Source organism: Pagrus major, chromosome 4 (assembly GCF_040436345.1).
Source record: "Pagrus major chromosome 4, Pma_NU_1.0".
Classification (NCBI taxonomy): Eukaryota; Metazoa; Chordata; class Actinopteri; order Spariformes; family Sparidae; genus Pagrus; species Pagrus major.
Genome location: NC_133218.1, coordinates 5580140 through 5724318, shown reverse-complemented (window position 1 = coordinate 5724318; position 144179 = coordinate 5580140). Strand labels below are relative to the sequence as shown.

The window sequence follows — 144179 nt, the reverse complement described above, 5'->3', positions numbered from 1 at the left end:
AATAGCGAGATTCCTTATCATAACAATGGTTTAGATATCTGCAGTCACAAGTCTTCTGGTGTCCCTTTTTGAATGACTAATACAGTGTACCGCTTCCTGTTAGTATGGAGAATTATTTCCTCTAACACAGGCGCGGGACGTATGAGTTAGTTGGCCGTTGGCTGTAGTCTTTGTAGTGTGTTCAGGTGCAGCTTGTAGGTCGAGACACAGGCAATGCGAGGCGACGCAAAAGTCAGCCTTTGTTGGCACTAGTTCTTTGATGTCAGTTTGATGATTAAAAACAAGTTTTCTGCCTTTTGAACTGTAAGACCAAAATAATATGCACACCAGCAACAACATGTTTGGCTCTCTAGTCATAAATTATCAGCCCTATATATATTGCACATCCTTACTTTTCAAATAGCTCTGATTTAAATAAAATTGTGCCAGTTTTTAGACTATTTTGAAGATCACATCAGCTCTTCTTAGCCCTACTAGGTGAATACATTAATACCAACATAAAAGGACAAGTTTTTATCTGAATGAGAGAAAGTTTGCATTAGAAAACGTGGGAGTACAAAGGGATGAAGAGGAGTTGGGGATTCCCAGTGTTGTGTCTGGTGCTGCAGGGGAGGGCTTGTTATCATAGTGGGAGAGCGTGCTTTAATAAGGGAGGAAGACACATAAATGTTAGACTGAAGAAGACAAATTAAAGAGTGAAAGCAACAGAGGTGAGAAGAGGGATTCATTTTGAGTGAAAGAAAAAGGCAAACCTGAAAGCTAGGGGTTTAGATGAAGGAAGAAGGAGACAGAATATTTGGCAACAGGCAGCGTGTTGGATTCTGCAGCTTATCAGACAGAGTCTGTGGTTACTGTGGTTTGCATGCTAAAAAAGAAACACGCTAATAGCTAAGATAGAACTGGTTTGTTTTCCAGCAAGACAGCAGTTCAACTTCAAAAGAAGTGTGTCTGCGTGTGTCTGGATGACAGACTGCTTTAAGGACACACACACACACACACACACACACACACACACACTGCAGCTTCTGTGAGAAAGAGATACCCCTCCTGCTTGAATGCCGCACATACATACTGTACATATGGTATGCATACATCCTGTCAGTTAGCATAGTCGACCTGTAGCAGAAATGTGCGCATCCTGTCTGTATCAGTGCGTATTGTTTGTCTGAATTGTGGGTGTTGTGGATGCAGTACTGATTTTTATTACGATATTGCCATTATGTCTCTTGAATCAGTGGTTAGTCATCGTATTTGCTGATTTCTTACTGTGGTTGTTAGAATGACGCCGTAAGTGAAATGCTGAGACACCAAATTCACTTTTCAGTTAATAAGAATGGACATGCATGGTGGAAAGCAAAGCCGAAGATGGAGGGTGATGATTATACGGCCACAGCGGTTAACTTTAAGCAACACCTGCGCAGGTTAAATCCAGGTTTAGGTGCAGTTTTGGATTGCAGTGGATTTGAAGTTGAACCAAAGATTGATATTAAAAGCTGATGGTTAACAGCGTCATTGCAAATCACTTATGGCAATAATATGCCAAACATGCAGAAGCATCTCTCAAAACCAGTTAAACTGGATACTTTTGACTAGGGCTGCAACTAATGCCGATTATCCATTGATTATTTTCACAATTAATCAATTAGTTGTTTGGTCTGAATAAGGTTGTGTGATCTATTTGTTAGTATCAAAGGTGATCTAATCAAATGCCTTATTTCGTCCGGAAAAAGGTTTTTGAATTCACTATCAATTTAAGAAATTGAAAAGCAGAAAAAGCAAAAATTTAAGATGCTCGACAAACACATGTTTTGCATTTTGACTTAAAAAATAGAGCTGGGACAATATTGCTTATTTCTTGATTCCTCAATACTATCATGATTCTTGGTGTGCAGATTCTGCAAGTATTGTTATTCAATATTACAATTGATTTCGATTATCTAGTTTGCTTTCTGAACACCGGACCAAGGTAAAAAGTCGCATCATACACTTCTAGAGACTGTAAATCATGAGTAATATTTCCATCTTTCTGAGGTTTACATTTCAGCAGCGTCATTTCTATACTGTATACAAACGGCTCATCAAGCCAGTGCTATAAGAATAATACATTTTCAAGATAATCAAAAAGATTCTGATTAATTTTCTGTTTATAGATCAATAGATAAATGTAGCAGCTCTAGATTATGTAGCAACAGCCTGACACTGACACAGGAATAATTGAACATCTTTGACTATGTCCATTACCCCCCTGCAAAGTGATAGACTTTGGAAATCATAAAACAATCACAATATTACAAATGAACAGTTACATATTCAGAATACTTTTCTCACCTTTATCCTAACTATTCAGTGAGGCCAAAAGTCAACTATCTCCTTTTTCTACACACACACACTCTCACTCCCTTTAGGTAGCTTTCATGTCAAGCTTCACACCTGAGTCATCCGAGACAGCATTGTTCAACAGGGACACGGTGCAAGACAGGTCACACAAAGTTGATGTGTGTTGTCTGTCTGCGTGTGGTTTGGCTGCTCTAATGACTGTAATAAGCTGGGTTCAGGATTCCTGGCATTGTTTGATTTGTTCGATAGAAAGAGAATATGGCTGTGAGTCACAACAGACGCACACACTAAGTAAAGTGTATGTGTATCTGTGTTATGGTGTTTACCTTGTTGTAACCAGAGAGTTTTGACTTAAAAGCAAACTGAATGAGTCAAAACTAAGTTGCTTAACCTGGCTGCTACTGCTTGATAATAATGTAATGGAATTGTATACTGTTTTTAAGAGGAGTGATGCTATCAACATATTGGGATTTTATGATTTTATTGCTGATATTCTTGATGTGTGGATGAATGACAGCTATGTTTTATTTAGAAACTAACAAAATAATGTGTGAAAGAAGTATTTGAAATGTTTTGAATGAAATCCCATAGTTTATTGTGGTTAGCTTTTGATTTAACATGCATGCATTTTATATTTTTAATCCATATTCTCAATATACACTTATTATTCTAAACTCACGTAAAGACATTTGACTACCTCATTCAGGCCGGTTAACCAAGGGGATTAGTGAACTAATATCAAATGGATTTTATGTCATCATACATTTCAATGTGTGTGTGTGTGTGTGTGTGTGTGTGGTTAGTCAGCTCAGAGGAATGCTCTTTCTGCCTGCTGGGGCCTTGAGGGCGTGGGCTGCTGTTTGGATTACAGCTTGCAGTAGGGGTGGAGGGGGTTATGGAGACAGCTCTGCCTCAACTTGGCTCTGGCCTTCTCACTATCTGCGGGGGAGTGCACGTGCACAACGCAGAAACACACGCACGCACACAGTCATATGCACACAGACACGTTCACCAGACAACAAGCCTGCCTTTGTGCTCCACTGGCCACTACCACCACCACCGCTGCTGCTGCTACTGCTGCTGGACTACAGCTGGATATGTGTGGGAAAACAACCTGACATGAAGGAGCAGGGGTTTAAATGGAGAAGGGGGATTACTTTGAAGCCATGAGTACAAGTGAAAGTCTTAAAATACAGATAGAGAGCGTAAGATGGCGGAGAGGATAGTGGTTCAGGACTAAGAATCTTTGCGTGACACTGGTCGACTCTGTTGATGTTTTATTTTATCAGGTTGTCAGAAAAATTAATCCTTGAATCTACTCTTGAGACAAGTGCTTGAGCCAAAGTAGAACCAAAAAGTTAAGTCTAGCTAAGAGGTCCCCAGACACTGTCAGGGATACCCAATACAGCAACACAAGTGATTTTGAGCTCAGCAGCCTCATCTGAGTTTGTCAAGATTTGTGTAGAATTTCACTGTTGTATCCTGGGATCAAAATATTCAACCTTATGTATTTCCCCAAGGGGCCACCTTCTAGGTTGTGTAAGTACGGGTGATATTTATTTAACTATGACTTGTTTTGCCTGGGCTACAAGGAACCCTGGGTACTCCAGGTCTCTCCCACAGTCTGGAAACATGCAGGTCAGGTAAATTGGAGACTGTATGTTTGAATAAATGTGTTACCAACTAATTGAATCAAACTTTTGAGACTTTTGAAAATGCGAATTAGGCATCTTTCCATAGACTGGGTTGAAGCAAATAAACCAGGCTACACTAAGCAGAGTTTTATCAGAATTTGGCTGAGGCTACGCTTCACATAACTGTATAAACAGAGTAAAAGAATAGGTTGCAAGCTGGAAACAAAACTAGTTTTTTCCAACTGCCAAAAGCCTCAAAGAAGAAGAAGAAACAAACCAGTCGCCATCCATGTTTGTGCATGTTATACGAATATCTGGGAAGACGACAACAACATAAACAATTTCTTCTGTTTCTCTCGGAGTGGATGCTATGTCAGAACGTATTCAGAAAAGGTTATTCGAGCTCCATTAAGCGCATCTACTCTATTTCAAAAAAGGCAGAATGCACCTCAAACAAGCATATCAAGTTTTAATCTTGTTCACATATGGTTTGATTACATCTAAATTTAAATCCAATTTTTGCCATCAAAGGCTTTGTTAGTTCATGTGTGGCTGCCAATGTTTAGACAGCGTTAAACGTTTTAGAGCTTTGGCTTAACATTTCACAAGATGAAAAACAGCTTTTGTGGCAAAAGTTTTCGATATTTGTCAACTCAGTAACTCAAAAACACCAGAATCACAACTTTTCAAACAATACCTAGTCCTTGTCCTGGCTGTACCCTTCCTCACTCGAAGTGCATGATGGAATAGGCTCCTGCCCCTCAAGAATGCTGAATAGATCAGCAGTTTAGACAATGAAGGGATGGATGGATGACAAATATCGTCTCCTGTCTTGTTACATTTATAATTATCCTTAGAAAGTAATCAAGTTAGGATGGGAAAAACTGAGCCTCTATATCAAATTACTTTTTGCTGATCTGATCTATTTTTTTAACTCTAGCTGCATCCGACCCATTTTGACCTTTGACTTTGACCTGACTTACTTTGGCCTATATTTCAGATCTCTGACCATCAGCTTGGAAAAATAATCAATCAACCACTGATGTCAGCTGTGGGACTGACCACAAGGTTAACATTTGTGGCCAGAGTTACAGAGAAAAAACCTCCTTAAAACTAGAATTGATTTACGAACACCCATGTAAAATAACAAATAGGCCAAAATTTGTACATAGGCGAAATCAAAATCTTAATATAAATAAATTTAGCCACTGAGCCCCAAGAAATAGTTGTAATTTGTCATAACAAGTAAATATCAGCTATTTATCAAGCTCAAACATGTAATGCTGCAAACGTATTACTTTATAATTTGTGGGATATCAGATCCAGGTGGAGGCTGGTACATGTCTGTCTGTTTATAAGAATGAATAAACATTAATTTACTGGACCGGTAGACCCGCCTACACTTTGTAGGAAAAATACTGTGGAGAAAAATGTATTGATGACTTGCATCTGGAATATTTTCATTCATCATTTCGATTCAGAAAGAGAGAAACCGGCTGGCCAGCTCATTGACTATCAGCAGTAAAACTAATGGATCCAAGTCCTCTGTCGTCGTCCCAGTTTTCTAAGTCCAGGCTATGTTTTTGTCGTCTAGCCCTGCCGGTCGCCTGTCTGCTGGTTTCTGATTTCACTCCTTCACTGGTCCGAGCACACTCCAGTCCTATGATATCACCTGTGGGCCACAGTCAGACTTGCTTTTCTCTCACACTCTATTCTTGGTTCTCTTCCTTCACCGCCCCCCTTCTTTTATAAGAAAAAGAGAAGTTTGATGGCTTTTCCAGAGAGAGTGGGATGTGTGTGTGTGTGTGTGTGTGTGTGTGTGTGTGTGTGTGTGTGTGTGTGGAATATGTTCCCCTGCGATAGTTGCACCACTGTTGGTTTGTACTCACAAGTCGAGTTTTGTTCTCTTCAAGCATTTTCTGTGATCATGTTGATCGCTGCTAACCCACAATGATTAAATATTTGCGTAAACCAAAATATCCAAATAAGAAAAAGGATTTGAAATCAGTTTGATTTTTGAGAAAATATCCATGTTAAAATAAAACTGACCAAGACTAAGGTTTTACCATTTGTCTCTCATTACCAAACAACAAGGACTTCTTTCTATGATTGAAAATTTGATTGTTACGCCAGCACTCAAAGCCAAGGGGATTTGGGTGCTGATAATCTAGAGTCCGCAGCTTATGTTGATTGTTGATTGTCTGACCTCAGCTGGACAATAGATTTACGTTGCGAAGTTGCTCCCATGCTTTGAACTGTGGGCTGACATTAGGCTAACATTACTTATGTAGGAGGTATGTCAGAGGGAGACAGAGATCATCATTCCTTAAAATGGACATCTCGGGGCACGTGTCAGATTTTATGAACTTGATGGTGAAGAAGGAACTGGACGAGACCCGGGCTGAGCTTGACTTCTGGCTCACAACAATTATTAATCACGTTAGCCATTTTCACCTGAGCTAACGTCTTCAGCCATAAATAATAACTGTTACAATAAGCCCAGCTAATCAGCCAAGATCTGAGGAGGCGCTGTCGACTTTACCTTTCAACTCTCAGAGGTGTGCGCAGCAGAGTCAATAAATGCCTTATCTTAAAGCTGCCATGTGAAAACAATATATTGTATAGTACAACAAACGTGTAAGGCACAGCAGGTGGATTAATGTTTTGTTTTTGTAATGTTTATGTATTGAAAAAAAGCTTTCATTTTGTAGACTGCTGTCTGATTATTGGAAGGACTTTCCAAATAAAAGGGGAATTTAAATGATGAAAGGTAGCCATGTGCAGTAATATAGATCACTGAGGACGCCATACACTGAGATGCATGGAGAATCGTTTTGTATCCAAATCGTTGAAAGCTGAATCTTAATCAAATCAAATCCTGAGGCCAGTGAAGATTCATACCTCTAATTATATCCAGTCAGCTATTACCTCCTTATAAAAATTTCTGTTTTACATGTCAGATTAAAATTGTTCTTATATATGTGTATGTATATATATATATATATATATATATATATATATATATATACATATATATATATATATATATAGCTAGCTTACCGTCAGTTGCACCCCAAGACACTTATCCTCTCTGCACGAAGGCGATCAGCTGACTAGTACCAGATTCAACTGAGATAGATTGGAGATGAGATCCTTTATTGATTTGTTTGAGAAGAGGATTTGAGAAACTGAACTTTTTGTCAAATCTATTAGTGTCTTTTGTTGTTTATAGTTGATCTCCCAAAGGATGGCATTTTTTGTTTGACTCAGATATCTTCTTTCTTGGTGAATCATTTTTTAACTTACCTAACCCAAAATTGGAGAAAGATACCAGAATAAAGTCAAGCTGTTGTTGTGAAACACCCCTATCCTTGAAGAATCTGTCCTCCTGACCATCTTAGCTGAACAGGTATTTCTAGTATCTTTATTATTGTACTAGTTATTGTTGTTTCGATAACATTTAGCCATCTCCCTCCAACAATTATATTGGGAGAGCAAGACAAAGAGAGAGCTTATGGAGCATTTTGCTGCTAAGAGGACTATAACTGTGACTATTTTTATTTTTGTAATTATGTAATGTCAGTAATTCTGTGTAATTCTTTGGTTGCAGATTCTTTGAATGGTGGCACAACAGGGGATTAACCTGTGATCACAGTTGTGCAAGAACAAACCCAGCGTGGGTTGAAACAGCATGATGAAGGTGTCCCGTAAAAAGGGGAAAACTGCAGTAGAAGAGAAAATTATTTCACCAACAATCCATCGCAAAATAACTCCTGAAATGTGTCAGGTTTCAAAACTTCTTTGCAGCCCCTTCTCCAGAATTAGTGAATGATTTGTCTCTTCACATGTTTTTATTGGACAGCAGCAGCCGTCTGCTAAATGTCATTGGACTGCAGCCCTGTTGGTCATGGCTCGACAGACTGGCCACAGACCTTATGAAAAGCACAAAGGCCATTTCAGCCCTACACACCCCCACCACACTCCCACCCTCACACCTCACTCGCACAGTACTGGGACGGAGGCAGGGTGGTCAGGATAGTGGGACAGTGGGACAGACGGAGGAGAGGGAAGGGGGGTTTTTAGGGGCCCGGTCACAGACACTCTGAGCTGCCCTGAGCTGTCGAGACAGTCTGCCAGCCCTATTGTCCAGCAGCACCCTCCTTTCTTTATCCATCACCCACTTTGTCCTCCCCCCTCTGTGCTCTTATAGGACAGTTTGTGAGTGGAGGTCCTCGTGTTTACATACACTCGCAGGCACTTAAAATCATTTCTTTTCATTCTTGAATTCAACATGAGAGTTTAGCCTCTTGAAAAAAGTTAATATATAACAATTTGATAATGAAAACTCTAAGAGACATTCAGCTTCTCCGAGTGTTTGCTGGCTCAGACTTTCAGTTGAGTTTGAAGCTTGGCAGAGAGTTGTAAAAAGTCCATGTCAAAAGGTCTGAGCCCACAGTCAGCAAGTGTGTGTGTGTGTGTGTGTGTTTGTTCAGCACTGCTCGGACCATCGCCAGCCTGAACACACACACACATGCACACACACAACAGTGTATAACTGTTTGTGTCTCTGAGCGTAACTGGGCATGCCTCAGAGTGTTTGTTTTGGCCCCTCCTCCTCCCTCCTCCCCAGTTCAGTGAAGCTCAATCTGCTCTGTCTGAGTCTGTTTTATGAGTCATCCAAACACACACATACACACACACACACACACACACACACACACACACACACTCACACACATCTGAAATGTGTGTATCCACTCCTCTTCACAATCACTCAGCTATTTCTTTTCCATTCAAACACTCCCTTTGCACAGATTATAACAAAATGTGTGACTCCTTTAGATGTAAAGCCTTTTTATCTCCCTCTTCCTCATCCCTGTGTGTGTGTGTGTGTGTGTGTGTGTGTGTCCTTTGTGTGTAGGGACAGATTGCACTCCCTTCCATTCACACACAAACAGAGCTGGTTGGGCGTAAAGGTCAGGCTCAGCCGCAGCCTCAGGTCATGGAGCACTATGATGTTGACACAATTTCCCCTGTGGCAAAAAATCTATACCAATTTGTCCCTTTCATTTTTGAACATCAATTCCACTCTGAGTGTCTCTTGACAGAGAAATGTCAGCACTGTGGATCTTGTTCTCTGTCAGCAAGGGAATTAGATGGCCTAAAGTAACACTTGCATGCTTTAACTAGCCTTACATGTTGTATCTACAGATGGAAATAATAATCAATACAGGACAGAAGAGTGGAGGGAGTGTTGGATATTTCAACTCATGTTTTTATTCTTTGAGTTATCTAGTCGGTGCTTGTGCAGTTGTGCTTGCAGTGAGGCTTTCATTTATTCGCCTTGATCTTTTTCATTCCTGCAGTAAACTTTAAAATGGAAATGTCTGTCTGTATTACCTTGTGCTGAAAGGGTTAGTCTGTTAATCAGTTATTCTATTGACTATGGAAGTTAATGGCCAGTTATTTTGATAATTAATTGATTTATCCTTCAAGCCATTTGTCAAGCAAAAATGCCAAATATCCCCTAGTTTTAGCCTGTCTTTAATGAAAATGTAATGTTTTTACTTGTGGCATGTGACACAAAATCAAATATCTGGTGTTTCTGGAGTGTCTGATGGGGTAACTAGGGGCTACAACAGAAAAATATTTTCATTTTAAAGTAATCTGCTTATTATTTTCACAATTAATAGAGTAATTGTGAAAAAAGCTCATCATAAAGACCAAAGTGACTTCTTCAAATTGCTTCTTTTGTCCAATCAACAATCCAAAACACAAAGACTCTTCATTTGTTATCATAAAAAACAAAGAAAAGCAACAAATCCTCACATTTAAGAAGCTTGAACCCACAAATGTGTGACATTTCTGCTTGAAAAGTGACTTAAATGATTAACCGATTTTAACTGATCTTTCTTTCGATCGACTTATCAATTAATCAACTGATCGTTCCAGCTCTACTGACAACTTCAAATCATTGTGACATATCACATTGTTCCAACCTGCAAACTGTAGTGTGAAATGTGGAGTTAAAATCACATTAAAATTCCTATTGCAGTTGTGTGAGATGCCATATGCTGAAACATCTGTATATTAATCAATTAATTGTTGGACATTAAATGGAAAGTAAATGACAGTCTTGCTAAAACAACATTTAAAGACATCACATAGGACTCTGTGAAACTGCAATGAAACTATTGACAGTTTTCTGACATTTTAGAGACAAAACAATTTAATTAATCAAGAAAACAATGGTGGATTGATCAATAATGAAGTTGCAGCCCTTATACCACACAGTGCACCACTTGTACTCTGAACACACTTATCTAGCTGCACATGCTAAAGTCGGCCTTCTCCAGCCTAGAGTTATGCAATTTTCATGTTGAGGTTTTGAGGTACTGCCGTTTGCTTTTCTGAAAGCCAAATATGAGGCACACAACAAAAACTATTTACACAAAGTCAGGGTTGCAAAAAATGCGTCTGATGGGGAAAAAAAATAAAGCTCTTTGTCATTTTTTTAGCGTGACTTCGTCTGTAAATAAAATCAGCCTGTGGTGATCTGTGGCGTGTTGACCACTTTCTGGTGGAGCTGAATGTTGAAAACTGTTGGCCCAAATTCTTGGAAGCCTTCAGATCCCAGCCATGTCCTTCAAATCTTCAGTCTGGAACACACACACAAACACAGCAGGGAACTCGGGGTCATGGTTCTCCCCCCTCCTGCCTCCCTCTGCCACATAGCTGAAGACTCTGAGCTCCAAATCATTTTAAGTGTTTTGGAGGATCTGAGGTTGGCTGTTTAGACAGTCCTACTGGCTCTTCCTCAAAACAACAGGCTGAGACTTGATGCTGGTGCAGGAGTGGCTTTACTGTCAGTGAGGTGCTCCTCATTCAATGTGCCGTCATAAATCTCAATGAAGTGAGTAATTCGGATTGATGGTGTGTGTCTGGACCTGTCCATGTGCTGGATGAGCACATTGTTTTAACTGTTGCTGTTTAGAATTAAATTCAACCAGAGTAAACAGCCATGGCCCTCACTTACTGTAGACTATATCAATTAACTTAAAGGTACCCAGGAACATTTTTTTTACCACAAGTAGTGCTATTGAGCAATATTTTTATGAGCTGTTGCCTGTCCTGTTTGCATTTCACATGTCCAACATGCTTTTTTATGTGATGTGATACTCATTCCTGCTGATAATATGTTTTTTCCCCAGGAAAGCGAAGGCTTGACTAACACCTCAAGCCTTAACCTAACTAACTGAACCAATGAAGACAACAAGTATTAACTAATCAGAGGCAGATCAGGGCTGGCATGACTACAACACCCTTGGAAAAAAAATATCTTCCTGCTGTCAGTTTTATGCTTTTCAACATTTGGAGGCAATAACATGCAAAAAACGTACAAATAACAAACAAAAGCACTGAAGAAGAAGGGCCGGTGGCAAGTAAAGGTGTATATAAACAATTCACAATAGAGCTGCAATCAAAGTAATTAATTAGTGAATCAGCACAAAATAAATGGGCTTCTATTTGATAATTCATTAATCGTTTCAGTTGTTTTTGAAGCAAAAAATGTAATGGTTCCAGGTTGCTGCCCTTTCCTCATCCTATATAATTGTAAATCTGTGGGTTCTTGACTCTTGTTGGAGAAAACATAATATTACTCATGGGATGTAGACTGTGGTGATAAACCCGCCATTGGCTGACTATTTCAGCTGGCATTCTCCTCCTTTCTATCTGCATGTTAGCATTTTAAAAATCCCCATCTCTCAGGAAACAACAAAAACAACCTCCAAGATAGCAACCTGAAAGTGGCACCCTACTAGTGGCGGTGGTAACCCTAACCTAGTTGCTAACGGTACGATCTTAAACAAGATAGCAGTTTCACCCTTTGTTGTGGCGATATACCCATTTTAATTCCAGCGCTCGCCTCCCCACATGCAAATGACACCACCAAAACAAGTTCCCCACTGTTTTGACACGCTTTGTGGTGCCAAAAACGCTTGTGATTGGTTTAAAGAAATACAATCAAGCCAGGACATTTTTCCCCCAATAGCAGAATGAAAATGGGTGCAACCTGACCTTTAATTATGTAACCACAGGCTCTCAGAAATTGTAATGGACATTTTCTAGGCTTCTTGGAGAATTTGGGCTTTGTCAGCTGATCCTTTTGTGCAGTTGTAAATCCCACCAAGACCTTAAACTGGGCATGTATATAAGTGTACTTGCCTTGATTTGACTCTCCATTAACTTAAAATGAGTAATAATGGCAAATTGGTGATGTTGGTCCACTGTAACTGGTGCAGTGTAGATACTCTGCTACTATTGTATAGCACATGTGCTGTTCAACTCTTGAACTTAATAGTGTGACTCATGCCATGCTGTTACTGTAACTCTTTTCTTGAAAAACACTGACTGGAAAAAGGTTTTACAGAGAGAAGGACACTTAGTACTGTAGGACACCAAATAGCCAGTAATGCCACTGCAGTTTGTGCATGTGTGTCTCAGCCCACGCAGAGTCTAGCCCCACCAAACGCCCACTCAGCAGCAGGGACCGAACACACATACCACTGACATCAGATCAGCCCTGTCTGACCATTTAACACATCGACAGTGAAAACGTCTTTTTTCTGCTCCAAAAGACCACAGTAACCCTGCTTTAAATACTTCTTCTAATGCAGTATTTTGTGGTTAGTGTCAGAGAGGTTGTGGTTATTTTTAATTGCACTATTATTAAGTAAATATCTTGTTTCCTCAGTCAGTGCTGTGAGTGTCCACATGTGATCATTGTTCCTCTTTGCAAATGAACTTTTCATGTGTTTCCCTCGTGCCATCATGAATTTTGGACAATTTCCTGTGATTCACTTTTGTAGTTATTTAGTTACTTCATAAACTGTGTTCCTTTTTTTTGTTTATTTTATTCTGTCCAAACCTTGTAAAACAGTGTTCCAAAGTGAGTCAGTGAGTTAAATACCAGTTAGCTTTAGTGGAAAGTTAACTGGTATTTTTAAGTGAGTTTTGTGGCTACTTACAGAGGTACTAAAAGGCATCAGTTGCTGTAGCTTCAGTCACAAGCAATAAATAATGATGCAGTCTGGTAAAGGGAAACAGCTTCAATAAATCATGAAAATATAGGCTAAACACAGGAAATTCACAATAGAAAAGAGGAACAGTGTTCACAAGTGGCCCCTCACAAACAGAAGGACGTTTATTTATGTGTTAGCTTCACATCACGAAAAGCTACAATAAAACTTGTTGACAGAATTAAAGATATTAGCTTTGCAAAGATTGTAACTATTGGAGGAGGTTTGTACTTGATTGCGTAACAACCCAAAGTTTTCCTGTTTATATGTGTAGTCTAAGTATCCAGATTGTGCTTGGTGATACAGCCAGATCTCTTAGTACTGATAAATGTTTTCTCCAGACACTCAGATCAAAAGAATATGAGCCAAGCTCGGCTGTTTGTCCTTGATGTTAAAGCCTGAAGTCTGGGACTTCTTTGATCAGATGCTTTTGTCAGTGTTGCATTTGTTATGTAATGTTCTAAGCCGTGATATAATAGATTTTTTAATATGATTATTATTATTATTATTATTGGCCTGTAAAGAACATTGACTGACTTCTGTTTATTATAAGGTGCTAAATAACTAATTCTGCTTGCCTTGTCTATTTTTATCATAATGTTGCTCTCTTCCTTTTCTAAGTGTTAGCCGTGATAATCTGCGTGATGTTGCTGTGGCTCACTCTGAGAAATGACTTATGAATATAATGACAAACTTCAAGAGACATAATGTACGATAAGAAAGACACCATTTCTGTTTTTATTGTGACACGTATGAAGAAGAAAAACAACAGTTTTATGTGATATTGAATGACCCTGATAGCATTTTATGGTTGAGGGAGCTCCGCTAACTTTCAGTTCTCCAATAGTGGCTGCTGGAGCAGTAAAGTGTAAAGCCTCAAGAAATGGCTGCTTTTTTTTTTTTTTAAACCACCAGTTGCAACTCAATTCCACAGGGTTTCTGTGTCTTAAAATGTCTTCTTAATTTTATAAGTATTGGTTCTTTATTGAAGTTTGTAAAGTCTTAATTGCCACAAACATTTTACCTAATTTAACTTGTCCGCCCATCCTTTTAATTTCTGTCTTCTGAGGGAAAGCGCAAATTTCTGATGTTAACTAATGTTATTTACTTTTACTTTACTTTACCTTCTACCTGAGGCCATGAACTTATTAGGGACTAACCAATATGTTTTCTTCAGGGCTGATTATTTGTAATCAAGGTTTTAGTAATGCATTTACAGTAAAAATGAAAATCTTTGTCTCAAAATATAGAACAACCAGTGATAGAATGAACCTTAGTATAATTTACTCAAGTACTGTCCTTGATTACAATTTTCAGGTACTTTACTTGAGTATTTCCATTTTTTGGTTCTTCATACTTCCTCCCGACTACATTTATTTGATAAATATATCACTAGTTACTTTGCAGATTCAGATTATTCAGTGTTTATAGCCTAATAATTTTAATAGTGTTACTAATCACATAGTGTGGGAGCGGGACATTTTGTGAGAGGATGCATCTTCAGAGGCAAAGTAGCACATTTTTAAATTAGTTTATCGGCAATCTGGCAGAAAAATCATCAGTACTAATAATCTGAAAAATGCTGAATATCAGTGATATCAGTATAATAATCGGTCTGTCCCTAGCCTCTGATTCCAGTTTTTCAATAACAAGATGCCTGTAAAGGAACTTCTCTCGCTGCATTACTTGACTTTCATCATACTGGAAATGTTATCATTTAAGGTTTGTAGCGTGCAGGACAATTCTTCTGAATTATATCAACTTCTTCTTGAAAGATCTGGTATCTTATGAGGGTTTTGGATGCAGATTTTAGGTGTGACTTCAAAGAAGTTAACACATCAGCTCTCGTTTTGACTTTAAGGATGTGGTTTTCAGATCTGAAGTGTCCCCAGCTGTCCTCCCATGAAAGTTTGCTTCTTCAACTGTACTCTTGTATGTCTGTGTGGACATAACGTGTTCAGACACCATTTACAAATGCAAGACACCCTCCCCCTCTAACACTCCCAGCCCATTTTTAAAGTACAGAAGCAGTGAATGAAAGCTTCTGCCATGAAAAATTAAAAGACAATTCTCTGCTTGCTGGATGTACAATGGTTGACCCAGATGGGGCACTACTGAGCTTTCAGTTGGACTGCACACAGCGTCATTTTTATTTAGAACACACATTTGTCCTTCTAAAGGGCTTTGGCTTATGTCGTTGACCCTTACTCTCTGTGTGAGAGTGTGTGGGTGAGACAGAGAGATAGGAGGGATATATGTGGTCGTTGCCTCTTGCATAAGATGATAAGTGTGTTTTTTTCCTCCTCCATGGGTCATTGTCCCCAGAGATTACAGGCCACAACCCCATTACGACAATCTGCAGCAAACTATCGCTCATTACTGTCTTGCAGCCTAAATCACCATCCTGCTGACAGTATTGTTTAGCAGATGAGTGCAGATGTTATACAAGACAATGAAATTCCTTTCATACATACTGTAGTCTCATTGTTTATTATTATACGTCATAGTCGGTGCGCATACAGCTGGAAGTCTCATCAGTAGGACGGAGGGCTAGACACAACAATGGTAAACACCACACCTAGTGATGTACTGTGAGTGATTTTAATATGAGGACCAGTTTAAAAATCTTTATTGACACAATTCTTTGGCACATTGTCATCACAACGTTTATTAGACTCAGCAATTTTTCGTCATGGACCTTCCTCAGGTATGAATTTCAAATTTTGAAACAACACATGTTGATTAAGAGCTGCACAATTAATCAAAATACTATCTAAATTGCAGTGTCCAATGTCCAAGCGCAATAACCATATTGAACAAGCTGCGATTTTTTAAACTGTGTGATGAAGCAGCATTATAATGAACTACTGTAGTTCTGCAGAGATGCACTGGCTTACAAATCTTGTTCTCCAGATGTAAGAAAACATGTTTGTTGGTACAGACCCGAAAAATGTCAATCACGTTATCATGATTTTAATAGTTTTTTTAGTGAAAATGAAAATTGTGATGCAAAAATTATCATTCTTACTAATTATGAATCATATCATAATCATTATCTCTGTCAAAATAATCCATATCGTGCAGCTTGAAAAGTAGTGAAAATGGAAAGTAGTGAAAGTAGATAGTAGTAAAATGGTGATGAAAAAAATGATAATTTCCAGGGGCGCCCCAGTAGCTTAGTTGGAAGAGCGAGTGCCCCATGTACAGAGACTGTGTCCTCGCACAGCAGCCCAAGGTTCAAATCTGACCTGTGGCCCTTTGCATAATGTCATCCACACTCTCTAACCCCTTTCCTGTCGTCTTTTCAATCTATCATATCAATAAAAGTACAAACAACCCCCCCCCCCAAAAAAAGAAAGAAAGAAAAGAAAAAAGGATTATTCCCAATAATCACGAATCATATCGCATTCATATCCGTCAAAATAATCACAATATGATTGATGTTGGTACTTAAACTGCAGGTTGTAATAACCAGTCAAAAAGAGGTGTTAAATCTCAAACACCTGAGACAGTTACCACATCAGTAACAAGAACAATGGATGTCAAAGTCCTTTGACTACAATACATAATAAAGAAAAAGAAATGTGTCTATAGATGTAAAGATTAGATGGGGAATGTGAAATTAGATGTTCATCAACAATTGTGGTTGTTAAACAATGAAGATGACCCCACAATACTATCAGTCTTTTATTTTGACTGATAGACCTCAGACAGAAATGACTTACTGTGTGTTTAAGCAAAATGTTGCAGGTTATTAACAAACCCTTCTATTCTTCCCTCTTCATCCTCTCCTCCTGTCTGCAGGTCTCTGGATGGCCGTCTGCAGGTTTCCCACAGAAAAGGTCTCCCCCACGTCATCTACTGCCGTCTGTGGCGCTGGCCCGACCTGCAGTCCCACCATGAGCTGCGGGCGGTGGAGCTGTGCGAGTATGCCTTCCATACAAAGAAGGATGAAGTGTGCGTCAACCCATACCACTACCAGAGAGTAGAGACGCCAGGTATGACAGCTTGGAGTGTGTTGATTCCTTCTTCAGATGTTATTGTGGTTTCATGGCAAGCATTTGTCTTTTCTGTTAGGGCCCTTTTCTTTGGAACGAGCTGCCTATTTTTTTCAAGGCACATTTTTATAGACTTGTTTTTATCTTGAGGGCTTATCCAATATTTGTCCTGTGATTTACTGAAGTTAACTTTGTCCTATTTTATTGTTTTATTGCGTCATTTTATTGTTTTGATATTTAGCTGTGTTGAATTACATATGTTTATTTCATGCAGACATGAAACCAATCACTGTTGCTATGTTCTAAGGAACTACTTGGTCTGTTTGTGTGTTTATGTCCATTATACAGTACTCCCACCTGTGCTGGTGCCCAGACACACAGAAATCCCCAGTGAGTTCCCACCTCTGGATGACTACAGCCATTCAATCCCTGAAAACACCAACTTCCCTGCTGGCATTGAGCCCCAGAGCAACTACATACCAGGTACCAGCAGGCTTCCTACCATGACTCGCACTGAGAGTCAGAAACCCCTTTGACCAAAGACTTGTATGAGAATAGTTCAAACCGAGTCAGAGTATCCTCCACACATGACTCCACACAACTCTTTGGAATCAGTGTCAGAGCACAGAGGCAGAGATGACAGGGCTATCACTGGATGAGGCTCACTGAAACCAGAATCTTTTATGAAATCTGGCCCCTTTTTTATAGCACATACAGTACAATCTTTACTTTGTAATATTGTGGCAGGAGTGTTTCTGCTGTAATCAGGGAAAGTTTTGGAGATTTGGAGTCAACAATTGTTATCTAACATGGCTTCAACATACTCCTCCAAACCAGTGTTGAACATTAGATACCAATCAGGTTTCTTTGTTTATGAAACCTGACAGTTAGTTTCTATCAGGTAAGAGAATTCCACTCAATGTCAGATTAGTGAAAAAGAGCAAGTTAAAAAGAGAAACAGATATACAGAGAACAAGCAGATGAGGAAAACTACATTTTTGCTGTATCTGATATTAATTTCACGTAATGTATTTTGTTCCCTTCTTGTGTTCCTGTGCTACTGTTTCAATCAACCAGCTACTATATGCAAATAGAGCTTTCCTCCAAATCTGTCTCAGGAAACTTTGCCATAAATGTGATGAGTTGTTGTCTGTGTGTGTGTGTGTTTGTCTTAGAAACGCCACCGCCCGGCTACCTCAGTGAGGATGGAGAGACCAGCGATCACCAGATGACCCACAGCATGGACACAAGCTCCCCTAACCTTTCACCCAACCCCGTCTCACCCACACACAGCAACTTAGGTAAGGACTGTGTGTGTGTGTGTGTGTGTGTGTGTGTGTGTGTGTGTGTGTGTGTGTGTGTGTGTGTGTGTGTGTGTGTGTGTGTTTGTGTACCTTCCTGTCTGTCTGACTTCTCTCACAGACAAATGTTTCAATAGTGTATCTCCCCCAGTGGGAATTCTCTCTTTGATTTAACTCCATTTTTGTAAGAGGAAACCAGGTGATGAAAGGAGCCTTTGTCTTCCCTTCACCCTGTGAGCCGTTGAACAGGCCAAGACACCATTCAGCCCACACTAACATCAATAACAATATCCTACGTGTATTCTATCAGGATGGGAAACACGCCAGGGGACTTGGCTGGAAAGCTACTAGTGAAATAACAAAATCACACCAGTTTCATTTGGCAGTGCTGTGCAGCTCTGTTCTGGACTTCAAAGTGAAGGACACTGTGGCCATGTTGAGGGAAAAAAGAGCAAATTACGAGAAGCAGTTGAAGTTACTGAAAATTATCATGGATAAGCCTGTAATTAGACAGTTTTGGCTCCAGCGTCCCACCAGTGAGGGTTGAGTTTCCACATTTTGTCTGGTAAAAGCTTCTGGGAAACAGCGTATGGGTTTGACATTTTGTGACGCAAGTTCATCCTAATATTTTCTTTGGTAGTGTTTTTCTTCCCCCTCAACATCCACCTCAGCCCCTGCTCTCCCCACGTTTTACCCATTTTGCATCTTCCTTGCTTCCATTGCTCTTCAATTCTGTTTTCTCTCCCATCAACAAGGTTTTCTGGCTATTGTGTCTCTGATTTGCACCCTGTTAACCTTGACACATGTCTCCCGTTACCCATTCGTTTCTCTCCTGCTGTATTATTTCATGCATTAAATTTCTTATTGATCTGCACTTTCAGCCTGTTTACAGCCGTCTCTGGACTCTCTCTGTACTTTCCATTTTGGTTTGATGAAAGCAAACTAGGGCTGCATGATATGGATTATTTTGACAGAGATTACAGTCATGATATGAACGATTGGAATGATCATTTTTGCATCTAATTTTTCATTTTCACTGAAAAAAAAACTATTAAAGTCATGATGATGTGACATTTGTTTTGGTGTGTAGTTTTCCCACACCTGGAGAACAAGGTTTAGCAATTGTGCTGCTCTAAAGCAAACTGTAACTCTCTCCGTCTCTCTGTCAGACCTTCAGCCAGTGACGTACTGCGAGCCGGCCTTCTGGTGCTCCATTTCCTACTACGAGTTGAACCAGCGAGTAGGAGAGACCTTCCATGCCTCACAGCCCTCGCTGACAGTGGATGGCTTCACAGACCCCTCCAACTCAGAGCGCTTCTGCTTGGGCCTGTTGTCCAACGTGAACCGCAATGCAGCTGTGGAGTTAACACGCAGACATATTGGTATTTACAAGGTTTTCCTACCATTATGTAAGCAAAATGAGAGAATCACAACTAACCAACTTTCTATCCGTCTACTTCTTTAGCAAGTTTTGACTTAAAGCTTTCATGGTCTTGTTTATTTATTATCTCCTCTAGCTTTTCCAACTTCTTGTACACAGATTTGTTAATAATACTGGGGAAAATAATGTGAAATTTCATGTTTTTTGTTGAAAAGTGTCAAATTTACACACATGTGCAAGTCCTCCACAAACAAAAAGAAAACGGAGATTTACATCTGCTCTGCACATCTGATAATTCATCCAGAATCACATGATGCTTCCTTTTATGCAAATAATTATAATAATAATTATAATATAATATAATGATAATTCCAAGTAAGATATTACTCTTTATTTACTTGAGTTTTGTCTGAGGAGTTGTTCTTTCTGTTTTCTTCAAGGTCGTGGAGTTCGGCTCTACTACATCGGAGGAGAGGTGTTTGCTGAGTGTCTGAGCGACAGCGCCATCTTTGTCCAGAGCCCAAACTGTAACCAACGCTACGGCTGGCACCCTGCCACCGTCTGCAAGATCCCTCCAGGTATGTGTCAAGCTGACAGAGACAGAGAGAGAAAGTTGGGGACAGGGAGAGATGTACAAATGGGGAGAAATGGAGAGATGAAGAGTCAAGGAGGTAGATGGAAAGAAAAATCGAAAGGCTTACTGGAAATGGAGAGTAGCTTTGGCTCAGGAGGTAAAGTGGGTTGGCTACCAATGACAGAGATGGTGGTTTGATTTCAAGCTCGTTCTGTCCACATGCTGAAGAGTCCTTGAGCAAGACACTGAGCCCCCAGAGAAAGAGTATAGTCTTTCAGGCAGGAATATAAACTTGCAGAACTGGATGTCACTGACAATCACATCTCCTCCAGATGTGTGTTTGTCAGTGACTTTCTGCTGCCAAATTCTCCAGTTTGAGCACTTTTAATTTCTCTGGCAAAACTGACGACACTGGAGAACATTGTTAGCTGCCAAATTGTGATTAATCTAACTTAATTTTTTTATATGGATGATTCAGAACAGAAGTTTTTCCTCTTCACAGTGATCTGTTTACTTTTACCACATGATTTGCAAAAGTGTTCAGAGTGTTACAAGTTTTTCCTGAGTACAACACGTTTTAAAGTCTCAATAGAGGTTTATTGTCAGAAGCAAGATGATTACACAAACAGTTTTGCACTTGGTTGTCTGAGTCACTCCCCCCTTTCAGATTTGCACCTCTTTATGTCAGTGTGCAGTGTTAGTTTCGTTTCTGAAAAAGCACCTGAGTCACTTTTACATAAAAGATACGACTGCTTTCTTATAAGTTCAGACATTTTTGTAACACTTTCCACACAAGTCTGGATTGGATACAGTCAGATTAATGTAAAGGCTTCACAATGTTAAATAAACCTAGAAATTAAATCCACATCTTGTATGTCTGATGGCCTTTTTCCACCAAGGTAGTTCAAGGGCCAGTCCGGAGCTAGTGCCTACTCTTGAACCAGTTCTTTGCATTTCGACAGCCAATGAACTGTCTCTTGGCCAGGAAAACTGGTTCAAGAGCGGCACTGATACTTTGCTGGTCTAGAGGGAAGACGATGTTGATGAAGGTTGTCAGTCATCCAGGTCATGGTAATTCTGGTCATAGTAATTCTGGTAATTCTGTAAGTGCTGTATCGTAGGCAACTGGACCGTAGGCAACTATAACAAGTCTTGTTGCTTATGATACGGCACTTTGAACTAGAGGAAAGAACCGCTTATGCCAGGACCATCTAAAACCTTTTTAAAAATCAGAGCTAGTGTAGCATATAGTCTGACTTATCCAGAGAGGAATAAACAAAAGATTTTCTCTATGTATTGATACCAGCGAAGTTGAAGCTAGATACTGTAGCTAGCTAAAGGCTAAAGGGTTTACAAATGCTAACATTAGCAGCTTATGTTAATTGTTCAAAATAATCCAAATGTGGTAGGTAATTACCTTTCTTCTCACTCATAATCATCCTTCATAGCAAACACGATGACCAGCACAAAAGTGTTGCCAGTGTAGGCATGCAAAGCCAGGAGCAACACTTGTTAAAAGTTGATGTAGTCCACCATAGTTGTTCCTAGTGATGCTTGGAAATTTAGAGATGTACGCAATAACGTAATGACGTGACTCTATAGTTGCTCTATAGTCAGTGGAAAAGCAAACAGGTTTTGAGGGGGTACGCAGGTTGAACCAACTCTGAACCAGCCCAGAACGAGCACGTTGTTGGAAAGGGGGTATGATTAAGGCTGGTGTATTAAATGTCTCACCTGAGTAACATTTATGTTTAAAAAAATAAAATCCATTTATGTACATATAAAACAATGTGAATCAGATGGTTTAACAATGCTAGGGAGATTCCATCGATGTCGGATCAGTCCATATAAACTGTGAGGGGCAAAAAGAAGCACAGAACATTCAGACCAGCTGTCGTCCACAGCTCCCACACATGTTTCAAAGAATGCTCCACTGATGTAACACTGCTTTCCTATAACTTTGTTGGACAGTTTAAAAGAAACAGTATTTAAAGTGGAGCCACAAAAGTCTTTTTTATACTTTTCTTCACATATGCAGTCAAACTCCACAAGAATTGTAGAGATACTTTGATGTGATGAGTTCCCCTTTAAATCAAACCTTCCAAAAGCTGTCCTCAATCTTACGTAAACCTCTAAATACAGTAAAGGTGATTGTGACACGTTGTTGTGACCTGACGTGTGGTTGTGTCTCGGTTGTTCCCTCCAGGTTGTAACCTAAAGATCTTCAACAACCAGGAGTTTGCTGCCCTACTGGCCCAGTCAGTCAACCAGGGCTTTGAGGCTGTGTACCAACTCACCAGGATGTGCACCATCCGTATGAGCTTCGTCAAGGGCTGGGGAGCCGAGTACAGGTAACTGATCAGCTTTGAACAATGACAAATGGCTCACAGATGATAAAACTCACAGCCAACAGAAGTGCCGTTGTGCAAAAATCGATCCTTTATATAAATGCAGACAACAGAAACAAAAAGAATATGAATCACATCCCACAATCCATCCGCCCCCGCTCGCAGGCATCTGCTCACACTCTGGTGAATCCTGTGTGTGACGTCGCCGAGCCTTCATCAATAGAACCAAGCCCCAGTTGGCACGGCTGAGTATTTTTAAACAAACACATGTGCTGTGTCAAAAAGAGATGTCAGACTTTCCCTCTTCCGTCCCCTCCCTGTTTTCCACACAGTCTGACTCACTGATAGCAAGAAAGAAAGGAGGCGATGGAATAAGAGGGGAGAAGATGATTGGCTGAAATTTGGCTCTGCACCCAAGGGTTTCCTCAGGGGGAAACCTTTGTGCTGCAGTCCTGTCCAGACCAGATCCTGACATGTGGAGACACTTAAAAACAGGACTCAGGTTACCGGACCAGCCAGGCTCTCCTTCTCCTCTACCTCCACCCACACTTCACTCTCTCCTTCTTTTCCCACGCTGACTCTTGGTTGTTTTTTAAAACTATTCTGTCCCTTTTACCTTTCCTTTTTTAATTCACTAAAAATAGACAACAAAGAGTTAAATGTAAAGATGAACAAAAAGATCTTGCATAAACTACTTTTTTTGTGCGCCTAATTGATCTAGACAGCAGCTTATTTCCAGCCCTCATGAGACAAACCGTATAAACCACTCAGAGCTGGCAAGTGTCTCTGTTTATCTGGCTTGCCAACACATAAATTAGATGGATGACAACATACAGGAAACACTTTTCCTGCTGCTGTTGTTGGCTTTGACTGAGAGAAGATCCTATTAGTTGTTTTATTTACTTAACTTGTTCGTGCTGCCTCAAAACTTTCAACCAAATGACATTTTCAGTTTTATAAAAACCCTTAAACCTGCTGCCGTGTCCACTCATCACTCTCTGGAGTCCGTGTCAGCGCACAGGCAGAAATGACAGGGTTATCATTGGGTGAGGCTCACTGAAACCAGAATCTTTTTGGAAATCTAACCTCTTTTTTTTAAATAGCACACACAGTACAATCTGTACTTTATAACACAGTGTCAGCAGTGTTTCTGCTGCTGATGTTGGTCTTATTTCTGCATGATGGCTGTAATCAGGGAAAGTTTTAAAGATCAAGAAGTTCTTTTTATACTGCCTCTTCTCAAGGTTTCCCTTTTCAAGAATCAAGAGCAAAAGAAATGGATGTTTCTCAGACATAATCTGTAGCCCTTTTCACACAGAGACTCCACATTATCGCCACAGCGAAGGCTCGCCTTTTCTCCGCCTTTGTTTGTTCACACTGAACCAGGCAGTGCCTGCAGAACCAAAAGAGGCATGACGGTACACATCATGATGTTGACATCCGTGTGTTTTCTTTCAACCTGTTTCCCTGGGTTGAAGTGTGGGTCATTTCTCTTTTATCTAATGAGTGAAGGATCTGTTTAGCTTTCAGATTGTGAACACCATCAGATCGATACGCCCCTGATCCGCGCCACCGGCTTTTCAATTCACACAGATGCCGGCTCTGATCCGCCTCTGGAGGCAGATCAGAGCCGGAGTGAAACTATCCCCCTTCTCATCTGTAACTTTCACGCAGCTGGCGATGCGGAGAATCAGCGCATGATTCCCGTACTGAAAGGGCAGTGAATGGGGCTTGTAAGTGGAGAAACATAGGCATTGCTTTGTACATCCTGAGGTTTTTCAGGTTTGTAGAGCAAAGGTCAAAAATGTTTAGAAAACTGAACTTCCTATTCCTCCCTATTTTCAGTTGCAATATGATGACATAAAATGTGCCAACAACATTTTCTCTTCAGCATTATTTGATTCTAGAGAGACACAGAGGATAGCAAGTTTGACTCAGGTCATCACATTTATTCTGATAAGATAGACCCCTATAAAACTAAATTAACCAAAGTAAAGATCAGATCTCAGAGTTTTCAGTCCTAAGTGAAACAATGAGAACATGAATAAAAAAGAGAGGGTTGTTTTTCAGCTCACTTCTCACTCTTGGCTAATTTTAGATTGTGCTGATCTTAAATTCTGTCTAAACTGGCACTAAAGGCATAATCCAAGTTAAAATGTCTCAAGGACTGGCTGTTAAGTTGTGTACTTACAGTGATGGAATGTAACTAAGCACATTTACTCAAGTACTGTACTTAAGTACAATTTTGAGGTACTTCCATTTTCTTTATATATCCACTCCACCACATTTTGCAGGCAAATATTGTACTTTTTACTCACTACATTTATTTGAAAACTTAAGTTACAAGTTATTCACCTCAAATGTTTCCAACAGGACTGCAACTAATGATTGTTGTCTTTATCGATTAATCTACCAAATATCTTCACAATCACTATACATTTTTTTCAAGCTAACGGTGCATTGCATTTAGTCACTCGACAATGGCGTCATATTAATTTTCCTCATCTAGTGCTTATAACTTCCAGGGAAACACCAGATGATACATCAGAGAGTGAGTAAGGAAGTTGACAAATTTGCTAGACACTCTATTGTTTACCACTGTTTGTATTGCTCACCTCGTGATGGAACACAATTATTCATTTTCATTTGTAATGGTGGTTGTGTAACATTGAAGACAAAAACTCCCATGATCCCATACTACTGTACGATGCTATCAAACTCCATCTTTTGTTGTTATTGTTTTGATTGAGAGATCCCTGACAGCAGGAATGACATACTTTGCCTTTAAAGTTTGTTAAAAGTGTTTCATTGTAACTCACAGAAAGATTTTTGGGTACTTTTGTTTTGTTTTTTGAGGGTAGCTTCTTCTGTCTGCCTCACTTCAGGCCTAAAATGAAAGTTGAGCAGTTTGACTTGACTTTGTAAGTTTACTCACACAGGTCCTGCTTTGAAACAGCTTCCTCTGTATCCTCAACATCTGTTTCTGCTCTCCTCTGTCTCTCCCAGGCGACAGACGGTGACCAGCACCCCCTGCTGGATAGAGCTGCACCTGAACGGCCCCCTGCAGTGGCTCGACAAGGTGCTCACACAAATGGGCTCCCCCAGCATCCGCTGCTCCAGCGTCTCTTAGGGAAACAATTCATTCACACTCACTTCCTGTACACCACGTCTCCTGTCAGTGACTAAAAACACATAGACTGCATGCAGACAAGAAACGGCTACACAAGTACGGAAAGATGTTGAGCCCCCCCCCACCTCTCATTCAGCCAATCCTAAATCTGTAACTTCCTCCCACCAGCTGTCGAAGCACTTTTTATATACATGTTGTCTGTGGCAAAAGGGGACAAGTGCAGTAAACCGTGTTAGTATGATCTCCACATTTTGTCCAGAATTTTTGCATCTTTGACAGCCAGAAAGGCTGAAACCACGGGAGGAAGTTTTTATCAATTCAGAGGTTTTCTTTCCTTATTTTTCATGATTTTTACATTTTTTGTACAGACTTTAACGTGAATAGTGGTTTTAAAACATGAATTACGTTTTTTTAAGCATTAATAACAATTTTGTAAAGCATGATCATGTTAAATGCATTTCACGTTACTTTGTTTCTGTATTTGGGCATTTGATAGGTTATGAAGACATTTTCAAATGTGACCCAGTGCGCTTATAACAGGAAATGTTCAACCACCATTTATTAGCACTGTGTGAAGGAATATACTGTAAGCCTAGCACGAATATTTGTTTAGGTTTTCATACTGTCATTTCATGCAGCCTGTGTTACTCTGACAAGACAAAGAAAGACAGAAACAAACACTTGAGGTAAAACCTTTTTCCTCCCCATGAGCTCAAAAGAATAATTTGCCTAAAACAGTGAATTTAAGTATTTTTTTTATTACATGTACATTTTTCCATCTATTTCTATTAGATAAGTTCAGTGTAAAAGGTCAAATTTAATGCAAAGTTTCCTACACTGTAAAATCTGACAGTGACTTTACCTACAACAAAACAAAAAAAAACAAGGAAACTGATTACCAATAATTTGAGTAAGTACTTTTAAGTTGTTAAAACTCTTTAGCTCGTACAACAACTAAAATTTACAGTGTATCATGTTGAGTGTGAATAAACCAAATAACTAGATTTGTAATTTATTACAGGAGACAGAAAAAACAATTTGAAATGTAAAACTTTTATGTAAAATCCTCTAATAATAAACACTAGAAATAATAGACATAAAAGGTTTACTTACACTGTACATTTTAAAAGTTGACTTTACTTTAAACAAGACAGGAAACCGATTACCTCAGATTTGAATTACTTAGTTACTTCAAATCATTGGTCTACTTTACTTGGTAATTTGGAGCAAATCCATTTCCTAGATTTTTTTTAAGTAAAGTCACTTTGTCAGATTTTACAGTGTAGACGTTCTCCTTAAATGTATATGCAATAACTGAATGACATAAAGTTTTTATATAAATTATTAAATATATAAATTCCCATTTATTTAATGTAATCAGACTACATTGTTTTATTAATTCACATTGGCTGAAAATGATAGAAAAACATTGAATGTGACCCTTTACACTGAACTGAAAGTTACTGTTTTAGGCAAATTATTTTCTCAGTGTGCTCTAGCTGTAAACACACTTTGATTTGAATCATGGGCCAGATTACTTAGCAGTCAAAGCAGACAGGTGGTACAACTCTTTGAACCCATATATGAGTACTTAAAGACAGTGGCATTCATCAGATGTCACGAGGAGGAGGATGCACTTTTGTAAAAAGTTAATATTCTAGTTGGCAAAGTACATTTAATGGCAGTTGTAGTTGACAGCTGCGGTAGTTCTTGTCAGAGGGTTTTATGAAATATATCCTGCATTAATTTCAGGATGCTTTGCCAATTTGCAAAATACTTTTGCAGCATTGTATTGTGTCGTAGGTAGTATATATAATAGGCATTTACACAGAACTTGAAAACATCTCACAGACTGTAATATTCTGCAAATGTTTAGTTAAAGTGAACAAAAACTGTAGTAGGAACACTTGTGTGTGCTCTGCAGACGGCTGTGTAAAGAGAGCAGGAAGATGCCTTTGCTTTTTTAATTTTCTCTCTCAGCAGTCCATGACATTGGTCTTATTTTTAGCCATCAGTGATATCGACTTTTTGCACACTCAGGATTGTAAAACAAACAAAAAAAAGAATTATGTACAGAAACTAGTGAAAAGGACAAACGCGTGACTGTCAAAGTCTATTTTGCTACCAATTATTTTTGTAGGACATTAAAGGTGACGACGACTTTGTCCGCTCCAGGGGCCAGATGCATAAAACTGTAGATTCACGACTAAAACTGTGTGTACGCACAAAGACAGAAATATGTATATGCATTCTCTCTGTCGCCTGAAGCTTTGTATTTATTTGAGTCTATTGGTCTTGAGTCAATATGCAACTGTACCAAATCAAACTGTAGTGTCACGTTCTGGTTCAGCGTCAAAGCTGCTTCTCAAACTACTACTTACTAAGACCGTCATTTAAAAACATTTCGAACGCTCAACACATGTAGCCTCATCCTAAACTTTGTTGCAGATTTGGTGATGGTCGATCATTCACAGTTCCTCTGACTGACAAGCTAATGTCACTGCTGATTCTGTTTTATAAATCTGGAAATGGATCCACATGCACAAGCTTCATTTCCACTCCAACAATTATCCATAAATCGATGCATAACTGTCCTTAAACATCGATATTTGTGCCCGCTACACCACTCATTAGACCTAGAAAACAGAAAATATTAAGAGCCATGTTATTTATAGGCTGTGTGTCATCAGCAATTCAACAGCACCAGAACAGCTGTCATTATGTACAACGGTTATGTACAACGGTGGCTAATTATAGCGCCCGCACATGTCCCTGTAAACCATCATTGCATCTCAGTCATCATTACTAAACATCAGACAGATGATCAATGATTAATCTCTAGAGCTCATATTGAAAAAGACTTTGTAAAACGCTTCGCAATTCAGGATCAAATGAAAGAATCATTAAAAGGGAAATCTATTATATATAAAAGAATAATCTAAAAGAATGTTACCAGAACTGTACAAAAGCATTCAATAAGAACAATTACACCTTTTCAGTTTTTTCAGTTCTATGGCGAGGTGAAACCCACGTTACAGTTTATAGCCACCACCTACTATGGCCATGTTATATTTAAATGATATCATACGTTTATTATTAACACAGTATTCATATTTCATTTTTAAAATACCAGTATATCGTGACACCCCTAGTGTGAAGTATGTATTCCCACATTCTTCCTTTATAATAATTACCAGTTTGTGTTTGGGAAAAGGCGTGCTCTTGTTTTTGTGTGTACACATCGTTTATACATCTGGCCCCGAGTGTTTTTGCATGACGTGACAGAAAAATACTGCCAGCAGGTGCAGGGATACTAACCTTGTATTTTTCTACCTGTGAAGACAAAGGCAAAGCTTTTTACAAAGGGAAATATTTAGACAGACGGAGGCTTGTAAATAACAGTAGCTTCTCAACATCTGATGTCCCTATTTTTTAGGTCAATGTACATAAAGCACATACATGTGTTATAATCTGACCATTAACCTTTATAATGTTGATGGTTTTGTAAACAAAAAAAAGAAGCTTAAAAATTAAAAAAGTTAAGTAAATGTCAAGAAAAGCTTTTGCTGAAAAAGAAAAGTCTTAGCTTTGGTCCTCTTTCCTGTCAGCCCCCCCGCTGTGGTGGAAGTGGATCGATTTCCTTCTGGTTCTATAACACTAGACAAAGACACAGTGGGTGAGCACGGACATGTTTGGATTCTTTTTACAGTACTTATTTACATTAACCCAGCTTTTGATGTTGATGCCAGCCCAGTGGTGCTAATCTTTTAACATTTTAGGGACTCAAGAGAACCACAAAGCCATAGGATTTGACTCTTAAAGCTGGTAGATATCGATCTCTTTTTTTCAAACTGTAGTGTGGGATTGTTTCAGAAACAGTAGCATCTACTAATCTGAGACAGACAGCTCTTTTAGAGCTTCTAGTGTCCTTGAACGCAGCAGTCCTGATCCTAATGGGCTCTTTAACCACCCAGTGGTCAATGTAATTACCCAGTAGGGAATGTTTTGCAAGCAAATTTGTCATTTTTTTATATGCTCTTCAAGTTATGATGCTTGTGCTTTTTCCCCATCGTTTAAATTGTTCACTGTAATCGTCGTTTCTTAGTTGTGATTCATGTTTTTGTGCTCTCAATTGGTCTTTTTAGATGTCTTGTATAAAAATTGTACCCACATTTTTCTCTGCCTATAAAAAGTTGATGTGATGCTTTATATTTTTGTTTATTATTGTTGGTCCATGAATAAAAATATATATCTTGTGGTGATACTGCGGCCGACATGACGTGTTAGAAGGAAACTGAAGCAACTTAAATGTCAAACCACATCTGTATTTCAGTCAGCGTGTTCAGTCAGATTCTCTCTAAGTGATCAAATACAGAATAATTCAACATTAGAAATCAGACTTACCATACCAACTTTTTATGTAACACTTTCTGTGAGAACGTAGGCTATCTATAGTGCTTCATGGGGGCATTCATAGTGAACTAGAATGCATTCCTAATGCTTCATGACTACATTCATACACCCACAATGCTTTCACTCTATATCAACAGTTATAAAACATTATAGATGTGATTTATAATAAGTTATTATTTCTGGTGTCTTATTGATGTTCTTAATGCTCAACAATCAACTGTAGCAGAACTCATAGTATGTTGTAATGATCTGTACAGTATCATAAGTTGTCATTGTGTGTGTTAAAGGAGAAATATATAAGAAATGGCCAAGTTTTTAGTTTAAAACATTCAAAAAAAGAACTAACATTATCAACAGAATTTGAAAAATCAACAGTGCTGACCTTATGTTAGAGACATCTACGTTCTGTGTTGCAAAGATGTCCACTGAAGTTAGCATGCTAACCAGCTAGCCCTGGGCCGTCCTGTCTCCTAATACCACTTTATATCACAAGAGGAGATCGTCTGATAGTGTCGGTGAAATGGGAAATGTAAAAAGAGTAAGGATGTACCTTTGAGTTCTGGCCATTTCTTACAAATGACACCTTTCACATACAATGATATTTCATCGACTATTATAGCATACTGAGTCCTTACTGCAGTTGATTGTTAGCATGCAGCCTATATAAATGCAGTCATTCCGGTCCTCTTTGGAAACATTTCAGGTTTTCTTCGTCAGTTTGGGGATTTCTTCATCTGTGGTGGATAATTTGGCGCTGTCTTCAGAGAGAGACAGAAACAGTAATTAAAGGCTCCAAGTAGACACTCTCATGTTTCTTTACTTATTGCTACGTTCCAAGCTAATGGAAACCATAAGTGTTTGTGCTGTCACAGAAGCACGACATGGCTTTGAATGTGAATGCTCCTTTGTTCTGACGCCCTGAAGGTAAAGAGGGACGAACAAACTACTTCAAACCACAGCACTGTGGTGACAAATAGTTTGGGGCTACATGAGAAAATCAGTTGTTGAAGTAAGAGGACGGCAGGACCAAAACCAGTCAGTTCAGCTGGAAGAGTCCCCATCAAGATATTTTTTACATTTTGTACAACATGACAGCTGCAGGTCTGAGTGTCTCCATTGTGTGACGGCATCAAAGCACAGTCAGCTTTACATTACCTCTCCACCACCGTCTCCTGTTCTGCCTGAGCCTCGTTCCAGACAACACAGACATTGAATAATTAAATTTGAGGGTTTGCAGCAGAGTCAAACGCAGGACAAATATGAATCATTGATTGAGACTGTGCTGTATGTGTGCATGCATTAAATCTGGAGCTGCTCCAGTAATAATGGAGGAGGCAGAGCTGCTTCTCAAAGAGTTAGGACAGTACAATAGGTACATGGTACATGCAGTCAGCAACATAAAAACAACTTAATTAGAGCTGCAACAATTAAATGATTGTAAAAAAAAATTAATTGCCGCAATTTTGTAATCGATTAATCGTTTTAGTCATTTTTCAGGCAAAGATGTCAAACATTTGCTGGTTCCAGCTTCTTAAATGTGTGGATTTGCTGCTTTTCTTTGTCATTTATGACAGTAAATGAAGAGTCTTTGGGTTTTGGACTGTTAGTTGGACAAAGGAAGCATTTTGAAGATGTCAGTTGAACATTTTTCATGATTTTTTGACATTCTATAGGCTAGACGATTAATCGTGGAAATAATCGTCAGGTTAATCGATAATTGAATTAGCAGTCTGACTTATTTCTATGTGGAACCTTTTCTATGCCATGCAGTTCATCAGCTGTACTAACAAAATAAACAAGACACTCACTGAGACTTGTACAAGAAATACAGTTTAATGTGGGCTACTTTCTAATTATCAAGTTATGTTCTTCAGAAGTATACCCCGAGACAGAAAATATAAAATACTTTAAGATTATTAATGTTCCAAACTAAATAAAGAATGGGATGTACCTTGTCCATGGTGTTGGACAGTAAATCACAGTCATACAGTAGATGATATCAGGCAGCAGACACTGGTTCTGTCTGAGAGAAAATCATTTATAAATCATGGCCTCGTATGAATTATTCTACACAGACGAGATGCAGAAAAAAGCCATTTTAAAATGAGTGAAGAGCAGGAGGACATGTTGAGGTCAACTTCATTATGCTCTATAATCGTTTTAGCTTTTAAATATTTTCTCTCATTATCTCGGTATTTTCTCTGTCGGTTAAAACCATCATAATGTCTCACATTATCCTGGAAAAAGAAACATAGTTATTTATTTGACCTTTATTTAACCAGGCAAGTCGTGAAGAACACATTCTTATTGACAATGGCAGCTTGGCACTAACACTAACTTACACTGATGTGAGAACACACACATTATAAGACAGTCTGCAGCACTGTCACAGCCGAAGTGTGTGTGTAAAGAAGAAGCCACCCAGCAACTGTTTCTTCATCTCAACACTGCCATCTGTTGGCTGCAGGGATCACTGATGAGCCTGATACAAAGTGAACTGCATATGTATTTAATTATTCTGTATTTAATCAGGCCGTCTCATCGAGATATCTTTACTAAAGGAGATCCGAGAACATTAAACATTCACGAGAACACAAACAGAAACATCACATCAACTACACAATAATTAAGAAATGAATAAAAATTGTCAAAAGAATCAGAAAAGGTTCTGCACTCTGGACAAGTTACAGTGTGACCACCGCCATAATGCCACCACTATTGTTATAACCTACACCAAAGAGGTTGTGTTCTCGCCTGTGTCTGTTTGTAGGTTGGTTGGTTTGTCAGCAGGATAGAAAGCAGCACAGCTTCTCCATGTAGAAGTAGTAAACTTTGTACGGGAGTGAACGGAGAGAGAAAAATACTTTTTGGATCCTGTTTGAATTGTGTCATGAACCACATATATGATGTTTGTCAATTTAAAAGATAATTTTCCAAGTCAATAAAGTCGCAGTTTGTCGTATAACTAATGAAATATAAGAGTGTGAAAATACATTATTATTCAGATGTCACAGCCAACAGTCGCGTTAGTAACATTGTCTCATTTAACGCTCACCAAAACCCGTAACTGAAACGTTGGAGAGCTGCTCCTGTATATTAGCAGCTCACAGAACTGATGAACGACCCTTTCACATAACTGCGGTTGTCAATGTGAGCAGATTTATTGTGATTTTCATCATTTTTAGTAGGCTTACTTTTGTGTGCCGGGTTGGTGTTGGTGACCTGAGTTGAGGGAGACGATGTAGTTCACTGAGCAGTTTAACACAAAACTAGATGGTATTTTACGACAAACTGTGACTTTATTGACTTGGAAAACTATCTTTTAAATTGACAAACATCATATGTGGTGGAGTTCATGACTCAATTTAAGCAGGATCAAAAAATGATTTGTCTCTCTCTGTTCACTACTATACAAAGTTTTTCTGAAACGATGTCCCATGAGGTCCACCGGAAGGGGCATGACTTCAGCTCTCTATCTAATATATTCACAGATAGTTTTTCTTTTTGTTTCTAGTTAAACTGATCAGGACCTTTAAAAGTTAACTAACAAATGTGCAGTTGACCTGTGAGGCGCCTTTCAAACACATGAGGCAGGTGCTTTAAATTAGACAAAAGTAAGACATTTGCACTGAGAGGACACATGAAACATTACGGTACAACACCAATAATCATATTAGGATTCAATCACTGCACAAATATTGAACTCATTTAGTAACACAGATATTTTTAATTAAATATGTTCATGTATTTCTACAATAGAGAGTATGAGAATGATCCATTAATCAGGGAAAAAATCATCACCATGAGTCTGTTCTGGCCCTCATGATTACAGCTAATAGTGATTAAATTAACATGAATGCATGCAGGGGAATGAAAGGGCTCCCTGCATCGACAGAGACAGAGGAAACATGGGCTCATGATGTGTGTTGAACTGATAGGACTTGACGAGTGGGCACAAAGATGAACAGATGAGTGCCGTCAGCTCTGCCTCAGTGTGAAGGTCACTGTGGAGCAGGTGTCGACGGCGAGAACATTTGTAGGTAAACAAATCCATCTCTGCAAAGGTCACCATTTATTTCTCTTTCTGCATCCCCTCTTTATCTCTTCCTGCTCTATGCTGCTTTCCGTTTACTTCTCCAGCCTGAGTTATTTTCATGAGGACTTCCTGTCGTTGGCTGGTCGCAGCTCCGTCTGCCATACTGCAGCATTATCAGCATTCAGTAGCCACCAACCTGATTGCACTGCCACGGGTGGCTACATTACAGCTGTCTCTGGACAGCAGCAGGTACCCGGCGCTGCATGCCAACCGATATGTGCGCCCACTTCTCCAACTGGCTGCCGTTGGCCCTCTGCCGGCACGTCACCCACACACAGACACACACACACACACACACCAGCCTCTACGCTCGCCAACACTCATCCCGCCTTGTCAGCTTTACCACCCGTGCAGGAGAGGAAACTGTCACACTGTCTCCACGTTCACTCCAAAACATTCATAAGCACCTGGCCAACACTTATGTTCAGTGCAAAAAAACATGCATATAGAATATTCAAATGCAGGCTGGTTGTAGGAGGATGTTTGGTGCAGCAGGAACAAGAAGAAGAGTTTAATTTTTGCCTCAAGAAACAATTTCTTTTTTTTTTTCTGTCAATATGTTCTCAGTTTCTCTCTCTACTGAAACTATCTTCACTTAAACGTGTAAAGGGATGCTTCCAGTGCTAAAACCTGATGTAAATGATAGAGATCAAATCAAGAACAGCAACATTAAACCCCACAGAAGAAGGAAAAAGAACAATCAGGAGCTGCAGAGAGGGTGGGAAAGGAAAGTGGTGGGAAAAAGAGGCAGTGAGGGAAACATATTTACTGACATCCATGGGCTGTCACCACTCTGATTAATGGTGGTTGGAATCCCTGCCTGGTGAAAAGGTGTTGTTGGGGTGTAGAGAAAGCCCAGGCGCTGACCTAGAACTAATAGCATTCGACTTGAACAAGCTGTCCAACCTGAGAGAGAGCGGGCCGTGCTACAGCTGGAAAGAAGAGGAAATAAGAAAAGTTAGAAACGAGGTAAGAAGGTTCACATCGCCACCTTTGAACTCCGAACACCTGAACTGACTCCACGCTCAGTCCAAAACCACTTTGTTCACTCACTGACTGTTCTCTACTTAATACACCTGTAATAGTTGTGTCAAGCAGTGAGCAGTAAATTTGAGATACTTATGAATCAATCATTGTGTGGCATCATTGACAGGTGTGGTGTCACATAACTGTAACTGATGGATTCTTTAAAGGTGAATCATTGTGAGGTTATGGGCCAGTAGAGCGCTGCAGGGATGAAGTATTTTTGTTGACTAACCTGGAAGTTAGCATCGCCCTGGTTCACTCAAACTTTTGGATGATTGAAGGAAATAATCTCTGTGGAAAACACTGAGTTTGTTCAGCAAGATAATCTTCATTGACTTGAAGACGAGGGAACCAGAAGTGAAATGCTGATTTATTTTCCAGGTTTTCGGACTCATTCTTGTGGCATCTGTGAGGACACATCCTCAGTACTGTTTGTTGGAATTTGGGGATTTATCAAACCCAGGAGGAGTTGATATTTCACATTTTAACACAAATATGGTTGATAAAGATTTACAGACTGTTTTCTGTGTCTTTTTTTGGATTGCTAAAACATTTTTTACAGTAATTTTGAGTCCTGACCTCACTTTTTACGTTTTGGCAAAAAGTAGCGCAGGTATTCACACATGAATTACACATTCTTAAAGCTTATTCTAGACTGATTTAAGACTAGGCTACAACTTTAATTAATACTGTAAATTCACTTTGCAAAGTGATAACTGAACCAAGAACCTGTCAGGCATATGTTTTATGTACAACAAAACAGTCCACAGCTCTGTGAGGCTGTACTTGTAGGTAAAGTTAACATATGAACATTTGCTAAACAGAAAAACCAAAGTCTTGGACAAGTTAAATGTTTAAGCCGATAATGAGAAGCTTGACAAGAACTAATCACAGTTGGTTCTTAGGGGAGAATGAATGACTGTATTCAAACTCACCGCAATGCATCATATAAATGTTGAGTTATTTAAGTTGGAACCAAAGTGGTCAGCTGACCTGGAGACTGGTGTTACACCACATTCTGTGACCCAAATACTTTAGGACTCCCTGTACACCTCAACCCTGAATCCTCAGCCCTCAGGGGTTTTTTTCATCCCATCTGTGCATTTTCCTATGAATATTTATTATTTTGTGTTTTTGTTTATCATATGCACAAATAAAGAACTAAAGAGTCTAAAAAGTAGTTTGAGCTTTGTTAGTCAAGACTATGTGTTTAGACCAACAGAAAGAAAGAAAGAAAGAAAGAAAGAAAGAAAGAAAGAAAGAAAGAAAGAAAGAAAGAAAGAAACCTTTAGGGAAAACATTCAACGAGAGCGTGTCCATGCTGAGCTACATGTTGGTATTACTTCCACACAGGTCAACACACGAAATCGCCACCAGCTCCTGCTCACATTTTTCCACAAAACACCACAAAAAAATGGGTCTTGCTTCAGATAATCTGCGGTGTATTTGCCAGGAACATCATCCTGCCGAGGTTGTTTTTGCTGAAGGCAACAGCAAGCCCAACAGCTGGGACATAATGAAGCTTTCAGGCACTTGTTCTCCCATCGTGTAGCGCCAGCCCCTGTCTGCTTCCACCAGATGTTCCATGTTTTCCCTCCAAAAGCCTCTGCTGCCAAAATGGAGACGCTCGCTAGCTAAGCGGGAACCAGCTAGCTCCACAGTTGATTCCTGATTATAGGGTGATAGTTGGGTTAATTGCTTGTTTCGTGTTTATTGGGCGAGGCCCTGTCACTTGGTTGTCATCTTTTGTGTAGCTGAGAAAATCAGTTTGATGGTAACTAGAGCTGCTGTTATCAGTCTGACTGGTGTGGAGTCAGATGGGAGGAGATAAACATGATGTTATTGATCTGTTGTCGAAAGATCAGGGCAGCTGTCATTTTGAATAACAGTGTTGTGTGATTGTTGATAAAAGATGACATGAAAATGAGTCCTCAGAGCAGGATGTCAGCTGGCACAGGTCTGTACTCCACCAAACCAAATTAATACAAGATGTTAGATGATGCAGGATAGCAGCAGTGTGTGTGTGTGTGTGTGTGTGTGTGTGTGTGTGTGTGTGTGTGTGTGTGTGTGTGTGTGTGTGTGTGTGTGTGTGTGTGACTCAGCACTGATCACAAGCTGCTGAACCAGCCAACTTCACAGAGTTGGAAGATTCAGCAATCTCTCTTCAACAACTGTTGCTATAAATCAGTGCTGCTGAATGGGAGCCACAGATAAACAGAGCACAGCAGGCGTTGGTTAAACTCTGTCACATGATGGTGGAGAGGAGTTCATCCAGGGTCCTGCAGTGGAGGAGAGACCACGGAAAACTTTGCTCCACCACATACTGACTTTATACAGTATTTAATAAATACTAAACTTCAGAACATATTGATGTATGTTTCACACTTTAACTGGAAATGATATAATACGCCACTGAATGTTTGTGCAACTGAGAAAAATGTATTCCTCTTTCAATTTTTGTTAATCAGAGCTGTTTTACTACTGCGAACATTGTCCTCATAGTATACAGTAAACCCCCAAATTGCTTTTGTTGTTAGTAGGGCTAACATTAACCTAGCTAGTGTATAGCTAACATTAGCTAACATGTTATCAGTACACATCTTATATGAATGCTTTTATAATATTCCCCTTTCAAAAAACGAGCTTTAGACTTTACTGTGTGTGTGCTGGTGTGTAAAATGAACTTTCACGCAATAGATTTATTTATCTGTATGTTGGTCTTTAGTTTGGCAAAATAGCAAATTAGCTGAGGTTAGCCTAACCTAGGTTAACCAACCTTTATATTATTCCCCTTCGAAAATGAGCTTTAAACTTCACTGTGTATGTGCTTGTGTGTAAAATGAGCTGCTACTTTAACCCAATAGGTTTATTCATCTGTATGTTTGTCTTGCATGGGTAAAATATAAGCAAATTAGCTAACATTAGCTAACTGGAAACTGATGTTGGACAATACAGTACTGAGTCAAAGGGAACATGATGCCCTTCAAACTAATAGGCTTTCTACACTTAGCTGATATTATTTAAATGTTCAGTTAATTTGTCAGTTATTTTTGATCAATTGATAACATTTTTCTAAATACCAAACAAACATATTGCCAGCAAATAGAGAAATATGGCCCAAAACCCAAATATATTCAATTTACAATTATATGCGAGCCTAAAAATCCCCACATTTAAGAAGCTTGAAATAGAAAAATATTTGGCATTTTCCTTAGATAATTTACTGTAAACGATTAATTAGTTGTTATTAATATCAATATATATTTATTAATATCAATATATATTTATGTATATTTACTAGTTGATCAACTAATTGATTAATCGACTAATCACTTCAGCGCTGCTGTAAACTTTGTGTATATTAATGCAAGGCCTATAGTGTTTAAGTCAAAACTAAAATCTGTTTGGGTGTGCTGATCACTTTTTAATTAGGGTTTACTCCTTGTGTGTGTATGTGTGTGTGTACTGTTGTGTTGTTAGGCATTTTCTGTTAATTACACCATCTAATCTACCCCTTGCCAGTGGAATCATGTTGCAGGCTAACTGGATTAATTGAGACTAGATGTTTTTTACATATGTAATTAATTCAAATCATATCATTTATGCTGCCTCGCTCAGTTCCTGGTAAACTGAAGAGGGGCGTAGTCAAAGCTTGTTTTCTATTTGGGCAAATGAAGAAATCTCTATGGGCTATCCTGTCACTGATCAATGCACATTTAGATGTTTAACATCTGGCGAGCCACTGGAAATTGGCTTCTATGGCAACATTGCGTTGCCATCATCCTCCCATCATTAGCTTTCACCATTGCCCCGGGGTTCATAATGTCATTAGCTTACATAGAGACGCAGTAAAGTGATGTTACATGACGTTTCTCACCTCCTTTTATTGAAGGAGCCTGCCATGCGAGCTGCTTGTCCTATTCCACGGGCACCACAGGGAAATAAGACATGATGAGAGCAGAGGCTTGATGACAAGACATTTTAAATTTCTTGCGTCAAAGATCATTTAATTTGGGGGATTTGGCAAATAAAAAGCATCACACAAGCTAGCTGGAAACGCTTTCTAGCAGTGGTGTAATTTTCAGTGCTCATGGAAAATGGGCTATAAAGGATTTGGTATTGAGCCAGTTGGCCTAAACCAGCTTTTATACATTTTCAGTCGCTCTTTTGTAGACAGATGTAAATTTGTTATATTTTCTGCCCACATCTGTATATAGCACAAAAGGTTTAACACAAAAACTCAAACCTGCACCATTTCTGTACTAGTTTTAATTGAATGTGCAGTCAAAATGATTAGCCACAATGACTGAAATTATGTAGTTGTAATTACAAACAGATGGGAGGCTTTATTTGCACTTAAGGCGACTGTGTGCATGGGAAATGCAGTGTGAACAAGAATAATTAAGAAGTTGAAGTCCTGTTTTTTTTTTACAAGTTGTGTTTAAATAATCAACACTATGATGTAAATTTGTTTTAAATTAGCAATATAGTTTTTATGAATGCGTTGCCAGGAGCAGCTATCACCTTCAAGCCTTTAGGTTGTGGAGATGTAGAGATTTGTATTCATTTATTGAGACTTCAGTTTGTCTCTTTTCTGGAGGGAAGCAGCGTGTAAAGGCTGCGGAGCTTCATGCTGAGATGTTCACGCTGCCCGAGGGCTCATTGGGGAGACTGTAACTCTTCAAGTGAGTCGGACAGTACTTTACGCTATGGTACTGAATGTCTTAAGGAAAACAATGCTGTTTTTTAATTGACACAATACCACAGATGCTATTGATTTGTACTTTAAAAAGAGAAAATAAACAAGTCACCACAGTTCAGTCATTCCCAACCTGAGGATTATGACTTCCATAAGATAAAGGGATAAATATAAGAATACTTTTCTCGACATGTGAAGTTGCCTTATAGGTAGACATTGCTTCATTTCAGTGGGTTACAAGCCTTTTAAACATATGATATGTAGCATTTCTGCATAAAAGCAAATAGACATTTGTTATATATTTTGTTGAGTTGTGTACTTAAACTACATTATTCTACATGTTTCCAACAATATTCAAACCTTAGAAATCCTAATTTTATTCAAGGCAATGGAGGATTTCACTTCCAGGAGCATGTCAGAGAGTAAGAAAGAAAGTCTGTGAATGTGAATAAAACTTAAATGCATTACCTGTCCGTAAACATTTGTGTTTGAGTCTCTTGGATAGATTTTCTAGGGCAATGGTTGTTTATCCCTGAAAACAACAACTCCCATGATCCCACTCTGCTTATGTCTTTTGTGTGTTTGTTTAGACTGGGAGCCCCTAAACGGCTGAAATTACATACTGTACATTTAAGAAAAAATTAAACATTTAAGATTTAGAATGGATTTTTTCATGAAATGTGTGTTTGTTTTCAGTGATGAGTTTGCATTAATGGCTGCCATATACTGCTTAATTAGTGTAAATTAACGTTAGATATTGATAAATGCACGCTCCCCAAAAATGTCAAATTTGTACCACGATACAATTTCAAAAAACTTAAAGCAAAGGCAAGATGCTGTGCATTATTCATGGTCTCCATGAGATGTATCTTAATATTTATATATAATATTTTAAGACTCGTGCACCGCCATTCACACAAACCATCCACCTTTACAAAAGAACAAGTTGTCCTCTGAGCCACTCAGTGTTGTGTGTTACATTACATTACGTTACATCACAGTAGCATCACATCATCTTTTGTAATGAACAAGGGGCTAGCCCTGCTCTTTAATGTTCCCCAACCAGATTTATCCTGCCAGTCCAGGGATCAGACCTTCACTACCAAACTCCAAATACAGCATGTCTACCAAATTTATTTCACAAATCATCTGAGCAGATTGCTGTGACATTTACTGCACAGATTTATGATGTTTACATTGGTCATGAAATGACCTTTCTTTCCTTAACCGCCCTCAGGCCTTCTACACCTCCAAGGGTCTTATAATAAATAACAAGTAAGTTGTTTAATCTGTCCAGCATTTTGATATGATGTGATGAATAATGTAACCTCTAGGGGGCGCTAGGGGGCTTTAGACTTGTGTGTTCAACCTTTTAATGAGAGCAATTATCAAACCATTTTCATTAACTTAAAACAGGCTGCCAGGGTCATTTTTAACTTTAATTTGGATGATGTGTGTAAGTAAAGTAGTAAGAAAAAGCTGATATGAATCTGGTTCTGTGAAAATAGGTCTTCTAAATATTTACATTTGTTGATTTTGCAGCTCTTCCTCCCTGTCATTTGAACTGGCTGATTTACTGAACAGGACCCCATCAGTCCACCACAGGGTGAGGTGTTTGCAGTTTACTCAGTGTACAACAGAGGTCAGTAGAAGCTGCTCTTGCATGAAGTTGGCACATCCTCTCCATCAGAGCCGGTCTGTCATACTGAATGCTGTGGACTAAAGTTTCCCAAAAAAATGCTGTAGTTGTGAAAGTCTTTCTTTAAGCTACCATTAACAAACAGCTTGTATCTTATTTCCGCCCAATCTGATTCAGCAAACCTGCAAGCACAGGCGTGCTTTATTTATGCTGGTGCATTTTATGCATGACAGTTTTGCTGAGGGGAAAAAAAGTTCCTCCTCCCCGTCTTCCCCATGTTTCCCTCATTGATTTTGGCGCTGCTTTGATGTGAATCTGCGCCAGAAGTGTCACTTAGATAAATCACTGTTAGTCCAAGCTGGCATAGCTCGGCAGTGGTGACAGAAGGGAGAATTCCACGCGGATCAAATAAATACAGATGTGAAGTAATTAGTTGTATTCCCAAGGAGCCTATTGTGGGCATGTTAAAGATGCTCGGGATCAGCTGGCTTTCCCACCAGCAGCTTTTATCAATTTAAACAGGAACAGAAACTAGGTGGGTCATAACCCATGTGGCTTTTGATGAGTCACATGTCCAACATGCAGGCCTGGAAAGTAGACAAGGTGAAATGTCTGCAGTGCTTGACAATATAAATACGAGCTGACAGTTGTAACTAACAAAAAATTAGCCTCTCCTTTTATCACTTTGTTAAATCAAGCAAATATTACTCTATGTATTGAAGTTCACGTGCCACTGCTGTTTTTCTGAAACTGGTTTTATATTGTTTGTAGCCATGACCCCAGAGCGGTTCAACAACAGGTTTTTGCATGCTAATTTTGTTTTTGTAGTTGATGGCTATCACATAATTAATTTCCTTTTTATTTAACCTTGATTCAGCTAATCTCAGAGCAACTTCTTATTACAATGTCATGCTGCATATAAAGCAAGTCTTAATTAGTGGAGTTGAAAAGCATAATAAAAGGCAACAAACAACAGGAGAAGCAGACAGAAACAAATGGACTTGCAGAGACCACGTGTTCTGCCTTTGGGGTTGCAACAATATGAGTTTTTATGTCTATGGTATTGCACAATTATTATAATTGTTATTATAAGTTACAATGACCCTTCACAAAATGAAAACAGAAGGGTTTTTTGGTTGAACAAATGTTTTGGTATAATCTAAAAAAGGATTATGTCCTGCCAGACTTGAAATATTTTTTTTTTTTAACAATACTAATATTGTAGAATTCAATACCATAGTTAAGCAAATGTACACTGTACGACGGTCATGACATTGTATGCCTTGAAAACGGTATACAATTTCTGCAGCCCTAACTGCATTTTTCCAAAATTTAAAATCAAAAACCTCATCAATGTATTTCCTAACAGCCAATCCCCAGTTAGCAAGAATTAAGCAAAAAACAACATGCTAATGGTCTTGTATAATAGAGTTTGCACCAAATGCTGTTGCTGTGGTGTATTGCAATATTCTGAGAGGCACATTTATGACAATTAATGTAACCCACGCTTTGATCTTCACTCAACCAAAAACGCATTGAAAACAGCGCTGCATTAAGTGCATTATCTTATAACAAAAGGAGTGTACGTTTGCCACATAACACTGCCATTAGGATTAATGCCACTTCCTTGTGAAATTGAAACCCACTTTTTTTGCTCTCGCAATTATAGGCCCCTTCAGGAGGGGACATATTTATGCCCAGCAGTTAGCAATGCATTGATTTAATACGTTTCTAATCAGGACATACAGCTTCAGGGCCTGAAATGTTAATTTTTCCTGCTGCTTACAAAGTAGCCTTTGATTTTCTGTCACGGCAGTAATTACAGTGTTTTGCCACTAGACAGAGAGAGAGCTTTGTCTCGTCTAATTATGAGGTAATCATTGCTGTAGTGCCAACATGTTGTTTTCACCTTTTTGTTAATACTATTTTTATTTTATTTTACAGCTTCCGGCTGTTACCTTCCCATCTGATTCACACAGAGAGAGAGAGAGAGAGAGAGAGAGAGAGTGTGTATATTTGGAGTGTAGTAGCCTAGTGACTGTAATTGTTGTGGTATGGGTGCTGTTAATTACTGGAGTAAACGGTTGAATCACGGCCAGGGCCCTTTGTGGTTGCAGAGTGGCGGGCAGCAGCAGAAAGAGACAGAGGGCTGGAAAATTGTTTTTACCATCTGGGGACAGAGAGAAGGGGAAGCAGAAAGGAGAAAGGGGGAACAGCGGCAGACAGAAAGGCCCAATTGGTGGCCAGAGCCTAAGGGTCTTGGGGTCCATATGGAAGGCAACACTTTGCCTTGCGCTTTATTGCACACCTTGCTGTTTTAATCAATGGCAAGCCTGTTCACAGTGCCTAGAGCAGCAGTGGTTGTTTCTCATTGTCTCACTGCTACTTCCACTTTTCCTGCTCCACTACACCCCAACACTTCTTACCAAATCTCTGAAGAGCTGTGCAGCACTTTCAGCCCTTTTTGAAAGCAGGGGAAGTGGATGTGCTGCGAGGAAAACGGTTTGCACTATGTGTGAGGTAAAAGCTCCTATTTTGTAATGATGATTTGATACGCTCTTGGCTCCTGCCTGCGCTGCTCTAATTTCCCAGCAAATCAGGGATAAGAATGTAGACGCCTGCTGTGTTTGGAGTCGTTTCTTAAAATGGAGGACACCCATTCCATCTGAATTCCATTTGAGTGTTGAAAGTAATGGGATTAGGCTACAAAAGGCGTGTTAACACCGAGACGTGCGCTAATAACACTATAAAAGTGCCAGCCAGCAGTGGTCTGACTTCCTCGTAACCCCATCCTGTTTGGAGGCAGCGCTGGTAATCACCCCCCTCAGACTGAGCACCATGTAGAGGAGAGAGGAATCAGGCCTCGGCTATGTGGGAGGTAGAGTGTTTGATTTTATCACAGAACTCTTGCAGGAACATCAATATTTCATTAAATTAGACCCATTTTTGTTAAGAACACACAAATCGGGTAAAGCTACCTGTTTGAAATGGAAGACCTGCTGTTTTAATTTCATTGCATGGGCAACATTTTAGATAAGCGCGAACAGAACAGCAATCAGACAGTGGAGAGCTGTACCATATGTCTTGCATATGGTATAACAAATCCATTTGAATAGCAGTTCATGTTGTTTGCAGTGATCAGGGTCAATTCTATATGTGAGCATATTACATCCAACCCATACAGCAGAATCTATTTTGGTAATGTAAGTTTCTGCAAAGTGTGGATATGTTGGAACTCTATGTTGAACGTTTCTTGTACAGCCTGACAGATACTACATTTTTGGTCCAAATACAGATATTAGTGAATAAAACATTCTGATATTGTTAAATTGGCTGATATACACACACGTTTTGCAATGACAAATGTGTTCATCAAACATTTGTGACAAAGATATGCAACAGAAGCAGGATATGTTAATGTTTAACAATAAACTTTATTGTCAAAAATTACATCAGAACACAGAAACAGTCACTATGAATTTAATAATTAAAAATTACCCATGTATCTTTTTCTGCATCCGGTGTATCACCCAGGCTCTAGTTTCTTTATGTAAAATTTCAATTTTATGGTGCAACAACGCTGTGCTCATGGTCTGGTTAGGGTTTGGAAAAGATCATGTTTTGGTTTAAAATATCTGGTTCTGTTACCACAAACACGACTGGAAATTGTCCTGACCTCTCCTTAAATATATGCAATGATTTCATGCTTATAACACTGTCTCGATCCATGGTCTCTGGCTTGGTCACCACCAACTTCTCCTCCTCCCGACATTAAAGTCAGCTCATATATGTGTAGAAATGTGATACAATACGTACGACACGTACACATTTAAACATATCCATGCTTTGCTATTTTATTCTGGCGACTGGCCTGACACAAGGCATCGACAACCGTACTTCACCTGACTTTGTCATGTGTTGATTTTATGGAGTCATGAGAGACCTCTTCATGGAAGTAATTCTGAACACAATAGTCAGAAATAACACAGGACTTCTGTTCAGTGAAAACATGTAAAACTTTTAAACTGTTGTCAATATACTGTATATCTCTATTTTTTGTATTATTTATTATTACTTTGGATAACTGAGGACACATAATGTGACTTTGTGCCAAGACATTTCCACTGTGGCCACAACAGCAAGTCATTTTTGGAAATGTTGAGAGTTGAGACAATGAGGGGAAGTGGATTTACTTCATCACAAAATAACTATCTTAATACTCTGGACCAGAGATGTATTAATAGCTATTTGATGCTGTTGCTAAGTAGCTTTCAGATGTAAGTAGATGTAACAGTGATTACCGAGGGATTAATCATCCTACTTACTTTAACTTGAGCATGCAAAGTCAGTATTGGCTGTCAACTAACTGCCATGAATTCAGTAATGAGTGACTTTAAACATACTACACAGAGTTTTTACCTGGTTATGAAACAGTCACGATTCAAAACTGTTGCCTCTATACGACCTATATAAGCAAAAGAAGTTGAAGATTGGCAATTTCTGTGCAATAATTATAGCTATTCTTAACGCCAATCATCGGGTCAGATTCCAACTTAAGTCATCAAATTAAAACTATTTTTCATGGCCGAGTGCTCAGGATGAATTGATGAGTCTCACAGCCAGAAGAAAGAAGCTGCTCTGAGTCTGGTGGTATGGTACTAAAACAAATTTGACCTTTTCTCGCCCTCATCATCTTCTCAACAAAAACTGAAGGTTACTTTAACTGTGGGTAACTAAGAAACCAGCCAGGATGTTGTTGTAGCACCAGTACTGTATGCACCCCCACCTTCTGAAAACCTTCCTCTTCCTTACTGCTGATGTCCTGAAGCTGAATAAAGTTCACAGTTGAGCTTCATAACATCTGCAGGAGGAAATATTTAAAACAAACCTCATCATCCCTAAAAATGCTGATTAGTCTGTACTGCACTCTGTGATTGGCTGGCACAGCTGCATGATGTCATCCAGACGTCTACATGGTGCAATAAACAGGATGTTCAACAGAAACGGAATTCGGCATTACGTCTACTTCCACCAGTCAGAGTGTGACAGTCTGCTCTGTCTCTCCTCCACTTAAACTGACACTGTAAGTGTTGTTCGGCTCGTTGTATCACAGCCTTTGCCATTACTTGGATTTGTGATTAAATTTAGCAAAGTGCTGCCGATAGCCGAATTGTCCAGCCACTCTCAATTACTGTCTAGGGAGGGTACCTGAGAAAGCTTAACGCAGCAATTAACAACTTAATTAAGTGCCACAGCCATTGTGGCACTTCTGGAGCCATGCAACAAGGGGCGTATTGATTGCAGGGGATTGCCAGTTGGTCCCCAATTGATCGCCCAATTGATTGGCTTGGATAGGCATTCCTCAATGACTTAGGGAAGGAGTTGGTGTGTGTTCCATGTGCCGTGTGCCGTGTGTGTGTTAGTGTGTGTGTGTGTGTGTGTGTGTGTGTGTGTGTGTGTGTGTGTGTGTGTGTGATGTGTTTTGTCTCAGAGGAAGTAGCCGTCACGCCGCTGTGTGACACACTGATAATGACCTGCCAGACTAGTTGCATGGCCTCTCCCAATCCCCTGAAGTGTGACACACAAGTCTGGTGTCAATCACTCACTCACTCTCTGTCTCTCTCTTTCACACACACACACACACACACAGAAGCAGAGGCCCCAGGACTGTGCTTGAATCCTAAGTAACATCTGCAGTCTATTCATTCTAAATACACCTGACAGGGATGCAGTAATAAATACACACACACACACGCACATAGCACAATACAATGTGAGATCTGGATATGTAGGTACAAACTTTAACTACATTCATAAATACACTTCCATTTATTTCTGTGCATCTTTCTAAAACCACAATGATCCCCCTGTTGTGTCATGTTATATTCACATATGACTACATTTAAATCACAATTTCTTCAGGCACAGAAGCTTTCGCAGAAACAAAGATACATTGGACACAGATAAACACACCAAGATAGATAAAATTACAACACACACACATAAACACACTGGAAAGCACATGGATGCACCCACCAACCTACACACAACCACAACCACACGCACACACACACAAACAGATTCAGTGCTCCCCAGGGAGCAGTTAGGATGCAGGGCAGGGCTGGATGTAGGAGGGGAGTGAAGTGGTGGTAAGACGTCAAATAAACTGTCATCTCTTATTGTGTCAATGAAGTAATTCCCTTTTAAAGGCCTGACCCCTTCACCCCAGAGGAGCTCGGACAATTGCGCAGCGCATTGGAGGAGCCATGAGGTGATAACAAATGACTCAACTGAGGGGGGAGGGTGCTGCGCCTGACTCACCCTGGACCAGTTACAGCACTTCACCAGGTAAAGGATGTGTCCAAATCAATTACAGACACACACTTTAAGAGTCCATTGTTTATCCTCGTACCAGAATTTAAACATGATAATAATGACGATAAATCTACAGATTATCAAAAAATTCAGATGTTTACCTGAATATTACAAACATTTTTGTCAATTATATATTAAATTCTCTAGAGTAGCTCCCTTTTAATTGAACTGTATTACACTCCTAGTTTTGGTAGTTCCTCATCTAACCACTAGGGGGTAGTATTATATGGACGGACTTGAAGATGGCTCTCAATAAGATACTCTGACTTCCTGGTACAGCTTTAATCAAATCTGTTTTTGGCAAATTCACTCACAACTTCCAGGATCCTCACACAGCGCTAAGATTGAAGATGGTGTAATGACAGTTGATTCTGAGGATTTATGGCAAAAGTGACAGCTGTGTGTTGGGTATGTGTGTGTGTGAGTCTGTGTGTGTACATACATGTCAGAGTGCCTGACAGGCTCAGCTCTCCCTGCACCTGCTGCGGTTCTGAGGTGGTCAGCTTATGACCTGTAATTACATTGCTACTTTGCTCTCACATCTCACTGGAGTAGTTTGGTCTCGGACACTTCTATTACCTCACTTTAATACCTCTGTTGCTCTCAGCGGCCCAGCAAAATCATAATGATAGTCCAGGGAATAGACTGATTCAAATTTTACTACATGTGCTACAGCAAAGTCTGCCAATATAAAGCCATTACAGGAAAAACGTGACAACGGAAAAACAAAAAACAAATATTTTTATGTCAAGTGTTATTCCTTTTATGTCATTTGGATACTTAATAACATACATGATTTCAGGGAGGAAAAAATGAAACCCTAATTGTCGTGCACCTTTATAGACAGGCTTGTAAATTCTTCATTTCAATATGCAGACATTTCAATACTTAAACAAGGAACGCTTGAGAAAACAGCACAGCAAGGCCAACGACAAAGCCAGACACACATCCGTTGAAAATGGTCTGCATCAATTTGCATTCAAACTTGTCGTAAAATAGAGAAGAGCAAGAGATCTATCTATTGGGCCATATTTGAAGGTTGTGTCCAGGTCGCATATGTTTGCCCTTGTATAGCTCTGTCACATTGTGGTGTAACGGAGCCTCAGCTGCAGGATTGCAGTTTTTAATGAAAAAGTGGGGGCCGCCACATCCAGGTAAGACCCCTGGAGGTTGTATTTCCAGGGCTTTGTTATATTCCACAATAAGGCAGTGTGGACACACACTCAGGCACACACACGCACACACGCAGATTTAACCAGATAATAACACCTACTGTAGTGGCAGACAACACGTGTATTTCCCTGTAAAAAGCAAATGTTGGTATCTTTGATAATTTGACAGAATCTCAAACATGTTTAGATATTAAATGTCTTTAAGCTTCCTTCACTTATAGGTTATTATATGTCCATTAAAAGGCACTTTGTTAATGGAAGAAAATCTTAGTATTTTTGGTAATAATCTGAAACAGGCAGCCAGACAGCACGGAGACCTTTGTGGGCTTGTTGCAGTGTTCAAGGCCAGACTTGTTCAGTCGGGATACTTCTAGTTGAAACACCTCAAAAATGTATAATTTACTTACCTCAATAATGTTTGTCATTTATGTCTCATTTTAATGAGTTTTGTATCAGCAACAAATAAAGCTAAGTGATAATAACATACTACCCTCACACTAAATGTATTAACTTATTTTTGGATTTTAATATGTAAAACAAATAGTGCGAAATTAGGTTTTTTTTAAGCAGTAGAGCTTTTAAAAGACACCACCTGAAATAAAAATATTTTCTTTGTTTTAGCATTAGGTTTTACATTCTTGTTGTAAAAACTACACCTACTATAGGTTGCTCTTTTACTGATTGGCATCCAAGTTAGTTTCTTATTCAACATGACACATTAATCCTAATAATTCACGACAATTTAATCATTAACTGGATGAGGAAATTGCTTTTATTGGCGCTGGATGAAATGACAGTATAATAGGTAAGGGCTTATCATCAGCAGTATCAAGTGGGCCCTGTTGAAATTTACCCAAAGCACCTTCAGAGGGCTCATCACACTTATTGTTAGCCAACAATGTGTCACCCAGTAATTTTCAATCAAACCATCAATCTCAAAATAGGACATTGTCATCTGACCATCCCAGGTTGAAACTGTTTACTTTGCAATTCAGAAACTGCATTGTGCCTCCTGTAGACAATGACAGGACAGCTGACCCTGGCAGCTCAGGAATTATTGGCAAGTTTGGCAAATAATTAATGAAGCTCAAATCTGTAGTCTTGTCTCGAACCCAGACAGTTTGTGTACCATTCACAGCCTGTTTCAGTGGCATGAAGCTCCATCAAAAATATATATTTTTGAATATATTTAGAAAATTTCTCATGAGGCTACTTGAGTCAGGAAGTCACTAACATTGTGATTCAGCAGTTACAGTTACATACAATTATTACACAATGAATAACATAACACTAATATGATCATATAATGGTCTTAAACAGTAATATGACTGAGTGTAATCTATTGTTTACACGTGTAAAAGATGAACAAGAAACTGTATTTTAAAGTGCATCGCTTCATGCTGACAGTGTATCTTAAATACAGTCTGTTGTGCAGGTGTTACAGAGGGAATTGGAACCGTGAAAACGCTGTGCAGCCACTATTGGTTATTGTGAGCAGAAGGTCAGAAAATAGACAGAAGGATAAAGATTTGAGTGTGTTGGCAGTCGGGAGAATCTCATCTGACAGGAAGGACCAACACACACCAACCCTCATGACAACTTTCCACTGACTCACCACGGTATCAGGTATGTTGTCAGCCATAAATTAGACCAAAAGTACGCAGGCGCTAACGGCCTTACTTGATTAACCACAACTGGAAAATAATTTGCTACCCACACCACATTCTGATCACAACACCATATTAACATGAAATTTTATTGATTCATAATAAGAAACAGTTTCCCCTCCAGGGAGGTCAGAGGTCAGGTTAGTGACAGCGCAGTTTCCTTGTAGGAAGTGTGTATTTAAAGGATGCTGTAGAATGACAGAGATTATCTGGGTTTAGGGGAAGTTATTAAAATATATTTTTTAGACCTGTAACAGTTCATTGACTAATCAATTATTTGATGACAGACAATAATTTACCGTCTATTCTTATAATCGATAAATCCTTAAAACAACTTTTCATGCAAAAATGGCAGAAAATAGTGTTGTGTTTTTAGCCTTTCAAATATGGAGGTTTGTTGCCTTCTCTGTTTTATATCATAATAAACACAATACATTTGGGTTTTGGACTGGTTAAACAAGACATTTAAAGACATGCCCTTGGACTTTTTTTAGACCAAATTATCGATTCCTCTGTAACATGATTGTTAGATTAATTGATAATGATATAATTGTCAGTTGCAGCCTGAAATAATTTAAATACTAATAGTAAATGTTTAATGCTATGAGAATCTTGGTCCAAATTATCACATTATTCAAAAATATCTTGACAAATTATTTCATGTTAAAATGCAGTTAAAAATAACCAGGCCTGTGTGTTTCATAAAGGACACTTACATCATCTATATTTAAACTTAAGCATTACTCTTCAAAAATATATAATGTCTTACATGTCTAGATTAAATTTAAATGACATTTTTCAAGCTAATAAATAAATACATCCACTGTGCTTTTGTATACACAATGTTTAATGTCGCCACACAATATCCAACCATTTAGTCATTCAGCATCATCATGAACACTCAATCATTTAATACAGCATTATAAAAATGTTTTCTGGAAGGCAACATTTCAAAACACTGATTCGCAGAAGATAAAGGCACATTTATTTGACCTAAGTACCAAACAATTATTCAGTTATCTCTTCTTTTCAATGTATAATTTCTTTTCTTTATTACTTTCACTGTTCAGCTCATTGTGTCGGGCTTTATATGACATGTGAGCACTGACCATGATGAGTTCTTTCACACACCAAAGGTCAGAGGCATCACTTACAGAAAGAGAAGGACCCCCCAAACACTCACTAAGTCATTTGCCTCATTCCCTATCAATTATTGACAAGCAGTTGTCAGTTGAAAAGGCGGCCAGACTTTCCGTTGATCTGTTTGATGAATATTTCAGCTGACAAACAGGCCACCTGACACTCTGCACCAAAGCAATGTGTGGTTAGAGGCAACGAGCTCATCTTGGCCACAGTCATGCACATATGCATGCACATGTATATACAGTTACAGTGGTGTTGTTGTTACCCATTCTGTTTTACTTAATGTTTATTTCCATTGATTTTTACTTCTGGACTATTTCACCTTTTTGTTTTGACTACAAACAACAGAAAATACATATATTGCCACTTTCAGTAACATTTTAAATGCAGGAATTTTACTTCTAACCAGGTATTGTCATGCTATTCATGACTATCATCATGGGTAAAGTAGTTTTTTACAAGGCTTTTATACGTCATGAAATGTCTCATAATGTTTTTCGGTAATTATTTATGTACATTAGAATATGATACAGGAGAAAACAAAAAGGTTCATTAACTTGCTCTCTGGTCTAAACTAGCTCCATTTGTGATCTCAGCACACCATATGTCACTCTTTGTTCCTGATGTTAACCATAGTCAAAAAGTCCAACCGTTATTCAGCAACGGGTCTAACTGCCTGGACAGATACAATTTCTGCGTGTTTAAATCCAGTATTTCCACAGACTTCCACAGTGGACTTAAGCGAAAAAGAGCAGAGCAAAATGGTGCTGGGCTTCCACATGGGATTTGCTTGGGGAAAAATAATGCATCATGGAAATCATCAGCATAGTTGAAATCTACAATTTTAATATTTTTAACAATAAAATTCCTTGGCTTTTCCTTGAAACTACCAGCTCTGTAATGCATGAAAGGCAAATACTTCAAGTGAAATATTGTATGGCTTTAAGCATTTTTGTTTTGACTTCATCATGTGAAAAACAACAGCATGTAGTCACATCTTGAATTCAATAAAGTCACTTGACCACAGCACAAAGAAGAGAGAGCTCTGGTGAACTGGTGATGTGTTATTTATGTCAGGCTCGGTTCAAAAGCAGCCTGTATGGAGAAGACACACCCCATAAATTTTTCTATGGCCCCTATGAGCAGGTCAGGAAGGCACCAATATTTCCTCTTTATTAGAAACAACCGAAACAACATGCAGCCATAAAGGGGACCTCAGAGGTGAATCGGAAACATGGGGAATGACAGGGAAACCATGTGGCTCAGAGAGCTGAGAGGTAGTCACACAATCCATTTCGTCCAACCTGCTTGTCCATGTATTGGTGCATTTCCTCATAACTCTCACACCAATGACTCACAAACTCTCCATGCTTCATCACAGGTCAACTTGGAGATGAACTTTAAAGGAAGATATAACAAATGATCGCAGCCTCTCAGGCAATTCATGTCTGCTGAAGTGCCATAACCCTCTACATATCCTGACCTCAATTTGGAGTCTGCGTGTTTGAAGGCCCATCTGAGGGGAGATGGTATCGATCTGAGCAGGGACTCTGGCAGCATCAATAAACAACAGGCTTCAGGCTTCAAGGCTGAGGAGACACATCTCTATTTCAGCCCGAGGCTTTGCATCTGGATACCTGAGTTGGGACGCAGCCCTGGACAGATGGTGGGACATGTTTTTCTTACTGAACTCACAGCAGGTTCAGCCCCTATTGAGACCAAAGCCAGTGATATATTCCCTACTGTTGGTTCGAACAAGGTAAATAAGTCCTTAAACCACAAGCTCACACATTTCTACTTTGAATAATTACCATTAATGTTAAGGGGCATTGTAAATAGAAAGCTACCAAGTAACAGTCAATATCTGCAAGAACGATCAATACTTAACCAGCAGACAAATAGTATTTCAAGATCTTCTATATCAGCATTACAGTGAAGGAAGACAGTGCTGACTTTGGCTCATTAGTCAATAAGCACAACAAGCCAGCCAATACATTTGACAGAGAGTAATGAAATGATAATCATCAGAGGAGGAGATGGAGAAGGGAGAGGAAGTGAACACAGGCTGCGTTTGGACACTTAGTTACACACAAAAACATCCATAAATAACAATAAAACTACAGTAAATAAATAATGGGCAATCTTGCTGAACAATTTAGTTGCTGTCTTGTTTACTTGATTTTCCCTGTTTGCTGAGAAAGTTAAATAAGTGTGCCTCATATATTTAGAGTCAGACTGAGCTCACTTTGCACTAAGCAGCTTGTCAATAGGAAGAAAAGAGGTACGGAGCAAGAGAAGAGGTCTGATAAAATAGGTTTTAATTACCAGACAGTGAGTGCTGGTCCTCCTTTTCCACTTTCCCCTCCGAGCCAAGTCAGGAGTTTGATTTCTGATAATGTGGATTGCTGACTGGGCTTCATCCTAGTTGCCCCTAAAGCAGAAGGCCCTAACATCAAGTCCTGAGAGAGTATGTTTGACAAAGTGCCATATAGATCCTCTGCTTCTCATCAGAGGGCAGTGCTGGTGGAGGCATTAATCAGAACGCTTTGTTTTTCCCTTTACTCTGCTGTAACAATAAGGCAAAGTAATAATTTCAGGCATTACATGGAATTGGTCAATTGGTCTTTAACTCAGTTGTTGGTAAAAGTGTAAGAGATTCGATGCATGTAGAAGCAGATCAATGCAATGAACTTCTAACCTCTGCGTGTGTACAGTATGTGTGTAGTTGAATAGACAGACAAGCAGATAGAAAGAGTCTGTAGACTGGCACAGATAGACGGACAGTGTTGGAAAGTACTGTAAACCAATCATAATGTTTGTTTACAATAACTTCTGGGTAGTAAACCCCAGAATCACACACTGGCTTACATACAATTCAATTGCCTTTTTATGATGTTATTTCTCAGTGTATACATCTAATTCATCTAAAATGCATGTCATATCACACTAATAACAAAACTCCGACTAACATTAGGTTGGAGCCCTAATAGACTAAAGAAAATGACAGCTTGAGTTTACCTGAAACTAGCAGTTAGTTTGAGACGTTGCTGCAAAGCAACACAATACATGAAATAAGCACAGCAGAAATGTCAGATAGGCTGGACCACAGAGCGTTACTATATATCTTTAAATGTTACAGTTACAACTGAAGATGACAACAGTGATAAACAAGTTTGCTGATTTCACATATCTCTGTTGTGCCAACCAACCACCAGTTGTCGACCCGGAAGTGACGGTGAGTCTGTGCTTGAGCGCAATTTTGAGGTATGCTTACCTTCCCTGAGGATTCCTACTTTTTGCTACTTTATACTTCTACTCCATTACATTTTGGAGGAAAATATTTTACTTTTTACATCACTATATTTATTTGCTAACTTTGGTTAGTAGATATTTTCCAGATTGCATGCTGCATCGTAGCCAGGCTGATAATTGGTTGACCCTTAGTATACAGTATTTACATGCTGTACATGGAGATATATTTATAATCAACTTTTACTTGTACTTTTTATACTTAAGTACATTTAATGTCATGTGTGACTATAACCTTTACCAAAGTAATATTTTAACACCATATTCTTGCTTTTACTCAAGTATGATTTTTGGATACTTTTTGCAAGACTGCAAGGTACATTTACTCAAGTACTAAACTAAAGTACAGTTTTGAGGTACTTGTACTTTAATTGAGTAATTTCTTTATATATAGGTCGAAGCCACTGAATTTCACAGGGAAGTATCATACTTTTTACTTTAGTTTGATGACTTTAGTAATCAGTTACTTTGCAGGTTGCAGGCAAGATTTAACATATGATTCAAATGAAATCTGACGCATCATATAAATCAAACTACCCAACAGAACATAAAGTAATAAAATTATGCCACATCCCGACTAGGCCTGTCACGATAATTCCTTTATCAACTTACAGATGTATGTCCATGACCTTGATCAGTTTTGCTGACCTTGCTTTTTCCCATTAGGTTTTAATGCATGTTTGTTAAAGACTGTCACCAACATTTCAGCCAACAACCAGCAGGGTTTTTCCTAACATTATAAGACTTAAGCGGACTTTCTGCAGCATTTTTTTTCTTCACAATTTATTTATTATTGAAGTTGTGTGGTTTTATTTTATTTATTTAAGATATTTTGATATATTTTTACATTTAAATTTTAATGTCTAAATATTAAAATTAATTTATTGCTTTTTGAAAGGGTGTACTTGCATTATTATGCCATTTTATCATTATTTTATCAGTGGCATAAAACATTTTTAAAATGACGATCATTTATTGCAGTTTTTTACACCAAAGTAGTTATCATGACGGACCTGAGAGGGCCGGAGAGAGAGAGAGAGAGAGAGAGAGAGAGGGAGGCTTTCCTTACCTTTTAAACGAGATGGCAACAACTGATAGCGAAGTTCAACCTGAGGCCAACCAGAGGTGGAGACTTTTGTTTTAGCAGCCAATGAAACTGAACCTACTGCAATGACTGGCACAGCACACGTCTCATTGATATTGTTTTCAAGTCCCACATACCCAGCCAGATCTGACCAATTGGAGGACAGAACAAGCTTAAACAAGTTCTTATCATTACACAGAACCTCGGTCAACAGACTTGAGTATCAGCAGTGTGAGCAGAGCGCCATAAATTAACAGAGAAAGAGATTTAATTTTGCCCAGAGATCGATGTCTTGTTCTTGGAACTGCAATCAGAGCTCTTTGGTGAGTGGGCAGAGCGACTGATGCAGCTCCTCAATCATAACTCGAAATCAACACCCGTTTTAAGGGCCCCTTTGTTTCACCTTCAATTATACACGAATGACTTGTGCCGAGTGAAAACCTTTAAATACTAATACAGTGTTAATGTTGAGTGAAAGAGGCACGAACTTCTTTGAATGTTTGAAAAGCCATGGTCATGTTGGCACAGAGTTCTAAAAGAAAAAGTAAGCGGATTGTTAGTACAGCTGTATGTTTCTGTGAAAGTGAGGACTATTCATACAATATATTGATTGAATAATGATCTAAGGTCAATTCTAAAAGGAATATTTACCCTTTAGAATACTCACCCATTATACTCTCAGAAAGCTATTATACGCTCAAAATTGTACTCTTATCAAAGTTGATCTCACATCAATGTCATGTCCAGCAAAAGATTTCCAAGGTTGCAACAATCTCTTTTGATCGAGCATTCAATAATTCCAATTCAGTATGAAAGGCTGAGCTGTATACACAGACAGATAGTGTTTCACTCAGTACTGCCTTCAAGCACTTTTCTTCACAAAGCTTTTCAATCTATCACTTTGTAGTTCAAAACACATTCATAATCAGGGTGACATCCCGGTTTTGTCAGGAGTGAATAATGACAACAATGACACAAAACATTTATTTTAAATATTTTAAATCACATTGTTCATTATCCAATATTCATAATGTATTCACCTTTCCAAGAATTAAATAAGCCATGAAAACTTTTAACATCAAGTTGGTTATTTCATTTTATAGCTGATGGTTGTTGGTCAAACAAAGTTCTGTATGGTGGCCAAGAAGTGTCCAACAAACGTCATATCCAGAAGGCTGTGCAAAGTGTAATAAAGGACAACACGAACGCAAAAGCCACAAGATAACAACATAGTGAGCGTCAATGGAAGTTAACAATTAAACGGGATGACTATCACAAATGAGCAATGTTGATCAATGTCTTCATATTTTGTTTGTGATGTGGCTTTTGGGTTTGTGTTTTCTGTTAATGGATACTGTTTGTGTTGAACCTGCAAAGTGTTTTGTATTTGGGTTGTTGACAAATAAGAAGCAAAAAATCATTCTTTTGTAAAACACATTTTTTGAAGAATATATATATATATTCATGTAGTTTGAAATCTGATATTTGAGAGTATATAAGTGATCACTAACTTTTTCAATTATTTCACTGTTTTTTTGAACATCTTCTCTGACCTGCACCATAAATATGTCCTACAGTGTGACGTAAAAAAAATTAAGGAAAAAAACCTTAAATACTACACAAATAGCATGAGACAGATTCATCTTAATTGTGAGACACTTATTTTCATATAGTGTTATTTATTTGATGAGAAATTATGAATAACACTATTTTTCCCCCATGACTTGTTGAACGTTTTCAATAAATGCAATAAATGCGAGCCAAACTTTGATGTCAACCTTTCAAAACTGTTGAAAAAATTATAATAATTCAAGGTGAATGATGATTATATATCCCCTAATGCAGTACTCAACCTTTTTTTTAAGATATTTTTTGACATACAAATACATTTTTGGTTCTTTTGTGTGTGTTACACCATAGGACATTATGTCACACTAAAGGACAAAACAGAAAATATTTTAATTAATGTAGCTATTGCATTTAAAAACACTGAAAATGGTCAAGGGAATAATAATTGTTTTAAAAAAAATCTTATTTAATTGTTTAAAATGCTTCTTAAAGAGACCTTATTTGTGACCTTTAGTGTGACATATTTGTCCTTCGGTGTGACAGCTAAAGGTGTCACACCGAAGGACATTTCTGTCACACTAAAGGACATTTCAGCCTTTTGTGTGAGTTAATGACCATGCTATTCCTAGCTCACCTGTCTTTAGCAGTTGAGATTTGAAAATTAAAAAAATCTAATAACAAAGCAGTTTTTATAGCAACAGGTCCATGTAAAACAAATAAATGTTTAACCATTTACTGTATTTTAAATGGCAAGAATACTAATTATATTCATTTTTATCTTCTGTGACAGTGAAAAATACATGTCATGTCAACAACCCATTTGCAGTTCGTTCAACACTTCTCAGCCATGATCACAGACGAGATTTTAAAGTTTAATTACCTTAAATTTAGTCTCATTCGCCAAATTCTCTATCCCGTAAGTAGCAGTGGTGACCTAATGAAACACACCGTTACTTTGAGTACACTTGTGGATTTCTCAGGGTTTGAACACTGAGATGACAGTTCATACTGGGAGGAAATCAACAATGTTGCAGAGTGGTGCAAAGAGAACCATCTACTGCTCAACGTCAGCAAAAGCAAGGAGCTAATTGTTGCAGAAAAAAGAAGGCAATGACACACACCCCTATCTACATCAGTGGAGCTGAGGTGGAGCAGGTGAACAGTTATAGGTTCCTTGGAATTACCATCACTGAGAACCTATCATGGTCATCACACATCACCACCCTGGTTAAAAAAGCACAGAAAAGGCTCTATTTCCTACAGAAACTTGGAACGGCTAAATAAAGCATCCTGACTGGAAACATCACAAATCGGCACGGTTCGTGCACGACCCAGGACAGGAAGGCTCTACAGCGGGTGATTAAAACCACCCAGAACATCACTGGTACTCATATACAGAGCATCAGTGACATTGGTGAAGTGAGATGTCTGCACAGAGCCCAAAGGATACTGAAGGACAACACCCACCCCAACCTGTCTGTTCACCCTGCTGCTGTCTGGCAAAAGATAAAGAAGTATCTGCTGTAACAACAAGACTACAGAGCAGCTTCATTCCCCAGGCTGTGAGACTCCTGAACTCATCCTCAACAACAACACTTAACACTCCATAAAATAGAAGTAGCAGGACTCAAGAACAATATATCGTTTTTTGAACTCTTGTTTATACTTTATTTTACTTTTAAATCATTACTGATATTGTTGGAAAGCAAGGCTATTTTACTCCTTTTGTATTATTTACAAAATAATTAAAAATGTATGCAATAATGTGACAATGAGCTTTTTTGTAGATTACTAGAGTAGATTACAATGCAGACCATTTCTGCTAAATAAGTGGCACAATAGCCTACATTGACTGCATTTATGGTATTTTTTTTTATTTGATCTTGTTTATTTTGCTACATAGGCAGTTATACAATACTTGCAGTACTCAGTGAATGTCTGGCCACTTCTTGATGGTAAAAGTAGACACGTTAGGAGTGGATACGCGGATGATGGTCTTTTATTTTGAAATGCACTGAGCGGATGTTGATTCGGAAGCGCTGTTGGAGCAGTTGTGGCTTCCTCAAACTAGCTACATGGCTAAAAACCTCCGATAAAACAAAAAACTTCGCCTGAGACAGCGGGCAAAAACACATTTATAGCTCAAGCTGAACCGTTCATGAAGTAATGACGTGACGTCGGTGTCGGCAGTGACCGTTAACGATTTTAAACCTCCGCATCACTTCACACAAGTGTCCGGACAGAGCAGGATGCTAGCATGTGTCGTCAGCAAACCACTGCAGGAAATTAGCTTGTTAGCTTAGACAGCCAGTGAAGTGTTATTATGAGACTTGATTTTTCATCTATATGATCATACTCGATTTAAAAAAGCCCTGTACAATGGACCCCGAGGCAATAGTGATCCGTATAAAGACACCGTCAGGGGACATGGACTCGTCCGTCGACTGTCCATCTCTTCTGAACTTCAATGACTTACTGGTGAGTGTTTACAAAGCTACAGAGCTAGCTGTCACCCCTGTGTCTACTTCTGCTACACACAGTTGTACAGTAAACACAGTTTAGGATTTGACAGCTTACGTTTCTGTCCGAACTTGTGTGAGCCAAACAAATGTATCTTAAACTAAACTATTAAGTCATGCCATTGTGGTGTGTATCTGATTAGTTATATATCTCTTCTCTTATCGAAACAAACTGTCTGCATCTGTCTAGAGTTGTAAATCTGTACTTTATGGCCCTGTCATAATTCACTATTTCAGGTCGCAATCAGAGATGTCATGCCTGAAGCCACTGTCACGGCCTTTGAATGTAAGTTTCTGTTTCACTCTTTCATGCTGAAACATTTATTCTCCAAGCTGTTGATGACTTGGAAAATGACAAGTGTAAAATGCATCACAGTACTTTTTAAACTGATAATCTCAAAGTTTGCACCATTGAGAACTGTCTCAGTGACCTAGACTGTGTTTTTCGTCTGTAACAAAACCTCAGTCCTGTAATTCACTAAGTTATCATCAATAGTTAAAATACTGTAAATGACAAATCTCTCCTTACTACTCTATGGGAGCCCTTTAATTATCTTTCCCATAAGTTTTTCGCTTAATTAAGGTCTGTTAAGATGTTTATGGTTACTGAATGTGAAGAGGGCAGGAAAATGCAGTCACAAAAGTTATTTGCATCGTGCTCTTCCATGCGTTTAAAAAATAATATAATGATGCTATTTTTGGATAAACAAGATATAATTATTGAATTAGAGCTTTTGCTCTTCATCTGTTGAAAATGTACAATTATATTTTCTGAGCAATTTTGACACATAAAACAGTTTGTAACCAATCTTTAACAGCTAGTGGTGATGCTCATGGTCTGTCTTAATGAGTGTGCTGTAGTTTGTGCTTTTTGGATTATTCATAACAATTTCCTTTGTCATATAAGACAGAAATATGAACAACATAATACCGCTTATTAATGCCAAAAGTAGGGCTGGGCAATATATTGATATTATATCAGTATAATGAAATGAGACTATATATCGTCTTAGATGTTCGATATTGTGATATCATGATTTGGCATAAGTGTTCCTGGTTTTAAAGGCTGCATTACAGTAAAGCAATGTAGTTTTCTGAACTTATCAGACCATATCACTTGTTCTAGTGCTTGCCTTAAAGCACTTAGTCATTATATCCACATTACTGATGATTGTTTATCAATAATTTCATTATGTTTTGTGAAATTACCAGCAGTTAATACTGATGAAATAATGATATTGAGGTATTTTTGGTCAAAGATATTATAATATTTGATTTTGTCATTATCGCCCAGCCCTAGCATTTATAAAGTTTTTTTTTACACACAAACACATACGCACACACACACACACACACACACACACACACACACACACACACACACACACATATACACAGACATTTATCCAGTCCAAATCTTAAGATACTTGTGTGTTTCTCAGATGAAGATGAGGTGGGGGACAGGATCACTGTAAGAAGTGATGAAGAACTCAAAGCCATGTTGTCATATGTGAGTATATAAATACATAAATTTGTAATGTTTTCATCATGACATACATCCATGCCACAAACTGCATGTCTACTACCACTGTAGCAGTTTTCTTCAGGACTGTTTCTTCATTACAAAATAGTTCTGATCAAAAAGTTTTCACATCACTGTAGCCATTTCTGTTTACAATGTAAATACAACATCAGCTGCATTTCTGAACATCTTGAAAGAGAGATCTTCCCTTCTCTGTTATCCATTCAAGGTTTCTCACATAAACTTTAATGTTCGCTTTGTGCAGCTCCTCTTAATCCACACCAAGGGTCCAATAATAAAGAGTATAGCGTGTTGAATGTTGTACAAATTGTAAAACCCTCTGGACAATTCTGTGATTTTGGGGTACACAAACAGTGTCTGAAGTAAACTTTTTGACTCACCTGCTAAGGTGACTGGTAGATGAAGCCAAGCATGTTTTTACCTGTTAAGATGTATGCATATTAGATATAATTTGAATTTAATTATAAAATATTCAATATTGTAATATTGAATTATAAATATTAAATTATAAATACTGTAAAAATAAAACTGCCATAGTAAAACAACTTAAGTTCACAGACTACTTTGGAACATGTACCATCTAACAACTTGTTTTGATTTTCATTTTAGAATCTGCGTATGTAGTAATGAATGAATAAAAAGTATAAAAAATGCTGCAGTGAAATATAAAGAAAGTAATGACAATGCTGGCCTGTGTTTTTCACCAAGGAAAATAATGGAAATAATAGAAACAAAAATAGAAACTATCCCATTTTATACAACCCCTGTGGCCATTCAGGTATTCATTTCTGAGTTTATGAGGTGCACTTGAATGAACAATGAAGTTCCTGTCGGTGCCCATGCGCTATGTCTTACAAAGAGATGTACACAGAATCCAGATTTTACAAGGTCCACCTGAATACACCATGATGTCCCTGTCCCTGTGTGTCCAACTCAACACAGACAGCAGCTAGAAGCAGCGCACCCATGAATGACACAAAAAATGGATTAGAGACTGTCAGCATAGTTTTGGTTGAAACATATACCCACCAATGTGGTGGGTAAATGTTACTTTCCAATTGAAATATCTACCCACATTGTATGCTTGGTGAATGTTAACTTTGGACCCTATATACAAATATGATAAACTTGACTGGACAGAGCAACAGAGATATTATTTTAAATGTCCTGTATTTTGATTGCGTTGTGCAGCACAGAACAAGAGCCACTCACTTCCCTTTTACATTTGGCCAAAAGTCGTAGAGACAGGTATCTCAAAACCTTGGTACATAAAGCTGAAACTGTCGGTTTAAGTGTTTGGTCTTCTAGCTGGCATGAAAATGGCTTAACGTATTGAAAAGAAGCCACTCAGGGAGCAATTTTTAATTTTTTTTTAATTTTACATATATTTTTGCAGCAGTATCTTATTTCAGAATTACAGGATGCCTTCCATTGTCATCTAAACCTTATCTAGTGATGTTCAAAATCACCACCTCAGGGCTGACAGTTAAGAAAACACTCGCTATAATGTGGTAAAAGAGGCACTATTGGTCTGGTCTAATCTAAAAAGAGAGAGTATGCTGATGACGATACGGGATTGACACATTTTGACTTCTTGCTTTTACCTCTACACTAATATTCTATTTGTCAGCAGCTCAGCAACCTGTAAAGATTTTTCAAACCATATAGCCCCATCCAGTTGTATTTAACCTTAGGTAATAAACAGCTTATTGGTGGTTTTCAGCCACACACACACGTACACAAACATACGCACAACCATATACATTTTCACTACCCATTCAGCTCCCCCACCTACTGCAATACATTTTCATATTCCACCATACTTACTGTTCATGCCATGGACAGTAAGAGTAATGGCTTGTAATGGGTTTCTCTACGAGGTACACTGAAAGCTAAATGAACTGTCAATTTTTATTATTTATTATTCAGTACTTAAAGTTTTGCCTCATTAAAGAGCGGGCCCCCCTGGGCTGCAGAATTGTTCAAAATCTACTTTCATCTGTGGATGTCTTTTACCCCCCATCAGCTCACAATGATGCTGCTAGAGCCACAGGCACAATTTACACTCCTTGTTTTTTGTCCATTTTTATCATGCATTCACTTGTGGTTGCCTTTTAATCATTAAGTAGCATAGGGTAGCAGGGTGATTAAGCAAAAAGAGACAGCTGTTGTGCCAATGAGCGTTGTGAAACAAGGATGGAAAAGTATTGACCTCAGCCGGCTTTATTATACACAAATCCAGCTGACTTGTTTTGAGGTAATTTTGCGGTTTTGCTTGCTGTGTTGTGTGTCTTGTTTGAATGGGAGTAGCTATATTCATTCAGCAACTAAATAAAAATTAAGATGCTACAGATTATAATGGTCCAGTGCTGTTGATCCATTTTATCAGGAAATGTGTAAATGCATAATTTAAGATCCTCTTATTATGATGTAAAGCTTATTATGATACTAGTATAATACGTGATCAACTAAATATCAGCAACTTTCACCTGTGCCTTTTTTAAAAAGCAGAGCAACTGCAATATAGCTATAACAACCACAAGCTTGAATTGGAGCTATCAGTGTACCTGGGAGCCAATCTTTTGTATGATCAGTAGAAATGGCAGAAATATGTCAGTTAACCAATGTTGTAATGGAATGTTGTTTTTATTAATATGTAAATTATATATGTCAAATAAAGAAATGACACAGAAGACATGACATTCTGTGCAAATTATGTCAATATATAATTTATATGTGTATATTCATAAAATGATATGTTTTACCAACAAATATTTCTGTTGCAATTAGCAAGGTAGCAATGTTTACATCTCACACATCTCTAATCTTTATCATGTCATCAGTATTTATATAAATACATTTATGTGGCAGAACAGGCAGCAATAAACATACATTATTATTTCATTTCATAATGTACAATGGCAGCTTATTGTCCCAACACTTTATTTGGATGATGTGAAACATGTCATGGCAGTATATTAATTCAGGACCCCGACCTGCACCACGCTCTACCCAGCACAAATATTTTGTATCTATAATGCTGCACTGCTTCGTCCACAAATTTCAAAAGCCATTTGCACAATGAATTTTTGGCAAACAAATTCAGAAGCCGTGTAATGGCTTTCTACTCCTCTTGGGACATCCTAGTATACAAAAAGCTGCTGATCACCTGGAAAATACCGGGCTCACTAGAATATAATTTACACTAACCGAGTACTTTAAATGTCTTACGCAAGAGTTATGCTTTTCAGCCATCATTTGCATTTGTGTTCAGATGATTATTTTCATGTCGTGGTTGTTTGCTGTGGTTGCCATTTGGCCTCCTCAGAGACCCTAGTGGATTTTTGCCTCAGTGCTGTTAATTCCAGGTGAGCAGACAGCCATTATGTGAAATTAATAGGAATTAAGAGAAACCGGCATGTTAGGTGAAAGGTGGGATAATTCATTAGAGTCTCTCATGGTTGCCTCTTGTGTGCATGTGTTACTGTGTGTGTGAATGTTTGTGTGAATAAATATTTAACCAGACTTTAAATATGCTGTCACGACACAGTTTTTTTTCTTATCCAACATCTGTGCTTTAACATTGCCGAGTGAAAAATTCCTGCTCCTTGTTGCAGAGCAAAATTAATGCTCAAATTCTGCACTTAATTAACATCAGTCTGCAGAGGGCATTTATTGTGAAAAGTATCGCCCATCACTGAGAACATTGATTGCTACATGCTCCTGTGAGACCGACTAGTCTTCCAGGCATCTCTAATCATTGTTCGACACCTTGAAAGACAGACGCCCCTGTTCAAAGTTAAAGACTGGCCTGTGTCAGGTGCTAAAAAAAACATGTGACCTCATCCGTTCCTCGCTCAGCTCCCCCTGGAGGTAGTAGCTCTAATTCCACCATTCTTACTACCATTTCCCCTTAGTCTGCTAATGATGATGAGACCCAGTCTCTGCTCCCGCTCTCCCACTTGTCCCTCAAGGCTGAGCGATGGTATTTGGCGATCGGACACTGTTTAGTTATTGGCCAACAATGGAGAATGTCTTTTAATAACACACCTACTACAGATTAGGTGGTAATTGCAGCCTTAATCAATAAGCTAGCTGAGCGGAAAATTAAAGGTATGTGAAGCCCGACCCCCCCCCCCCACACACACACACCCTCAACACACACAACATGTTTTTTGGTATTAGGCCCATTGTTCGGATGTGGCCTAGTGAGAACGCTGGAGGGCGAAAGCAGAGGGCTAGGAGCGAGGAGGGACCTGACAGTGATAAATAGGCCTTTTAATAACAGCTGTGCCACTTGGGTAGCCATTCTGATCCATTCCCATCCAAGCCGGTCCCATCGTCCTCCCCCTTTCCTCCCCCACAATGAGAGAGCAAATTTACATATTGCTGTGATGACTTGGTAGTTCATAGCTGATTGTAAATTAAACACAATGAACATATGTAGGTGTAGACTACATAAAGACACTCATCTTCTGAAGTGTCTGACGGTGACCACTGTCTGATAATTTTAGTTGATTGGGAGCTTCAAATCGGAGGGGACATAAACAAAACACACACACACTCACTCTCACAGTTTAACAGATGGTTTGGTTAACTGAAACATCAATTATTGCATTGCCTTGGCAAGCGTGTGAGAAGCTCCAGAGTGTGTGTGCACGTGTTAGTCCTGTAGGATATGAGTGTTTGGTGAGCTGTTGACCTGGAGGAGAGAAGGGTTAATGCTACACTCCTTCAGAACAAGCCCACAGGGCATTGGTCCTTATTGGCAACAGATTTCAGCACAGCATGCACCCATTTATGGGAACAGTGCAGACTAATCCTGACGTTATTTAAATAAACATTATTGTGGGTGTAATATTCTAAAATGTTTCAGCATAGTGCTTCCTTGTCATCTTGTCTAAGCTAAATATATATTTTTTAAAATTCTTTTTAGAAAACACATTTTAAATCATTTCTTTTTTGATGGCTTTATTAAAGTCCCCCTCCAGTAAAACATGTTTTTCTTCTTGCTCCTTCAGTTGAATGTTTGAGTTTCACTGTGTATAATGAGGTTTGTGCAGAGTTTGACAATAGATGGCTGTTTTCACATTCATTGCTAAAAGTGTAAATTTTCTCTGTGCTCGCTGAAAATCCGATTTTTAAGGGGCGGGCCTACAAGCGTGATTTGTGACATCACAAATTGTAAGCCAATCCTGCTCCAATATTCAGCATACACAAGTGTGATGAAAAAACTTAAAGCCTCCAGCGCACAAACACTGAGAATGGACTTGAAGTAAACATCTTGTGTCCAACAGTTAAACTTTTTATTTTGCATATTAATATATTCTGGAAATTTTAATGAGAGCGAATGTTCTGTTTTAATGTTTTTCATGTTTTAGACAACGTAAGAAGCACACCATTGCTCTCAACTGTGTATTGACTTTCTTTTCCCCCTTTAGTACTGCAACACAATGAATGAACAACGCATGAATGGACTGCTGCCGGACCCTCTGCAGATTTTTCCACGAGGTATGGAGTGACATGTTGCAGTTTATCATGGATTGGTAATGCTAAAAGGCTCAATACATCTTCGTAATTAATGTGTTGACAACTAATCACAAGCAAAAGTTAATTAAATATATACAATTATTCCCACAATTTCACAAATTTGGGTAAAAAACGGGAGCATTTGGTGGCTAGAAGTAACACTGCAGCCTCTGAACATTAAAATTCATAGGCTCATGCTGTTGTGTTGACAGTCATTTATAAATCATAAATCAAACATTTCTTTTGCTCCAAGGACATCGAAACTACAAGCTTGTGTTCAGGCATTGCCCAGATCTCTTGCGTTGTGTGCTTTCTTCCTGAGCTGGTTTTCACAACAAATGCTTTTTCTATACATTTCTTTTTTCATATGTTCATATAGTTTTCGCACCACTCAAAGTCATACATAACCGCTAACAGGCCCTGAGGGCAAAGTGACGAAACACTTTATTGTCTCTCTCCTTTACTCTGCATCTGGCCCTCTCTTTCAGTCTCTTTCTCTGTGATTCTGTTTTTTCTTCCTACCTCCCACCAGCTGTCTCAAGAGCCCAACATCTCAATCACTCTCTTGTCTACAACTAATTTCAGAGTAACCTTCATTTCATTTTGTCTTCTTTTTTTTCTTTATAAAGAACTGATTCCTTTTCAGCACATTTGTAAATGGCCCAGTGATGTGTTCTACAATCTAGTCAATTACTGTTTCAGCCGGCAAGACTCCAGGGATCCGGAACATACATGGCCTGAAGGTACCTATCTCAATAATTGTTTCAGTTGCCTTACACAGAGAACAAGGGGAGGGGAGGGAGGGAAGTTGAGGCAAATGGATTGGTAACGCTGTGTTCCACTTATTGAAATGTCAATTGAAGTCAAGGCTCTCCTTTTCTTTCGCTCATTTTCTTGCTCCCCTCGTCTATGTTTATGTATGGGGATGGATGGCTGTGGCCGATGCAGAGCTCGTCTCTGTTATTCTCTATCTCACTGTATTCTTGTTCCATATAGACGATTAAGAGCAAGGTGTTATGCTGAAACCTTGATCCCCCTCCAGATCATTATGATCTATGATCCTCTTATTCCATATCATAGAAAGAACTTAAGCATTGATTAAGTCAATAAGGAGATGTCATTGTTCAACCATGAAATCGACATTACAAGCCCCCGTCTGCCATTTACAAATGGCCTTCCACAGACCTTCCCATTTTATGTTCGGCATATGTTCCTATTGAAAATCCTTGCTAATTACCATGGGTTAAATGACTTGACACCTCCTCCATCTCTCCAGATGATCCATATTATATCCATCTTCATTTCAATAATAAAATCACCCCCCTCTAAATGCTAAAAGTATATCCTCTGAGGAGCTTTGGTAACAACTACTCAACTGTGTCAGTTTTTTTTTTTTTTTTTTTTTTAAGGTCAGGGGTCTGTTTTGAGAAGATGATGTTTTCCAAAAAACCTTTAGTCCTCTGGTAATCTTTCCCCTCTTTTCTCTGGTTTTAATATAAAAGTAATTGGCTGAGGGGGAGTCTTGTGCACTGTTTAAATTAGGTCTTCCTGGGCACTAATTAAAGAGAGAATCCCCGTGCTTTAGTGGACCCAACACACCGGCCTTTTGACCTCAATTAAATGAGTTATTTTTAGTATCCTCTTTGCAGGGTCTTGTCTCTTCTTTTGTGTCCATATCTGGGTGGAGCATGGGGGTCTTTGGAGTAAACATAAATGCTGATAAATGTAAAAAAAAAAACAGTGTTCCTCTCCTCTCCTCTCCTCTCTTCTCCTCTCCTCTCCTCTCCTCTCCTCTCCTCTCCTTAGTCCTCTCCTCTCCTCCTTAGTCCTCTTTACTCCTCTTTACTCCTCTCCTCTCTTCTCCTCTCCTTAGTCCTCTCCTCTCCTCTCCTCTCCTCCTTAGTCCTCTTTACTCCTCTTTACTCCTCTCCTCTCTTCTCCTCTCCTCAGTCCTCTCCTCTCCTCTTCTTACTCCTCTCCTTAGTCCTCTCCTCTCCTCTCTTCTCCTCTCCTCAGTCCTCTCCTCTCCTCTCCTCTTCTTACTCCTCTCCTCTCCTCTCCTCTCCTCTCCTCTCCTCTCCTCTCCTCTCCTCTTCTTACTCCTCTCCTTAGTCCTCTCCTCTCCTCTCCTCTTCTTACTCCTCTTCTTAGTCCTCTTCTCTCCTCTTCTTACTCCTCTCCTTAGTCCTCTCCTCTCCTCTCCTCTCCTCTTCATACTCCTCTCCTCTCCTCACCCGCCTCCATTCTCTCCTACGAAAGCCAATTAACCTTCAGGCTGAACTGAGAGCTTGTGTTTTGTTCTTGTTCATTAGGGGGTCTGGCCATATGTCTGTCTGTCTGCCTGTCTTTTGGCCTTGACCACTTAAAATGTGTCTGTTGTGCACGTGTATGTGTCCTTTCACATTTGTGTGTATGTGTTTGCGCACCATCAGGTTAATACAAGACCTAACCCAGCCAATGACTGCACTCATGCTGTCTCAGACTCCATGGCCAACAACAGGTGAGCTTGGTGGGGCATGAGGAGCATGTTTGACTGCAATAAACTACATTTGGATGATAGAGGAGTAGACTGATGTCTGTGTAACTGTGCTGTTTCCTCCTCCAGCTTAAAGAAATCCTCTGCTGAACTGAAGAGGATCCTGACAAATGGGCAGGTGAGCGTGTGTTTTGGGTTTAAGTTGTGTCCGACCACTGTTATCTCACTGCTCCTGCTCACTGACGAGAACACATTCACACAAGTGGTTGGCTCCTCTATTGATTTTCTGTGATGCCAGTTGAAGGCGTGTTATACAGATTGCACGTTTGGTTATCGTCTCTTTACTGTGCTGCACAGGGAGCGGGAGGTCTGAAGGTTCCTGAGAGCTAGCCTGTTACAGTCATGTCTCTCTCACACACACACACACGCATACTCACACACAATAGCTAGCGTGTCAGGAAGACAATTAAGCCAGGGGCCTCTCAGGTTTCTGCTGTGACACAGTGAACTAATAGAGCTGTTCTCTCCCTTCTCCTCCATCCTTTCATCCATCTCCTCTCATTCTCTTTACCCCCCCAGTCTCACCATGTTATCTAATCAACTGAGGTGAACTGGGGGAGAAACGTGTGTGCTTGCATGTATGTTGTGATGCCTGGCTCTTTTTTCTATACAAAATTAAAACTTATTGGTATCACACAGTGATACTAAATCATCAACAAATAGAAAAAGTACTGGGAAAATGATCAAATGCAGAATTATTCTCATTATAAATTCTGGCCACTGTGGATGCAAATAATAACAATGTTTTTCATTCCTAGGATGTTTTTCATATTTCATATAAATTCAGTTATAAATTCTGGGATTTTCAGCATACTAGCATTTTGCAATAGAGCTCAAGAGTGACCTTTCCCATCCACTTCATTCACTCCTTGACATTACAAAAAATCCTTAAATAAAGAGTTTTAAGCCTGGAACCAAGCCAACCAACTACCAGATGAATTGTGACCATAAAACATTTGATTCAACAGCGAGCTCCACCAATCATAGACATAGCTGTTACCCTTTAGGACTGTAGATAGTGTTGGAAATCTCCATGACATCGAGAGTAAAATGTGTTTTTCTTGAAAAACAGGTTTTTGTCATTCAGACTTATGGCTTCTACAGGAGCATATACAAACATTTCATAACCTTTTATCTTGTGGTGAGTCTATCTCAGATGATTATGGCATTATGACTGATAACATTGTCAATTCAGAGTATGAATGGGATTTTTGCCCCCAGAACCTCATTGTTGAGCTCTATTGTCCATTTATGGTTACATCAATAGGACTTCTTTTATATTGTAAATAAAATGGTTTTTCAGTTTTAGAGTGAAGGTTTTGTATCATAGTAGTCGCTGTGAAATGTATTTCATGAATGTATTTAAAGTATGGAACACATATTTTTAAATATGCTTGTGGCACTGTTTATTTTCAGATTCAAATGCAGTTGTTAGTATTAGTAGTACAGTTATTGTTGCAAAACAGTAATGGAGTTTACAGTTTTCCTCAGTTTTTTATAATTATCCACACAATATCATCAGACAGTGCATTACCCTACTCCACCTTTAGGGCTTTTAAAGATCTAATGCTATCTTCTTCAATGCTGATTGGTTACTGTTATTTGACATATATTTACATGTGTTCTAACTAAATCAGAACCACAGGTTTATCTGAGTGCTCTGTTTAGATGAATATCATAGACCTATAGAAGGATTTTCAATGGTTATTTCAAAATGGGTGAGAGGAGACAACCATGTTGGGTCATGCTACATTATATTATACACCCCTGACACTTTTTATTTCATCAAAGTAGAGTGGAATGACAACAGCAAACAAATCGTCATTAAACTCTACATCAGTCACTCCCCCGCTCGCCCAAGCACAATGTCCTCCTTTTATAAATTGGACAGCAAATGTTGTATTGATCTCCTCTTCTCCTCCTTCTGTTTTCTCTCCTTATGTTGCTGAACTTGGAGTGACCTGAGCACTTGTCTTGTTTATAGCCTCCAGTGGCAATGTAGCCCCCCCCCCCCCCCCCCCCCCCCCTTTACTTTCTCTCTCTCTCACCTGTGTAGTTACTCAGATCATCTACTGGTTGCATGTCTTCTCATGTTATAACATCTAAGTACCATTATTGTGTAACTGTGTGTGTTTGTGGCTCCACAGATAAATGCCCAAGATATCCACTATCAAGAGCAGCTTGGCCATGGAAACGGAGGCACGGTTTACAAGTAAGCGTTTGCTGGCACCAACATTACAAGGCCACAACACAATAATGGATATTGACACTGAAAAGATTCCTCCATACAGTGCAAATATTGAGGAAGAATTACTCAATTTGTTGCCAGTTTCAGACTGATGTGTGATACAATTCTTGACTTTTCATACTTTCTCTGCTCATTCCATATGGCAAAAACATCATTCAGTAGGGTTCTGTGAAGGGCACTCCATTGTTCACCACCCTTTCTCTGTTCCTTCATCTGTCCATTTATCTCAGCGTTCAGTGTGACATCTATCAGGCTGGTTGTACCTGCATTTATTTATTCTGGTCTGAAGGTTGGAAACATATATGATATTGATTTGGGGCTGTAAGGTGTGACAGCAATTGACTTAATCTGTCTATAGTACAGCACATTACCTGCCAGGATAGAAGAGCTCCATCCTCTCTGGCCAGACAAATGTGTTACTGCCCTGCTAACGTTATGACAAGGTTGGCATTTGTGTTGCTCTTTTATCCTTCTTTTCCCCACCTTGTGTTTCCTCCTTCCCATCAATCCTTAGCTATTGAGCTATTTTATTGAGATTGAAGTATTGATCACTGCTCAGGCTAACCTTGACTTGATAGAGTGGTCTGCTTCAGACAGTCCCCAACAAACCCAGTAAATTTCCCATCTAGCAAGTCTTTTTTTTATTTTCACCCCTTTCTTTCAAACCACCTTTTTATGACTTTGAGATAGTTTCATTAAGAGCCAATCCCTCATAGTTGGAGGAGAATAAGATTCCTGATAAGTTTGGCACTAGAAATGGTTACACTGCACTGGGGAAGGCCAATATTGCAAGCCCAACAACTTCTCAGTCAATTTAGCCCAGTGAAAAATCCATATGCTTTGGTGCTGAAATTTTTATGGTTGGAAGGAGAAGATAAACACATACAGCTAAAAAAAAAAAAAAAAAACAGCCTTGTTGTTGATGTTATTAGTGAGTGAACGGAGGAGCCCAAAAATACTTAAACAGCTTGAAGATGTAATCTTTTTTAAGCATACCGTGTCCCCAGTTTGTACTACACACTAATTGTAAGGAGCTACTTTATTTGCTTCTTCATCCTTCTGAAAATGTCCCAGTTGAGGTCAACAGTTCCCCACCCTGCTGAGGATAGTTAGGGTGATTACTTTTCCATCTACAAATTATTTTTCCGAAACTTCAAGGATGCCTCTAAGTCATTGTCAAAGCCTCTAATAAGTCCCCACACCCTACAACTGGGCTTTTGCATCCCAAACTACCACAGCTGCATCCTTGGCTGGCTTGCTGGTCCTTCTCTACTGAGTCAGCCGCTTAGTAAGCACGTGTCCTGGGCAGCCTCTTCCTCTGCAAAAGTTTTGAAGAAGGTCCACTCTGACACCGTGTACTCACCCGATCTCCAACATGACACTAGAGAGGTCAGCTCAATGATGAACTTAAGTCCTTCTGAATAGAGCCGTCAACCAGGTATTGTTGGCAAACCATGCAGGTTCACCTACCATTCAATGCAGCTGAAGAACAAACAGAACAGTTGGCTGCTCAGCCACCTCATCAATCCAAGTGTGTCATGCATTTAATTGCTAATACATAGTTACTGTAATTGTAGACCTTTGACTTGAGGTTTTGCATTGACATGTACACAAACATACAACTGTCTATGAGCATAAAAGTCCAGATCTGCCCTTGCTACTCTGCACTCTGCCTGTCCACATCGCAAACACACCTGCACTTAATGCAGGACTCTGTTTGACCACATATTTGTTCTGAACCCTAGAGTTTGCAGACTATTGGTGATAAGGTACTTAAAGAACAACTTTAATTCTTGAGTGAGTGCCATGAAAAATAAATGAATATAATCTGTTAGTCATTATTTGTTTTTTAACAGAAAAGGTATTGTAAAGTATTCTAAGCATCCTGTCCTTATATTACTAGTCATTAGAGCTAAATTAAACTAAAAATTGTGATTTTGTTACCAAATTGGTGTTAATTGTGTTGGTGGCCTTGACATCAGCTCCTAGAAATTTTCATCAGTAACTGTTAATTGCTTCCCTGTTCTTTAATTTTAATTATTTTCTCACAGTAAGAAAAAGGAAATATTTAATGCAGCTCTTCACTTGCCGTCACCTTGTATCAGTTTGGCTGAATTTTTCGCTTAAACAGTTCTAATCAAAGTAGTAAAACTTCTATTCTCTGTGAATATCTCATCACAAGTATTCACTGTCAAAAATAAATTAACGTATTTTAAGACTAAAACAGGGATACAGTAAGTACATCTGAATTATCCAGTCTGTCTTCACAAAACCCTTATGGTGGGATTTTCTTAACTGTCTGAACAGGAAGCTGAGATTATCCAATCAGGTGCATAAACAGATGATAACGTGAAGAGTCTTAGTTGGAACAATCCCCTAAATCTACTGTCTATCTCAATCAACCCAACCTTTTTGTTTCTGTGCAGAGAGAAAAGAAAATGGCATTACATAAGAATGGTTTAGTCTATTTGTCTGGTTTTGTCAGCTGTGTTTACAGTAGAATTCCATTGAATAAAACCGAAGAAAGACTATTCAGCTGCTAATGCATGCTAATGCATGCTATATTACTATACTTACTATAACTATATTTTCCTACAACTTGTGTTACTTTTTTGCAGCTGTGGCCATTGGTTCTTTTACATGTGTTCATCTAATTAACTGCTGAGATCTTGGATTGAAACTGGGCAGGAAACTCTCTAAGCCAGACAAAATAAACTATGTAAGCTGCTGCTGACTAGCTACTTTCATGATGTGTCAGATAGTGTTGTGTCAGTCGATATCTATAGCACACAACGAGGCGCCACGCAGACACAAGTAGTTGTCAAAAAAGACCCTGTGAAGAAATAAGTGCAATTGTTTTGATGGATGCTGGTCCTCCGATATGTGTTGCCCGCAACTTTGCATTTTGAATATTTATGATATATTTAAATTAGCATATTATTTATATAAGTTAGCCAAAGCAAACAAAATGTTTCTGTATCAAGTAGGAAATTAGACATTTTTTAAAATACTGTATGCATACTCACTGAGGGCCTGGACAGGTTTCTCGCTTGCTTAGAACCAATTCTGTGTCCTTTTCAGCCTCTCCCCTTTGGTCCAGCTTATATTAGGCTTATCACGTGTGAAAAGCACTACCACTGCCCACCTTTTAACCTCTTAGCCCATTTATGACCCAGAACCATTTAGACTCAATTGGATGTTACCAACACCTCAGCTCTCCATAGCCACATTGTGACCTAACCATCCATCAATGTCGGCCTTTGTTTTTTATTACACACTCTCTCAGAGGTCCATCTTGTCCACCAATCTAACTGACTCTACGGCTTATAAATACAATAACAAGGACACAAAGGCTATTCTTGTGACTCATGGATCGAGAAGTGCAATTAAAACGGGCACATTTGCCTGGCTGTGACTGTGGTGACATCTACTTAGACATCACGCCTGTTCCTTTAGTCTCACAGCCCATTTTCTCCATTGATTTTGTTTTTCACCTCATTGATTAGACTGTATTTTGAAGGGCTGAACCTGTTTGGTTAATTGGTGGTAACCTTGTATCTTGTTATCAGCCATTTTCAGATTTTGTCTAGAACTAGTAGAACAGAATTGCAGTTTAACCCCGGCATCGTACAGTAGTGCATCTTGAGTGAACTCTTTTGATTGGTTTTCATGTGCCTGCCTGTTTTTTGCATTTGATTTTACATTGTATTTGTGCACTGATTGTGCTAGAGATGAAAGTTGTGGTGGCTTTTTGTTTTGGAGGTGAATTGTACTGTACATGCTTCAGACAGTCAAGCAAAATTATTTAGGAGCCTGAAAAAGCATAATCTGAAGCCTTGGTGTGAAAAACAAAACAAAAATTCATTCACTTACAACGTCTTGAAAAGCCATCTAAAAGTGTTTTGCAGCCTTAAGGTAAATGGTCATGAAATAATTGTGTATGAAATGGTTGAATCTTTGGTATCCGGTGGGGTTTAGTGTGACCCAATGATGTTCCAATTAATCCTAAATGGGACATTGTGTAAACTGTGAAACCTAAATTACAGACATGCATGAAAAAAATCAGCAAGTATACAAAGAACTTGCTTTAAAACTTATTGCCTGTAGGTGTCACAAGGCGTGTGATTTTGTACCACTTCACTTCCTTGCTTGTAGATGGTGACACTGACGCGTCTACATCTGCATGTGTAAAATGTTACCGTTCTTAAATTCCTTTGCTGTAGGTAGCACAATGTGGCGTACTGTATAGTTAGCTGAAATTATAAACGCAGTAACCGCAGGAAGTTTATGTAAAACAAATAATTCCTTTGAATTTTGTACAGACATGAGTTTATTAACAATGATATTTTTTTAACAATCTCCTTTATTTTTTCTGACATATTCAGTTTTTTATTACCCCCGGCGCTTGGCCATTGTTCTATTAAGTCTTTCACTTGTTTTAGACTGTTTTGCAGAGAGTGAAAGCTTTGTGAAAATAACTGGTGTTCAGGACCCTTATCCTGTGAGATTTTTTTTTCTAAGTTTACATCTAAAAATATAATAATAATAATAATAATAATAATAATAATAACTAAATAATATAAAGTTTCTTTTAGTTTTCTTTACAGAAATGAATTAAATGCTAAGATATAGACCTTTTTAACATTTTAAAAAGAGAAGTTGTCTTATAACCTTCAAGAAAGCCTCCTGACTGCCAGTGAATTTTTGGCAAGTACTAGTACAGTAGGGGCCAGGACCCCCAGGTTGAGAACCGTTGCTGTACACCATCTCATTAAAATGATGTTTGACTTTACTTCGAAAAGACGGTTGTGCTGCTGTAATTTCTTTCTCAGCCACAAGAGGCCTGCTCTTAAAAGTGATGTCATTTATGGAATTAAAGAATACCGATTTTCACTTTTCTTGCATGGTAAAGTATATACAAAACTCTCAACTTTGACATTTGGATATTTAATAAGCCTTTTTGTGTGTTTGTGTGTGGGAGTCGATGTTTAGGCTTCTGTCTGTCTGTGTCAGTTAGGAGACCCATTACAGCCGTATCAGGTGAGAGAGTCGGGTAGAGAGAAAGGCCGCCCGTCATCCATGTGGCAGTGTAAAAGTACCACGTTAGCCCTGATCCAGGACAGGAGGCCAGTCTGCCCCAACTTCAGAGACACAGGGAGAGGCCCTATGAATACTGCATGATGGAGCTTTTATTACAGAGCGAGCTGGAGTGTAAATAAGATCCAGGCAATGGGGCACGTTTACTGGGGTCAGATCAGGGGGAAGTGGCGGGGGGTGGCTATGTAACCTTGTCCCCATGTCTCCCACTGTCACAGGCCTGTCACTGTAACTCATACAGGGATGCTCGGCCCTGAGGTGGTCAAGGACAGTCTGAGAATAAAGCTTTAACCAAGCAGTAGTCACACCATGTCTCCAGCTTTAAAACCTGCCCTCAAAACACATTTGTTAAAACTTGTGTATATCTAACTTGGATTTACAGTTTATCATTTTATTATTATCCAGTAAAAATTAACCATAATTTGTGAACACATCCAGTAAATATGGGTCTGTAGTGCTTATATCATGGGGATATTACCCGTTATTTCTCATGAGAACATATAATAGAAACCACCCTGTGAAAGTCCTGTATATGGATGATGTCAGTGTCCAAAATGATTTACAGAAGTCAGAAAAAAATTAACAGATGTGAGACTTTGCAAAAAGATACATACAGAAAAATTCTAAACTCACAAACTCTCAGATAAAACTTCCATGGGCTCGGTATGTCTTTCAGCGTGTCCAGGCTTCTAATTGAGAACTACAAGTTGTTCAGCATGGTGAAGACTAGTTTTAATCTTTTTCAGACCGCCTTACACACACAACCTACCCAGTCAGTATTTAACATGTCTACCCCTGTGATCTTGCCTCAATTAACATCTTAATCTTAATTAAGAAGCAGCAGTCATGCTTAACTGATATTGATTGTTGCTTAAAGGAAGACCGAGACATCAAAATGGAAACAAGGCCATCAGCCTTATGTGCAAAGAGCTCCTTTCCAGAAGAGATGACGTTTAAGATCAAAAACACTTACTAAAACTCTTGAGGCAAAAAGAAATAACATGGTCCAGTTAAGTCAAAAGAAGACTTACGGTTTGCTGCTAATACATATTTATACATACACATTTATTTATGTATATTTTTGCTTTGGATAAGTTGGACATAAGTAGACATAACTTATATTTTAACTTTTGTGATTCTGCGACATGTAAGATTAAAGGAAGGAAGGAATTTAAATTAAAGCAAATAATGAAAATACTAATTGAAACCAGAAATGAATGAAGATTTGAATATGTGTGATCACTTTGTGTCTTTTAGTTGAACAGTCTTTAGTTTTCTTTTTGAATTCAGCTGTGATGAGACTGTTCATAAAGTTGTGTAAACTACAGCTCACATATAACTTGGCCTAGCTACAGTCAGACACTAGTCTTTGTATACCTGACATGGCACTAATAGGTGCCATTAATTAAAGGCCTGAGCCAGTTTTGAGGTGTCTGGCCCAAGAGCAACATGATACTCCAATCTAAGATGCATTAATCACACCTTGCACCCTACACATTCTCTCTGGAAGACCCACTGACAGGTGAGCAGCCAGGTATCACATTTACTAAAGCTGCTTGCAAGCTAACCAGACTGTGTGACGTCCACTACCCCCACCTCATCCCTGTCACCTGACAGCTGTTGGACAGTATTCGTCCTTGAGGATTGTATGTTGAGAGGTCCTGAGGTATTGTCACCGGTGCCGTAAACTAACCTTCAAGGGCTGTAACTAAAGCCGATGTTTGGCATTAAGGAGTTTGATAATTAAATCATTACGGGGCCCGTCTGTGACTGCTGCTTTACTTGCAACTCAAAACTCTGTCTGGAACAACGAGTAATAGGGCTGACTGGATCTGGTTTTGGGTGGTGACCTCTGACCTCTAGCAGAAATTAGTGATTTTGTTGTGCTGACTATTATCACTGTGTTTAGTATATTAAATTAACAATTTGGTATTGCTCTGACCACAACTTATTATGAACCATATCGGAACTGTGACATATTTTTTGGGGTGTGTGTAATAAATGTAATGGGACTGCACATTTTCAAGGGGAAAATAAAGGCTATGATCAGAGCTCCTCGCTGGGCAGAAAGCTTTTTTTTAACAAAAACAAACAAAAAAGAAAACTAGTCTTCAATAAAACTACTCTAAGTTTAAAAAATGAAACACAAAAACTTACCAAATTCAAGTAACTGCTTTCATCAGTTTTCTTTCATATCATCTCCTGTTTTCTCTCTAGAGCGTACCATCTTCTTGGCAAGCGAGTTTTAGCTGTCAAGGTAAGAAGAACTCTTTCTGTTTTGTTGATAGTAGTTACTGTTTGATAAGTGACCCTCAATCAGGTCAATCCCATCAGAACATCAACAGAACTTCTTAACTTTGTATTTATGGAAGGATCTACCTTATTCCTCCATGTTTGATTACAGGTCATTCCCCTGGATATCACGGTGGAATTACAGAAGCAGATCATGTCAGAATTAGAAATCCTCTACAAGGTTAGTTTTGACTGATTATACCTGCTCGTCTTTACCAAAACATTTTCTCTTCTCTCCACTGAATGTTGCTGTCCAACCAAATCTACATCGTTAATAAACCACAAGTCTCTTAACTAATGAAGTGTCATCTGTCACCACCGGTCTCACAATGTAAGCCAAGGATCAGCGGTATATGGACACACATGCAACATATACATGGACTAGGCATGTGAATTTACTGATCAACGACCTGTTTTGCTCAACTATCACTCTTCTAATGCAATGGATGTCAAATTAAATCGAAAATAAAGTTTCTTTCCAAACAAAAACAGTTGACAGACTTCAAATTGATGCTCCTGATAGACCCCGATATAATTCAGTATTGCACAATGTCGCAATTTTGCTTTCAGAGTCCTGATCGAATTATCTCTTTTCGCTTGACTTTCTGATTAGGAAAAATGTATAAAAAATGATTTTGTATCACAGATCATTTTTTTGGCATGCTCTTTAATAATTACATTGTCTCTTCTCTTGATTACAGTGTGATTCACCCTACATCATCACTTTCTTCAGTGCCTTTTTTGTAGAAAACAGGATATCCATATGCACAGAATTTATGGACGGTGAGTTGCTCTGCGGTTGAAGCTAGCCAGTAAATCTTTTTTTTTTTCTTTGGCAGCCACAGAAGAGACTTTGGGGAACTGTCCTCTGTCTCTCTACTGTGTATCCATTTACACTTCTGCAGATCAACAGAACGTCTTATTGCTGTGAGCTGCTTAGCATGCCTGTGTGCTAAAAGCTACAAGGGTGTGATAAATCTTGACTTAAGTGCATTTGTAGGTGCGTGTCTAGACTGGTGCGAGATGGGGGACTGTGTATGTTTTAAGGTGTGTGTGTTTGTTCGAGTGTGTTTTAATGTAGTGATTCCCCTGTTTCACACATTTGGCAGCTTGTCAACAAAGTCTGTCAAACCTCTCAGCACTCTTCATGAAAACTTTTCCTCCATCAGCCATTTCAAGTTGTACTTATTGCAACAAGAAGTTAAAACACCAGCTATGTTTACATGGACGATATTTCTTCATTCCGATTAAAATCATTCTGATTGAAGATTTCGGGTCAACTATTTACATGGGATGGGATTAATGAAGTCTGGTGTTTGGATGCAACAAGTTTAATCTCAACAGCTGTGTGTAATGCGCAAACTGATGTTACTTCATGTATTCCACTTCCTGTTGGATAATTTATATCTTTTGCGCGTGTTTGATCTGTCCTGAAGATGGATATTTATCGTTATCTATGTTAAGTTCTATAAAAATTTAAATTAAAAACAAACTCCCCGCAGTAGACCAGTTCAGTATGCTTCTACATGAAGACAGTGGGCATGCGCAGAAAGAAAGCAGCCGGAGAATAATCAGGTTATGTTTACATTGGACAGTTTTGATCATTTCACAAAAAGGTTGAAGCTACTCCTCTTCAACCGAAATGTTGTTAGGTCTGGGCCTGTTTATTCTGATTGTGTTCATATGGAGCATTTTTATCTGTTTGGGGTTTTAAACCGATTGAATAATTTGTCTTTTGCAGGAGGTTCTCTGGACGTGTACAAAAGAATTCCAGAGCACGTGCTGGGGAGGATCGCAGTGGCAGTAAGTTTTCATGAAATAGTCAAAATCTCTCCATGAGTAGTTTAATTTTAAATCGAAAGGTGTGTTTTGCAGTTTTTACAGACATTTATTTAAATTTGTAATCTGTTTAGTGTAGAGTGTATTGATTGTGAACGTCCATGTGTGCCTGGTAGTCACAGATTTCAGCGTAACCTCTTATTTGTTTGTCGGATACAGAAAACTCATTTTATTAATGAAATAAAAGAAAAAGGAACCACAGGTGTGAATTTTTCAATTAGCTTCTGTTTGGTGAAGTGGTGGACAAAGTCAGTGTTGTTTTCCCCTTATCCTCCAGTCTCTGAGTCTCCCTTTCTCCCTCCCTTTCTACTCTAGTTAAAACTAGCATTTTGATAGAAATGGCCTTGGTGTTGATAAATACATGTCTCTTTTCCACACTCATTATCCTCTCCACCTTGTCTTTTCTATCTCCCCCCTTTAACTTTGTCCATAATCAAACAATGACAGCTATTTAGTCAGTGTTAATTCTAATTCACAGCTTTCCCTCCTTTCTGCTGTCACAGTTGTTAATTATCACAGAAGGGAAAGCACCCAAAAGGGTGTGAGTGAAGCTGCACACTGCGGTTGTTGCACTCAAAACACCACCTTTTGAGGCAGCAGGACTTCAGAGAGCTTTTGTGCTTCTTTAATTTATCTCGGAGGTTGTCGTTCATCAGAAATGGATGACAGGAGCCTAGAGGCTAGAATCAGCTCTCACATCCCATAAATGAAAAAATCACCACAAAGCAGTAATACACATTGGGAGATGAGTAATACTTACACAAAAATGTAATGATTCCATGGCTGTTGTATAAATCTAGGCAGGCAGGCAGGCAGAGTCATATGTGAGAGCTGTAAATACAACACCTCCAAGGAGATGCAGCAAAGAGGTGTCCTTTCTACATCCCCTAACCAACTCAATTAATTTCTTTAATCCTTAATGAGCTACATCTCAGTACTGAGGTCCTCCCTAATTACTTGGCTCCTCGCTCAATCCTGCAGAGAAAGATCCTGTGAAGAAACATTTTCTTGTTTGCTTGTATCTGCTGTCTTCTTCCTCGGGCAACACAGTTTTAAGCCTCTTTCCCAAAATAAAAAGCACAATAGAATAGAACCCAGTACAAATCCACACTGTTACTCATCCATAAATATGAAGTTTAAAGATTGGCCAGATTCTCCTTTCCAGTGTACAATTTCACATGGTGGCTGATCACTGTGAAACAGGCAGTATAAGGGCAACATCAAGACAACTTAAAAGACAGCACAGCAGTATCCAAACCTTTTGTAATATTTCAGGATGAATCTTGTCCAACCCCTTTTGCCTCTTAGGCTGTATTCAGACCAAATCAGGCATTGTGGCGATTAGTGCAGGATTGTGCGACAGTGTGGGAGGACACAACTGGGTGTGGTTTCGTTGTTCGGTCCATGAACTTTGCCTGGATAGTGCCCAATTTCTGGCTCCCAGCTTGGCAGCAAAAACACCATTTTTTTTCTTCATCCACAACAAGTTTGAAGAGTATTTCTCCTCCCCTGCTAGTGCAGTCTCCTGCAAGCTTGATGTTATTTGATCCTTCAAGCAACATAATAGAAACTCAGACTGATTTGGCGGACCACTGAATGTTTGTGCATGTGTCTTAATTTGGCCTATATGACAGTATCTGGTGACCCTTGCACCAAATGTGTCACGTCAGCGTCACGTTATAAGAAACCACGATAAACTTCCCTTACAATTATTAATTAAGTAGTAGGATATATTTATTTCATTTAACAAATTTAGTACAAACGGCTTGAATAACAGTACTTTTGACCAGCCGGTCTGATGGCCAGCTTATGTGACTGGCCACCGCAGCATGACTTTGGTTTATGTTCTTCCAAAAGTCAATTCTGTTTCAGCTTTTCACCGCAGGGCCGCTGCACTCACACGCACAATGAAAGGAAATAGCCTGATTTTGTCTGAATGAATTTGTCTGGCCTTTGGTGAGCTTCTGTGGCCCTAGTTGTTGCAATGTCCAGCACTGTTGGCACTAGCAAGCCTTTGCCGGCCCTTAGTCTGGGGCCCTTAGAAGCTTACTAACCGCCTCAGTGATGTGTGCCATGACAGCCAGGTTGTGAGGTGTAAACAAGGTTATTGTCATTATTTCTCTATGCATGAGTTCAGTTTGTATAGTTAAACTTGACATTAATTAATTAATTAATTATTCAGCCATATGTGCTGTATGAACCTTGAATCATGTCGGAATTATTGTTTTCTCTCTCATCTGTATCTTTAGGTAGTCAAAGGCCTGACATATCTATGGAGCCTGAAGATACTTCACAGAGGTGAGTAAGGTTGAGCATGGGCTCTGTGTTATTAAAAAAAAAAAAAAAAAAGCAAGAGTTTATAAAGACGAACTGCAGAGTGCTGATGTTGCAGTTTTATCAAGCAGTTTGTCTCCGCAGATGTCAAGCCTTCCAATATGCTGGTGAACACCCGGGGACAAGTCAAGCTCTGTGACTTTGGTGTCAGCACGCAGGTACACTGATTTGTTTGTGTGAGCATGACAGAGAGAGGATGGAAGAGAGAGAGGAAGAGAAACAATTGTCTATAGTTGCATCACCACAGGCCGGTGCAATCTGTGTGTGTGCGTCTGCGTGCATATGGTCAACCTGTCAATCACTGTATTCATTTTCAACTCAAAACATCGGCGCGGTCCCAAGGGTCTTCCTCTCACATTAACTTCCCCCCCACCTCCATTGTTCTGCAGCCTCCAAAAAATCACTTGTTATAATTATGACCCACACACACAACAGCAAAGCCTCATTGATATGTATTCAGTAGATGTGGGGAAAGCGTGGGTGGCAGACAATAGCCTCGTCATTGTGTGCACGTGTGTGTGTGCGCGCGTGCGTGTGGGTCTGTGTGCGCGCGCGCGCGTGTGTGTGTGTGTGTGTGAGGCTGTCTGTTTGTAATGTAATCATCAGGGACAGACCTTCAACGTCTCCCCAAACATCAACCCTGAGGACTCTGTCTCCCTTTTCAACACACACACACGCACACACACACACACACGCACACATACATTCCTGCTGTGGCAAATTGTTATTCATTTTTAACCTCCACTTCCTTGGAAGCTCCAAGGTGAATTTTACTCCCTGTATGTGTAACAGCATTGATTTGTCCTTTGCTTTTTTTACTCTATTTTTCTGTTTATCTCTCTGTCACACGTACGCTTTCCCTCCCCCTCTCACTGTGGGGCATGCTCCAAAAAAAAAAAAAAAAAGCAGCCATAAGGGAACAGACACTCATTATCACAGTCCTGTCATTGATGGCATGTGCCATTGTATCCACACACACACACACACACACACACACACACTCGCTCACTAATGTCTCCTTGTCTTACTCCTGTTCCCCTGTGCGAGGTTGAGAGCAGCCCAAAATATCAACCTGACATGTCAATAGATTTAGATAATGTAAGTTAGGTCCAGCTCCTGTCTTTTTTTATTCCCAGAAATAGGACAGTGAAGTAATGACTCCTAAAAGTTATTTATTAAGGCTAAGGTTTATTTTTTTCTTCTGTTTTATAAACCACAAGTCTGTTCAACTCTACAGTGACATTACCTTTGTGATTACAGTTGTTTTTCATCCTTAGGTTCGTTACTTCACTTTTCACAGTTTGTACATGTTAACAGTAATTACCATTTATTTTTGTAAATGGAGTTTTTAACTCTCTCGCTCTTCCAGGCACCTGTAGCAGTGTAAAAAAAACATAGCAACCATAAGCTAAGCTCTGTAAATCAAGCCAACATTGGTGCTGCTCTCAGTGACTAGTTAATTAAGCTAACGGTTATCTAAGACACTGAGGTGATCATCAGAATGATCAAAAACACTAAATACAAAAACAGATGGTTAATACTTTAAACAATATGTACAACGTTAACTGGAAAGTGAAGCTACTAACTTAAGGATGAAAAAGCACCGTGATCACTAAGGTTGGAGACGATGTGCAGTTTGTAAAATGGAAATACGTCACACTGCATCGTCCAAGAGAATTACAGTCAGTTGAGAAGTTAATTTGTATTGATATGCAGCATAATTATTTGCTTTTCCACTGATGATTTATTGCAGTTGGTGAACTCTATTGCCAAAACGTATGTGGGGACTAACGCATACATGGCGGTGAGTGATTATTTTATGTTCAGTGTCATCTCAATCCATTGAAGTTTCACGAGTGAAGATACTTTGTGCTTATAGTTTTTGTTGTTGCTTTTTGCTCCTCAGCCAGAAAGGATATCAGGAGAACAGTATGGTATCCACGCAGATGTCTGGAGTGTGGGAATCTCTTTCATGGAGGTATGACGATTTTTAACTGGCTCATGCTATACCAGGCATTCGTATACAGAGAGAAATGTGGGAGATTTATGGAGAGGAAGTGGTCCATTCATTAAAAAAAAAAAAAAAAAAACTAATTACACAATCTCAAACACTTCAAATCATTACTTGACTGAACTGCATAAGATGCAAGTGTATCCAAGCACGTGTGCATCAGTATCTCTGTTCATCTTTCCCAATAGGGTTAATCGACTCTTTGACTGACACCCTGCGTTTTCAAATAACATTTTAATTTCAGTATTACACTTCCCTGGTCTCTTGTCCTCGTTATTGATTATTCATCTGTTTCTGTCTACAGCTCTCCCTCTGCAGTATAACAAATGATTTGGGCTCCTGCCTCGCCTTTGTTTGTCAATAATGTTTGATATCATCACAGTTATAACAATAATGGATGACTTGGCCATGTCAAAATTATTGACATGATCTTTGTGCGATAAAGATGGAGTTTTATAGCAGCAGATCCCCTGGCCCTGTTCTCTCTATCTCTGGCTGTGGATGTGTGCATTAAGCTAAATTAAATGGCTTGATGTCGCACTCAATTTGGATTGATCTTTAGCCTACTAGTTGGTCTATTTATGTTCAAGAAAAGACCCTGAGCATTTTGACGTTTTAATAATGTAATGTTGCCAATAAGCTGCCCTTGACCAAGATGAAAAATGCCCACCCCAAGTGAATTGCCAAATGTCAGGGAGAGCTGTCACCCAACCCCCCGGCCAAAAAATAACACACATACACACACACGCATTACATACAACCGTCCTACAATCCTTTCCTCCTTCTCTTTATCCCCCCATTTTGTTCTCAGCAGGTGGTAATCGAGGGGGGGTTATTAACTAATAGCTGATGTTGTTTGATGAGGAAGTGTTATCAGCAGGAGGCCACTAAGCTTACCTCAAAGACAGAAAGTCTCAAGTTCTGCACGCTTCAGTAGCTTTAGCAGCATTTTCTCTGTGTCTACACTTGAATTCCATGCCATTAAGACACTGACAATGAAAAGATTAATATATGTTAATATATACATTAATACAGATGTACATATATACAAGACATGGATACGTTATCATGAGTGCCCGTGTAGTCCAATTTAGTTCAATCCAGCCATGCAAGAACTTCAGCCTTTGTGAAACATGTACTTTGTGTTTGCTTAACTCTCGTCCCATCAGTTCATGTGTTGTTATCATGGACTGCATTATATAACGTCAAGGATATATACTGTACACACACTTACACATTATCTGTTAGGGAGGTGGGTAAAATATTTGGCACAACCTAAAATATAAAGTTGATTAAATTGCCAATTTTTAAAGTTCAATGGATTTATGGATGGATTTACAGTTGCGGTCAAAAGTTTACATACATATACACAAAATGTATATCATGGCAGTCTTCAGTTCCAGTGATTTCTACAGCTCTCATTTTTCTGTGATGGAATGAGTGGAACACACACTACTTTGTCGCAAAAAACATTCGGGAAGTTTACTTCAAATCTGCATTCATTATAGGTCTTCTGAAAATGTGACCAAATCTGCTGGCTTGAAAATATACATAGAGAAACTTGAACAATCATTTGGGTGATTATAGAAAGTTGTGTGAATCAAATTTTCCTTGTAGCATGGCCTTTTAAAATTCCTCTGAGTGATTATGATTGATAACAGCTGATGACTTTTTTGGGCCCATTTAGATAGGTCTTGTTTGATACACCCACTAGACTTGGGGCGCGTTCACACCAGCCTTGTTTAGTCCGGTTAAACCGAACTCTGGAGCACTTGCCCCATGGTGCGGTTTGTTTGGGTCGGTGTGAACGCTGGCCTCGAACTCTGGTGCGGACCAAACAACCGCACCCTGGTCCGCTTCGTAGAGGTGGTCTCGGTCTGCTATCAAGCGAACTCCAGAGCGGATTATTTCTGGTGTTTACAGTATAGGGGCATTCATTCATTCATTCGTTCATTCATTCAAGGAGATGCATGGATTCTATAAACAAGAGCTGCTTTTATAATGAGCCAACTTTGTGATTTTTACACATTTGTGATTGTCTGCTTACCTCACTGGTCCCGCTTGTGTAGAAAAAACGTCATGGTAGGCCCTCATTATTGCCTGTCGTCTACTCCGGTACGATCGTCGGATCGCATAGCGTCTTCAGCGAAATGCATGGATCAAGACATTATTTAATGCCCGCTGCTCTATGAGGCGTTCATACGCGCGGTCCATTGAAGTTTGCGTGTAAGCGCTCCAGATCAGCACTAATGTAAAAATAAGCAGACGCTCCATGATGTACAGTAGGCTATTGATCTGATGTACAGATTTGCTGTCTACCCGCCTAAACAGTTTGACCAATAACAGAAGGGCGTTGCGGCCACGTGAGTTTTGTTTACAGATTTTGGTCCGTTTGAGTTTGGCCTTTGTGAACGCAAACCGGACCAACTCAAAATTGAAACAATGTATCATCCTCGCGTTGGTTCGGATTAAAATACGGACCTTTCACGGACCTTTAGGTGTGAACCCAACCTTAGACATTATTGATTTGAAAAAGTCAGGAAAGTCACCTGGAGCCATTTCAAAGCAGTTACAGGTCCCAAGATCAACTGTGCAAACAGCTTTTGTAAGTATGAAGTTCATGGCACAGTTGTGTCACTGCCACGACCAGGAAGAAAATGCAAACTATCACCTGCTGCTGTGAGAAAATTGGTCAGGATGGACAGATCTGGTGCTCTAAAGAAAGTAAATGGAATAATGAAGAAGGAGGATTATCTCCAAATTCTTCAGGAAAACCTAAAATCATCAGCCAGAAGATTGGGTCTTGGGTGCAGTTGGGTGTTCCAACAGGACAATGATCCCAAACACACATCAAAAGTGATAAAGTAATGGTTAAATCAGACTACAACTGAGGTTTTGGAATGGTCTTCCCAAGTCCTGACTTGAACCCCGTCGAGAACATGTGGATTGTGCTGAAGAAACACGTCCATGCCAGGAAGCCAACAAATTTAGTTGAAATTCACCGGTTCTGTCAGGAGGAGTGGTTAAAAATTTAGCCAGAGGACTACCAGAACCTTGTGGATCGCTATCCAAAACACTTAATTGAGGTCAAAATGGCCGAGGGACATTTAACCAAATATTAAATTTACTGTATGTATATTTTTGAGCCAGCAGATTTGGTCACATTTTCTGAAGACCCAGAATAAATTCAGATTTGAAGCAAACTTCATGAATGTTTTTTGTGACAAAGTAGTGTGTGTTCCACTCGTTCCATCACAGAAAAATGAGAGCTGTAGAAATCATTGGACTGCCATGATATACATTCTCTTGACAGGTGTATGTAAACTGTATGTGCTGTTTGATTTCTGTGTGTAGATATTGTCATAGACTCAGCACTAACTCAGTCTTTTTGAGTATTTTTAGATTGTTTCAAATCTCTAAAGAAAAGTCTAAGAATATCCTGTTGCATTGATAATTACTTTCTTCTTTACACAGTTGGCGCTCGGCATGTTCCCCTATCCACAGGTGAGAATTTTCACTGTTTTTTAATTTGTGTTTGAGACCAATTGTTGTTTTTATTTTTATTTCATTTTATTAAGAGCTGATTTGTGTAAACTAATTATGGCTGTAATGATTCCTCTTTTCAAGATGTCCTCACTTGTAAAGTGTTTGCATTTTATTTTTGAAATCAGATTTTCTACAAAAACAATTTAAAAAGTCATTTTTAAACAGATTTTTAAAATAAGTCATCATTTTTGTTTGAAGATTGTTTTCAATATTTTATATACCTTTTAAAGGTACTACAAGGAACTTCCATTTTTTTGTTGATTCTGGCTGCCCTGTGGACAAAAGATGTCGATGGTGAAACAAATCATTTTAGTTTTGGTGCTGAACCACCAGACTACAGAGCAGCATCTCTCCTTTGGCTGTGAGAGCCCTCAATTCATTCTCAGCACAAAGCCATAAAAACAAGTCTTAATTTGTTTTTACTTATCTGACAGGCGTCAAGTCTAATTTGATAATTGTACAGATACAGCCAGTGTCAGTGGCTTCTTGCTGATTGTCTCGTTTTCTTATGTAGCTCATATAGAGGCATCAGTATGAAATTGAAACCATTTCACGACCAGTTACTCCAAACTCCTTGTATACATTTAAAGATTCTCTCCAGTAAATGTTTTAAATGAAGAGATTTTGTAACAATTCCAAACCTCAAATTTGATCAAATGATTTTTTTTAAATATGCTTAAATACGAGGCACCAATCATAGTACAAGGCCCTGAATGAGACCAATAGGTCCGTTGACCTCAAAATATGATTTTCTGTCTGTTACTTTCTAGATTAGAAGCTCAGTGTTGACTTTAATTGTATAACTCTACTGTTTGGGTTCATTTTTTTCCCCTCATTACACTAAGTTAAAATCCTGCTCAAATGTAATTGCCGACCACAGAAGTGACTTCCCAATCCCATCAAGTCTTAATTAGCCCTTTAAGATGGGTTTATCTCACTAATCCCTAGCTGAGCAATCTAAATCTGGTTACCTCAGGTTACCTCCTGGCCACCCGCCTACAAGAAATGTGAGGGAGCAGACCTTCTCTAACGAACAGTTGCTCTTTTGAACTGTGAAACCTATCCTTTGAAACCCCATATTATGAAGATAAAAAAGTTATTTTTATTATTCTATACTCAGCCATGGACACTTGCTACAACCTCTCATTTTGTGTACAGTTTGATAAACAAGAAAAAAAAGACAAATGTCTTGACAGTGCTCTCTGTATTGGCACATTGCTGCATGCTTAACACATGCAACACTTGGACTGCTCCATCAGTTTAATGAAACTTCATTGCGGTTGAGTAAAGAAGCAGAGTGTGATGTAACCACTGCGCTTTCTGCCTTTGATTGCCAGAGTGACTGCTTCCTTCAGCATGGCAACAATCCTTCCTGGAAAAGATCACACCAATTTACTAAGCATTGAGTACAATTACATGTGCACTAGTATCCTGGTTACGATCCAGTTTTTGGAGTAAGCATCATATCCTGGTTTCAGTAACCTTTATAAGACCATATCCTGTTTGTGAGAACTCTGGATGTGCTACAAGCAGTAGTCCTGAAGAAACCAGGAAACTGCTGCATGTTAACACCTGATCCAGGTTTCTGAATGTTCTTTCTTGGTACAAAACAGAGTGACTGAGATAGTGACAACTACAGGCAGATGATCAAAGACCTGGATACTGATATGATCATGTGTACTGACAGATAAATAACCAAGCTTTTAATGTTCCATATAAACCTGTAACCTGAAAAACTGAGCATCTATGCAGTGTTGTGGATGTTAGTGTCAGTTACCTCAGTTTGAAGATGATGCATTAATGTGATCTATTTTGTGCTGTTAGAAACCCAAATGTGTTCTTACCAGAATTAATTTGGCATCTAGTCATATATTTCTACGGTGAACAGCCATCTGTGAGACAGACTACGGTTGTGATGTAGTGATCCACTTATTTTCTGTGTTGATCATTAATTCTCCATCCATGATGAAAATATGCAAACCCTTGTTAAAAGGATTACAGGTGTTTTTAAGGTGTAAATGTCACACAATGTGTGGAATGAGTATGACTTCAGCCTTGGGCACGTCTGATTTTAGAGTGTTCCTTCCTTCATCTAATGTTTCCATTATCATGTTAATTGTCAGTCTATTTTTACAAATTTGATCTACCGTCATTGATATAAATGTGATAGACAAAAGATTAGAAACATCTCAGTTTATAGTTCAGGCTCTCCACTGTCACGCGGCCTTCATAATCTCAGCGTTAATTTTACCCTAACTCCATATGGTACTGCAGACAGTTCACCTGCAGGCTGTAGCAGAGTGGTGTGGCGAGAGCGTTCGGATCCAGCTCGTGAGGCGCAGCCAGCCAAAGTCCTCGGGCCTAAGCTGTCATTTTTGCAGACGCTGGCACAGCTGTCTGTGCAAAACCCCCTGCTACACTTCACAGAGAACATTTTAGTACAGACTGAGGGAAAAGTTGGATAAGATGAGAGAGAGCAGGAGAGAGAGATTGGAAGAGAATCAATGCCATCAGAGTTTACTCTGCAGACTAGAGGAACATCCGGGATAAGTTGTTAAAGTTGAATTTGGCTTTGAGGCACTTTTGAAAAGCCAAATTTTAGCATTGTTTGAAATCTTTTGTTCAGTCTTTATAAGTGTGCTTGCCAGTTGCTTTAATTTGTGGATGTTGAGTTGATGCATTATCTCTCATTCATTCATTGTGTGTGTGTGTGTGTGTGTGTGTGTGTGTACGTACACACAGTGGAGTCATCACCTCATGTTTGTCATGATTAGAGATGGTCTCTTTAATTCCACTTCACCACATGTCGGGATTCATTTGCGTCCTTTGTCAGGAGTTAATGGAGTTTTTGCACGGCTCGCTCTGAAAGTCTTTGAAGACACCAGACCTGATGTGATGTGTATACAGCCGCCAGCACTATTGCTACTGATTGATTGGTTGTGTTTTTGTTTGCTCTGTGCTTGTTTTTGTTGTTTCTCTTTATTTTGTCATATTTTCTCAAATTTGAATGAATTTCTGGTTGAAATATCATGTCAGTTTTCTGTGTGTGTATTTCAGGAGCTTCCATTACACATCACTGCATCCATCAAACAGCATAGACGCTTTCCCTTTGTTACTTTGTTTTTTTTTTTTTGTTCAAGTAAGATGGAAAGGAAATGATTTTGCAGTATTTTGTACTGTATGTGTGTTGTAAACGGCGTTTGCTGGAATTTTTCACTACCTTACGCCCTCAAACTCTTTGTGGCGATATGTCTTCCATAGAGAAATTTGTAGAGATTTTATTTCAGTGTGTTAGGCTTCTTTTTTTATAGGCTTAAAATTAAACATTTTTGAATAACGCACAATGTCAGCATAACCAATTTGCTCTCTGTGCAGCTGATAAATGATTTTGATATAAGAATATTTTTTTGGAGGGTTTGGGCATTGAATAGGTGCACAATATGACCTGGGATGTGATCTAAAAGGGTTTAAAAGACAGTGATTTGTAAGATGCCATATTTTTTCTTGATATTTATCACCAATCATACAGAGGTTAGAAATCTAAATTTACTTCTCAGTGGGTTTTAGGTGGGCAGTATCCAAGCTTTTGGCAAAGAGCGGATGGTTGTCAGTTTGGTTGCGATCAGAGAAGAGCTGCAGCCGTGATGATTAACATTTTTTTGGTAGCACATCTCTGGTTGTTGTCAATCTAACCCTAAAGAAAGGCAGTCAGAAAAGGACCATTCACCATTTTTCCTTTCTAGGGTGGGACTGCCCACTTGCCCACACCAAAACATGCTTGTAAAGCTCTTATTCCCCATCCTTGAAGAAACTTCTTTGAAACCTTCTTTGACATTTTTGAAACCCTTGAGGAGTGTTTATTGAGTTTCTCTTAAAAGGAGCAGAAATCATTCGACATCTAAAAATGGAATTTGTGACTTCTTGTTTTCACACTGAGATATTTTCAAATAACGAATTAAGCTTGTTGAGCTTGATGGCTTGCAAATCGCAACAAAGCCACTTGAGTGCCTCATATCAGGGCCCGTCAACACAGTCGGGGCAAGAAGCTGATGTTCTGCTAAACTACAGTCATCACTTAGTGATAAACAAACAGTTATATAAGCTCTTATACACAGTCCTACTCCATACAAACATGGGTCCATTCCCACCTTCTGCATCAACACCTTTGCTTATCAAAAATCAATTAGTTTGTTCTTCATAGGTGAGGTATCAGTAAAAATATTGAAGAAACATTTTTAAATATATATTTCATATTGAAACAATTTTGTTTACCCTCAGGACAAACATTCAGATAATGATAGGTCTACCAGATAATCAGCCCACAGAGATGAGAGACTCCGTTAAGAGGGAAAGATAGGAAGGGATTATTAAACCTTTTGATACATGGTCAAGTTACCTAGTACAAGAAGAAAAAGTGCTCAATTATGCTTGAATAAGTTAGTCTCCCACTATCCAATTTCAACCCCTAGAGCAGCACGCAATTTTGTCCTAGTAATTATTTCTGAACAAATTAGTTTTCCATAGTTGCCTTTAATGTGTCTGAATCAAGCAAAACTGGATATAGAGGCAGTTTAGGAGTCTCTTGGTATTTGCAGAGTGTGAAAACCTGTATTTAATTGAGTGAATCAATAAGTGCTCTAATGCACTGTCAAAAGACCCGGAGAAATGAGCAATTTATTTACCAGACATTATTAGACATTTAGCTGAGCCCAGGTTTCAGGCTTTATATCATTTAGTCTATATGATGAAGTTATAAAGTTGGGTTTTTAGAGATTTAAACGGATTGTACTGATGAATTCAGTCCTGGGGGTTTAAATAGGAAAACTAGGTGCTTTCTGTTGTTTCGCTGTCATTTAAAGACTTTGTCTCAGAGGCCATGTCTAGATCTTCCAATTTAAAAGTTCCTATTCCAGCTCCATTTTCTTAAGGACTCTGACTGTAGAAAGTACACTTAGTAAGTCAAACAAGTATTGAATATCTCTGATGTCTTTTTCTATGTTTTGTTTCCTATGATTCCCAAGCCCACAGTAGTTACAGTATATGGGGGAATTTTTTTTTTTCAGCCCCTTCGAAGATCTGCTCTCAAATCACCTTTTCCTGTTTTTGCCTATTCATAAAACTGGCACCTGTAGCCTTGTTGTCATCGTACACTTTAGGTCGATATCTGTTTATTGTCAGTGTTTCACCTGTGACACACTGAGCATGCTCATCACAAAGCTCGCTCATACTGTTTGCAACAGTTATCCTGCATCCCAGCACATCTAGATAACCTGGAGGGCAGGAATAAAGTACTACTCTGAAAATTAGCATTAGTGGATCTTCTACCCCCATTCTCCTCAAATGAGAGCAGGGCCATTAACATTTGTGTGTTTTCATTATGTAAATGGTGTTAACGCATACTCACAAATTGCCAACAGGAAAGCAATAATTTTCTCCTAGTGATCATAATGTGTCCAAGTGCATCATCTTGATTATGACACGCTAATTACATATTGCCTCGTGCTTTCTTCTCTGTCTTGCCCTACAGATTCAGAAAAACCAAGGATCTTTAATGGTAAGTTTTATTGCAATAGAATAGGAGGAAAGGAAATAGAGGTCTCCCACACTATAGTCTGTTACTCTTGGTTGGCTCTCTCATTTGAAAGAACACCCAAATTGCATTTTTGCAATGAAATATTAGATCATGCTTAAACTGCTGGTATTACATTAGGTGCCATTATGGAGTAATAGAAACATTCAGGAGCTGAAGGATGGCTTTGCCTGAGCTCGCTGCATTTGATTAATCTAAGTAGATTCTTTCTTTTTTTTATCACACTATTGATTTTCCTTATTGCCAAGAAATTCCATGTAGGCTTACATGTTTTTTTTTCATCTCCCTGTGTCTCTCCTCTTCCAGCCTCTCCAGTTACTGCAATGCATCGTTGATGAGGTGAGTCGTCGTCTTATGTGCTTTTGCATCTAAAGTCAGTCCTAATGGCCCGGAAAGCTTATATTTTGTTTCCTAATGAAGCAAACCACTCAGGCGGCTTTGCTCCCCATTCACTCAACCCTTCACCCTATGCAACTGCCTCAGGCAATACACATATGCACACGCACATTACTGTAGAGGTTGGACCTGTCATGAGTGACACACACACACACACACACACACACACACACACACACACACACACACACACCACTGCTCTGAATGTTGTATACAACAGAGACAAATACCAAAGCAGACAAAAATATGTTTTATCAGGACTATTTCATGACAGCATGTGTTGTTTGGTTCTACTTTAAAAGACATAATGCTCACACAAACACACAACTAAAGAAACTGATAATAACACATGAGCACTGAGGTTCACGATGATTTTATTTTTTTTTCCGAACATATAAATGTTCATGTGTATAAAAGAAACAGTCAGACTGCATGAAACAAAAAAGTCTTTAAAAAAGAGACAAACAAAACCGCAACAGAAACATGAAAAATCTAACATGCATGATTTCATAAGATGTCATTTAAACCAACATATCTGTCAACTCAAAAGACAGGTGTCTGTCTCTTCGTTTAAAATTTAGATTTCATTCAGTCTCCGCTGTCTAATGATTTCCCAATTCCACGCTTGTAATTGATTTTAACACTGGGAATCTTGGACAAATGTCGTTATGAAAAATAAACAGAGAGGAGGAATATTACAAAGACTGTAATTAAATTACCTTTAAGTGATATCTTGGCTATTAATCAACCTCTTTATGAGTTTATTTAGGTAACATCTGATACTGAAATGCTCATATGGTACCTCTGTTTTTCCTAACACACACACAGTTTATCATTTATGTAACTTTAAAAGCTAGGCTACATCGCAGTGCTAGTGCAGTGGTGAGTCTAACCTGAAGAGTTTGATTTTTGATCCTACTAAACTGTGTCTGCGTACATGAATGTTTAAGGTCACATTACCTACATTTTTATCAAAAGCAGCAATCACAATCTTTTCTTCCTTCTCTCTTTTCTTCCCTGTCAGTTCTTTGCTGACCTACTATATAGAAGAAATACCACGACACCTCTTTAGGCTAACCCAACCCCCCCGAAACCCCCTCAACTGCTATCGCACATTAAGCATACAATGTCACTTGTCCTTAACTGCCTATAGATTGTCCGTAATTAATAATTAAATGCTTTTGGTTGTAATGGATTGACCCGAGCTGAACTGTTCATTAGTCAGCTAGACGGAGGCATCTGTCAAACTATTTTTCCTGTGCCTTTTCCTGTTCCTCCCCTTGAGGCGAGAGGACATTCTCTGTCGTCCCTAGCGAGCATTACTGTCCCAGCTAATGCAGTGCTTCAGAAGAAGAAGCAAGAGGATAAGCACTCTTAAGAAAGATGAAGTCGCTCAGAGAGAATGTAATGGTTGAGTACTGTACAAGAGTACACACACTTCAATGTACAGGAGAATTCGTAGAGAAGTGCTCCGTCTTAGGGTTCCTAGATCGTCGCCAGTTCAGGACCTCATTCACTGTGATCCCTCTACCTTGCTCGCAAGGCAATTTAAAGGATACAATTACCAAGCTGAAGTCCCCATCCTTAAGATGATATGCCTGCTAGATATGTGAAGGTTTTTAACAGAGCTCTTTTATCCATTGTAAAGTGCTCTCTGCGCACTTGCTGTGTTCTCCTCTACTTTTTAATACACAGTAGTGCACCCACCTCTCAAGAAACTTCGCCTTGACCATCTGGATTTTTACAAATTTTAGACTTATCACTAAATTACAATTTTATCAGATGTTTTAGAGGTTAGGGTTATTCTCTCAAAGTTGATTTCCTTTACAAATAATCACAATACCTTTTGATGAATTTAACAAAGGATCTTTTACTTGTTGCTGATACTTTGATTTTAATTTATCTTGATTTCAGCAAACAGAACTTTTTGGTAGTGGTCAGTGATGCTTGTGGTGTTCTCCAAGGATCCACCCTTGGCCCTCTATTGTCCTTTGTATAGACATAGATACAAAACTCAATACCATTGTTATGCAGATGACAAGAAATGTATCACCCATTAAAATCCAGCGAAGAAGGCAACTTTCATCATCATCATCATCCAAAAGCTAAATGAAAACAAAGTCTATCCAAATTTTACCAAATTGCTTACCTCCCATCTACAAATGTCAAACCTTGTTAGACTTGAGAGTAACCTTTAATTTGAAATTTGAAACATTTGTATGGATAAAGTGTATTATTATATTTTAACTCAATTTAGAAGCATTACGGGGCCCAATGAGTTTCTTATTTGTTTCCTTTATAAAAAAAATATAAACATAGACTCCCACTGATCCCACAGAGTAGTTAATTTAATGCTATGGTATTTTTAATTGAGCTAGACACACCTGACTTCAACATCATGGCAGGTGTGATAAATTATACCTGATTCACTGACATTTAGTAAGTATTGCCCATTCGTACATACAGTAGAAGTGATCCAAATACTTTTTATTTTCTTTAGGTGTGATGCTTTGATATTGTGTGTGGTTTGTTCACTGGGGATTTGAAAGTTGCTGTAATGGCTGAATGAGTAATAGGCTCCTGTGAGTAGATCATTAATATTATTGTAGCTAGAGGTGTGTGTATGGTGGGGGCTGGAGTGTGACAGTCTGCCTCTATTTTTTTCCTTCAACTTCTATCACACACACACAGTGAGACTTGGCTGAGAAAGGCTGAAATGAATATTTGAGTCTCATGAGGTTCAAAATAAAGACCAAATAAATATAAATATGATCATTAAATTAAGGTTTACAGTTAAATATACTCAAAGATTGTATTTTTCACCCCAGTGAATCTCAACACAAAGGTGGCTTCTCGGTAGTCTGTTAAAGAATTTGTTTTCAGCTCATAAAATGAGCTGTTGATCTTTGGTCGAGATGTGATAGTCTTACAAGTGCATAGCTGTGTGTACTGAAAAAATCTATATATTTCAATTAAAAATCTAATCGAATCATGACGGTAAAAAATTGTAAATCAAATTGAATTGTAGATTTGGAGAATAATGACACCCCTACTAGTCCTGCATATTCATTCAGAATCCCAACAAAATGGAAGCAGATGGAAATTTGTTAAAACTTGTATTAAAAAATTCAGAAGCAATATCTCATTCTAGAAACTGTGTCCCATTTTGTTGGGATAATCCACAGAACAAGCTGTCCACAGTTTCCGTAAGGTCCCTTTTCTTTAAAAGAAAGTTGTTGGAGTTAAAACTATAATTGAATTCTGAGATGGAGTCACAGAAGACAAAGTTATAGTAGTTATTGGGCATAACAAAATAAATATTCAGTGGAAGACTATGTAGAAAATGCTTTTATGCAAGGCCACCCCACCACGCAAACAACAAAACCTGGACTCCTTAATGAGGAGGGGAACATTTTTGCATCAGCTTTTGTTCATTTGGATGAGCATTTGGAGAAAACCAAAGGACACCATACCTCTGCGCCTGTATAATGGCCATGCAATATGAGGCTGTACTATAGGACAAGACACACCCTACAATCATTTTAGGGCTTGTTTGTACAAATATCAGCAATTCAAGTAAGGCCACAGAGAGGTGCACCTGTAATTTCTTTAAATTACCTATATTACATTTAAGTACATGCAATTATACCATAAGAAATGATTTATTCGTCTTTAGTTAGATGCTATAAGTACATGCCAAAGGAACATACATTATTCAGTTTAGGTCTTGAGAAGTTCTCTGTAGTTGTTCCTACCATCTGTCCACTGTCCACCCTCATTAATGTGCCTCTCTCTCCTCTATTTGTTGAATAGCAAGTGGCTCTACTAATAAAGAACTCCCACTTTATTTTCAAGCCTGTAATTACTGATCTAATTTTGCCTAATAATTGCTTCATGGCAATGACATGTATATTTACTCGTACCCTTGTACCCTCGTAGTGTGTGTTCTGTCTCATAGTGGAGTGCGTTGACAACCAGAGGAATAATTCACGCAGACCAGCCACTTTCATCAGGCTGCTTGTCTTTTGTGCTGTCGCCTGCTGCCACATCAAAGCTGCAGCGGTGTTCCTCTCAGCTGGAGACATGAATACATGCATAAATGTGTGTGTTTGTGTTTGTCTGCAAAAAAGGCGCGTGTGCATGCAAATATGTGGGGAAAGTGCAGAGAGAGATTTTGTATCAGATTTAGCCTACACAACATATAAATTAGTTGTGTTGTCAACACTTTACACAAACTGTGGGTCCAATTGATCCTGTTTTTCTGTGTGTGTGTGTGTGTGTGTGTGTGTGTGTGTGTGTGTACACTATACTACAGTGCTTGCAAATTATTTGGTACTCTCCTTCTAAATGGGGTGTACACTCAGGCTTGTGGTGTGCAGAGCTCAAGGGCATTTGTTTGTGCATGCCTGTGTGTGTATGTGCATGTGCTATGATATATTGCTCATCCAAGCGGCGGCAGCACTGTGAAGTGCAGTGAGATTAGAAGGGAACCCATTCCTTTGTTAATTTAAATGGGTTCATGCATCATGCTTTGCGGGAGCCTGCCGATCAGAGCATTAAGGAATGGCGAACACTGCCCAGAGGTGTTTTTAATGGCACAGCAGGGCTTCAGATGTAAAGAGGTTTAATTCCCTGCATTTGAATAAACGCCTGGTTGTGGACCCAGGTTTTATGAGTTTTGTGCACGTCTGAGTAGTTTGTGTATTTTTGTTCCTCTCTGAATATCATTGGATTTCACTGCTGTGCATATTTTGAATCTTTTACAACTTACAAATGCTGTACTATTCATCTAATGGTCAACTTACTTTTGATATTTTCTGATATTATTTACCTCCTGTGTCTGAGGTAAACATCCCTGTCTGTGTGTATATATATATATGTGTGTGTATATATATATATGTGTGTGTATATATATATATATATGTATATGTATGTATGTGTATATATATATGTATATATATATGTATATATATACATACATACATACCTGCCTATTGTTACATTTAATTTTGTCTATATTTTATTCTCTTGAAAAAATTACAGGAATTTCAAAGAAAAGGAAAATTTCTAGAAAGGAAAATCCTGTTCCTTTTCACACACACTTTCATATTTAGCTCCCCTCTGGAGTTTAACGGCACTAAGGCAGAGAATGAGAGTACAAGAGTGAATTTGACATCGCTATTGCTGTGCAGTGGTTAACATTTTTTCTCCAAGGATTTTGAAGTTAAAAATATGAATAAATATGAAGAGCTTTTCATGCCAACAGCCAAAGGTAGGGAAAGGAACACAGTGAGATGATGGAAATGGATGGAGTAATGAGATGAGGGGCAGTAATAGAGGGTCAGTGTGGCCCAGCTGTTCTACATGACACGGTTCATAGAGACTTCATTGACATCATGTAGAAAGCCTGACACACAAACACAGACACAAACACATTCACCGTACTATCGTTAATTTTGGCAACAATTTTCAGATTTATTCTTAGTCCTGAGATGCACTGTTCATGTGAGTTTAAGTCACATTTGGTCATTTTTGAATAGTAATAAGAAGAAAAATACACACATGGGAGAAGTTAGTCTTTCTAATACGTGATTAACATTGTAAAAGGGTCTGTTTCAACTCAAGCCTTCTTTTCATAACACTAACCAAGTAGTTTGGTTGTGAAACCTAATAAAACTGCACCAAAAAAACTGAAAACTGGATTTTGTTGCCTTTTGGTCAGATACAGTGATGGTCCTGGGGCAACATAAATTATGATGTTGTAGAGTCAACACCAATTTTAATTTTTCTACATCCACTTCAAAGTAAAAGGAAGGTTAAACATTTTGGGGAAATCGCCTTGTTGCTGCGAGTTAAATGAGTCGATCAATGTCACTTTCATGTCTGTACAATAAATATGAAGCTACCACCGGCTAACGTACAGTAACATTCAAGAGTTTGGAATCACCTGTTATGGTGATGTTTTTCTGCTTTTCTTTAGTAATAGCTATTTTCACAGAGATCTAAACAACATAATTGAGATACCAAATGTATCATTAATATTTGAAATAGTTTTGGCCCAAAAATATATGATTAAAATGTCCATTTCATAAATGTTCCACAGTGTTGCATGACATGGAAGGATACTGTTGGAACCCTTTTTCCCCCCAAATATTCTTAAATTTTGAATTTGTTTTCCAACTACGCTTATTCCTGCTCAACAGTCGTCTCAGTGGTTAGATTGAATAGGTTCAAACTGTGATTTGTCATCCATATTATGTTTAAGTGATACTAACTCTGATTCTAATAGTGCTGTTGACCAACTTTCTTATTGTATTTTAAAGTTTTAAGAATAGATTTGCTAAAGCAACACGCTTGTTAATTACACCTGACACTGAAACCGGAGCATGTTTATATTTGATGCATAGCTTCCAATTTCTTTTACCAGTGACTGGTGGTTCTGTACGTTCTCATTTAACTGTTGCTCAGAGGTATCTTTGTCTCTTCCTGCCCTTTCAATTAACGGCCTGGTTGAACCACTGTACAGCATTTTATTCTTAATGTACAAAACATCACTTTTTTTTGCAAACCCTTGCTAATTGATAAATTATTTTTGTAGAGAGTGCTTCCTACAACCTAACTGCATTAAAGACCATTACAAAATATCGAGTAGTTCTCTCAGTCATCTGAATGTAACAAATCAAGATTTTGTGGCAGGCATTTCCAAACTTTTGAACAGTGGTATAGTTTAGCACAAAGACTGGAAACATGGGTAAACAGCTGACCTGGCTCTGTCCAAAGATAAGGAAATTCATCTATCAGCACCTCTAAAGTTCACCAATTAACAACTTGTATCTCTTTTGTTTCATTTGCACAAAATAAAGTGTAAAACCAACAAATCTCTGTTTTATATTTTACAGAAGGAAATTTGTTTCAGCAAGAAATTTAATTAGCGCATTTTCCAAAATGTCAAACTTTTCTTTAAGTTGAAATACTTCACTGTGTCACATCTCCCTTGTGTAATCTTGTAATGTGTGACCCCCTGTTCTGATCAGTCATGTACTGTGCAAACCACACAGACTGCAAGACTCACATTAATTATAGGAATTAGTCAAAGTAGATTCACTTTTAACAATTACCAATAAATCCTGACTTGTACGACTGTTCTGAATAGCTTTTTCGTGCTTGTCATGTTCTTTTAGCTGTTTCAGCACTGGGCTTTGTACATCCATGGTGTAGAAATCCAAACGATGACAGCTTTAATATACAGCAGTTTCTCTTACATTTGCACTTTCACCTTTTGAATCACTGGATGTGTTGATTGGTTGACCCAACAAGAGAAACGTTGTGTCACCCAGCAGGTTTTGTGCATTAAGTTGACTGCCAATCACCACACAGTGCTGCCATGCATACAGAGGACAAAGAGTACACCGTGTAGCCTTGAGGTCAGACTCTAAAGTGTTCTTACAAGGTACTTAACGCTGAACCTCACTGAATCCAGGCTCTTCAGTGTTATCTACTCCTTGAGCAAATGTTGGATCAGTTGTATAGTGATATTTAAGTGTTGCACTTCATGTTATTCAACTAGTGCACCTTTGGGACCTTGTCTTTTTGAATAAAAAAAGAAAACCTTGTGGAAACCTCTTGGAGTGTTTTGGTGAAACCAGCAACATTTTTCCCTTTGCCATAACAACTTGGTGGTAGCTGGGTATCTGTTAAATTGTAACTATGTTTTTTCTGTCCCTAGTGGACCAAAATTAACCTGGATTAACCTGTAAACTTAGATTACATAACATTTTATCTTAGACCTCTGTTGCACCAAAATCCTGAAACCAGTTTTAATCTAATCATCAGGTTTAATTTAAACCTTTCTGGACTCAACATAAAGTTTTTATGATGATTTGAATTTTTATAGCACTACCAATTTAGCAACCATCCTGTTTTATAACTTAATCCAAAGGCTTATTTAGACCGTATGACAACAATGATGTGAGATGGGTCTGATAAAACCTTGGTCACAATGCAGTTTTTGTCAGAGTTGCCATATCTATTTGAGATGTGTGTTTTTTTAAAATTTTGTGATGATTTCATTTTAAACTTTGGTTTAAATCATTAAACTAATTAACCTAGTGTTTATTTAGATTGCAGAATACAGGAAGGATTAAAGGTCCACTTTGTAAGAAAGTAGATTTTTGATACTTTTGGATTGTAGGTCGGGTCGGTCGCCATCCCAAAGTGTCAGTATTTGATGAGTTGGGAATGAGACTCAAGATTCAACCTTCTTACAAAGTGGACCTTTCAGTTTATATGGGGTTTGATCATTTGAAATTCAATCTAAACTACGACAAACCCCAATCTTATTCTAAATAAATAAACCACCCTTAATCTATTTTTGCATTTAAGTCATGTGCACGTTGTGTCAGGATTCTTCAGTCAGTGCATCAAGTTGTGATCGTCACAGATTTAAATGCTCTTTGTTGTCTAAATCGTTCATTTCTTGTCACAGGATCCTCCAGTTCTTCCTGTCGGCCAGTTCAGTGAGAAGTTTGTTCACTTCATCACTCAGTGGTGAGTCACATCCTCTTACAGTTTAATACAATTTGTTTCTAAAAATGCCAGAAAGACAATATTTTAATTAACACCTTCAGATTTTAAATGGAATTGTGTCTGTGTTGAATGCTGTGTTGGCTATTGAATAGTTGTAGTGAATCTAGTTTGTATTAGCTTAATATGTTTGGCACAGTCAACCATCTGAGCCCCACAGAGCCAGACTGAACAATTACACAGACCACAAGCAGCATTTAGCATTAATGAACCAAATTATTGTAGATGAATCAAAGGTATACAATGGGATTAAAGTGTATTTGCCCTTGTGTGTTAATGCATTGTGGTTGTGATGGTTTTAGCTATGATTTTCGGTGCTGCTGATGTTGAATGAAAAGAGGAATGATTGATTTATCTAATGCAACAGGACAAAGACAATGTTTACCCTGAGTTTGCCTCTGATTCATTAGCCTCTTCTAACCTTTACAGTTGCACAAACATCTCCATACACACCCAAACCACATGTGCGCAGTGTGTGAGTGTGACACTCACTAGCTGGCTGTACCAGCTGTTGTTTACCCCCCATGCCTGCTTTATTTACTCAAACGAGGCACCTCTCTCTCAGGACACACTGAGGTACCCATGCCCTGCCCTGCCTTGTTGCAAGGCTAACACTATCTTCTCTCAGGCTATTCTTAGAGGGTTGTGGGCCATTCATTGTAATGTGTAAGCCAGTTACATGACTAACTGCAGACAGGCTCCTGCTGTAATTGCTTTAAGACCCGATATAGTTCGTTTTGACAGATTGTGTACATACACATATTAAGTACACTCACAGAAACACACACATTGACCCAATCTGTTTACTGCTTCACCTTTAGTGTGCTGAGGAATGAGAAATATTAATTGAAATTAGAAATATTAATTAAATGAGTTTATTTGAAATAAACGTGCTGTGTTGTGAGGTCATAGTGTTTATTGTATATCGAGCCTTTTCTTTCAGTTTCCATGGCATAAAAGGTTTGTTTCAAGCCTCCTCTTGAATATTCATTTATAAATGAATATTATGCCATTAAAATTAATATTACAACAAAAAAAATATCTTACACACAGTTTGAATAGTTTCTGGATATAAACTGTTGGTGTCTCTTTTTGTCAGTATGCGGCGACAACCCAAAGAGAGGCCTGCCCCCAATAACCTCATGGTAAGTTAAACCAAGCCTTCCATTAAACAGTTCCAAGGACCACAAAATATAAGTTTTGAATAACTGTGTTCAGAGGGTGATCATATTCATGCATTCAATAAAAATTCAATTAACATAATTGTATTATCTTGGTAGTTTAGGAGCATGCAGTTGTATTTTTCGCAATGATTGAGGTATTTTGGGTCAAGGACCATCGAATTTGTCATTGCTGTCTGGAAAGAACAGTAATGAACTTTTTGCTATCAATGAAAGATGTCAGAGAGAGGTTAGCAAGAAACCTTGGGGTAGGATTGAAACCTACTTCAGCGATAATTCGTTCAATTCATTGCATTGGAGGCAACTTAATGAATCAGGTCTGTTTGTACAAGAGTCAAATAATTATAGTTTACAAAAATTAAGTTTTATAGCCGAATGAAAATTCATCATTTTTAAGTTGTGTGTGTTTGTGTGTGTGTCTTTTGTTCATGTAATAGAATAATAAAAGTGAGCCCAACACCACAGACTTCTTATTTTTTTTAAATGTACCTGTACAGAACATAATAAATCCTAAAAGTTTGCTTTCATGTCTCATCTGCAAATTAGTGACAGGGAGTGACCATGACGTTTTTATGTTACTAATAAGTATAAATCACTTTTTTAAAATATAGTACACATCACCTTTCCCTTTTGTCATTTAGAATTACATATTTCCAGTTTTTTAGCTTGTACAACATTATTACTACTGATTAAGGTTACACTAAATAGCCTTTGAGCAGGTTTAGTTTTTATGTCCTCACTGAAATATAAAAAATTCTAATTAGACAGGCTCCATTACTCTCTTGACCCAAATATAATACAGTCACAATGGATGAAGATTATTCATACATTTCTATCAGGTCCCCAAGTAAATTAGGTACCTTCAGGTGTTGGTTCGGGTGAAGAATGTCTGAAGGTGTGAAGTTTAATTTTTTCTTATTAGCATTAGGTCACTGTGAAAGATGCCATCGATAAGTGCCACTTAAAACATACCAGCCCAGTTGCCAGAATAAAATGTTTTTACATTCCTGCAAACCACGGATACGTTGAGATTTGTACGTGTCATATGTATCATATCAACATTTCTACAATATGTGTTGTATCACATTCACATTTGATGTGTGTGAGCTGACTTAATGACAGGACAGGAGGGGAGGGGAGGGATTGTGGTGACGCGACAGGTGGGTGATACGGCGTCTCAACATTTGTAAAAGCGAAACCACTTGATATGTTTAACGAGACGTCAGAACATATTCCAGCCGTGTTTGGTCTGACAGAACCAGGCAAGCGAAAAACATAATCTTTTCCTAACCTATAACCAAATCGATTTTGTGCCTAACCTAACCAAATCATAAGCACAACGCTGTCACAACGTAACATATACAATTTAACCAAAACAAACATAAAGTTGCAACATAAAGAATTTCAAAGTTTTAACATATCTGTGGTCTGCAGAAATGTACGGTCATTTATTCTGCCTTTGTAATTTGAGTTGAATATACACAAGTATTTACAAAAGCAAAACATAGTCTAAAAAGAGATGGCAGTGTTGCACCATCTTTACTCAGCTTAACATAGTACATAGATATAGATTGTGTGCATTGTGGTGGTGATCCAGTTAAGTTTGATAGATAAGGGTGAGGACTTCACTAAAGTGTGTCTGGTGTGCAAGCTAAACCACATGCCTGCATCCCAGTGTGGACTTAATGATTTTCTCTGTTCTAGCATTATCAACCAAGGCTTCACCTGTCAGTCTGCACAAACTGCCTTTTAACAGGTGCAACACGCTCTGGTTTCTGTGTTAGGACCAAGGACAGCGACAGTTTGGTCCACAGAGAGAGGAGGGGCAGAGGTTTGTGTTGAGGGGGCGGAGGGCTGGAGGGTGTAAATGCAGAGCTGCTAACAGATTGTATGTTCTCAGTCTCACACCAGAAAGGAGGAGTAAAGGGAAATGTTGTCTAGACACTCATTGGGAATTCTTGCCTCCAGACAGAAGTGTTTCTCGTGAGAGAGAGGCCACGCACTACTTCTTTCAGTGAGGTTTAGCTTCAACAGATTGTTGACACCTCCAAGATTGATCACAATCTAAAATAGTTGATTCACCCACTCCTACTATAGAGCCTACTATACTAACAAAAACAATCAATATAAAGATTGAAAAAGTTTGGCATGACAGTTGAGGGTGGGTGAAATTGGGACTTCAAGAAGGAAGTTAAAACGGCAAGAACGATGTCTAACAACTGAGCAGCGCTGTTGTCTAGACTCTGGAACAGCTTGTAAACTGAATGGCTCTTTCTTTAGTGGTGCATGTATACAAACATAGCATAAAGCCCATCTTAGACTACAAGAAAAAAACATTTGTTTTTTATTTAAACAAGATGATTTTCTTTTTAGAAGCACCCACCAGGTAGAAGTGTTGACGTGGAAACTCTGGATTTCTTGCCATTTTTCTTCTTAAATGTTGGGAAGCTGTAGCGTTACCATAACTTAACTATACTTTCATCACTATACGTGGCTTCCTATTTTAACCACACACTGCTTTTCCTTCTCTCTGGTTTTTAAATTCTTCAGGTCATCAAAGCTCACATGGTGGCGTTTTCTTCGCTGTTCCGGTCAACCTTTTTCTCACTGTCCTCTAAATTCCTCCTCTGCTCCACTTCCTTCACATTTATTATGATCCATGCGCTTTTTTTCCACATTTTCAGTGTTCTCTCTCTTGTTTCTACTCCCTCTTTCCCTTCATCCCTCTCATCTTATCTTACCTTTATTTTTGTCTTCCTGTAGGCTTTTCATTTCTTCCTCTGCCCACGATGAACTGAGATATAAGGTCATGGATGCCTGCCTTTGTGGCACCAGCCTGCTGATTGTCTTTCTCTCCTCCTCCTCCTCATTCCCTCTTTCCTCCCCACCTCTCACTCTACCCCCAGCCTCTTGAGTACATTAAAACTCTTTACCTATTCTATCTGTATGTTAATGCACCTCACCACAGCTCCCCTTCCCTCCTCTCCCTGTGCTGTGCAGAAAGTGCCACCATTTGCTCTCAGTTTTTATCTTTGCAACTCATGTCTCCTGGAAGGTAATGTGGGTGGATGTAGACACTGAGCAAATAATGATGTTTTATGACCATTCATAGTCACCTAGTACCTTTAGTTTGCTCATCAGGTTTCAGCGTGTGGTTTCTCTAATCACTGGTATAGCTTTTATTGACGTTATTTTCCCTGGGATTTTATCCTATTAGACCTTCTTTAAAGGGCTCCTGTTTGATTGCATGCCTACTGCTGATGGGTTTGTCCCAGACTTTAAACAGTATGCTACAATTACTTATACTGCATACTTTGCTCATACCTTTAATATATTCTGCTCAGTTTAACTGTTTTTTTTGTTCATTTTTTCATTTTACCCAACTAACGGAGCATGGTTAAGGTTATGTTCTCAACATTAATAAAGGGAGAGGAAGAACAAAAACAATATGAAGAGAGCAGACATAGCATGAACGAGTCTTGAGCCCCCCATTCAGTCAGTATTTGTTACACTACAGAATGAGGTATTAAACATCGATGCAGAAGCACATACATTTGCAATTTGCCTCTATGAAGAATGACACTCGTTCTCTTGGACATAAATGGCTTCTTTATTCTCCAACAGTGTCAGCAACTTATGCAGTCACCGGCCCAACCCCATTAACTTTGGGGGTGGATCCAGGATTTTTCTCTCATTTTCTTTAACATTGCGAGATAGGGCATTTTTTCGACATTTTTGTTAATTTCTCAGGTAATAATGTATGATGTTAATGAAAGAAGCAGGTGTATGTAGGTGCCTGGTATCTGTGAGTGAGTACAGAAGGGGACTGTTGCACCTTGGCGGAGGTATGCGCTCTACTGAGAACCATTGCAGTTACTTAATTTATGTTGGTTGTTGAAATTCAAAATCTGTTCTGTATTTTTGAATTCTTGTTCAAACCACCACTAAAAACTTAAATCAAACACAAAACACTATTTTCCTAAATCCTTCCATAGCTGAATTTTTCTCTTTTTTTTTGATTGATTGGCACCTATTTAGCCATTAATGTTCTCTTTTTTAGCTTCTACAAGTGAGTTAGGCAGTTTGAATGGACTTTCAAATTTTTGTTTATTTATAAAATATACTTAAGCAATTATAAATGTCCAGTGACTGTGCTCACCCTGGCTGTTTATAATGCTATACTTTATGTAACAAGTTAATTAGTTGCTTGTAATTTGATACCTTACCAAAAAGCCTCAACACCAATGGAAACCTTTACTTAATCTGAGCCCTGATGGTTTACACCATGACTCATAATCTGTTTATTTCATTGGATGCTAACTATCGAGAAGAAATACCTTGCAGTCTGAGCTCTCTCAAGTTCAGTACTTCACTTGTATAAGCAGGAGATCTGTCTTCTTTTCTGCCTTCATTTGTAAAGAATCACATCACATGATGAGCCATCAGAGAGGAAAGTGAGTGTGTGTCTCTCTCCTCATACTCTTGCATCTTTCATTGTGGGACACTCTATCCTGTCATCATAAGCTCATGACGTGGGTCAGTTGAGGAGACTTTCCATTGGCCTGCTCCCAGAACGTTAGCTGCAGGTACTTGGTGATGACCTGTCCTGTCTGAGGTTTCTCCTCCCTCTTCTTCTTTAATACAAGGCCAGATCTGTGTGCAGCACCTATTGGCTTATTTATTAAGCTTTAGGCTGAGAAAGACACGAAAATACAGCGCTGTGACCCATGACTTTGATTAATTGATGTTTGACTTTGTTTATTTGCAGAGCGAAATACAAATTATTTAACATTATTTTGTCTATCTGTGCTTGTTTTTGCAAGTGTGCACTTGTCTTTGAGTAAAAAAAATCAAAACAAAAGAAAATAAGGGTGTGGGATCACCGCACCCTTATTTTCTTTGATTGTGATTTGATGGACATTTCATTTCTCCCTCCCCCCTCTCCCTCGTTGTCCCTCGTTCCCCAGCCAGCAGCCTTCACACAGCCTTTTAGCACCCTTGTCAATGCAGCCGTTCTATTCTGCTTTTCTATTCATAGGCACACATACACAGAAACACAAATTTCGTGGCCCCCTTTCAACCCTGGAGACACCAGATGAGCCCCTCGGTTCTTCACAAAGGGACCCCTCCTGTCTCTGACTGTCCCTAAATCCAGTTTCAACACACAAAAACATATATTATACAGATTTTATACAGCACCAGTATCACGAACTGTGGCTGTTTGTCATGAACAGCAACAAACTCTGTTAGTTAGTCCACACTTTATCAGTTCTAACCATGTCAACATTGTAACCACTGACCCTTAACATCCACATTGTTTATAAGGTAGCTCCTTTGTTTAATAATACCATTCATGATAAATTGTCTCAGCAATTGTTTTCAAGAGGCAGAGGTATTTGTGTTTTTCTGTTTTTACTGTTGTGTTTTTGTTTGTCAGTTTGTTTTTCACCAAACTGCTCAACAAGCCAATAGAGAGATTCTAATGTGCCTCACTAACTGACTGAAGTAGTTTTGTTATTTGTTTCTTTGTTTTAGTTTGGACTACAGCTGCCCTTACAAAGTGCATACTGTTGCATGCAGTATGCAGACAATTTGGACATACTGTACTCCTCCATCATAGCATTACACCTTGAACTTTTACCCTCTTGTGCATATATCCATCACAGTCTGTCGCACAAAATTTAAAGTAAAAGAAAAAGTATACAATGTGAAATGCAGCTACTCAGCTGTCATCGCCCGTGGTCCTCGGCTGCTCACTCACGTGAAATATCTTCCGTTTTGCAGAGGATTGTGAATCAGAATAGCCAGAAAAACCTTGGTATTTGAGACACTGTACTGATGCTAAATCCTTTTCTGGCATACTTAATTGTATGGTCGTTTGGGTATTGGAACACAGCTATTCTCCTTATATTTACCGATCACCCACAGAATACCGCAGACACTCTCAGTATTCTCTCCTAATTTTTCAGTCACAAGACAGCTCAAAGTGCTTTACAGGGGCATAAAATTACATTAAGACATTAAAAAATGCATTTTAAGAAGAAGTGATGTGCTGGATTCACATTTTAGATGAAGTTGTGCTATTTTACTGCAAATGCCTGTGTTGCTAAGGCCATCATATTGACAGATACAGACCATATTACAAATCTAGTTATCTTTATCTGTAGGTTTTTATGGTAATGCTTCATGTGGGTGATGTTCTGCATGAGTTCATGTGTCTCAAACTTTGGAAGCAGTTTTAGTGTCTGAGCAGAAGGTGTCCTACTGTTTACATCGCTACATGTGGTCCATGCAGGCTTACGTATCATCAGACCTCTGTGGTCTCTTCTCAGCGAAATCACTGGTGCCTCCTCCTCCCTAAACTTTTCTGTCAGCACCTCCTCTGCCAAATGTTTTCACATTTCACCCTTGGGTCTTCAGTGACATAAAGTCCATTCACACATACAGGGCATGAGATGGTTCTGGTGTGCAACCGTCAAAGTCACTTCATTTTGAATGAAAGCCGGAGCCAAGTTACAGATAAATTGATGTTTAGATCTTGTACAATAAAAAATCAATTTTGGGACTTAGATGAAATCTTCTTTGTAAATTCCAACGTCCTTGATTTGACTGAAACAAGATTTCTTTTGTTTGGGTGTAAGAACTGAGAGTAATGACTACTGCGGTTTAAACAACATTTCTTAAAATTTTAAATGGCCTTTTCATGAGTGAAATGATGATTAAGATTGACCAAGAATGTCAGTAAGTAGCTCTCAAGACATTAAGTTACTTGTTAGTAACTTGATGTACTAAGGAAATAAGTTACTAAGGAAGAAACCTTTCTCAACCACTTCTTACAGGTTTTACTCATTTTACAAAGACCAATTTCACATATAATCACTGCTAACTGCTCTGGTAAGGGCCATCTGCACCAAGAACCATAACAACAACAATAGCTATTGTTTTAATTCAAGTGGATGGAGGATGGACCCCACAACTATAACTACATCGACAGTGGTGAACAATGTCATTGGAACGATAGAAACACTGATAGCCTATCAAAATCCATCTGAATCAACAGAGCATCACACTCAACTTAAACACATATTTATCATGATATCAGGTTGAAAATTACACAATAAAAAAATGTCATTCTACCTGAGACATATTCCCAAATAGGGGTTGGAATCACAGAGTAACTCACAATACGATTCACAATACATTGCCCTTGATAATGATATTATCACGATACAGCGATTCTGCAGTAATTGATACATTGACAGTCATGTAACGATACATCATGATGTCTGATTTCACAGAATTTGACACATTTGACAAACAATGTACATAAAGTGCATAGAGTTTTAGCTTAATGCCTCTTTATCACACACACTGAATGAATCTTTCTCGTGTGCCATCATTCCAATGTGGCGCATGTTAAAATTAAAATATCGATGTTATCGAAGTATGTATCACGATATATTGCCGTATCGATATTTTGTCCCACCCCTAATTCCAAACACTACAGCAGTAACAGGTCGTCAGTATCCATGTTCCTATGCTCACACACAGCCCATGCTTGGCACTACTGCTTACAGAACATTGTCATTCATCAATGCCGAGAATCACATCGTTATCATTATAGTTCTTGTTATAGTTATCATTCTTCAGGTGGTTGGCCCTTTAGTCTGAACAGCCACATGTCTCTCCTGAAACACATATAGCCACCTTTTTTCCCACAATTTTTCTTCTCTCCATGATCAGCCAGTAGGATATGTAAGTTCAATGATGAGCTCGGTTTGAATTCTCTTCAGTTATTGCTCTTTTGTGAACTTGATTGAGGACTAAACAAGGCCATGAGAATGATGGCCCCCTACAAACCTTTGTCCTCTTGTTTTGCTGTCTATTATTCTGTACTTCTTTCCATTTCAGTGGCTAACATTTAGTGTTGTGACTCATCGATAGGTGGATGTCCGGACAAGGCAGTGCCTCACTATACAAACAGTTCTGAAAGCAGCAGATCGATTTGAAAGTAGCATTAGATGCTTGGATCATTAAGTTTAGAGGAGAAACAGAATTGTAACACTAAAAAGTTTCCCTATATTCTCTGCACTAAGATCAACCAAAGTACACACACACATATTGTTCATTCATACACACGCCATCCAAAGCCAGCCAGTTTCCAGTGGGAGCAAGTGATTAGCATGCAAATCTGTAAAGACCTAGTTATTCTATCTACCTCTACACCCTTCTCTCTGTCTCACACACACACACTGACAAACACACCATGTTTCCTCCAACACTATTCTAATGAGGTGATGACCAGTCTCTAGTTATAATTGCCTCAAACTCCTTTTAATTTCTTCTGAGCGTATTAATCATACATAGAGTTATTTAAAATCGCATAAATTAATCTTAGATTAAACAGACCCTTCAAACAATTAAAGTGTTAGGTAGAATTTCCCCTGGGTTTTGGCCATTTTCTATTTGAGCGGAGCAGTTGCAGGTGATTATCCCAGTTTGATGTGGCCAGACGGTGATTAATGTAACTTTTAAATGAGTCCTTCCCCCCGTCTCACCTCTGTCCACACACTGCTACAGCACAAAGTCAGAACACCTTCAGTGACCTAACTAAGGAGTGGTTACTCACTCTGTATTTATAACTCACAACTTAAAGGTTTGATACTTAATTTAATTATTAGGTGATTATGCGTGTGTGACAGAAGGAGGATGTGTTCTGAATATCCCTTAATATTGGTGTGTGTGTGTGTGTGTCTGTGTCTGTGTCTGTGTGTGCGCGCGCGCACGGGCATCATATAATGATGATAGTGTAAACCTACTGACTACTGTTTTGAAGCCTCAGGTTTGGCATTATGGCCGAAGCTAGCTTGGTTTTTTGGAGCCAGAAGTGACCATATTTGGGTCAAGCTTGCTGACGTGCAGTACAATATTGTTTCCTGGTTTATTTTGAATTGCCAAAGGCATGGTTTGCACATTGTATCTCCCTCAAAAACAAGTTAAATGGGATGTGTGTAAATACTACGGATTCCAAACTGAAAGACAACAGGAAGGTGAGGTTGACGCCATTTATTTAGCCTTTATTTGGTCAGGAATGATCTATGATTACTTATTTAAGTTTTTTTTAATGTTTTTTCACTGAGGAAAGACGTCGTTTCTGTGAAGAAATAAAACTATTTGTTTCTGAACAAAATGTAATGTTTTAGTCCAATTTTATTTTGTATTCTTTTATTCTATTTTGATGATTTTTGGAATAATGTCAGTAATATTAGCAGTTATGTTGGACATTATTATAATAATAATCATCATCATCATCATCATCATCATCATCATCATCATCATTTCATATCCACCCACGCCTACTCTTAATGGGACCATAACATGAATATCATGCTGTATTAAAGAAGACTTGAAACTAGTGATAGAGACAATTAACTCATTAGGAATCTGTTAACTGGGGTAGTAAATCCAGTGAGTAGGGTCATTTACTCATAAAATTCCATACAATCGAACTTCTTTTTGAAACCAGATGTGTGCTCTGTTGTTCCAGAGCATTTAAATTATCTGGAGTGGGTCCAGTCCCTCAAACATGCTGGATATTTGTGATGTTTCATGTATTGGGCTGAGAGATTTATCTGTTTATCTGCTATTTTTAAGACTAGCAAGTAACTGAGAAATTGAGAAAACAATGTCGTAACAAGGTCCATTTAGTAGCTGTTCTGGTGCTTTCGATTGCATCAAATGATTGAAAGCCGATTCATTTTGCCAAGCTGTCTTACAATAGTAAATGCTTACATTTCCATTTTTCTGAACATTGTAAGGACTTTCCATCTGCACATTTGAGCCAACAGAGACGAGAAGATGAAATGTTGATGCTTGACCATGTAAACAATAGTTCATGACAATCTCAACACAAGGTCCATTTAGTGGATGTTCTGTTCTGGAGCTCCCTCCCTTGCCCATCATCTCTCTTCTATGCTTTTCTTACTTTCTTTAGTTCTTTAATTTCATGAATGAATGAATGAATACTGTCCATCAGGTTTATTGTGTGTTAGTAGAAGGACACATTCAGAGAGATAGAGATCAGACCTGAACCACAGCTTCAGAAGAAATACTGTATAGTGTGTGTTTTGCACCGTTTCTACAGTGTCTTTGCATGTGTGCGTGTATAGTGTGTGGGTGTTCTATGACAAGCCGCGCACCTTAATCCAGGTCAGTTTCCGGCAGATGTCTCAGGCCTGTCGGGGTTAATTTCTGGAGCAGAGGTGGAGAGTTAGATTTTTAAAAACATCACTCAGGACTTTCTTCTTTATTTCTGTATCACTCCCTCTCTACTGAGGCAAGGAAGAATGATTGATGAGATGGGTATTCAGCACATAGGGGCACCCAGGAGCGTCCACTCCACCCGTCTCATACCGACACACACACACACACACACATACTCACACTGATATGAGAGTAATTAACCTCAGACTGTGTTAACCCCAGCTGCCCATTAGAAGGACAACAGGATTGATGGGACTCCCCCCAGTCCTTCACAATCTCTACAGTTTGTGCAGGATTAGAGCTCACAGGAATGTGTCACCATTTTGCTTTAAAGTATAAAACTGCAGACGACTAAACATGTGATCATATGTTCACAGTCAAAAGTAACAGACATGAGCAGAGATAGAAGTCAAAACCAATTGATGTCAATAGAGGAATTCAGGTACGACAATAACTTACAAATGTATTCGCCCTTCATGTGACTTTTGTGAATTTTTATATACCATAAATATCCAGTTTAACATATTTTCCAGTGTAACCACAAATAGACAAGACTAATCCCAGGAGGAAGAAAGTGGACCATCACTACCAGTCTGTCCTACTTTGTTACTAATCCTACATTGTCTGCACCAGTTTGTGTGTTGCTGGGGGGTATTTAACGTTGTGCCACCCCAGAAAAAAACAGCTAACAACAACACTGCTCACTTTGAAATCACTTTCTGCTTCAAATCAAGCTAGTCACAGAACTGTTGAGGCCCAGTTATGCTCCCTTTACATTCCAAAATAGCTACGTCTGTTTCAAACGATATATCCACTGCCCACATCATACAGATGTTCAGTATGTTCATGTTTCATAACCTAGATAATATAGTTTATCTATAGTTTCGTCGTTGTCGTTTGACATTTATTTTGAGAAGGGCCACAATGCCTGATTAATTACCTAATGATCAACAATCTAAAGAAGCTGGATGGATTTCTGGCATGTCCAAAATTTTTGTTGGCCGTCCTGCAGTTTGAGCAGTTCCATGTTTTTATGGCTGCTGTCAAACATTATAGATTGCAGTGAGCTTGTTTTAATATTTCTAGAGTGGTATTTTACGTGTCGTAGCTAACTCGTAGCTGTCATAGTTCCCTTACTGCATAAAACCGACCAGGAGGTTCATGCCATACGTTCATGTAAGAACCGATAGTTCCGAACAGTTTCAGAATAACAGTCACACGTTGTAGCCTTGAAGAAAGACAGATTAAAACGTGTAGTTTGAGTTAAAAAAAGAAAAAGATTAAAACAAAAGACGCACAGTGTCTGCTCAGCTCAAGTTAGAACTGAACTCCTGTTAACAGTGACAGTCTGTTGTTGTTGACGACACATATCTTTGAAATCAGTGTTGACAAGTTCATTTAAACTGGCCGGCCGCAGCGTTGTTTATCTAATTGGACATCGAGCCACCACAAATCAAATTCATGGTCAGTCTCAGTTGAAGTGTCTCATTTACAACCTCCTCCCCTCTCACCTCTGTCACCTCTGTGACCTCTGTGACCTCTGGCTCTGGTCTGGAAAGTCCCCAGATGAGGCGGCTGATTGGGACTGTTGTCATTGAGATATCACATGTGACGTCTCTGTTTCAGCCCAGCAACAGTAACAAGTGAAGCCTGCCAGCGATTAACAAAGTTGATGAGCTACAGAGACTGGTCACATGTTTGTTGGTTTTCTAGAGCTCATTTATTGACACTGTTGATAAAAATCAGTCTAGATCAAAACTGTATTCTTAATTGAAGATCTTTTTTTAAATGTATATCATATTTGAAAGCATTTTATTTTGAAATGTGTTGTTGTTTGATGTTGTTTGATAAAGACTGTTTGTGTGCTACCTTTTATCACAAACCTCATTTTACAACCTGTGATGATTCACGTGGATCATGAAAGATAATATTTCTTCAGAATGACCTGACAAGCCATTAGTTAAACGTTTGGCATTTAAAACAAATCTGTTGGACATAAATATTTAAGAGGGTTTAATGAGCTTCCTGTTTAGTTTCTTTGTATTTTATTATTATTTCTTGAATCATGACTGAGAATAATTATACAAGCCGAACTAAACTATACACTTCACATAAAGTTGTAATAATGTTTGTGGCTCCAATCTGTCTGATAATAAAAATAATATTGCAGAAGAGGAACAAACATTTTTTTTAATAGCTGTTAGAGTATAATTTTTCTGTTTTTATGAGAAGGCGTATTACTTGTGTTTTTACTGCCACTCCAGTCCTTTTTTGCCGTGGATGGCAATTAATCTGAAGGTCATATGTACATAGTAAGATCACTGGCAGCAGATATTTATTTCTAAGTGCAAAACTATTTATTGAAATGTGAGTTTTAATTGCATTGGAGACGGAAAATATGTTTTGAAAGATAAATGCACAATTTGAAATTGAATCCAAAGACTTTTGAGAGAAGCAAAATTTTGTCTTTTTAAGTACAGTTTTTCAATTTGGTTTGTCATTGCACTGAAGGCAGAAAACAAAAACAAAAACAAAATCATTCCATTGTCTGGATATGTCTCAGGAATATGTCTTGGGAAAACCACTAACAACAACAGAGTAGCTGTGCTGAATCCATTCTTACGTGCCTAACTAGCTGCTAGGCATAAATTATGCAAATGTGTGACATGGTGATGTAGTCTGATGTCACAAAGTCACGAAATTAAAGGCGAGACTACTGACGAGGCTTTCAGGAGCAGTGTTTTCTGCGGGAGGGAGGAGCTCCAGTTGCTTCAGACTTGGACCTTTTTAACTATCTTTTATATGAAGGAAACACAAAAGCGTACTAGGTCTCCTTTAATAGCCAATCCCATTTCATGCCATTACATTTAATCTCAAAAAATGTTATACAAGTCTGACTTTTGAATTAATTTATTCATTTATTAGCCTTTTTAATTGATGTTGATGAAGGTTCTCAGTCATCCTGGTCATGGTAATTCTAAGTGCTGTATCGTAGGCAGCTGGACTTGTTTCAGTTTCTTGAAGACGTTTCACCTCTCATCTAAAGGGCTTCTTCAGTTCTAACTAACTGGAGGGGAGCTGCAGGCTTTTAAACTCTGTGTGGGAGTGTCCTTACTGAGTCGTTAAGGTCTGAGTTTCAGAGTCGTTAGGGACACTTGTGATTCCTTGACCCAACCAGCCTTCATGTGGGTTGGGTGAGAACTCAGTACAGCATTGTAGGTGGGTGACAAGTTATGTCGTACGCCACCTCCTCTGCTCAAAGACGGTCTTTCCAGTTTGACATAGACGGATTATTTTACTCCTCTTTCAAACCATCTGTCTTCTCTGGCCAAGATGATCACATTGTTGTCCTCAAAGGAATGATGTTTCTCCTTCAGATGTAAGTGGACAGCAGAGTCTTGACCTGAGGAGTTGCCCTCCTGTGTTCTGCCTTTCGTTTATGGAGAGGTTGTTTTGTCTCCACAATGTACAAATCTGTGCAGTCCTGGCTGCACTGAACAGCATAAACTACATTACTCTGCTTATGCCTGGGTGTTTTGTCCTCAGGATGGACAAGTTTCTGCCTCAGTGTGTTGATAGGTTTGAAGTGAACCGGGATATGATGTTTATTGAAGTTTTTCTGTCTCTTCCTCTCTGTCTGCTCTGGATCTTTTAGAGGTTTTGACAACAACAGTCGCCTTCTTTATTCAGCTCATTGTTGTTAGAATTGCAAATCTAAAGTGGGGTACACAGTATAGATCTTAGTTCTGACTAAATGTAGGATCAGGCCAAATTTCTGCTAGATCAGTTGTCATGAGACGTGCATTTTGAGGAGGGTCTCGACACCTGATTAATTACCTTAATGATTAACAATCTGGGTCACTGACAAATAGACTGAGTTGTGGCATGTCCAAAACGTTGTTCAGTTGTTTTACAGTTTGAGCAGTTTCACAGTTTGATAGCTGCTGTCAAACATTATAAACTATAAAATAACTCTTTTAATTCAGTTCATTCCTGTTATTATAGCAAATCAAGGTCATATAAAACCTTTAAATACAGACAGTTTTTCGCTGAGATATTTATTTCTTTTGTATAAAACAAGTCTTTAAGTCTGTTTTAGAGCTGATGTTTAACTTTTGTCTTGTATCTGTGAGAATCTACCTAGAATTTGTGTTCAACATTTTAGAAGGTATTTAACTGAATATAATGTGGGGTTTGAGTCTTTACATTCAAGTGGTCTGATTGATTGTATCCTGTCACCGTCTTTCACAGAGGCCTCTTAATTGTTTGTTCCCATCCTAGCATTGAAGGATGATTGTCCAATCACTTTAACATTTCTTACTAGGTTGTGGCCCAAATGTATTTATTTATTTATTTATTTAAATTTTATTTAATAGGGTCGATGCAGTTTAACATAGTTCCAATACAAAGAATGTAACTGATGTGCTGCACAGAGAGTTTATAGCTATTGCTTCAACTCTTGTCCCTAGTTGAACCTTTACATGTAAGACATACAGCTTTCAATGGTCAGTATCATCAATACAAGTCACAATACAATAAGATATAAATACTACACTACACCAACACACATCACAATACATCAACAAACATATAATCTACATCAAAGCATAATAAGTTAAATGTGCGTACAGCAAATAACATCAGTGCCTGTATCTCAGTGTCCTTGTTGATCTTGAAGAAGGCCGGGGTGTGCAACACTTTAACTACTTTCTAGTTGTTTTCTGAGTAAAAATGATACAACACTTCTGTCTTTTCCTTTATTTTTTAGGAGCATTCCTTCATCATACAGTTTAACGATGGTAACGCAGAGGTGGTATCCATGTGGGTTTGTCGTTGCCTGGAGGAGAGACGAGCTCAGCATGGACACGTCTGACGTCCTCCTGCTGAGTGCCAGGACGTTTGAGCCCAAACCTTGAACATTATCAGAGGGTCAAGTACGTCCTCATGCACTGTACAAGTGACTTCATATACATGGACAAGAATCACTAGATGTTGAATGCGTTATGTGAGTAAATCTCACGCGCCATCACATTGAGGAGCTCACATCCTTTGACATCTGAATCTCTGCATCCAAAAGACGCTCTTTCTAGCGTGGGACTCCATCAGCAGCTTTCGTCCCCGCATATGACTGGTGGAGATAAACACACCTAAGTTTAAGGATTAGAGACAATAAGCATAAGACTGCAATAAGCTGGCAGAGTCGTGCTCTGTTTTTCGGATGGTATCTCAAAGAACCCTCTTGTGCTTTACTGTTGGCAGCCCTCTTGTGAATGTTAAGGTATTTGCCTGTCAGTAACTGCCCATGTGTGTGCCTGTTCTTCCAGTGGTGTGATTTATTACCTCAGATAAACTTAGATTGTCACTGTAATAGGAAGACTTCCCCCCCAAAAAAAATATTTTGTTCCGTCTCATTCTTAAATGCCATGTTACAGAGTGAAATGCCAAATTGACACACATCTTTTTTGTGTTCTGAAGCTTACCAAACACTTAATTGCTCACATTCATCAGGAGGAACCTTGTTTTCTTTCCATTTCAAACCTGTTTTTAACAGTTTGGCAGACATGCCTGATGTTGAATGCCACTGAATGAACAGTTCCACTTTTTAGCAGCCATTTGTTTTAGAGCCCGACTGATACATATTTTTTGGCCAATGCAGATTTTAAGGAGCAAAAAATTCCGCTATTAATTCATCAACTGATATTTTTTATATAGAAAATATACTATATATATATATATACACTGAATATGGACATAAACACATTTTTTTTGCAATAATCCCTCATATATGGTTATTAAAACAATTGTGAAAAGGATATATTTTAGAGGCAGGATATTTTACTGTCTAAAAATCATCTTATTGATAATAATAATCATAATAATAATAACTATAACTATTTGTATAGCACTTTTCCAAACATGGTTACAAAGTGCTATACAAATAGTTATAGTTATTATTATTATGATTATTATTATCAATAAGATGATTTTTAGACAGTAAAATATCCTGCCTCTAAAATATATCCTTTCACAATTGTTTAATAACCATATATGAGGGATTATTGCAAAAAAAATGTGTTTATGTCCATATTCAGTGTATATATATATATATAGTATATATTCAATATAAAAAATCCGCTATTAATTCGATCAACTGATATTTATCAGTTCACAGAAGCAGTAAATGTTACTAGAAATGTAATCACTCTAATTACAACAAGCATCTTTTTGTGCATTATGTTCCATAAAAAAATTAAAAGTTTATCACATCGGACATAAGCGCCAAAACCAATGTATCTGTGATAGGCAGAAATCAGCCGATATATCGGTCGGGCTCTATTTTTCTTAGAAACAGAAACCACTTCTTCCCCTTACAAACCAAATCTTTTTTTTCTTTTTTCATTTTAAATGATTATTCACTTTCTCACCTGTAAATCCTTACTTTAGCAAAACATGTCATGTACTAATTTTAATAGAAATAGATAATATAAATTATCCCATTCTATTGCATTGCCTGAAGAGATGACTTGATATGCAGTGCTGTAGAGAGAAAACAGTGCACCAAAGACCACTGACCACCCGCATGGTGAATGTTATGGATTTCTCATGTCTGAGGCAAACGTGATAGGTGAGGGGGCTCGTATGAAGTGCTTTGACAAGGTCTTTATGTGCAGCTGTTGAAATGTGTAGAGCTCAAGTGCAATTAAATTCCACGACTTCCACAAAGGCACAGTGAACACAGCCTACAGTGACATGATGTGTGAGCATAGCTGGAAATGAATGTAAAGCAGTTCATCAGCGCAACAGAAAAGGCTTAAAGCACCAGATTATTATACATGTGTTGAGGAGTTTCTTCAGTACTGTTCAGTGTGCTTTTGTCCTCTGTAACAATGAGGAGACACGTGGGCGGTGGATTTTAATTTGACTGTAAATCATCCAAAATTGAGATCACATTAGTTGTTAGTAGAACAATCAAACATCAAGATGGGTGATTCATTTAGCATTTTTGCTACGAGGGTAACATTTATTTTCCTTAAGAAACGACCTTAACTCCAGACAGGAAATGGAAGAAATACTGTATGTGTGGGGAAATCCAGCTGTGTCCAGGCTCCATACTACTAATACTAAGCATGTTTTGAGCATGTAGTGCATGCATACACATTTATTATGCTAAAAAATGCAAATACGCACATTCAATCTGACAGATTTTTTTATTTTTATGGTGTTTATGGACACCAAAACTTATTGAAGTGGGTGGCAAGGCAGTTCCAGAAAAAACTTTTTCTGAACTACAAAGACCGTTAGATGCTATTGAAAGTTTTGGTCAAATCTAGGACGTAGAGTAATTTTGTCAGACTACTTTTTTCCAAAGTGAAGAATGAACATTTTCTCTATGGACAAACATTTTGCTTTCTGTTGAAGCAGGAACATTCAAATCGACGTCCTTTTCGTGTAATTTCTTAGAAATACAAATTATTAAGTAAAAAAACATTGTGAATAAAACATTTACCATGAAAGTCAAATACTCATGGTATCAGTAAAGTCTGTAGGATGGAGTCTCGACACAGCAGAGAGGTGATTCACAATGCAAAGGGAAGCCTCAAGGACCCACTATGCGCTATGGGCCCTGACACACAGGGTCACCGGTCAGACAATTCCTGGACCTTCAGTGAGCGTCTGTGGCCATAGTTGTTGCTGTGTGTCCCGCACTGTCGGCACTACTCAGCCATTGTTGGTGGCTTTTTGGCTGACTGAGCGTGGATCAGCAGCGGAGCAAGTCAGTGAGAGAGATCGCTCTGATTGGCTGTTCAGCTGAGCGAATCAATGCATGAGAAGAGAAACAGAAAAAGAAAGGAAAAGCCTTTGAGCCTGTCGCCATAGTATCCATGATTTCACCCATTTAGTGTGGTTTCTCTTTATTCTTCGCCTTTGCCTCTTTGCCAGTACTATCTTCAACTTCTTATCAGACATATTTTTGATTAGAAGTGGCTATATTACAGAGAGTGGTGTGGAATAATGCTGCTTTATCATACCAAGAGTCTTCCGGTTTCCCTTTTTGAACAATGACTACAGATCAGCAGCACCTGTTTGTGTAGAGAGTTACACGCAGGAGCAGAACGCACAAGTTAGCTGACCGTCGGCTGTAGTCTTTGCGGTGTGTTTGAGTGCAGCTTTTTGGCCAAGACGCAGGCAACATGAGGTGACGCAACAGTCAGCCTTTGTTGCTGCAAGTTCTTTAATGTCAATTTTGTGTCATGATCCCTCTCATATTAACACATTTCATAGGTGCCATTATTTGCCTCAGAAACCTGAAAATGAGGCACAGCCTTTTTTCTTTTATGTACATAAATATACTTTTACCCTAACTTTCTGAAGGATATCTGTGCAGGATGCCATTCATTTCCATTAAAAAAATACTTTTAATTGGTGAGACTCAAAAAATGAAGAAACTGAAATACATCAACAGGGATTTTCCAACAGTGGCACAATAAATAGACTATATTCTCTGCATTATACCACATATATTGTTAACTATATTCACTTTGGGGAAGTTTGAACTGTTAATACATCTGTGAGACATCCATCTTACAGTAAGTTGGCCTTATTTTACTAAAGCTATAAATACTTAAAGTCTGGTAAAACTAGTAAATAAGTGTTGAGAGGAGTGTGTCGTGGTCACTGGCTGCTGATGAACTCTGTAAATGTTTTCTTAGAACTGAAATGAAACATAAAAAAATAAAAATAAAAAAAAAAATTCATATTTCTGATCAGATGAGCTTCAAGGTCCAAAAGCTCAGATGCATCTTTTGTGTTTTGGTGTTATGAACTCATTGACTGTGATTTTTATTTTTTAAATATATATCTGCAGTTTTAGTGGAAATATTTATTATTTTTTTACTTTTCAGCCTGCTTACAACAGTGAGTCAGAGATGGACTCTTGCCCTGTTATTTTTCCTGTTTCTGCCTAAACCACGCAGCATCAAGTCAGTGATGAGACTCAGCAGAAATATTATTGCTGTGATGTTACTGGCTGATTATGGCCTTCTCTGTAATTATCTGTGTTGGCACATATTCCAACCATAATGCACAAATAATAATAAAAAGTGTTTAAACATTATCATTTGTATTCAGTTATTTCAAGTCTCTTTCTCTTTCTGTCTACATGCTGATGATTTTATTTTGAAGGGGACACATTTCACTGCTTTTACATTGTCATGCGACATCTATTGTCTGTCTATGTTATATCATGTCTGTCCGTCCTGGGAGAGGGACCCCTCCTCTGTGTGTCTTCCTGAGGTTTCTTCCATCTTAGTTTTTTTCTCCATATGGCAAGTTTTTCCTCTCTTGAATCAAGGATGTCGCTCGCTGTACAGATTGTAAAGACCACTGAGGCAATGTGATTGTGATTTTGGACAATACAAATAAAACTGATTTGATTTTGATTTGATTTGACTGTCACACAAATATGAAGTTAACCAGTCTGAGGGTGAATTCTCAGTTTTCCACTCCTCACCAAGTTTTATTTTGAGTATGTGTGTGTAATGTATTACCTTCATGCTCCTTCTCTTCACAATCACAGATGTTTCAGAAAAATCTGATTGTAGTTTGACGTTGCTCCTCCTGTTTTGGGTATATGGAAGACTGATTGATGGTCTCTTCATTAAAGGTTTGACATTTGCATGTCCTGGTGTAGAATGACCCGAACCTGTGAGCACCTTGGTATCTTAAGTTCAATTATAATTTGCATTTCATAATTAATCTTAGTCAACCTTTAATTAACATCAGACGTCTTCTCGGTTATTAATTTGTGCCTTAACCTGTGAAAAGTAGTTCAGATTACACATATACTGTAGAATCCAATAAGGAGTTTGTGTTAACAGTGTTTCTTTTCTCTTAAAGCATCAATGACATCCCGCATTTTCTTTTTCCATTTGAATAGAGAAGGTTTATTATAACTCTGTACATAAATTAACATGAGTCACACTGAAACCTTCAACTTCTGATAACCTTAATTACATCTAAAACAATAAGTGTATACATTTACCGGTCAGAGGAGCTAAAGTGAACGTGTTGTTTACAGAATTTTGACCTCAAACTCATCTGTTACTTAGTCGTTTAACTAAACACACAGTTCATCCCCTCAACAGCTTCAGATGGAGAACTAGAATTCACCAACTAAGGTCCTGAACCACCATGTAGCACTTGATTAATAGTATTTATAATGCAAAATGATTAATATTTTTTATAAAAACTACCAAATTAAGTCATAATTTTAGGGTAAATACATTCACTCATGTATTTTAATGTTAACATGTCTCTATAAAGACGGAAGATCCTTCTTAATTTGTCCAAAAATATGGTTTGAAATAGAAAAAAGCCAAACCCAGAGCTTAAATTTTATGTAGAAATACACAAGTTGAACGTGGCTTGATGATGAGCAGGTTGGATTTATGCAAAAACTCTTTGAGTTCCTTCTCATGTAAAACTTTATATTTCATACCTTGATGTGTTTTTTCAGATAGAAACTAAATCCCAACAATCAACAAGTGACATCAGCGTCCTAAATTGTTGCTGTTTTTAGCCACCCGAGCAGCACGGCTGTAGGGATGGAGATGTCAGTCAGTGCACACTTCGGTCCCAATCTCGGAACACATCGGCTATCGTTTGACGATGATTTAGCCTCTGGGGGCAGTGGCCAATGTTTTTAGGCTTCCAGTCCAGCCAGCAAATATACAGGTAACGGATATCCAAGCCAAAAGTTCCTCTTCCCGGTGTCGATCATTGTTTACACCCTGATTAGCAACTTGAGACTCGAGGACGGTGTTGTAGCTGAGAGATAATTCTCGATTTAGGTAAATATGAATGCACATATTTTTTCTAAAAAGCTAAACTGTCGTCAGATGACAGCCGATGAGATTGCATTTTGACTGATGCGTTGCACCTCTCTTGCTCTCCACATGGACTTTTAACCTGCATGCAACCAAAGCCTGCTCAAACATAATCGCTTAATAGTACTCAGACTACAAATGGAAACCAGAAGGCTTTAAATACCAAAATCTTGGTCCCTCACCTACAAATTCTGCATTCATAATGCAGCCATCTTTTTACAGTGATTACTGTAGTCCAAACTGAAATATGTCCACAACTGTTGGATGGATTACAGTTAACTGTTTTTCTGAGGAAAAGACAATAATGTCGAGATCACAACATAATTGTCTTTCTGTCACCACAAACTTAAATAAACAAATCTCACATTAACCCATGTCCTCTGTGGGTTTCCATAGAGATCAGTAGCCTTCACAGCTGTATTGTGTCACATATTATTTGTAAAACTTTGTTCTTTAATCTGAGACCTTGTACGATGTTATTTATACAAGTTTCTGTCTGAATGCTGCCACACATGTATTGACATGTTGATAATTATGCCATAAAGACTTTCCTGGACCCTTGACACACACCTAAACAGTGCATCAGTCAGTCGACTCTGTGTTGAATTGGGTGTATTATCAACTTTTTAAAAGGGGCCTTAGAGAGCAGAAGTCCAAACGGTGTGCTCGGTAATACTTATACGATCGTGCAGAAATTCATTTTCATGCATTCATCGCTTTATTCGGTCTTTAAATGAAGGCCGGGGTTCAGCAAAATGATTTTATGATTGAGGTTACTTTCAATGCTGCTGCTGCTGCTGTGACAGATACGTTACCTGCTATTTGACCCTTTTTACTCTGCAATGTAAGCATCAATTGTTCCTCTGAGCTAATACAACAAATACTCGCTATGAGCAAGAATACTGCTCGTCCTTGTATTTCTTTTTTTTACGATAAAATTCTCCAGTGGGAAGGAGAACTGTGTGAACCTTGTGCCTCCAATGTCCCAGAAAAAGTGTTTTGTGTTTGAGAGAGCTGATTAGAGGTTGAAAAGTGTGGGGTCGACTCTGTAGTGCACACTGCAGCATCTGTCCACAGCCAGGCAGGAAATCAGTTTGCTTTTGTCACATTTACTGTAGTATCCTTTAAAAAACTGAGTTGGACACCTGCAGGCGGATCAATGAGAGAGTTGTCTTCAGGTATCGACCTCAAAGCTGCCGCGTGCCGACAGTGAAAGGCTCTTCAGAAGTCTGGATAGCACTGCAAAGTTCCTCATGATGGTCTGTTCAAGAGGAAGGGACATCTGAATGTTTTTGTATCTTTCTGAAAATGACAACATGGCCAGGCCTCCTTATTCTGAAGTGAGCAAGATTGTCTTCTCTCATCCACTCTACTAACACTTCAGCTTCTACACTTTTGGCACTTTGCCAGTGAACAAGTGGCACACTTTGCAAACGAGTACAGTCATTTCATTTGCAACAAAAACCTTCTAAACTGCCTTATTGCTCTCCCTGGAAAAAGTAATGTTGATCCAAATGAGGAACAAAAGGAACAAAGCTCTTTTCATTAAACTAATGAAATTAGTTATAAATAAATAAGTTACCATGTTTACCATAGTGTGTTAGCATGCTAGCCAGGGCTGCAACTAACAGTTATTTCCATTATAGATAAATCTGCAAATTATTTTAGCTGTTAATTGATTCTTCGTTTTGTCTGTAAGATGTCTTGTGATTTTGAAAAATGCTCATAACAAGTTCCCAGAGACCAAAGTGACACCTTCAGAGTGCATAGCTGAAGCTTAGGAGGTAGAGTAGAGTTGTCCAGTAATCAGAAGGTCGCATGTTTGATCCCCAGCTGCATGTCGAAATATCCTTGAGCAAGATACTGAACCCCAAATTGCTCCTGATGAGCAGGTCGGCGCCTTGCATGGCAGCCTCTGCCATCACTGTGTGAATGGGTGAATGTGACAAGTGTTGTAAAGCGCTTTGAGGGGGATTTACCATTCAAAATGCATCTTTTGTCAAACCAGGAGTCCAAAACCTTTAGCTTAGCGGTCTAAATAACATCTTTTCAAATTTTTGGAATCTTGGAGTTTGCAGAGATTATGCTGGATGGAGCCATTTTATATATTTCATAATATTTTATTTATGAAATGTTCCTTTTTATACAACACAAACCTCTGTACAAGAGGAAACAAAAAACAACAAGAATCAAAAACAAGTAAATAGACATAACAGAGTATTTAAAAACAAAAACAGCTCGCCAGATCATATAAAAAGTGAACATGTCACCTACGTGGACTGATGGTCAGAGTTGAGTCTGGGTGACAAAACCAGGTGGAAAGTCCAAAACAAAAGCCAGAGAGCTGAAATCCAGACAGGCTGAAGCACAGTAGAATAAAATAATGCACAGTAAAATGTAGTCTGATACAATTAGTTCCCTTTTCTTCAGTCATTTAAAATGAATTCAAAAAGTCAGATTTGTATTCCAGTTTTTGAGATTAAATGTAATGGCATGAAATGTGATTGACTATTTAAGGAGACCTAGTATGCTTTTTTGTATTTTTTCTTTCCTTCAGTGTGTTATTGAGGTTCTTGTGCATGTAAAAGGTCCTGTAAGTTAAAAAGCCTAAAGCCACACCAGCTGGAGCTCCTTTCTCCCACAGAGAACACTGCTCCTCAAACGCCTCTTCAGCAGCCCCACCTGTAATCCTGTGACTTTGTGACATCACAGTATGTCACCATTTTGCATAATTTATGCCTATATAAATGGTAGAAGTGAAGCTGACTGGAAGCTGACAATATGACAGAGCTGACCAGAGTGGTGCTGGCTCACGCCTGTGAGAGCTGACCAATCAGAGCAGACTGAGTATTCAGGAGGGGGGTCCTTAAAGAGACAGGAGCTAAGACAGACAGAGGAGGATACAGTGCTGCAGCACTGGACAGTATGAGAGACGATGTGTGTTTTGTGCATTAAAGCATGTTCATATAAAACATATACAACATATTCTAATACTAACCTAAAATAAAATGATGAACCTGAAAATGTCCATAATTTGGATTCTTTCTGCAGGTGGTTTGGGTATTTTTGGAAGTCACAAAGGATTCATATTCAGCTTCCAGCGTTAAGTCATGACGTTGTGTTGCATTATAACATTATCATGATCAGGGTTCGAGTTATGTCCCATAAGAAGGGATCTGAGCACCCATGAAAGCATTAAAATAATACATTTGTGGGTCATTAATACATAATAATTTCACTTCAGCAAAGGAGGACGATGTTATTGAAGCCCATTTCTACCAGTTAAAGAAAAAAATGTTGATGGAAATTTAGCTTTGATTAAAAATTAAAAAAGGGTTAGGCATAATTATGAGATTAAAAGTCAGAATCATGAGTTTCTGACTTTTTATCTCATTATTTTGACTTATCTCATAATTATTACTTTTTATCTTATCATTCTAATTTTGTATCTCATAATTATGACATTTTATCTCATTATTATAACTTAAAATGGAAATATTTTTTCATCAAGCTTAGTTTTGTCTTTTTCTTTAACTGGCAGAAATGGGCTTCCATATAATGTGGTGGGGGCTTCCACGAGTCTCTGTTCGCTTATTTATTTATTTATTAATTTATTTATTTATTTATTTATTTATCCCCAGCCCTAACCTTAGTTATTATAGAGACCCCCACACACTAAAGATGATAACTCTGCCCATGATGACTGCTCACACACACCGATCAGATGAGTTGATTGAACTGAACTGGGAGCAGCAGCGTTGTGTCAGCTCTGCCTGCCACCGCTGTTTGTGTTGCTCCACATGATGTATGGCGCTGCTCCATGTGACCTATAGTGATAATATGTCTGGATGAAAATCTGGATGCTCCATGATCTCATCTGGCGGGCCTCTCTGCGGGATATTGACCGCGCTTTGTTTGGAGATGCGTCTTCATTTCTGCCTTCATATTCCCAAATTCCCACCGAGCTGCGTCTCCGCTTTGTGTCGGCCGGTGACCTTTCTGCAGAGCGGTCCGGCTCGATTAGCACATGAGGCGGGACAATGAGCGGTACACAGCCATCACCCACATCCCTTTATCAATGTCCTGTAATTAAAATGTCACCGTTTAATTTTCGAGCCATCGCTTTCCTCTCGGCGGAATCTTTCCTCCAATAAAAAAAAGTGCAATCGAAATGCTCTTTTCACTGGAAACACAAAAAGGACACGGAGAAAGCGTTTAGGTGAGGCGAGCAGGCAGAGAGGGATCAATAGGCCGTTTAGTCCGAGAGGAGGATTGATTGGTCTCTAAAATGGGATTTATAGGGGTCATGGTTTTATAGGCTGCTGATACAACTGTTAATTATAAAACATTTGGCCTCAATTGCTGCTGTTATTAAAGCTGTCCTGATTGAGGCGAGCCTGATTTATCTTTTTACATCAGGTGACAAAATGCAAGAGTTTGGATATAAAATGATAAATATGATCAAGTTCCAGACTTTAGACTCAAATCAGTGAAGATCAGAGGCATTAAACACACACTCCTGTTTTATTTACGTCTCAAAGTCCTTTTTATTTTTACATTTACAGTTTTTAGACACATTTTTTGCTGCAGGGGACAAAAAACCTGCCAACAGACATTCTCCATTATGTGCAGACTCATTTTTGCATTGATTAACTCATTGAGGTGACAGCCAATTAGATCAAACTGATCCATGTCAAGGACCCTAAACTGACACAAATTAGACCCTCATGTGATAAGATTCTTGCTTTTACAAGATGCAACCAACGATTATTTTCATTGTCGGTTGATCGGTTGATTGTCTTCTCAATTAATCGATTAGTTGTTTGGTCTATTTTGACTCAAATCTGTGAGATCAGCAGCATTAAATGCACAGGCCTGTTTTATTTTGCACCTTAAAGTCCTTTTGTTTTACATTTATGCAGTTTTAAGACACCTTTGTTTGCTTCAGTGGATAAAAGACTATGGACAGATGTTTTCCATTATTTATAGGCTGCGTTTATGCATTGAGTAACACAGTAAGTGAGGTGACAGCTGATTAGATCAGTGTTTTTTAAAGTTATTCACGTCAAGGACCTTAAACTGACACAAATTAGACTGCAGGGACCTCCATATGATGAGAATTTTGATTTTATGAAATGAAATAGGGCTGCAACTAAAGATTCTTGATTAATCGATTAGTTGTTTGGTCTTTAAAATGTCGAAAAATGGTTAAAAATGTCCAAGATGACGTCCTCAAATGTCTCGTTTTGTCCACAACCCAAATATATAGTTTACTGTCATAGAGGAGGAAAGAAACCTGAAAATATTCAGAAGCTGGAATCAGAGAATCATAATCGATCAATCATTGCACATTCTGTTATTGTGCTACTTATAGTTCAAATGAACCCCCAGGGGTCCTGAGGTCAGCAGGATAGGCAGAGGTATTTTAGGCACATACCGAGGGGTTTATGGCCATCAGGGGGCGCAGACAGGAGAAAAGAACAATGTTTAACATACATTTTAAAATATTTTTAAAACATAAAAATCTAAAAGAATCTCCTGTCTAAAACTTTATTTCAGTGTGTATATCTTTATCGATTCATTTTTAAAGACAAACAACGCTAGCTATAGGCTACTTTTGCATCTGAATACAGAAATATAGACAGACAAGCTAAAATATCTTATGTTTGTTTGTTTGTTTACCAAATATGAAAATATGCGAGTAGAGGGGGCTCCAAAAAAATGCAGTCTGCCAGGTGTACTCTTTCCATTTTGAAGATGAGAAGAAAAGATGAGATGATGAAGTCAGAAGTTATAGTTAGAATGAACCCTCTCATGGACCTCCTGCCCGGCTGGGCAGGATAGGCGGAGGTATTCAGGCACATGCCGAGGTCTTTATTGCCACTAGGGGGCGCAGACAGAAGAGAAAAGAATAATGTTTAACATACATTTTAAAATATTTTTAAAACATAAAAATCTAAAAGAACCTCAAGTCTAAAACCTAATTACAATGTTTATATATTCATTTATTCACTTTTAAACACAAACGTTAGCTGTACTTTTCTTACGAGCACACGATGAGCCAAATTAAAATAGGTAAACTAAAATATACATCCAACTAAATGAATGAGTATAATAATAATCATGTGGCATTTAAGTACATTTGTTTGCATACAAAATATCAAAATATGCAAGTACAGGGACCCTGAAATATCTGCCCAGAGTATTCTGTCCATTTTGATCCGGCCCTGGTGTCAGGATCACTGGATTACTTAACAGGATTGAACTTGATCTCAGACTGCTGATCAGGCAATCAATCAATCAATAAGTAGACATGTGAAGGGAAAGCAGTTATGGATTCTCACCCTGAAAGCTCCAAACTACATCTGTCATGTTTGATCACTGTTATAATCACAAAACACTAAGTTGTTTGTGTAAAAGATAAAGCAAGGTGAGTGCATGTTTATGACTTCAGATGCACAAGAACAACCAGGAAAACAATGAAAAAGGAAAATAAAATGTGAGAGACAGAGAGAACATTCCACTTTTGAGGTTTTTAAACTAAATTTAAGGGTTTTGTCTTGTTTTACAATAACTTTCATTGAGGTGTTTCACGAAAATAAACTGTTTTGGGATATTTATTTATTTATTTATATGTGTATTTATTGCCCAGACAGTCTGTGCGATAAAATCCTCGTCATTTGTGAATCAAACGTTATTTCCAAAGCACATCGACTGTCGCCTTGAATAATCCATCAGGTCCGGGTTCACCTGCTGAGTTTGGACTCTTAATGACTTAAAGCTGAGGCGCATTAATGTTTCAGGTTAAAGGTTTGTTTAAACAATTGAGCGCATATCAATGAGGCCGCGGGTAATTTGTATCCACACTAATAATAAAGAGCTCGCCTAAAATTACCGCTGAAATGTCTAATTAAAAACTCCTCTCTGCCGCTGAGCCCGGCGCGTCAGCTCACGTTTCCCCCGGAATCAGCAGCGACAATGGGCCGCATTCAAGTCGGCGGTGTAAATAATTAAAAAGAGAGGAATAATTACAGTATAAAATTGTAATTATTGGCGGGGGCTGCAGGGGAAGCCTCTCCACACTGAAAGAGGAGAGGATGCGTTCAGGATCGGGTTCAGCATCAATATTGCAGGGAGGTAAAACAGGCGAGCTCAGGCTGCGCACAGGCTGATGATGCTTCACACACACTCATCTCACACACACTTCACACACTCCCCTCACACACACTCACGTCCGCACGAGTGTACGGAGTGTGTCCTGGTAGTTTATCCGCTGTTCTGTCACGTTTTTGAGGATAAACTGTCCAAAAACGACCTGGATCTGATGTTTGGTTTCTCTTGGCGTCCTTCTTTGACACTCTACATAATATTTGTTTGTTTGTTTATGTATTTAAAGTATAATTTACTCCATAACAGCTCTGTATCAGTTTGAAAGCAGGGCCGGTCTGAGGCTTTTTGAGGTCCATGTTGATATTTTGCACACTGGCCCCCTTAAAACCCCCCTCATTAAATACCCTTACTAAAACCACCCAATATATTTTTTTTCTGCCACTTGAGGTCTTTCAATTAAAACAAAATGAAAGATATATGTAGCATGGGATCATGGGAGTTGTTGTCTTAATTGCTAAACAACCATCATTGCCGAGGTAAAATCTGTCTGACCTGACTCATGTAGAAACGTACACGGATGAGGTCATTATCAATGTTTTATTCAAGTTGTGTTTATTCTCAGTCGTTGACTTCCTTCCTCATTCTCTGATTCTATCCGGTATCTTATAGCATTAGGCGACATTAGGGACAGTCCTGAATTACAAGCAGTCGTCCCGAATCCTGAATCTTGTCCTACTTGTTCCGAAAACTCGAGTTTTCATGAGTTATAGCCGAATAAATCATTAAATACTGATCGCTGCTAAACACTATTTTGGTGTCACCATGCAGCCAGTGCACCGTTACCTTGAACTGAATTAGGATCTCTTTTCATTTGAACATTGTCAGAAACATTTTAGATAATTTATGCACACCGCTTAACAAAAAAATCTGTCAAAGGTGGTAGTTTTTAGGTCTTTAAATGCAGAAATCTTACTTATTGCATCTTTAAAAGTCTGGTGTTATTCTATATTTTTGTCTCTGCCAACAAAACCCATGAAAAGACCATAAACCAACACTGCTTTAGTCCATCTCTCAGCGCTGACCTCTATTTCCCTACCTTCTCTGTGCCACTCAGCTACAAGCACACTGGCTCCTATACGTACGATGTAAATCTTTAGAAACAGGTCACAAATATAAAGTTTAATACTAAAAAAGTCATAAATAATATTCAAAAACAGCTGGGCACTGTCATTTTTTGCAAATGTCACCCAAACATGAGGAAATGGTGCGTTTGTTGGGGACTATTTTCAGCAGCGGATTAATACACAAACATAAACTACAGTCAGTATCAATAAAGAAACATGTCAGTGTGATGGAGCCTCAGGATTGAAAGTCATGAAAATATCATTTTGAAATATAAAACAGCCTCGTCCTCTCTTCAATGCTGTAGCTCCTCAGAGTGAATATTTTCCCTCTGTTCACACCTTGAACACAGGTGTGTCGGGGAATGAAGTCTTACAGAAGAGGGCTGTGAACTCCAGCTCACTTCCAGCAGCAGGTTAATGGCAAAGTCACTGTAAACTCAGCGCTGACAGTGTCTATCAATTCTTTAGGCACGACCGATAAAACTACAGACACATGTTATAGATAATAAGATGGGGACAAAAACTTTCACACACTAGAGAAAGAAAATAAACAAGTGAAAATGTGCTTCACCGACACAGAGGTTCCTCTAAAACTCAAATAATACTGGAGTTTTAAAGTCGATAATAATCCTTCTTGACTTCTGATCAGCTGACACGATAAATCTGTAGCGAGCTAATGTCGAGAATCTTTACTGATGAGGAACTTCTCATCAGTTTGAACTTTGACGCAACCTCTAGAATAGAAAGGGCCATCCAGGGGGGAGAGCTGGGTGAGGGTGAGGGTGTACAGATTATTGAACATCCCTTCTCTCTCTTTTTTCTGTGTGTGTGTGTGTGTGTGTGTGAGAGAGAGAGAGAGAGAGAGAGAGAGAGAGAGAGTATGGCCTGAGGCGTCATCACATCTCATCTCAGATTCTTCTTTCCTTTTAAAATCTGAACATAAAACGCCTCCAAATCATATTACGCACGAGCAAAAATCCTCCTAATCCACTCCAATCTTTCCTTATTTTCCTTTTTTTCTGTCCTTCATTTCTTCCTCTCTTGCTTCTCTTTCATCGCTCGGGCCTCACATTGATTTGGTGGCCGGTGTGGAAGCCTAACAGATGGCGGTGTAACTTGATAAATGAGCCCGGGCCTTTTGTCATTCTTGCTGCCCTCCATAGTGCCACTCGCCCGCCGCCGCCGCCTCTGTTTCGTCAGCTCGCTCCCGCTGCGGTGGAAATAATACAGGATGTGAATGATTACAACTGAGCTGATGCTTAAAAACACACTGATCAGTGAGGCCGGCGGCGGGGTGCTATATGGGGTCCGGGGGCCCCCTAGAGGGTCCTTGACTGGGTCTATCGGTCCCACAATCACCAGTGTTTTAATTTCACTATTTTTATGATCGTTTCCAAGATTCTGTTGTCTTATTGTTTCCTTAATTGTGTGTAATAAGTGTATTCATGAACATGGGCTAAAATGTGTCTCCATTTGGGGTCAGCAGGGGCCTAATTGCGCGTGATATTTTTCTGTTTCTGATCATGTTTGTGCGTCAGAGCTGCAAAAGTGTGAATTATTAAAAACTGGTGCAAGTCTTCAAGAGCGGGGAGGAGAGAGAGGGGAGAGAGGGAGAGAGAGAGAGAGAGTGAGAGAGAGAGAGAGAGAGAGAGAGGGAGAGAGAGAGGTGCCATGTGCTTCCTGTCCTCACGCCATTCTCCTCCCCGGGATCCAGCGGGATGGAGGTCCTGTCTGCTGCTGCTGCTGCTTCCTGCGCGCAAACAAACTGAAATAGAGACTCCAGCTCAGAGTTTCTGCTCTCACACCGTCCTGTCTGTGGCACCTTCTCTCACTGGACTCACCTGACCTGCATCTCCATCTATTTATTCAAATTAATCATCACTTTTTTCCGTCCCGAACCCTGTTGGAGTGTGTCGTCTTTTAATGAGAGAAAGGTATGTTTTTAAATTAATATTCTATCAGAAAAAAAAAAATCGTGATAATTGTGCAGCTTCTCTTTTATTTTTTTGCTCTTTTATTTGGCGTGAAGTTATTTTATATTTATTGGATTATAACTCGTTAAATGCCGGTGAATCGGTCGCTCTGAAATAGTTTTATTAATTAAAATCATTAAAGCCGCCGCGGCCTCCGTGAGGACAATGACGTGATGCGAAAAGTAAGTACACGCAGGTGAACGTGAGATAGGCCCGCTTCAACCTAATTTCAAGCCACTGGCTGAGGCTAATCCGCGCAGCAGCTTTAATTATATATAGGGCTGGTCTTTTATTAACAATGCGAAGACGCGCGCTTGGATCTGTGTAATTACCAGGAAAGCAGCTTACAGTTGTTCTTTTCCTCTTTGCTAAGCGCATTGGCGCGTTTTACCTTCTGTCCTTATCCGCGCGTAAGGATCTTATGTGGTTCTTAAACAGTTGGCCCATACGTGCAGAGCCGATTTGAAGATAAGAGGAGCAGCAGATCCACTTCCAGCGACCCGGTTAACCTGAGAGAGCAGGCCGAGCCGCGGAGGAGCGAGCCGGGACCAGAAATGAATCAGGAGACGTCCGATCGATTTCACTTTTAATATAAACTCAGCAAATCCTCAAGTTAGTCTTAATTTATTATTATTTTTATCATTATTATTATTATTATTATTATTATTATTATTATTATTATTATTATTATTATCATCATCATCATCATCATCATTATTATTATCATTATTTTAATATGTCCGATAAATAAATAGAAATGTCAACATTAACAGGCCTCTATATCTACTATCATTATACTAATACTTCTCCTCCTACCACTAATAATAATAATAATAATAAAATACCAATAATAATAATCTCTTCATCTGCCAGATTTAATGTGTACAGAAACATCATATTTTCCTTCAAATTACACTATTTTGTCTATTTCTCGAACTTATTTTGAGGGGTTACTGTTTGTTTTTAAGCACCATTTTGTTTTCTCATTTTCATCATGATGCTCTGTAAATGTTGATGCTTCACATGCTGTCACAACCCCCCAGGTCACTCCTGTCTCCTTCTTGATTGACAGGCTTCCAGGGATGGAGTCGATGCCCGGACAGCTTCGAGACGCGGGACGAGACGCCAGCTCCTCCCCGAGTTCAAAGCAGGACGCACCGAGCTTCTCCAGCCCGAGCTCCCTCAAACCGAACCAAGTGAGCGAGACCTCCCTGTACGGGGTGCCCATCGTGTGTCTGGTCATAGACGGGAAGGAGAGGCTCTGCCTGGCGCAGATCTCCAACACCCTCCTGAAGAACTATAGCTACAACGAGATCCACAACCGCCGGGTGGCTCTGGGCATCACCTGCGTGCAGTGCACCCCCGTCCAGCTGGAGCTCCTGCGGCGCGCCGGCGCCATGCCCATCTCCTCCAGGCGATGCGGCATGATCACTAAGCGGGAGGCCGAGCGGCTCTGCAAGTCGTTCCTGGGAGCGCACAGCCCGCCGAAGCTGCCGGAGAATTTCGCTTTTGACGTGTTTCACGAGTGTGCGTGGGGCAGCCGGGGCAGCTTCATCCCCGCCAGGTACAACAGCTCCAGAGCGAAGTGCATCAAGTGCAGCTTCTGCAACATGTACTTCTCCCCGAATAAATTCATTTTCCACTCCCACCGCACCACAGAGTCAAAGTACCTGCAGCCGGACGCGGCCAACTTCAACTCGTGGAGGCGCCACCTGAAACTGACGGACAAAAAGGCTGAGGACATTAACCACGCGTGGGAGGATGTAAAGGCCATGTTCAACGGCGGGAGCAGAAAGAGGACTCTGCCCATGAACGGGTCGGGGATGTCCTCGTCCATGAAGTCTCAGGCCTCGTCCAGCCTGGCTCCAACCAGCTCCCCTGAGATCCCTCACAAAACTTTACGCTGCGACGAGGATCAGGGGAGTAACAACCTGAGTTTGGCGGGCGGCGCTCGGACCTACCCAGTCATCCCAGTGCCCAGCAAGAGCTTTGGCATGCTTCAGAAAATCCCTCCACCTCTGTTCCCACACCACCCCTATGGCTTCCCGAGCTACGGCCTGTGTCAGAAGAAGAGCGACGGTGTTCCTGACGTGAGCAAAACCAACGTGTCTGGTGTGTTTTGGCCCGGCGCGAAGGACACCCTCTACCCTGCCTTCCCCATGTTCTGGCCCACAGCTGGCGGCCTACCAATGCCCCCCTACCCGGGCTCTCCACCCAAACCTCCTCCAGAGCTGCCAGGCATCCGGCAGGGCGAGCTGGACTTATCGGACCAAAGCGACCGCGGCGCAAACACACCCAAAGACTCCAACCACCACCCTCACCACCAGCAGGACGGCGGAGAGCGCTGCTCCAGCTCCCAGTCCTCCTCCACTAGGAACGACGACGACAAGTCAGGGGACGAGACCCCTCAGAGGAAAATCAGCTACATCTCGGCCTTCAGACCTGTGGTCAAAGACGCGGAGACCATCGCCAAACTCTACGGCAACCGGGACGGCTACGGCGTGCGCCCTGGCTACCTGTCCCCGGATTTTATCAGCGAGAGCTCCAGTTACAGATCGGTATCACCGGACAGGGACAGCGTGGTGGACGACGACGACGACGACCCCGACGTGGACGTGGAGTCCAACCGCGGACAAGACGACAACGAGCCGATCCAGATCTCACCAGGACGGGACCACCATGACTCCCCTGTCCCAGATCGGGTCTCCTCTGGTGCTGAGGAGAGTCAGGAGCAGCCTGAGGTCTCCAGCCCGGCAGCAGCTGCATCACCGGAGGACTCCGCGCACACTGGGTCATCAGATGAGGACAGACGGATGCGTAATGGCTCCCCTCTTCATGAAGTAAGATTAGATTAAATGAAAGTTTAATGATCCCCGTGGGGGAGGCTGAACTGTCGCAGTAGTGAGCGGAGAGTATGATCAGAGTTTAGGCCCATAAAAATGTAATCAGGATCAATTGGTGTGGAATTTAAAAAGAATCAGATGGAGACATTTGATGGGCACATTTTCTAAGTAATTTCGGCCGAGTGTTTGGAGATAATATCATTGAATTGTGCTGCTGAAGTGCCTTTGAGCAACTCTTAAATAAAGGAGGAAGAATTTCCTCCAAAACTAAGGAGCCCCTTTAATTTTTTATTTATCTGTGGCTGATTTTAATCAGGATTATTAAAGTACAAACCCTCATTTATTCTCATCTGTTTTTCATTTATTCATATTAAAATGTTTCTTCAATTATGAAACATTTCCCCCCAAAATTGGTGCTTTTAAGTCTGTTTTCTTTCAGGATTTATCACAAACGTCTCCACGAACAAATTGCAGCGCTTTGAAGAAGAAAAAAGGCCTCAATTACGTGAAGAATCGCAGTAAATGACGCGTAATTGGCGCGCTGTTGTTCAACACGAGTGTGTGCTTCGTTTTTTTACAGGTGTACGCTCATGAGAAGGACGGCCACGTGCTCCTCAACGAGCCCAAACAATCGGGCAGATCCAACGGTAATTACTGAAGCAATTTATGATTTGGTTATTTCTGCCAATTGGGGTCGTTTTCAGCTGAAAATGTGTTTTTCTTTTTGTTGTTTTAGGCGTCCATCACGTGTCTGAAATGCAGAATCAACGCAATGCAACGTCTCATCAGGAGCTGAAGGACAGACAAGGTTGTTAATTCAGGTTTTTTTTTTTTTTTTTTAATTCAAAATCCACACTTTCAGCTGCTTCCGTGTCTCTGCCGGCGCGTTTTCAAAAAATATGGCAGTTATTGAAGTGATTTATTTGTGTGTTAAATTGTGTGTTTGATTGTTTTTGTGCAGCCGATGGAGCTTTACGCATCGACATCAGCGTGCATGAAAGAGACCTGGAGAACATGGCCAAAGGTAAGGAAACAAAGGAGAGAGAAAGGTGTAGCAGGTGATTATAATTATCATCAGCAATTATTCCTGTTTTGATTGTAATCTGGGTTCATGTGTCTCCAGCCAGCGAATACATATTTATACAGCAGCTGAGCGGCTGACAGGACCTGGTCACCACATTTCATCCAGACGGATATTTATATTTTTTAAATGCAAATAAATTAAATTGAACTAAATACAGACAACATTTTGCTGATTAAATTGCATCTTTAACCCTAAATTTAACTGTTTAATTATCAAACATTAAAAAAAAAAAAAAAAAAAGGGCGTGTGTGATATGAATATTAAACATTGATTTGCGCCTCATTTAAATGCAGCTCAGCGCCCCCGGACTGCTAAAGATGACGTGCCAAAATCTGAATGTGAATTTACATTTTCGGGCCTAAAGTGTTCCCGTAGTTGTTAAACCACTTAATCACGAGATGTGGGAGTTTTTGACTTATTATTGTAAGAGGAAATCGTTTAGAGGCTATTAATATTTTAACGAACAGAGCCATAACCCCGAGGCACGCCAGCTAATTATTTTACAACGCTTGGAAAAACCCTGGGACTCCATTATTATCGTCTCCACCTCCGGGCGATGCATGGCAATTATACCGAGGCAGCAGCGACAGGCAGCAGCGCTCACATGGATCTGATCGAGGATGGAAACGCACCTGAAGTCGGTTTTACTGAGCTGACATCAGCCTTCATGAGAGGAAAGTCAGAATATATCAGATCAAGTGGGATCAGATTGATGGGAAGTAGAGGAGGATGCAGAAGAATTTTTATTTTTTCAAGATATTTGTGTTGAGATTGGTCTTTATTTGCATTACTGTGCATGATTTCTGAGTGCAACACAGCCCTGCTTGTTATTCAGATGCCGTGTGTGTCGGATGGGCTTTGTTTCAGTGTATAAAGTGCCAAAAAAAACACTAGATAATTTTTTTATGGTTTAAAATGCACCGTTTTTAACATATATACATCATCACTGTTGTAAATAGTACCCAAAAGTACTACGTATATGAGTAAAAGTAAAGATATTGTGTCAGGAAAAATTCTGTAAAAATGAAAGTCATTCATGAATCTACCTGAGTAAAAGTCTTTAAGTATCTGATATTAAATGGACTTAAATACCAAAAGTACAAGTAAATCTTCCACTAAACGATAGTGTTACAGTTTAAAATGTTCCTTTTTTTATCATGTTTGAGTAAAAGTAAAGATATCGTGTTAAAATATTACTTTGGTAAAAGTGAAAGTCACCCATATTAATAGTACTTGAGTAAAAGTCTTAGAGTATCTGATATTATGTGTACTAAAGTATCAAAAGTCTGAGTAATGTATACAACTACATATATACTGTATACTATGCGTCAACTGTTTACCTGAGTGGCCAACAATCTCAGCATTTTTCCACTTATGGGAATCAGTGTAAAATACATTAATACATTAATTCATTAATTCATTAATTAACTTACAAATGAGCTATTTTGCCTCTGTAATCAAATGCAAAGTAACTACTTACTTAATTTATCAAATACATTTAGTGGAGTAAAAAGTGCAATATTTGCCTCTAAAATGTGTTGAGTTGAAGTGTTAAGGCTAAATACTTGTAGTTGAGTAAATGTACTTAGTTACATTCCATCACTGTGTATCATCATACACTGCCTGTCAATATATATCCTGCTCTGTGTACAAGATTTGTCACTAATCTCAGCATTTTTCCACTTATGGTAATCAGTGTTAAATTAAAATAAATCAGTTAATTAATTAATTTACAAATGTGCTACTTTGGCTCTGATGCAGTAATCTGCAGAGTAACTAATAACTTAATGTATCAAATAAATGTAGTGGAGTAAAAAGTGCTGTATTTGTTTCTAAAATGGGCTGAAGTGAAAGTATAAAGTATCAAACTGGGAAATACTCAAGTAAAGTCGAAGTACCTCAGTATTGTACTTGAGTAAATGTACTTAGTTACATTCATCACTGAGTATCATCATACACTGTCAGTCAATATATATCCTCCTCATTGCACATAATATGTCAATAATCTGTCAGTTTACTACACAGTATTCATTAACAGTATTTATTAACCATTTAAAGTCTGATAAACATGAGCTGCAACTTCACAATAAACAATTTCTTAATAAATGGTTCATGGAGCATTTCTTTGTTGTTAACAGTGAAACAACTGTTAACTGAAGTTTAATTTACTATAAATCTACCGTTTATTCATGATGGATATTATAAATTTAAGCATTCACCACTCTTTGTTTTTTGTTTTATATAATTTTTTACCGTATTTGTCCAGTTTTTTGTTGTTGTTTGTTTGTTTGTTTGTTTGTTTGTTGTCCTTGCTCCTAACTGTATTCTATTTCTGTGTAGTACACTGACAGCAATGTAAACCGGAGTCAAATTCCTTGTACACATACGTGGCCGATGAAGCCAATTCTGAAATTAATTCACAATAATGATATGAACCCATATGTGACACTAACACATTTTGGCTTTTGTCTTGGCAGAGGAGTTGCAGAAGCAGCTTGTGGAACAAGTGGAGCTGAGGAAAAAGCTGGAGAGAGAATTTCAGCATTTAAAAGGTAGGACACAAAGTGAGTCTGATGATGATTCTCCATCTTTGTTTGGATCTTACACCTCCCGTGTTTGCAGCCTAGATGTTAGACGTTATGTTGTCCTTTGAATCCAGGAATGTTTCTTTAAATGTGCTCAATGTCAGAGCGTCTCCAACTGATGTGGCCTTCGGTACTCTTCAGATAATTTTCAGGATCAAATGAAGCGTGAGCTGTCCTACAGAGAGGAAATGGTCCAGCAGCTGCAGATTGTTCGAGGTTGGTCTCTCTCTGTACGTCGTGCCTCCATAGATTATGACTGTAAAGCGGATGTAGATCAATGCTCTTTAAGTTTATGGGGAGAAAAAATTGAGCCACAAAAGAGTAACACAAGCCGTATCAATCAATCGGAAGCAAGTAGCCTTTAAACTGAAGCACAAAGGAAAAGTGACACTTGCATATTGAAACCATGTCAATTTGTGTCCAGCCTTTTTCCTGTAAACTCCGTCTTTTTTCTCCTGCAGTTGAGTAAATTATTAAATATCTTAAAGGTGAAACTGAAACCACACTGTTTTGTTTGCAAAGGTTATTTTCTCCTAAATCATGCTCTGGAAAATTGAATAGACAGGCCATTATGTAGTGCTGTATCAGTTACATGAAGTAGACAGCAACTAATGCCGCCCGTTAAAGGATTGGTGTAAAGTTACAGTAGTTTAAATACAGGGTTCAAGTACACAGAGGGGTCACTCTAAATACCATAGGGGGCAGATGGCATACATTACACTCCTGCACTTCAGATGCTACACACTTTCTTTTTTTTCCTTTTCAGTCCTTTTTTGACCAATTCTTTTTTTATTTTTTTTATTCATTTTATTTTTGGATAGACACTTTGTGCAACGAGTTGGACCAAGAGAGAAAGGCTCGTTATGCAATACAGCAGAAGCTAAAAGGTAATTTATCTGGTCCAGAACAGGAACATGAATACATGTCAGTTTTTTACAAACATAAATATGCAAGTGCTACTTTTTTATTTACATCTCCTGTAATCAGTGTGATAGATATTTACTGTAGGACAGCTTTAAAGGATAAGTTCATAATTTTTCAAATCTGACTTAAAACAACACTCACATGCCCAAATTTACTTAATTAGTCACT

General features: G+C 38.8%; 3 protein-coding genes across 3 annotated transcripts in view; all 3 read left to right on the top strand.

Moving 5' to 3' along the window:
- smad3a (SMAD family member 3a) overlaps positions 1-30045 on the top strand; it is a 42551-nt gene extending 12506 nt beyond the window's left edge. The window contains exons 2-8 of the mRNA XM_073464065.1: positions 16856-17049; positions 17398-17532; positions 18225-18350; positions 19520-19732; positions 20172-20309; positions 22512-22656; positions 25660-30045. Of these exons, the coding sequence (XP_073320166.1) occupies positions 16856-17049; positions 17398-17532; positions 18225-18350; positions 19520-19732; positions 20172-20309; positions 22512-22656; positions 25660-25783 (1075 nt within the window). The 3' untranslated portion in view covers positions 25784-30045. The remainder of the gene's footprint in view (positions 1-16855; positions 17050-17397; positions 17533-18224; positions 18351-19519; positions 19733-20171; positions 20310-22511; positions 22657-25659) is intronic.
- Positions 30046-60045: 30000 nt separating this feature from the next.
- map2k5 (mitogen-activated protein kinase kinase 5) lies at positions 60046-121359 on the top strand. Its single transcript, XM_073464474.1, has 22 exons — positions 60046-60453; positions 60732-60780; positions 61937-62004; positions 67479-67548; positions 68269-68309; positions 69999-70066; positions 70172-70220; positions 72250-72314; positions 79665-79704; positions 79852-79920; positions 80441-80522; positions 81481-81542; positions 83828-83876; positions 83997-84070; positions 85666-85716; positions 85819-85890; positions 89398-89427; positions 94997-95023; positions 95366-95398; positions 103941-104002; positions 105138-105183; positions 120251-121359. Exons 1-22 carry the CDS (start codon positions 60322-60324, stop codon positions 120353-120355), a joined length of 1344 nt encoding a protein of 447 aa, XP_073320575.1. The 5' UTR covers positions 60046-60321; the 3' UTR covers positions 120356-121359.
- Positions 121360-137657: 16298 nt separating this feature from the next.
- LOC140995020 (SKI family transcriptional corepressor 1 homolog-B-like) overlaps positions 137658-144179 on the top strand; it is an 8616-nt gene continuing 2094 nt past the window's right edge. Inside the window, exons 1-7 of the mRNA XM_073464906.1 lie at positions 137658-139415; positions 139999-140065; positions 140155-140226; positions 140380-140442; positions 142980-143054; positions 143229-143303; positions 143909-143974. Of these exons, the coding sequence (XP_073321007.1) occupies positions 137658-139415; positions 139999-140065; positions 140155-140226; positions 140380-140442; positions 142980-143054; positions 143229-143303; positions 143909-143974 (2176 nt within the window). The remainder of the gene's footprint in view (positions 139416-139998; positions 140066-140154; positions 140227-140379; positions 140443-142979; positions 143055-143228; positions 143304-143908; positions 143975-144179) is intronic.

Bases quoted from the DNA above. Each gene is read 5' to 3' on its own strand.
- map2k5 (XM_073464474.1), top strand. From the start codon at position 60,322: ATGATCATACTCGATTTAAAAAAGCCCTGTACAATGGACCCCGAGGCA. The intron at 83,877-83,996 runs GTGAGTAAGGTT...TTGTCTCCGCAG, and splicing joins CCTGAAGATACTTCACAGAG to ATGTCAAGCCTTCCAATATG. The intron at 85,717-85,818 runs GTGAGTGATTAT...TTTGCTCCTCAG, and splicing joins GGACTAACGCATACATGGCG to CCAGAAAGGATATCAGGAGA.